The 144,179-nt window shown below is 45.1% G+C and overlaps 1 pseudogene; it reads right to left on the reverse strand.

Moving 5' to 3' along the window:
- Positions 1–67,280: 67,280 nt before the first annotated feature.
- LOC147673787 (uncharacterized) lies at positions 67,281–112,607 on the reverse strand (annotated as a pseudogene).
- Positions 112,608–144,179: the final 31,572 nt, after the last annotated feature.

Consider the following 144,179-nt stretch of genomic DNA (forward strand, 5'->3'; position numbering starts at 1 on the left):
ATGTGTGGGCAAGCTCACATGCATTCAATGAAGTATCGCTCGTCTCATTCTAAATGGGGCAAATATATTTATATCTATATATATATATATATTTTTTTTTATGTGTATATATATATATATATATATATAAGGTGGGATGGACAATGAATAATTGACAATTGGGAACTGCAAGCAAAGACACAACTCGACCAGGGGGGCATTTGAAAAAGGAAAAACCCCCGAAACGCGTCATGCCCATGGTCTGATGAGAAAATAAAAGGCGGATGTTCCACAAGCCCCGTGTGCTGCCTGTTTCTTTCTGTTGGAGGAGACGTCTCGGGCAATATATATATATATATATATAACTTTTTGCTGTGGGCCTGTTTGAAATCCCTGATGGCAAGCTGCAATTAAATAATGTTTGCACTATTATCGTGTAGTGGCCTCTCTCCGTGGGGTAAAGTGTGTGTTGGATCAAATTAGCAGCTACGCCCAGCTGCTGTTAAGAGAGGCTCACCGCGCCCCAGCGGGTCCTGGCAGGCACCAAGGGGTGTTTGCTCAATGGATACACAGCGTTTTTTTAGCGCAATGCACGCAATTGCAGCTACAAAGCAGATGCAGGTGATTCGAACTTTGTCTCATAGTACCACTTGGAATATGATTTGTGCAATGGGGAAATAAATTGAAACGGACTCACTTGAGGAATAACTTTATTAACTACCAGATCCAGAAGGCCATGTGTTTGGCCACGCCTACTGAGGCAGGACTGTGAATGCTCAAATGCCGATTTCGCCACTGCAGTTTCTTGTTTGCCACTGAAGAAAGGACACCTTGGTTCTGAAACGCGTCTGGCTTAAAGAACTTTTTGCTGTGGGCCTGTTTGAAATCCCTGATGGCAAGCTGCAATTAAATAATGTTTGCACTATTATCGTGTAGTGGCCTCTCTCCGTGGGGTAAAGTGTGTGTTGGATCAAATTAGCAGCTACGCCCAGCTGCTGTTGAGAGAGGCTCACCGCGCCCCAGCGGGTCCTGGCAGGCACCAAGGGGTGTTTGCTCAATGGATACACAGAGTTTTTTTAGCGCGATGCACGCAATTGCAGCTACAAAGCAGATGCAGGTGATTCGAACTTTGTCTCATAGTACCACTTGGAATATGATTTGTGCAATGGGGAAATAAATTGAAACGGACTCACTTGAGGAATAACTTTATTAACTACCAGATCCAGAAGGCCATGTGTTTGGCCACGCCTACTGAGGCAGGACTGTGAATGCTCAAATGCCGATTTCGCCACTGCAGTTTCTCTTTTGCCACTGAAGAAAGGACACCTTGGTTCTGAAACGCGTCTGGCTTAAAGAACTTTTTGCTGTGGGCCTGTTTGAAATCCCTGATGGCAAGCTGCAATTAAATAATGTTTGCACTATTATCGTGTAGTAGCCTCTCTCCGTGGGGTAAAGTGTGTGTTGGATATATATATATATATATATATATATACTAGCAGCCCGTCCCGACCTTGTCCGGGAGCTTACAGGCTTCCCCCTACCCCCGCCTGGCCCGACATTGCCCAGCAGCCCGTGCCCCAACCCGCCCCGTACCCCGCCTGCCGCCTGGCCCAACCTTCGCCTGGCCTGAGTCAATGGAGGTGTTAGTCCCCGTACCCCGCCTTCCCCGACCCCCGACTGCCCCAACATTGCCTTTTGTAACTCCCCGTCCCCCGCCTGGCCTGACACCCGCCTGCTTACCTCAGCCGCCGCTCCTGAGTTGACACTTCCTCGCCGCTCTGCTCCTCACCGCATGTCCGCCGCCGCTCCTCCCCCGTGCCATGTCCGCCTCTCCGCTGGTCGCACCGGCGCTGGCCTGTCCGCTGCTCCTCACGTGACAGCTCCTCCCCCGCGCCATGTCCGCCGCTCCTCTGACGCCGCTCCTCGACGTGAGCACGCACGTCGTGGCCGGCGCTACTTTGGGGGGACTACTTTTTTTTTTAAATACATTTTTCAAATAAGGTTAATTTGTAAACTTTATATAGCCTATAACCATCTACACACCCTGACGATTTCTACGGTGTATAGGGTGTGTAAATTGGCACAGTGGTTCCTTAGTTTACCCGCCTGAAAGTTTCTCCTTTATTATAGTAGTATAGATAGATATATATAAACATTGGAAATCAGAAACATATTTGGAATTTTATTGACACACATTTTCTGTTTGTCTGATTTTTGATTTGCCCATATACAGAAAATAGTACAACCAACTCTTTTAAATCAACAAGCAAATTATAAAAAGGTACAGCTATTGGTCCACCTACTCCCACAATCAATTCCTAACATTCCCCATCTCTCTTCCCCTGTGACTGTCAGTGGCATCAAACTATATTGGCGTCAAGTGTAGGTTTACCACCTCACATGGTTCTTTCCAGCGTTTCCCATGAGAGCGCTTAGACGCTTACAGTGTACACCTTCATTGAGCTTATAATTAGATTTACTGACTGTATAGATCTGTTTTTAGCACCCCATCTTGACTAGTGCTGTATTGAAGTGTTTCGTAACAAAGGTCTGTATGTCATTTGAAGTCATTACAAAATATTAAAGAGATTAACGTGGTGTGCCAACACAATTGCAATTTGTAAGCCAAAATGCAAGTATTTGCAGGCTTTTGGTAATTACCTAATTAGACAGCCTCACCAATCATATTAGAAATGTCTAAATGCCAGAGCAGCCACTACACCAGGGGCAACCACCATCAGGTGGAGCAGAATACACAGAGGCCGCCATGTTGTTGAAGGTGGCAGCAATCTGAAAGGACCAGAATTGTGCCATGTGTGTCCTCTATAAGCCTGCCAGGGCCACAATAATTTAAGAGCCAGCCACTCACATCTAGGGTGGAAGAAGCAACAATATTGAAGGACTGCAATTATGGAACCTAGGGCCACCATACCATTTAGTCTACACGAGCGGCCATTATGCAATACGTGTCCACATTAATTACAGTAATGCTACGTCCCCACCCAGAAAAGTAAACACACACACACACACATACCCACGCACATCCCAATATTTAATGGAAAATGGAGACAGTGGTTGCACCAGAGTCTACCATTTATTCAGCCCTCCAGTTCTCTAGTAAAGGAAGGGGGAGGACAGCCTCACTGGGTACCCAGATCCATGTCAGGTGGAGCCGTGATTGGTCGTCTAGGGTGAGGAGACAGAAAGCACAACCTCAAGTTCTCTGCCCCCTAACCCTGGGCATGCATCATCACGAGCACTCAGGCAGGCTGAAGGAAGGAGAAAGCGGTGGGATGCAGCGGAAGTCAGGAAAGGGAAGGAAGACCTTGGTGAAGACAGGAAAAGGCACAGACAGAAATGGTTGCCAAATGTTCACTGTCTCACCAAAGTACATGCCTCCTCCTCGCTTAAGCTGTGCTTATAAGACTCGCACAAAAGTCTAAACTACTTCAAAGGCCTGGATAAGTCTATTTGCTACTTTACTATATATACTAGTGGGGGCAGCACCCGAAGCAATCAGTGGATTGATTATTCAGTGAGGGTGGGAGTGACAATTCAGGAACAGGATTAGAAGCATGAGTTTTATGTTTGCGGCCATTTTGGAAAGGTGTTGCTACTATATGCAATTGCTACGCATATGGGACATTGGTCATCTTTCAATAGTGAGGTGGAGAGTTTTTAGCATGAAACACAAGCAACAAGAAGCCCACTAGTAGAGTTGTGATAGAAAAATCGATCTGAAAGGAAATATATTCACGTGTGAACTGAACAACCTGCTCACACACACACACAAAAAAAAAATACACATTCAGGTCAAAGTGCCACTAAGCAAATGCAGAGATCAAATTTAATGAAGGAACATAACAACCTAAGAAGATAAAGACTAGCAAAAAAACCTGTCAATCAAATTAGATGGGGCAGAAAAGACGAATCTAAGCGACTTTCCGGCCACCTAACTGTGTTCTCCAAAAGAGCTGCCTGAATTTCAAAATGTTTTTCACAGACATAATCTATTGTGTGCTCTCTGCAACATCCTCCAGGTTTTACGACATGAACAAATTATTGTGCTGTACTTATCATAATGAGCTTCCCTCTTAGATTGCATTAGAATAGTTATAAAAGTGATATGTTTAAATTGTTAATTCTTCCGGAGCTATCTATTTTTTCATTTTTTGCGGCAGTGCAGTTTTTTATGCTATTTGTGTGGTTTTACAACAGGATGAAGGAAATCAGGTGATGGCAGCCTTTATTTTTAGGATTTCTTCATGTATTTTAGATTACTTTGTACTGTGCGCAGCATATGTTAGACCCTGATAACTTGCCAATTAAAAAGCATATAAAATGCACAGTCTTTCATTAAAAGTATTTAGATGGTGCTTTAACGGCACAAACAGCAAAATAGGAATGATACCAAGTGATTAGAGCAGCGAATGAAAAGCACATTTAAGGAACGTTCTGTTCTTTTTTGTATATATTTTAACCCGTTAAATTCCTTGAGAGCTACGAGGTTAAATACAATGGCTTGCATAGTTTCTACAAGCCTCGCTATTATAGCCCACAATCATAGTGATTTCATATGCAGACATTTACCTCTACTATAAATTACTATGAATCCAACAATACCAGACCTGAAACCTCTTCCAAACTATTAAAAATGTATAACATTCTAAATATCCATAACCACTCTGCATTGCCCTCGTCCCACAAAGCTGATCTTTTCTGAATTCAAGCACTTAAAACTTTGAAGTACTCCAATAAATTTTAATTGGTATATGCTGTGCATATCAATTTAAAATTATCAGAGCATTAGAGCTGAGGAGGGGTTATGCAGGGCAGGCAAACACACATACATTGGGACCAGATTGATTTTTAATGACTTTCTATTGATTAGACGAATTCTTCCTAATTCCATTAGCATGCGCAGGGCACACTTCTAAGAGAGTTCTGGCTCACCAGCTTCGCTTAATTGTTGTGGTAGGGCCATGCTTTCTTTTCCTTTACCTTTTTATTTCAAAGCAGTTGATCAACACATAAAAAATACAAGTAAGCACAGTTTCTGTTGAAATGAAAGCACCAAAAATGTATTTTTTGTCACTCACCAGTCACCAGGCCGTCTTGAAATGATTAACTTTATGTCTTTTTAGTGCACAGTCTTACTTATCTCTTAAAAACTGAAATACATTCCTATTGTTTTTATGTAAAAACTAGTATCTCTAACTGAATATGTTTGTATGCCAATTTCTACGTTCTAAATAGTGCAAATGAACGTTTACACTTATAACAATGTAGGTTTCTCTACACGTGAGACTGGTCGTCACAGTACATATAGGGTTGACTGGGTTATCATAATCCTATAACAAATAATGTGACTGTTGGAGGTAATTGTTGCTGGTGCCATGTGAATTTGTGTTTAAATAAGTAAGGTTGGTACATGCGTATATGTGAGTGTGTGTGTGTGTGTTTTGGAAATCCTTTGTGGCTATTCGACTATGGAGCATGGAACAGTTTTGGTGGCTTGTGGTTTGTGGTAGATTGTGGTGTGGCCTGTGAAGATACACTCACATTTATGCTTGGAATACAACTCGAGTGATGCACCTTTCCATATTCTTACTACCACCACAAGTGATGACATACCCAGAGATATGAGGGCTATTGGTAGAAACGGGTTCAGGGGACTGGGATATGGAAGAAACCAGAGGCACAGGACACCACCACTCTATTTAAGAAAAGCGCCCCCCTAAAGAGTTAAACTCATACGGTCTGGGAGTATGGGGGGAAATAAACCAACATTAATAAGCAACCTCCCACGTGACCTAAATTGCTTTAGTGCTTGCTACTATATAGCATAGAAGCAGGGCATTAACTCATGATTTCTCCACGCATGAATTTCATTTTTATAAATATACTTTTGTTTTTTATTTCATTATTCACTTGTATAAAAAGACAGTCAAGTAACAGTTCTAATTCACATTGTCATCATTTCTTTCAACAATGTTGTTTCTTGGCCATGTATCACCAAATTTCAATACTACATTTTTTAAAAGAATACAATGATTTCAATCTCATGATTGAAACACATGTTCTTTAGATATTTTCTCTTAAGACACAAATATCAATATTAACTATCCAAAAAATACTAACCCCACATTTTCACCTCCTTCACATAATCCACACTTGTGTCACTGACTCATACTACGCACATTCATCCTTCCCAGACCAGCATCGCAAGCACAGTTGAACAAAATTTGTGTTTAGGGTAAAAACAATAACCCTTAAATGCTATGCTGATGACTTGGACGTCATACTCTCAGGTCGACCTACTTTTCAATGGATTTAAAACATTATCTCCATCTTCATCAGGACCTATCAGTTCTTTTATTTTCTCTTTTTTCTTTTAGAGGTAAACCATGGGGAATCTGTTACTTCTAGCTGTGACGTCAGTACACTCCAGCTGGAGTTAAAGTCACCCCTGTGCCCTAAGAGGTCATTCAAGGTGTCTGCTGTCAAAAACTAGTTTGAGGTTTTGATCGCATCCATCTCATTTTTCTTTTTTAAGGTGCTCAAATATTATATGCACATGGGGTAAACTCTGATCCTTCCAATACAAGGGCTAGCGCCGTTCCCTCTATATTTTTATTTCCTTTTCTCTACTTTTGAATATGTGGCGTTGCCGATCATTTGGGTAGGAATTCTCAACCCCAAGAATCCCTTGCAGCATATATTCTTTTCACTGGATGCATTGGACCGGTGCTCATGCAGACTGGCGATCTCTATGGCTCCCAGTCTATGCATATATTAGTAAGCACTAAAGCAATTTAGGTCACGTGGGATGTTGCTTATTAATTACAGGACACCACCACTCTCGTTCCTTGCTTCTGCTGTCCAAGTATGAATGTAGGATGTAGGGGCTAACTAAAAGACAAAGAGACAGCTTAAGAAACCTGTAATAAACGTTTCTATGCTTAAGAGTAGTAGTGAATGGATGTACCTTAACAGTATCTCTGCTTAACCTCCTCCCTGTATTTTGAAGCAGAATTTGTAATTCCTAACTTCAAAATTCCTAAACACACAAACAATGAGTCTCTCAAATATATGTCTACACTAGCATTTTTCCTTAAGGCATGAGTAGCTACCTCAAGCTTCACTCACCATTTTTGCACTTTTCTACTCGACTCCTATAGAAATGCAAGGAAACCAACAACATTAATATTCTTTTGTTTCCTAGTTTTGGCAATTTGTGTGTGCATACTTGAACTCTAAAAACTTCTGTGCAACTTTCATATATACTTGTGCAACTTAGTCAAATCTAAGAATCGCTCTTGTTCTGTTATAGGATACACTCAATAAAATGCAGCAACCCGTATTCTTAAAAGAATTCAACATGTTCAAGAAATAGCTCAGCTTGTTTTTAACAACAAAATGACATTCGGAGTACTCTTTATATCCGATGTTTATCAATACAAATCCCTGGGAAGAAATACGTCTTGGCAAAGATGTCTGAGATCCATGTAGCAAGGTCCTGGCTATAGCAGCATTGTATCTCAATTGATAACAAAGATGCTGTGGGATACATGGGAAGTTATACCCAGATATCCAGTATGGCCACCATCTCACGAGAATATGCAAGACTTCTTGGCCTGCTAGGAATAGGAGTTAATTGTTGAAATACTTTTGTGTAGTACATTCTATATGTGCAAGTTAGACCTGGCATCCTTGGCATGGTTTCCCCTGACTTTGCCTCTACCTCCTGTACTTCTGACTGTGTGCTGCACTACGTTTTTGCTGGTTTAGATACTCTGGTCAGCGCTAAAGGGAAAGTGCTCCCTGTGTAAATTGCAATTCTGATTGGTTATCCATGATTGACATATTTGATTTACAGGTAGGTCCCCTAGTAAAGTGCACTTGGTGTGCCCAGGGCCTCAAAATCAAATGCTACTAGTGGGCCTGCAGCACTGGTTGTGCCATCCACAAGAGTATCCCTATAAAGTTATCTCAGGTCTACTATTGCATTGTCTGTAAGTGCAGTTTTAAACTGCCATGTCGACCTGGCAAACGCACGCACTTGCCAGGCCCAAACCTCTCCTGTTATTACATGTTAGGCACCTCTCGGGTAGGCCCAAGATACTCCCTTGGGCAGGGTGCAGTGCATGTGAAAGGTAGGACACGTGCTGGTGTATTTTACATGTCCTGATAGTGAACTACTGTCAAATTCATTGTTCGCTATTGCAAGGACTAGATCTCCTGCTGGTATTCGAGCTGTCTTGGAACATTTTACAAGTGTAACATTCAATTGGGAACAGCTAGAGATTTGGGCTCTCGGAGCACAGAATTTAAAAACACATATTTTAATAAAGGTGTTTTTCAAATTGTGTGTATGGAAATGCCACTTATAGAAAGTGGACATTTTCTTGTTTAATCATCCTGTGCCTCTGCCTGCCTGTGGAATCAATGTCTGGTTTAGACTGACAGGGGTCTGTTTGTGCATTCATTCTAGACAGTCGCACAAAGGGAGTTGAGGTGTGTTCTGCTTATCCTGATGACCCATCACCAGGCTGATGGGTCTTCCTGGGCTAGAGTGGTGGGAGAAGCTGTCACCAGCACCTGAATAGAGCTGCACCTGTCCTCTCACAAAGCTGTTTCCACCCCCTAAGGTGTGTCTCGAGCCAAGCCCAAGCAAGGCAGGAACTTGTAAACTACAAACTTCAAAGGCCAAAAGGTTTGTATTGGGCCTAAAACCCCATACTTGAAGAATACTTCTGGATCAAGAGGACCCTGCCAAGTAGAAGAGCTGAAGAGCTGTCAGGAGGAACACTGCACCTTTGCTGTGTTTGCTTTGCTGGGTTAGCCTGCAGTTGCTGCTTCTGTCTGTGGGCACTGGAAAGGACTGGACTTTTATTCTCCAAGAGATTGAAGCAGAGCTTGCCTCATGTTAAGAAGTCTCAGGGGTACAAAGACTTCATCTGCAGCATCCCTGACCTCCACTGCTGGGACTTCTGACCTGCTTTGTGGTACCAATTCCAGTTATGGGCCATTGGAGATTGTTCTGCTCCTTGAAACCATCAAAATTGATGCATCACCCTTCCAGCGCCTGTGTTTCCAACGCAGCACCACCGTGCAAGAGAAATTTCCACGCATCACCACAGTGCAGCCGATAGAAATGCACTCACTGTGATTTGCTCAAACACTCCGTCCATCATCCCCTTTGGTATCGCTAAAGAAATTGACACAGCACATGTTTTCCTCTGCCACATAGACCTCTAGCGCGTCTGGATACCCACTCATTGCACCTGTGCACCAAGTTTTTGAGCGGTATCACCTGCAGACCAGAACTGTCTTGGATTTCAATGCATCACTTCCCCGTATAGTCCAGATTCAATGCAACACTTCTCCCGCGTGCAGTAGAACTGACGCATCACCTCCCTGTGGACTCAGAAACCGATGCATCACTGGGTTTTCCAATGCTTCCCTCCTCTACGGCTGTTTAGACTTGCAAATTTTGATACATCTAAAGATGCTTTCTGTAAAATCACTGCATCTATAGTTTTATGGACAGAATAACTAAGACCTTTAAAAAAAACATATTTTGAGTTGTGTATGTTAGATTTTTGTTATTTTGGTCTTGTTTTGGTTTACATAAAGATTATTTATTATTCTAAATTACTATGGTGTCCATTTGTAGTGTTTTCACTGTGTTACTGTATGTGTTATGTACAAATGCTTTACACATTGCCTCCGAGATAGGCCTGACTGCTCGTGCCAAGCTACCCAGGGGGTGAGCAGGGGTTATCTTGGCTGTGTAATCCTCTTATCCAGAATAGAAGGAAGGGTCCCTACTTGGACAGGGTGTACACCACTGCCAACTAGAGACCCCTGTTTCTAACAGTGCACACTGCTTGATTCCAGACAGTTCCTACGTTGCATGATTCCTCTCATTCTTTCCTTTTCTGAAAGAAGATTAGCAGGAATGGGTTTGGAATATTGCTCAATTCCACTTGACTTATACCAGGCTCAAAGCAGTGTCTTCATCCTTGCTTTCTGATATGGCCATGAAGGATGCTTTTACATTCTGTGAATAGCGTCATTATGATGACTATATTTTGGATGTACCTGTATTTTTTCACTGCTTGTTAGTAGCGTTGTGCATTTACTAACTGTAATATAAGTTGAAGTGGGGAAGCCTTACGTTGCAATATATGTGTTTGAATAGTACTGCACATTGAGCACGTACAGAATATTGACAATAGCTTTGTATCTTATGTGTGTCAATGTCAATACTGTGTTTGTGATGGCGGAGCTGTTGGAAATGGCCCTTTTTGCAGGGTTATCCCCAAACTTTTTGCTTCTTCCTCCTTTATTTTTCGTGACCTGTGGTTGTTGGCAATAGGACTCTGGGCACTTTACCACTGCTTGTCAGTGATAAAGTGCATATGCTCTCTGTATAAATTGTAATTATAATTGGTTATCCATGATTGGCAGATTTGTTTCATCAGTAGGTCCCTAGTAAAGTGCACTGAGTGTTCCAGGGCTGGTGATTCAAATGCTACTAGTGGGCCTGCAGCACTGATTGTGCCACCCACACGACTAGCTCTGAAATGGTGTCTCAGGCCTGCCACCACAGTGCCTGTGTGCAGTTGCTAACTGCCATGCTGACTTGACCAATGTCCCCATTGGCCAGGCCTAACCCTTCCCTTTCTGTTCACATTGGACACCCCTATGGAAGGCCAGAGGTACTCCCTGGGCAGGGTGCAGTGTATGTGAAAGGGAAACATCCTTTACGACGCAACTTTTACCACGCAGTGCCTTTACAACGCATGTTTTTCAACACAAGTCATTACAACGAATTGCGCTGGGGGGCGCTGTAGGATAGGTAATAGTTTAATTTACTATCCAACACATTCCCTACTATCCACGGGGACTGGAGTTGGAATAGTAAATTAAACTATTCACTATCCAGCACCCCCCAACGCAAGTCGTTGTAACGACTTGCGTTGAAAAACCTGCGTTGTAAAGGCATGCGTGGTAAAAGCATGCATTGTAACAACGTACATCCATGTGAAAGGTAGAGCATTTACAATTGTAGTTGACATGCTCTGATAGTGAAATACTGCCAATTTCGTTTTTCACTATTGAAAGGCTATCTTGCCCATAGGCTAGAATGGGGAATGCTGGGTATAATGTTTACCTGCATATTTTCCCATAGTAGCAAGATAGAAAGCTGAAGGGTGGTATCCCTGAACTCAGAATTTAATTACCCATCTTTTAGGAAGGATGGTTTTTAAATCCTGTGTTTGAAAACAGCACTTTTAGAAAGTGGCTGTTTTCTTGTCTGACCTTTCTGTGTGCCTTTGTCTGTTTGTGAATTGACTGTCTGATTTGTGAGTGACAGGGGCTGGGTTGGCTCCTGGAGGCTGGGCGAGTCAGCACTAGGCTGAATAGCTTCATCTGCATCTTGAGTGGTGGTACGGGATAGCACCTGGGCCTGAATAAGGCTGTGCCTGCCTTCCACAATGCTGGCTCCACCTCCTGCTGGGCGGCTGACGACCCTGCCCCTCTCTTTCAAAGGAAATAAGGAGTCATGTAAACAGAGTGCTCCAGGACTGACCAGAACTGATTTGGACTAGGCAAAGGTCTTTCAGCCTTCAGAGAACAAAGAGAATATTGGCATAAAAAGGGATACCCAGACCCCCTAACTTTAGATCATCCTGGAATCAAGAAGGAACCTCTGCCAAGGAGAAAAGCTGGAAGACTGAAGAGGAAGGACTGTCCTGATGTGTGTCTGTGGGCTGACTTGCAATTGCTATTCTGCCAAAGAGAGGGAAAGGACTTTGCTGTTGCTGTGTCCCCTTGCTTGAAGAGATCTCCAAGGGCCTGAGAAGAGCTGGCCTCCTGTTAAGAAGTCCCAGGCACAAAAGGACTTCACCACCAGCTTCCCCCCTGAACTCTGCTGTGTGAGTTCTGACCTGCCTAGAGTACTTGATCCATTTGTGGGGATTCTGGAGGTTGGTTCCTGCTGTTTGAGGAGCTGGAAAAGAAGAAGGAAAGACGATCTACAATTTTGCACGCATTGCTCGTTTGCCTAGCGCATTGACGACAATGCGAGGGAATTCCCATCACCGCGAAGATCGAAGCAGCACCTGTTGCCGCTGCAAGAACCAACGAATTGTTCGCTTGCGGAGTGCATCGCCACGGTCTGGGAAGATTCCTGTCGCTGTGAGTATCGTCGCAGTGAGAACCGTCGCACCGCATGCTTGCGGACCGTATTCCGTCGCTGCAAACATCGTCGCAGAGTCAACGCATCGAGTGGCCGCAACAGAAGAAGATCAACGCTGCGCCGCGCATCACCGCCGCACCGAAGATCGTCACCATCCCGGAGATCGTCGCATCGTGCCTGTGCGAGACGATTCCTATCGAACCTGCAACCCGGATTCCATACAAGTTATCGCATTGCTCCCCATACAGATCGGATTTGATGCAACCCGCCCGCTGTGTTCAGCGGGGTTGTCGCATCGCCTCCCTAGGGTCTCAGGAGTGACGTATCGCTTGTTTGCCAACGCTGCAGCTTCCACTTGGAACTTTTGTCGCATCTACAAGGTACTTTGGGCTAAAAGTGACGTAATTGTAGATTTTTTTGACACACTCCCTAGAACCCTTTTAATATCATATTCTTGAACTGTGTATATTGGATTTTTGTCATTTTGGTCATGTGTAGTTTGGATAAAGATACTTTATTTTCCTAAACTGGTGTGGAGTCTATTTGTGGTGTTTTCACTGTGTTACTGTGAGTGTTGGTAAAAATACTTTACACCTTACTTTTGATAAGCCTGTCTGCTCATGCCAAGCTACCAAGGGGGTGAGCAGGGGTTATCCAAAGAATAGAAGCAAAGTCCCTATTTGTACATTGGTACCTACCTCTGCCAACTAGAGACCCCCAGATCTAACAGGAGCCATATGTCTGAGTCAAGAAATGATGTATACTGGTATTAAATGGTGTATGTGGTGGTGTGATTTGTTGGATTCATGTGCCAAACCACATTGAACCTTTTTGAAGACCTTTTTTGTGTTACGAATACTGAGGTAACAAATTGGGCATAGCAGATAACCTAGAAAAAAAGGGAAAAAAGGAAGTAAATGAAGACTGAACCCCTTATATGTGTTTCCTTGTATGACAGCATTAAGGCAATCATTACAAAAAGGCCCATATTCACATTGTCAATATTAGATCTCTTCATAGATTGTCTGGGACTGAGAGCATTATACCTCATTTCCCTTGAAAGTGGACAAAAAGATAAATGAGATATATGCCACATCTTGTGTTATTGTACCGTTTTCATGTTTGTTGTTTTGGACCAGTTTTGAGGCCTAATGGAAAGAGATTACCCAGAGGATTGATTTGGAAAGAGGTAAGCCTACCCTCTCTTGGTTCAATCGTTTATCAGTCTTCAAGACAAAGCAAGTGGTCAGTTTAAAATAATACCTACAATCAGCACTACTTTGTCCACAGGAAAACACTTGCCTTTTTTAAATCTGAGAAGTCTGGTAGACTTTTCACCTTCCCCATTGAAATGTTTTAAAAAATTGAATACGGTAGAATCAGAGACTTAACACATGACCGCTGACCTTGCTGGAAATTTTACTACTGGATGTGTGGACATTTCTTCTTCATTTTCACCATGTTGCATGCTCATTTATTGCATCCAGAACCAAGCGAACAAAGAGCATCTTTACCAGGGTTCCAGCTCTGCACAGTGCTTAACGTGAAATCAAGGAAGCCTGAGAGAAGCCTGGTAAATTTGCAAAACGTGGCTGTGCTAGGTCGGCAAGTTCTGTTATTTTAACAAATAAAGAAGCCTGCGCAGATCTCTTGCCACAAATGTAAATAATAAGGTGCATAGGCTAGCCATAACGCACCTGGGTTATATCAAAAGGATAAACCATCAATGGCCCTGACCTAATCAGATCATCAGGTGTTTACTGCTATGGAAAAATAAAAAATCTCATGGACTAAAATTGACATCTGCATCAATCCCGTGGTCAGTTATTTTATCAAATAGAGATATGACAGCTGATGAAACTGTCCTTCCCACACTGGGGCAGGTAGATTTGATGACTGTTGGGTGCCCTGACAACAGGAAAATAGACCTGGTGACTGCTCCGGATCGTTCAATGCAAACCTATTTTTTTTCTCCGCAGCATTTCTGTGATCCTGCAGATGGAAACTGTAAAATATAAGACTGTTAAAAAGGCACCAGTAGGGTAACATGCACACTTCAGTGCACCTTATAGCACCCATGAAGTTTGTGTTATGGTGGTACAGCGGATGTTGCATGAATCCATTAATGATCCCTATATACTGGTTTTATAGAATCTTTCACACAACTACAATGGTAAAATAATGACTCACCAGTTCTTTCAAGGCGCAATGCAATAGTTATTGGTGATAGTTAGACCAGGCCTCCTTGATGTGGTTTCCCAAGACTTTTTGCCTTCTGATCTCCTGTTTTGCTGACTTCATTTTTCATGGCTTTAGGATTCTGGGCACTTTACCACTGCTAACCAGTGCATGCTAAAGTGCATATGCTCTGCACTCAAAACATGGTAACATTGGCCTGTCCAAAATTGGCATATTTAAAAAAACTTTTATTTCCCTAGTGAAGTGCACTATATTTGACCAGGGCCTGTAAATTAAATGCTACTATTGGGCTTGCAGCACTGATTGTGCCCCCAACTTCAGTAGTCCTTTAAACATGGCTCAGGCCTCCTACTGGAGAGGCTGTGGGTGCAATGCACACTGCCATTACGACCTGGCAAGTTAACCTTCTTGCCAGGCCCAAACCTTCCCTTTTATTACATATAAGCCAACCCTAGGTAGGCCCTAGGCAACCCTAGGGGAAGGGTGCAGTGTATTTAAACTGTAGGACATGTACGTTTGAGTTTTACATGTCCTGGTAGTAAAAAACTGTTACATTTGTTTTTTACTACTGCAAGGCCTTATTTGGGATTGCCTTACAGCATATTTTAAGTGTACTTCCAATTGAGAAAAGATAGAGAATTGGATTTGTGTGTCTCTGGACTCAAAATGTAAAAAAATCACAACTTATGGAGAAGTCAGATTTTAAATTGTAAATCTGGAAATGCCACTTTTAAAAAGGTGTAATTTTCTTACTCAAACCATCCTGTGCCTCTGTCTGTCCCTGAGTACATATCAGTGGTGGGTGACAGCTGGGCTTTGTGCACTCCCTTTAGACAGTTGCATAAAGGGAGCTGAGTGTGTGACCTTTGCATTATGATGGCCATCACCTGGTTGCTGGGTCTTCCTGATGTAGATTGGGACCTGAATAAGTCTTTGCATGTCCCTACACAAAGAGCTGCATTCCCCCTACAGTGAGTATGGAGCCAAGACAGGAAAGGCAGGGACCTTTTGATCTTCAAAGACCTCTTTAAAATCTCCCCCATTTCTCAACGGAGTATAGGTACTGGACCCCTGAGAGCACCAATTGAGAATGTTGCTGGGACTAAGGACATTTTGCCTGTAAGAAGAGTTTATGTGCTGAAGGAGTGACCACCACGTTGCCAGTTGCTTTGCTGTGTTGGCCTATTGACTGCTGTTTCTTGCCTGGGAGTGAGAAGGACTGGACCTGCTGTCTACATCCTTGATATCAAGTTTCTCCAAGAGCTTGCTGGCTTTCACCCTGTTCTTGGAGTCTCAGGGCCATCAAAGACATCCTTAAACAGCGCTTCAACTGCAAGACTCAGCCATCTGTGAGTCCTCCCTTGCCCCAGGTGCCCCTCCAGCTAATTCTAGGCCTCAAAAGTGGGTTCTGCAGCTGTTTTGTGCCAAAATTAACGTATTGTCACCTCTGTGCCGATTGGAACCAATGAAGTGCACTTCAACGCTGACTCAGTGCTAATCCGAAGACATCACTGTGCAGATCGATGATGACACAGGACCCAACTGCAAGGTTCGACGATGATGCAGTGCTGATCTGAGGTCCCGATTGTAAGGCTTATCAATGAAGCAACGCCTACATCATAAGAGGTTCGATGACGATGGGGGGGCAACTGCAAGGCTCGAATTCGATGCATCGTCCCAACTGCTCGAAATGGAACCGACGCACAAAGTCTTGGATGCGGATGCTTGCTCCATCCAAGGTTCTTTTTCAGCAGGGCCTGCATGGGTCCTGTAGCCGGCCTGCTTTTCATCGCGGTTGGCCTGAACTTTGTATTTACCCTTGTCTAGCGTGACCTCAAGTAAGCCCTAAGCCCTACTAAATTTCCAGCACTATATTGCAGATTCATCTTTAAAAATTAATATTCTGACTTCTATTTATTGGATCTTTGACGTTTTGGTCTTGTTTTACTCATATATGTATCCTCTATTTTTCTAAACTAGTGTGGAGCCTTTTTGTGGTGTTTTTACTATGTTACTGTATTTTAAGTGTTACACAAATACTTTACACATTGCCTCTTAATTTAAACCTGCCTGCTCTGTGCCAAGCTACCAGAGGGTGAGCACAAGTTAATTTATGTTGTGTATCTGACTTACCCTGTCTAGGGTTGTGGTCCCCACTAGGACGGAGTGCAAACCCCTGCCAACAGGCGACACAATTTCTAACAGTGAACATAACTATAACCTCCAACATCCGGCCTCTTGGTGTTCCTCTCAAGTGTAATATATGGTATCAAATGCAATGGCTTACTCGGAAAAGAGCAGAAACTTATACAGTGCATTAAATAATGTGGTTGAAAGACTGATTGTAAGGTACATGCTTTCCAAATGTTTGGAGCTAGGGTAGAAAAAGATAGACTTCCGGGAAGTAGGCGTTGTATATCTCAAAAGTTTGCATGGGGCAGGATGGGTCATCTTATTCATTAGAAAAGAAGCAGTTCCGCTACGGAAAGCCTAATGGGTCACACCAAGCCTTAAACCGTATTTGCTATTTTTTTTTTGCATAATTTGGAGTGAAGAAAATGTTAGTGCTGCTAGATTTGATCGCTGTCTTATCCGATAATTTCACATTTTTGACAATTTCTCAGCATCGTCGTATGTGACGAGGCCTTGCTAGAATGGCCGTTGACTAGTTAAGCCTTTAGTTGGCTTCTGAATACCAAAAAATCCAAATTTAGCCTGCTGACTTGTAAAAAATACATTCTTTTTTGCACACTCCTAATTAAAAAATGTCCGAGCCAATTTTTCTCAATCTTGCTATTAAAATTCAGCCTGCCAGCCGGTACCCACATCCGCCTCTTAAGGTGGTCTGCGCAAATTGTATTTGCCTTATGAGAAAATTAAAAGACTCTTCTTAAATGGTACATTTGGTAAGGATGTTGTTTGGTACTGAACATTAACACATTATTCTCAAATGGTATTTATTTTTTACTTTCGTTCAAAAGGAGAATAGATTTCATCTTTTTTTTCATCAGTGATGTCTTTGGGGCAAAAGGAGAAAGGAGCAGACATATGGCGCAGATGCCCGTGTTAGGCCTGCTCTTGGCACGCTCGCGCTTAGAGCTGGTGGGGATGGGATTTTCCTCACAGATGGCATCTAAAGTCTCTGGGGAGGAGAATCACTGGTTGGGACTAAACACCACTTGCTTGCTGATTTTCTGAACAATGGGGAAAGCCGTTCCCTGTGCTTTGCAGCTAGTTCAGTGAAGGGTGAGGCCCATGTGGGCGCAGGGGCCGCTGGCACCCCTACAGCTTCCGAGGGCGCTGGCATCCATGGAGTTAATATTACCAGGAAGAAAATGAGGAAACGGAGGGAAGGTGCTGGGGCCATTCTGCGCGTGCGTCTCGGGCTCTGCCACACACACAAGTGGCTGGATTCGTAGCGTTCGCTTTTATTATTTATTACACAACTAGCGAATGCTCTCAGCTCTGCCATGTTAACTAGAAGTGAGTATTGTTAACACAACGGACTCGTTGTGTAGCGACTCAGAACAATTGCTTCGATTAAGCGAGCAGGGACATTTTAAGGATTGTGGGGGCACTGGGCCACGCTGATTTTGGGGGCCTCTGTTCGAAAAACCTCTGAATTTATTAACCAATTTCAGCTTTTTCATACCATTTTTGGCCAGGTCACTGACAGTGCACAGCTTGGCACCCCAGCCAAATTATAAATGTATTCACAACTAATATTCAGGGATCGTGAGGTGTTTTCAATACTGTAACACAGCTGCAGCTCACTAATATAACTGCAAATAATCTGTGTCCCACCCTCCCAATTCTCATAGGTGAGGTCCTGTTTTGATCTAAAAGAAACGTTTTTATTGATGTTGCATGAAACATAAACACAACATTTCTCTGCAAACTGTGTGTAATAGACTCTCAGACATCACCCACATTAAAAACAAACTAAAGGAAAATGGAATTTTAAACAATCTGTTTAAGAAGTATTCAAGGTCATCAGGGTAAGAATCTCTAGAATGGAGCTGGCTATTTCAGGGGCCCCGCCCTGAAAGGTGGGGCCATGGACCAGAGGCCAATTTGCCCATGCCTTAAAACACCGCAGTATGTGAGTCCTCCCTACTGTTTGTAAAAGGTATTCAGGTCCAAATCGGAAATCAATCTTCACGTATTTGACTCATTTTCAAGAAAATGGTTTTCTCTGCATGATACTAGAGGGGAAGCTATACATTAGTATGAACAACTGTACAGACTCAATTATCCTACAGATGAACATTTACTAACTTATAAATACACTATTGTGAAATGCTATGCTACTTTTGCTGGTGTGCACAGCACTAAGGTACCACAAATAGGCATCTTGGCGCTGTGAGCTGTGTAGCTCAAGAGTTGTGAGACAAGGAATTATAGAAACTAATTAGTAACCTTGATATATGTAGAAGGGAAGTATCTCTGAGTGGACAAAGCCAAAGAAAATGCACAACGTCTTTTTCAAGATTTTCCATATCTCTGGATCACTAGGGTGTTCGTTTTCTGACAGCTTATGTTTGGCATTAGAAACTAGTCCTCAAATGTAGAAAAGGGAAGGAGGGTTCAGCACCCTGCATCTACTCGTGCATGGTACTGATGGTCTAAGAAGGCTTTCCTCCAAGTGGCAGATCAGCCGAGGGAATTCCACATGTACAAATAGTGGGAGCCTTGACGTTCCTGCTACTGAGTCTAGTTCTATCCCTAAGAACGTGATCCTTGTCGTGGGCCCTTCTGTTTTTTCTTTGGACAAAGGGATCCCTAGCTCCCCAGCAAGTTTGGTGAATGCACCCAACGTGTCCCTGCACACTGGGGAGTCTGCGGGCCGGTAAATAGGAAATCATCTAAGTAGTGCAGCTTACCGCCCGCTGGGTGGCGGTCGTGTAACGCCCATTCGACGAATGTGCTGAACAGCTTGAAGTAGGCACATGACACTGAGCAGCCCATTGGCATTGCCTTGTCGTGGTAGTACTGTCCCTCCCACTGGAAGCCTAAAAGGTGAAAGCTGTCGGGGTGGACTGGGAGGAGGCGAAACGCCGATTCTATGTCTGCCTTAGCCATGAGTGTGCCGCTCCCTGAGGCCCTTATCAGGTCTATTGCGTTGTCTATCGTGGAGTAGCTCACAGAGCACACCTCTGACTCGATCCCGTCATTTACTGACTGCCCGTCTGGGAACAACAGGTGGTGGATCAATCTAAACTGCCCTGCTTCTTTTTTGGGGACCACCCCCAATGGGGAGGTGACCAGTCTTTCCCTCGCCGATGCCGGGAGGGGGCCCTCAATCCTGCCCAGCCGCCTTTCCTTCTCTATCTTTTTCGCCACGACCCCTGGGTGCTGCATTGCCGATGCCAAGTTCCGGCCGCAGCTGGGGGGGAGGGGGCCCTTGAAAGGGATGGTAAAACCCTCCTCAAATCCCTGGACCAAAATCTTTGCGTCTGACTTGTTATGGTATCTGTTGGCTAGCGCGCGTAGCCGTTGTGTGTTGATGGGGGACCAGGCTAGGGAGGGGGTACCTTGTCGCGCTTCACCCTCGTGGTCCGCCCTGCGCGCTTCATTGCTTCTTACCCTCTTTCTTGTCGTGCTTATGGCTCTCTCTGCGCTTGCAGTTTGCCGCCGGGTGCCCTCCCCCGCATGCTGAACATGTGTGTGAGAATTTACATGATGCCCCAAATGTGCATTCATTGGTCTCGAATTTCCAGCATATTGCTGGTGGTCCGCTTGTGTGAGATACTTTTCCCGTGTTGAAGTGTTTATGTTTCTGAAACGGCCTTCCTTTCCCTCTTTGAAAGGAGCTCCGGTAAGAGTGCTCGGCCCTCCCCCCCCAGGACCTGGCCTCCTTTGCTACCAACATCTTATGGATGAAACCTGACACATCTTCCTCGTTCCACTCCATCTCGGGGTGCGTCTGCATTTTAAGCCTGAAACCCTTATCGTATTCCAGCCACGCCTCCCCCGGGAACTGCCTTTGCGCATTATGTATGTTTGCCTCGTATAACCATAGATCCGCTGCGTATTGTGGGAACTTTTCAACTATTATGCACGCCATAATCCTGAATGCGTCCAACCAATTATCAAAAGAGCGCTCTTTCCGCTCCCTTCTCCTCTCCCTCCTGTCTTCTTCCTTCTTGGCACATGTGGTCAAGTCTAGCCCTTCTAGCTGTATTTCCAATAAGGAGAAGATGTCTATGAACTCTTTCCGCCATATTCTTTCCTTTACCGCCAAGGGGATCAGGCTGGCTAATCCTGTTGCTCTGGTGGTCAGGGGTGCGGGGCCTGGGGAGGGTCTGGCGTACGCCCCGCTATTGTTGTGGCCATCAAGGGCCCACTCACCCGTTGGGCCTCGCCCCATGCTGCTAAGGGTGATCCCCCCTCGCCCCCTGTAGTGGTATGTGTCTGCTCTGTTATCTGTTGCTGTCGCGCCGCGCCCGGGTTGAGCAGGTACCAGGGAGCCCCTGTGGCCCCTTCCCCTTGCGGTTGCGTGGTTCCTTCCGGTCGCCCTGCCCCTTGTCCCTCACTTGGCTGAGCCCTCGTACCCCCGTGTTCTGGACCCCCAGCCCTTGCAACAACAGTGGCGCCATTGCTTTGCAACATTCCTGTATGATCGCGCTAATATGCTCACCATTGGTTGCTGTGTCGCTGTTCCCCTTGTCCGCTCCCGCCACTGCCGTGCTGGCTGCAATTGGCTGGGTTCTTTTTAGCGCTTTCTTGGTCGGTGCTGCATCCGCTAGCTTCGCTGGCGCTTTCCTGCTTCTCTTAGCCGCAGGGGGTGTGGTCGCATTGCCCCGTCCCCTGCTCATTCCCTCGTCTGGGTCGCGGTTGAGATGCTCCTGCAGCCATCCGTCCCCGTGCGCCTCTGATGCTGCGCGGATCTTCCGCAGTAGGTCGTTCAGGTCGTCCTGGCCCTTCTTTGGGCCCCCTTTCTTGGCCATGCCTTAGTGCTTGGGCTGCCCTTTTTCCTGTAGTCGCCTGTCCCCTAGCAAGTTGTGCACCAAAGCCCCGTCTTTTGGTTCTCCGTGGCGGGGTGCAGCCGCCGCAAGTTATGCACCAAGATCGCTGCCCTCGCCGGAGCTGCCCTGCCTCTGTTATTTGGGCTCTGCTTGTAGGGCCTTATTTGTCGCCTGCCGTTCCTCCCGTCAGCCACCAGAGGGCGCCCACCGGTTTCCTTGCCTCTTCCCCGGCTGCTGGGCGGACACTCTTAGTTGGCTCTCGGATGAGCCGGGCGGGCTCCGGGAGTCTCCCAGACCGGTAAGACCGGGGCAGCAGCTGGGGGCGGGGGGAGGCTCACCACTGCGTTGCTGTGTTTGCCGGTGCCGTCGGGTGGGCTCCGGCGCGCACCGTTGGTTTGCACTTTGGTCCGGGGCACGCCGGGTGGCTCCGGTCGTGCTCGCTGGCCTGGAGGCTGCTCTTGGTCGAGGCCGCGCCGGGTGGGCTCCGGTCGCGGTCTTTTGCTGTGTCTTGCCGGGCGGGGACCGGCGGTGTTCCTGTCCGCCCCTGGCCCGATGACCTAGGCTGGTTGCAGGCCGCGTCGGGTGGGCTCCGGTTGCGGTCTTCTTTCAGGAGCCGGCCGCGCCGGGTGGGCTCCGGTCGCGGTCTTCTTTCAGGAGCCGGCCGCGCCGGTTGGGCTCCGGTCGCGGTCTTCTTTCACGAGCAGGCCGCGTCGGGTGGGCTCCGATCGCGGTCTTCTTCCAGGTGCAGACCGCGTCGGGTGGGCTCCGGTCGCGGTCTTCTTTGCTCCCAATGCCGGTGTCACTTCTCCGGGGGGCAGCACGGTCTCCCGTCGTCCGTCGTCCGTCGTCGTGTGCTGTGCCCCACAAGATTCCTTCGCGCTGTGCTGCTCCCCCCGCTCCAGTGCATAGGCGTATCACTGGGGGGAGCGCGCTTATATGCCCCCCACCAGGTATGCCTCCACCTGGGGGACCCCCCCATTGGGGAGTTTGAATATCGCCTGCCCCCCCATTGGCCAGTGCGCAGCGGCGGAAGCCAGGAACAGGGGGGGGGGGGCGAGTCCGGCACCTTCCGGGGTCCCCCTGCTTGCTCAGGAGACCCCGTTTTCCCGCACTTTGTTTCGTCCCCGGGCCGTCTTCCCCCTTTTGTTGCTCCTACGGGGGCTCGCCGTATGTTATGGCGCCGGCTCCCTAGCCCCTACGGGGGTCCGCCTCTGCGAAATTGAGTGCTATTTTATTAATTCCTATGGGAAGGTTTGGGGTAGTGTATCGTAGTTGCATTTATATAACACTTACTACCCCTGACGAAGCGTTGAAGCACTTTTTCAGCGAATAGCACTCTACACCGGGACCCATAAAGGTTTAGTGTTGAATTAGTATAGTGAAATATGAAAGTAATTAAAGTGGTGGATAGGTTAGTCAGTTATTTGAATTCGGAAGGATATTGGAAGGATAGAAGAGGAAAAAAGGTTTGTATTATATGGCGATTGTTACCCCTGATGGGGTGTTGAAGCACCTTTTTTTGTGTTTTTCTTTGGGCAGTAGCATGCTTCTCCGGAAACCCATAAAGGATTAGTGGTGAATTAATATGGTGAAATATGAAAGTAATATGAGTGGTGGATATTAGTCAGTTATTTGGAGTGAGAAGGATAGCGGAGGGATAGAAGTGGGAGAAAGGTTTGCATTCCTATAGCGCTTGTTGCCACTGAAGGGGCGTTGAAGTGCTTTTCTGGCACGTAGCACGCTACTCCGGGACCCATAAAAGGATTAATGTTGAAAATGAGCATAGTGAAATATGAAGTAATTTGAGTGGTGGATATGTTATTCAGTTATTTGGATAGAGAAGGGTCACTGCAGGATAGAAGAGGGAAAGAGGTTTGTATTTATATAGTGCTTGCTATCCCTGATGGGGTTTGAAGCGTTTTTTTTGGTGAGTATCACGCTACTCTGGAACCCATAAGGATTAGTGTTGAATTAATATAGTGAAATATGAAAGTAATTTCAGTGGTGGATATGTCAGTCAGTTATTTGGATTGAAAAGGGTTGGGAAGGGGTAGAAAAGGGAGAAGGTTTGCATTTATATAGCGCTTGTAACCCTGATGGGGTGTTGAATCGCTTTATTGGCGAGTAGCATGCTACTCCGGAACCCATAAAGGATTAGTGTTAAAAATGAGTATAGTGAAATATAAAAGTAGTTTGAGTGGTGGATGTGTTATGCAGTTGAATAGAGAAAGGTAGCGGAAGGATAAAAGGGGGGGGTTGCATTTATATAATGCTTGCTTAACTCTGATGAGGTGTTGAAGCGCTTTTTTGGCGAGTAGCACACTACTCTTGGACCCACAAAGGATTAGTGGTGAATTAGTATAGTTGAATATGAAATTTGAGAAGTAAACATGTTAGTCTGTTATTTTGATTGAAAATGATAGTGGAGGAATAGGGGAGTGAAGGATTTTGATTTTTTTGGGGGGGAGGTCATAGCAGTAGGAGGAGGCTTTTGGATGAGTAAAAATGGATTGTGGAGAGGAAGAGTCAAAGGGAAGAGTTTAGGAAGGTTTGTTTTGGGGATCGGTATAGTAGAAGAGGTGTCAGATGATGCAAGGAGGGGTAGAGTGAGGGAGAGTCTAGAAAGGGTTATTTTGGGGTTCATAGTAGTGGTATGGGGTTTGGGATAAATGAGAGAGTTGGTGTAGAGGATATATTGATAGATAGATATATAGGGTGAGAAATAGAGTAATTCATTGGAAAGAGTAGTAGAAAGGAGTTTGAGATGATTCAGAAGTTGGGTTAGAAGATATATTCAGAGAAGTATAGGGTGAGAAATAGGGTAGTGCATTGGATATGCTGAATTAAAAGAAAGTGATTAAATATATAGATCCATAAGTACATTGAAAGTATATAGATGCATAAAGGAGGTAGGTATATGTAGATTCAAGATATTGATAGAGGTAAAGGATTAAAAATAGGGTAGTGCATTGGATATGCTTTTCAGGAGGAAAGTAACAAACACACAGATCCAAGTACATGGAAGGTACATAGATGCACAATGGAAGAAGTACATGTAGACCAAAGATGCCCCAGATAAACTCCAGTTTTCAAGTGTTATTGTAATTTAATTTAAAAAAAAATACATAATTTTTCTGCATGTTTATACAAAGCAATAAACAAAGATAGGTACATATCTATAGTAAAAATAAATTATTATATATAGAGAGATATGCTGTAAATTTCTGTTTCTGTATGGTGTTTATGTCGGGAAGAGACAGTTCTTGAGCAGCCTTCTGAAGATAAGGTGGCTGTCCTTGGGGGGTAAAGAGTTCCATAGTTTGGCTGCTTGACCAGAGAAGGATGTGCCACCCATGTTTTTTTTCTTGTATCTTGGGATTTTGAGGCCATTTTAGAGCGGAAGTTTCTTTGTTGAATGTGTTTGGTGATTTTATTCCTGATAAAGAGCGGTCCTATTCGATGTATTGCTTTGTGGGTAATACAAAGCAGCTTGAACGTGGATCTTCTGGCAACCGGTAACCAATGCAGGGCTTTCAAGGCAGGTGAGATGTGATCTCGCGGTTTGATATGCAAGAGTAGTCTGGCAACCGAGTTCTAAATCCATTGTAATCTTTTCATGGTCGTTAAAGGTTATCAGTGGTAGAGGCTATTGGCGTAATCGAGTTTGGACAGAACAAGGAAGATGGTAGCTTGGACCTTGTGTGGAATTCCCAAATGAAGGAAAATGTGTTGCATGTTTTTATAGTTACAAAGATTTATCTTGCTAGTTTGTCCACTTGGGCAATCATCGACAGCTTGGAGTTCATGGTAATTCTGAGGTTTCCTACTTCCTTCAATATTTTAGGTGGTGATCTCAGTTCATCATGCCTGGCGGCAAGTGGGTCATAATGTTTTCAATCACCACACATGAGTATTTCGGTTTTGGAAGGATTCAATTTGAGGTGGTTCCAAGTCATCCACTGATCCACGGGTCTGAGACAACTGAAAATTGGAGAGTTCCCAATGTCTTTGGGCATTCCAGTTGAAGGAGTATTTGTGTGTCATCTGCATAGTTATAGCACGTGAGGTGAAATTGATTGATCATTACCGGTAAGGACTTCTTGTAGATGTTGAAAAGCTTGGGCAAGATGATAGAGCCTTGAGGGACCCCTGATTTTGTGGAGTATGGTTTGGAAGAGAAAGGTGGGGTATGGATGACATTAGTTCTGTTTCGAAGGTAGGACGCGATCCAGTCTAGAGTAGTCCCCTCTATGTCGGCTTCATAGAGTCTTTGTTTCAGAGTGGCATGGTCAACCATGTCAAAGGCAGCCGAGAGGTCCAAGAGGATAAGTGCAGCTACCCCGTTGCGGTCTACTGTGTTCATCAGGTCATCCCATACGGCAAGGAGGGCAGGTTCTGTGCCTCTTCCCGGACATAAACCTGTCATTCTCTTCAATGAATTGTGATATCTGGGTGACCGCTGCTCTTTCTATCAATTTGCCCAGGAAAGGTCCATTTGTAATGGGTCTGTAGTTGTCAGGTTTCAGCGGGTCCAAGTTTGTTTTCTTCAGTAAAGGTCGTATGTATGACTTTTTGAGTTCTTCTGGAAATATTTTGGTAGTTAAAGAATCTCTGATGATTCTTCTTACTGGCGTGGCAGCAGAGGTTGTTAAAAGAATTGTCTTGAAAGTTTGTGGTGGACACTGGCCAGAAGGGCTGCCGGCAGGCCTGCTTGCTTTGACCAGGTCCATAAATTCATTCTGTGAGATGTGTTAGAAGGAACAGAGAGGCTGAGTTAGAGTATTCTTGGATTGTTGTTTTGTCAAAGCGTTAGTGCTGGTTCTTTGTCTCTGTTTTAAGTATGAGTCCAACGTGTCTGCTTTGTCAGTGGAATGATTTGCCAGTTTGTCTGTGAAATCCTGAGTAACAGGATGAGTTCCTTCTAGGCAATTTGGTTTGCGAAATTCATTGAGTATTTTATAGAATTCTTTATTTTCACATTTAGCATTTTGAATTCGGTCTGAATAATACATTTTTTTAGCTTTTTTGATAGCTGACTTGTATAATCTGTTAATTTTCTGTAGTTGAAGTTTGTCTTGTTTGGTGTTTGTTTTGAGCCAGGTACGTTGCAGCTTTCTAATTTGTTTTTTAATGTCTTTTATCTCATGTTTTTCCAAGGTGCTTTTTTTCTTTTGTTCTGTTGTGTGGTTAGGAGTGGTATCAGGATGTCAAAAACTTCCTGTAGCCACTCATATAGTTTATGAACAGAATGTATTGTTTGCAGATTTGTAATGGATGTTAGTTGTGTTTCTAAGTGTTCCAAATTGAGTTTGTTCCAAGGTCGATAGGTGGATGGATGTGAGGTAGTTTTAGGTGAGTCGTTTAGTGTTGTTTTATGTTGGAAAGCAAGCAAGTGGTGGTCTGACCATGTGACTGGAGTTATAGTTTGAAAGGTAAATAGTTCAGTATTAGCAGAAATGTCATCTAGGATATGTCCAGCGATGTGTGTGGGTTTGTGGACAAAGTGATGCAGGTTTAGTCACCTTGATGCTTTACAGCCAGGCTCTCTGTTGTATGGAACAGAATAGATTGATGTTTCTAAATGGGGTTTTTAAATGTGACAGAAGGGAGAGTTCTTAGACACATTGCTTCAATTAATTCAAAGTTTTCTGTGGCTGCTCTAAGGTTGGGAATTTGGGGTGAGAAGTGCCTTAGTTCAGGGTCTTGCAGGGGTGGTATGCTGCGCTGTGTGCCGTGTGAAGAGTGATCAAGACTCATTAAGATCCTATAGTAGGAAATACATTTTGGCTGGCCTAAAAGCCAAGTCACTAATTTAGAGTTAGACCCACCTGTGATTTCCACTTTGAGAACACCACAACTAAAAGCTGTCTTAAAACAAGCCACTTGTGCCCACATGCATCAAAGTCAATTGCATTCGCAAACGGTGCGAATCGCAATTTTCAGCCGTTTGCGAATGCAATTGACTAATTTGGAATGCATCATGCATTTCGCAATTTTAGGAATCGCAACCATGTTGCGATTTCTAAAATTGCGATTGCATTTAAGAAATCGCAATTTCAGATTTCTTAAATGCAATGCATGATTATTTTTAAATTGTGAATTTGCACTTTGGAAGGGGTAAATTAGCATGAAGTTTAACTTCATGCTAATTTACCGAAAACTTTCAAACATGCGCTAGTTGCATATTGGAAAGTTTTAATTTACACACACACATGTCCTGGGTTCATGTGTGTGTGTAATTCAGGGGTGCAGGGAGAGGTTCTTTGGACCCCCCCCAGCACCCTTGAAATTGCATTCACATTTTGCGGTTCGCAAAATGAAATTCGCAAAATGTGAACGCCTTCCCATTCATTCCTATGGGCCTTTTGGCCCATAGGAATCAATGGGAAGGGTTTTCCTTAATTGCGATTTGCAAATTGTGAATCGCAATTAAGGAAAAATACTGAATCGCAAAAATAAATGCAAATTTTTCATGCATTGCCGTTTGCGATTTCTAAATTGCGATTCCTTCATTTTCGCAATTTAGGAATCGCAAACGGCAACAATGATGCATGTGGCCGTTGGTCACTGGGTTTTCCCCTGGACAGGGAGGCCTGAATCAAAAAAAGGGGGTTCCATCCTGTTATAGACACTTGCCTGATAAATAAAGCACAGCCTTACATTTTTGGGAATTTGTCACATGGTTTGAGATGGGATTTGGATTTTCTTGAGGCACGATCTGCTACAGTAAGATCTGTTTTTTGCTAAACTGTATGGTTCCTCCGTGGTTTGTTTCTTGCGCCAAAATGGCCCTCATGATCATAATCATGTTTTATTTGTCTGCCCTGTTCTTTTATTACACAGGCGGAATTGGCTGAGGCCCATATGTTTGCAGCTGTCCATCCTCTCAGCACCAACAGTCTTACAGTCACTTTATGTTCCTCCGAATGAAATGTTTTGTTATAGAATTTTTAACTTTTTGAAGTGCTTTTTAAAGCTGTGTTAATGATGTTTTATTCTGAATGAGATTGTGGCTATAAACAATTTTTAAGTTGGATTCCTGCCTCTCTTAGTCACCTATATCTTGCTGTTGCTACTATTAATGTATTTCAAATAATGTATTCACTACACAATGTTTGCATATTTTGCACCTGCAACACAAACCTTTAAGGGCAATATTCTGTTCTTATTCATCCATATTCCTAGTTCTGCTGTTGCCATTGTGTTTTTATATATAATGTATTTATTTGATAATGATTGCGAATTTTGCACGAGTGGCCATTAATTGCAATACCACTAAGTGCAATATTTAGTAGTATACTGGGAAATGATTTAACATGCAATTTTAAATATTGGACATCATACGTGTTTGCTACGCCCATTGTTAGGGTACCTTTTATTTACTTTTTGAAGTTAAAGTTGCATTTTTGGTATATCTCTTCTATCTGTATCTTAGTGTATACATCTATTTTAAGACTTCATGTGGACCTCTTCGGAGATCCATAACATAAATAAAAATAAACTTGAAACTTGATAGGGATCTTGGCGCTGTGAGCTGTGTAGCTCAAGAATTGCGAGACAAGGAATTATAGAAACAAATTAGTAACCTTGATATATCTAGAGGGGGAGTTTCTCTGAGTTGACGATGCCACAGAAAAAGCATGTCTTCTTCAAGATTTTCCATATCTCTAGATCACTAGGGTGTTAGTTGTCTGACGTTTGGTATAAGAAAGTAGCCCTCAAATGTGAAAAAGGGGAGGAGGGTTCAACACCCTGCATCTACTCATGCATGGTGCTGATGGCCTGAATAGAGTCTCCTCTAAGCAGTCGATCAGCCGAGGGAATTCAACATGTGCAAATTGAGTGCTATTGTATTCATTCCTAATTTACAGTCAGCTGATGAAATGCTTTGATTACCCAGTGAACAAACGATTGTCAAGGGTTAGTCTTTAAGCCTCCAAACAGTCAGGATGATGGCAACTTTCTCCGAGGGAGAAAAGGTCAAACATTTCAACCAAATTTCAGTTAAAAACAAGCACTGGAATTTTATTAGGCCTCACATTGGCTGCCAGCTTTCTTGCTTTGCCAATGCTTATTTTGTATCATAGTGTTTTTTTTATAAAATCTTGTTGCTGAGGCAGCTGCTGATCCCACGTCAATCTAAAAAAAAAAAGTGAAAATCTCACTTTGCCTTAATAGTCCTTGGTGTTGAAGGGAACCACTTGATTATGGAAGTGCTCTTTGTTAAAAGGCAGAATGCTGTCACTCACAGTGAAGTTGGCCAATGGCTGAAGTGGGCTAACCCAGTGCGCCATGCTGGATGCTGTATGCTGTATTAGGTGGAAAATAAAATATGAATGACAACAGCACACCATCGATGAACTGGGCTTACTTAAAGATCTTATCAGTAAGCATATTATACACATGATTTTCGTAGAATTAAAAGGTCTTGGCAACCCAAACGTAACAGGCTTTTGCAGGGACTTTGAGCAAATCCTACCTCTTATCCTGCTGTTATTGTTTAGGGAAGATACATCTGCCTGCTGGGCAAAATTTATGTTTGGATTTCAGGTGCCCATCCCACCACCATTACCTTAATATGGGCAGCATGTAGCTTCAAATTTATGCTTGCTGGTCTGCTCGCTGATCAAATAATCAATGCGGATCAATATGGCGAGATTGGCTGTCAGTAATTAAAACTACAGTTTAAAAACCTTCGGCAATACAGTATATTGCGAGAGAGTCCCATGTACAAATGAGATGGCAGATGAGGTCATATGTGGGAGCTTAGATGCTTTTGTGAGATCAGTCTAAAATGAATTTAGCCAAGATAGGGCCTCCCATCTACTCCTACGCTGCTGAACGAATTCCAAGGGGAGGGAACGTTGATAGTGTTGAACCTAGCTGACAGGTCTAACATTCTTGCAGCACTAATATCTCCCCCATCCAGCTGTCAATGCAAGAAATCCAAGATGGATGCAAGTAATGACTCTGTGCCCCCTATGCCGCCCGGCTACAGCCAACCCCCCAAAAAACATTTCAAGTAGGTTTTGGTCCTCAAGTAGGTAATATCACCTAGAAGCTAGATCTCTGGCATTTGCTTTCACATTACAAACACTAAGCAATACAATGATCTTTGTGGTTTTATTGTGGTACCTCTGTCAGGCAATGTTCACTATAAAACAAGAGAGGAGGTAGCCAGGCTATGAAGGACGCACAACGAATATCAGGGACTGGCAATGTGCTACTCGTTTAATCTAGTGGGGCTCTAGAATAAGCATTCAAGAACAAAACATCCAACACATGTTTCGTCCCACAGCGTATATGCCTTAGACTTCCTCAGGGCTGCAAAATACTGCGCAGAGTAAATTCAAGAGAGGCCAGTAATGCCAATCGTAAATACAGCCACCAGTCCTGTACTGCAATCTCCATCAGTGTGCACAACAGCTTTTAGCCGCTTCTTGTGGCTTGGAGTACTCTCTGACATGGGATGCTGATGGACTGGATATAATTTGGGAACTGGAAATGGTACATTTGTTACGTTCATATCGCTAAAAGCTGTTATGCACAAGACAAGACTGGTGATTGCCTTTTTCTGCCGAAACAGCAGGAACTTGGGAAACTCACTCTGTTTTCTTTTTAACACATTGAAAATCTGGTTTCTTTATCTTCAGAGTCTGCCATTTGAACATTAGTCTTATTCTCTGTACAAAGTGTGAAGTCATTTTAAACGCTAGACTTTTACAACAGGAATGGTTGTTACTTTTCTTGCATTTAGACCTATGCACGACTGATCCAGAGAGGTTTACCTGCATTTATCGACATTCGTTGGGCTAATCCAAATATTAAGGAGGCCATAAAGTTTCAATCCAAAATAAAAACATCAAAGGAAACAATGTATTTGATAATGAGAAACCTCCCTCAAAACCTTAGGTCACCCAAAACTAACAATTGTTTGATTTTTATAAATCCTTCTTATAGATATATAGTACATCAATGCATAATACTTCTGTTGCAATCTGCTTATCTGTTGTGAAATTAATAATGGAACATTCGCCCCCCCCCTGGACTCCTACCTATTGGTATGTTCCACTGGAGTCCACCTTAGAATGTTGAGATACTCCAGGCAGTCTGGAGAGTTGGATGGCGGAATAAAGACAGTTCTTACCTTCTCCTGTCTCAGAGTTTTATCTTTTCAACAACTTCGTTAAGGTATGTTATGAACTTTAGAACAAGGTTACCTTTATCAAGATGTTTACATTCTTATTGAAATTCTCTTCCCACGTGGAAAACTGTTCATCGTATTATGCCTCAGTCCCTTTATCTGCAAAAACTGGGACCTCTAATGAACCAGGCGAATGGCACTTTCTACTGCTTTATTAAGTAAATGGAGATTTAGAAGTCCAAATAACCTGAGTAAAATAAGCATCTCATTTTGTGTTCGTGTAAAATGACTAAAGGGCAAAACAAATTGCTAGATTTAAAACTAGTGACCCTTTTCTTTATACAAATTCAACTCATGTCTTCACTCATTTCTGGTACAAATCAATGCACAAATCACACGGGGCCACACTTAACAAACGGCAGTCCCACATATACTAATATCCTATAGGCCAGTTTCAAACCTATCAAATACCAGCAAAACCTTTGGAAAGAACAGTGAAAAGGAAATGGCAAGAACATCAGGATTAAAATGTTTTCCTAATGATCAATCATCAGGTGTTAGAATGAGGAGAGGAAAATAAACAGACATCAGAGAGGAGCTTTTCACCACTTTTAATGAAGACAAGTAAACGTCCTTAAAATAAATTGTTCCTTCAGCAGGATATAATATTCTGGGTCATAGCATCCTTATCAATGGGCTAAAAGAATGGGCCGAAGGGAAAGACGATACTTCAGAAGGGATTCTCTCTTTCCTTATTATTCAAAGCCATCAGGTGGAGACTGAATCCCTTTTCTTATCCACCCATAGTGAAGTTTGTGGGGCACCTTCCCCCTCTTTTGTGTTAATTTCTGGTGCTGTCACTCAAGCATTGAGGAAACTCGTGATAGTGATAACATGTGATAAGGAAGTAATCGATAATATCATAACAATTGGTAGTACAGCATTATCTGGAAAATGAAGAAAGGAAACCCTGAGGAAGTGTGATGCCTCTCAGGGGTTCTGTAGAAGAACGGGAACATTTAAAAGTTGGTGTGAAAGCACTGGTGGAGTCTAGGAAATCTTGATTGGAAACATATAGGCCTTCATTGCAAGAGACTTGATTGGTGTTGATACGTGTTTGCCCAGGGATCAGAATTACAGGTTTTGCAACAATTTCTGCACCACCCACCTTTTCCCCAGGTAAATTTCTGCTGGACAAACGTGGTGAACTTTACTAAGGGAACAAGTCTGTTGAATTCTGAGACATGCAGAATTTGGCAGAAATACGCAATTTCTAGATGTCATTCGCATTTTAGAGGGCAAACACAGAATGCTAGGTAAATATCACATCCATAAACTCCATTACCCACACACATAATTAAGTCCGATGTTAAAGAAGTTATGCAAGTCACATCACATGGGGTGGGTTTGAGAGACTGTACTTACATTTGGAAGGAGTGGATTTCTTTTTGGATGGAGTGGTGTGGGTTGGGAGGTGGAAGGGGTGCTTTTCTGTTTGGAAGGAGTGTGTTCGGATGCAGAACGGGTAGATGGGATGTTTGTAGGAGTGGATTTTGAAAGAGTGGGTTGTGGTGTGGGAGCGGCAGAATGCTGTTTGGTAGCAGTGGCTGGAGGTTTGGGAGAGGTTAGGGCAAGGGAAAACTGGAATCCTGTATAGAGAACTTGGTAGGTTGTTTGGGTGGGAGTAAAGTTTGGGAGGTAGAGGGAGTGCCAGTGTGTGATGTGCCTGTGTCTGTTGAGGGTACAGTTGCCTGTGGATCTGGTGTATGTTTTGCAAGTATGGGTGTGCCTTGTGTCATATGTGTCTGTTGTGTACTTGATTGTGTGTGTCTATGTTTTTGGGTGTGTATTGTAAGATATGTGTGTCTGTGGATGGGTGTGCTGTGGCTGTGCTGTTTGTGGGTGTTTTGCATGTTGATGCAGTGGTGCATGTGGGCGTGGTGGTGTCTGTGGTGTGTGTGGATGTGATGGTGTTGGCGATGGTGTACGTGAGTGGGGTGGTGTCTGGTATGAGGTTGTGATGGTGGTGGGGCTGGTGCATGTGGGTGTGGTCGAGTTTGTGGTGTGTGTGGATGTGATGGTGGTGGGGGTAGTAACTGTGGATGTGGTGGTGTGTGTGGATGCGATGGTGGTAGGGGTGGTGCATGTGGTGGTGGTGGCGTCTGTGGTGTGTGTGGATGTGATGATGGTGGGGTAGTAACAGTGGATGTGGTGGTGTCTGTGGTGTGTGTGGATGTGATGGTGGTAGGGGTGGTGCATGTGGTAGTGGTGGTGTCTGAGGTGTGTGTGGATGTGATGATGGTGGTGGGTGGTAACTGTGGGTGTGGTGGTGACTGTGGTGTCTTTATGTTTGTATATATGCAAACGTTTCTTGTGATGTTTATTTATCTGGGTGGGTGTTCTGCTTGTGTCTGTATGAGCGGGTGAGTGTAAATGTGTGTGTGTGCTTGGAATAGGGCTGGGAATCGGCAATTGGTATGGGGGAGGGATGGGAGTTGGGCCACAAGGTTGGGATGCATGGGAGGCTGCGGGGAATGAGGAGACCAGACTCTGAAAAGACCTCTGTAGGCCAGACATTGCACTGTGAATACCTTCCAGATAGGCGACCATTTCTTGCATATGACTGCCAAGCCCCTGGATGGCATTCAGTAATGCAGTCTGACCTACAGAGATGATCCTGAGGAGGGCAATAGCCCCTCATTCAGCACATCCAGTGGTACAGGGGAAGTGGGGAGGTGCCTGCAGCGATGGAGATGCCACCGCTCTTTGGGGTGGGTGTATGGCCAACTGGGTGGGGAGCAAAAGGGACGAAGGAGATGTTCCTGGGGGTGGGAGACAAGGATGAAGTTGTCAGAATTTTTTTTCGGTCCGCCACCAGTAGGGAGTGTTTGCTGGAGGATGCCTTAGAAGAAGAGGTTGACAAGCTGCCATCCTCTGTTTCACTCCCCATACCTTCTGGCCACTGGCTCCCTCAATGTTGGTGGTCTCAGCATTGGAACTACTGAGGCCAGCCGCTTCCATGAGGAAGTGGGCCCTTTTTCATTTGCTTGCCCTGGATGATGCTGAAATGACGTATACAATAGGTTAAACCAATCGGTGTAAACAAAACTGATCATGATCTTTGATCAAAAAACATTTCCAAAGTTTACAGTTTTCACCTGCTTCAAGGCTCTCAACATTTACTTCACAGTTAGCATGAGCTCAGGCATATATACAACATACTCAGAAAAATATGTGGTCACAGTTATGTCATTCCCCCTGATAGCTCCTATATCATGTACATGTTCTTGTCTCAAAACCATCATTATCGATCTCCTGGAACTTTTTCACACCTCTATATCTTTGGCCTTTGTAGTTTAAAAAAATTCCTTTTACAGTATTTTACCAAGGTCATATTAATAAATGAGAGTCCGTAAATACTACACTGTTATACCAATATTAGCATAAACGGAAACCATGCCCCCCCCCTCCCGCATGGGCATTTCACAATAGTAGCAGTTACTGCAAAACACTAAAATAAATTTCAACTGTCAACATTTTTTTTTGTTTGTTTTTTTGAAGAGTTTTATATAGCACGAACTTGACCCAAACCGGACATCAGAGCGCTTTACATAGCACCAGTCGTTACATGAGGACACACATTCATTTTGTTAGGCACGGGGAGATTAAGTGATTTGCCCAGAATCAAAGGAGGTTTTAGCGACATTACCGAGACTCGAACCCAGTACCCCAGGTCCGAGGTCGAGCGCCCTAGCCGTTAGGCCAACTCCTCTCCTCTAACATTAATTAATGAAAGCTCTACTGAAGTAGTTTTTGCAATGTATCACATATTAAATAGATACCTAGCCTGTAGAAGACAATCTAAAAATGTTTCGGGGGGAATGACAAATAACTTTAACAGCATACGTAAAAACATGGCCCTCAAAACATTCCTAATACACATCAGCACTAAGCAAAAATATTCTCACATTTCCATCCTAAATGCCTATAGTCAGTTGAGGTTTTTAGTGTCTCATTGAAATCGTTCCACTAAATATGTGAGCTTTCACTGTAATTCAAAATGTTTTAGAGCATCACAGTAAATTTTTGTCATACACTAATTTCCATATAACAAGTACTTCAGACACTTACATGAAACTCAGATTAGGCAGCATATTACACCTTGATGCATGTCAACAGTTGGGTAATGAGTTATGAACTTGGCCTGATGTTGAGGTTACCTGATTAAATATGCCTACACATATGTCATGGAACTTTCAATTTTGATAAATCCCTGTAGGTATGCCATTTATCTCCCTCCTTGCATCATCATCTGGACGTGACAAAGAACATTGAGTAATGCTTTAGGGCATGTGTTTCTCTCTCACCAATGTGTACACATTCCTGTAGGTATTCCCAATAACTGTATATTTATCAAAATTATTTGTAAACATACAGACTGGTTTGCGCACACATATTTGTGAAGGAGAGAGGCATCATGCTAGCATGACACTTTAAACAGGAATGAAACAGTATTTTTGATGCAAAACACCATTTAGGATATGTTTGGAATCCAAACTGTGGGCACTAAAACTGCTGTCAACAGTGATTTTGGCTCACATGCTCACTCATGTTTTTGTAGAATCCCGACTTACCAATGTGATGTTTGATACAGCCGATGCATCAGAAGTTCAAAGTTACATGTCACATGTAATAGAGCTACCATACATAATCCACATTACTTAAGGAGCATCACACCTGACACATTAAAGAGTAGTGGCCTATTTGGAACAACTGTCCTCCATTACATCAAACTACATGATGTATAAGTGGAGTTTACGCAACCATGTGTCTGCTCAGGACAGTACATTGGTTGTGGACAGGAATCAGGTCAACAGACACAACACATCATCATATAACCTTGTTCAAGACTTACACCTTCAAAAACTATTCTTCTGTGTTGGACATGAGTCCCCCTTAATGTTGGAGGGAAAATTTCAGCCTGTAACAGAAATTGGGTCATGTATCATGTGAAACTCAGTTTAGGACTTACCCCCTTGTAGCTGATGTAGGGCCCTCAGCTGCCCATCAAGCTCTGGATAGGCCACAGCAACAATGTGGGCCATTGGGGGGGGGGCAGAGTGCAGTGCGTGTCCCTCACACATTAGGATGACTTCTCCAGCTAAACTTCTGTGATCTTCTGAGTTCAGCATCTTAGGTGCTGCCACCTCTTGCAACAATGGACGCTGTGCTGCCTGTAGACCCCCAGGGTCAGCCCCTTCCTGGTGATGGCCTTCTATATATATATATATACATCCACTTCTGATGAGTGTTGACCTGTATGGATACAAGAAGGGTAAGAAAAGTCAATGGGGTTGTCAATTTTAGTTTGTCTTTATTGTTGTCACTAAATATGTCTACAACTATCAGTAGCATAAATTATCAGTTGCCATACAACATGTGTATTGTCACACTCTCACCTACACCTATAGACTCATACACAATTTGGTGGTGACCCGTTGGCCATCCTCAACCCATGACATGGTCTAAACACACTAAACCAGGTCTGTAACATCATCTAACGCAGGTGTCCCTGCATAATCTGTGAAGTGACCCACTACTGATCAGTCCAAGGGATTGTGAACTACTGAAGGCTAAACAATAACATTTATGGCAATAGTAAATAGTGGTCACTATGAACAAGGGACCTGCAATTCTGACATGACATATTTTGACATGTGAGCCTGAGGTTCCGTAACGATTTGAACCCGTGTTTTCAAGTTTGTCGGAAATACATAATATTGGTATCAGCGAACCGCAAATGATCCATTTAGTATATCCTGGTGTTTTCGCTACGCTACGAGCAAGAGCACTCCTTTTATAAACACATTTCTGATCTACCCACGGCATCCATCTTAGATCATGGCCGCCATTTTGTGTTTCTTGCCCTCACATATGCAATAGCCTCTGATCACTTTATTTCGATTAAGGACACGTAACCTTAGCCGGAGATTCACCTCTTTCTTGAACACGTGCACCTTAAACCAGATCACGCTGTAGCTGCATGACTCGACAAAGGCTACCTCCTCTGCCCGAGGCCAGTCCTGCCAAACTGGTCTTCGTGTCCATTGTCCTGATCATGATTAGGCGGCCGAAGCCGGTAGCCTTGCCCATTTACAACCCACAAACATCCCTTATCCCACTTTTCTATCTTCCACACCTGGCTCTGTTTCTTTCTTTCTGAATCTTTATTAGGGGGAGGTAACAAACTTTACGATGAGGCGGTCCGGGTCCTGAATGCAATATTGACAGGGAATTGTGACAAACTAGTGGGAACCCCTCTCTTCGCAATGTTTGGCCTCAGATATTATCGACGGTTCCTGTGTAACACCAAATATTTATTGTTTTAGACACAAAGGTTTTGGGAATGTATTACATGTAAAGAATTCGCCCCCAGCTTAAAATTTAGTATATAAGGAGCAACCAGCTTTGTACAAATTGAACAGGCTCCTGGTTACTGCCCGTGTGTAGTATCTGTGACTTCTGTGTCCCTGCAGTAATAAACCTTTGGTCTTTGACGCCACCATCGAGAAGCCCGTGTTTCTGTTCATTTGTGCACCAAGGCAGGTGGAACTCCGGGGTCTTTGGGTGTTGTTCCCTGACACCTCTGGACGGAACCAAAAAGTCCAGAACTCCAATTGGCGCCCAACGTGGGGCGACGTCATTCGGTACCGGTCCAAAAGCCTGAAGAGTTCAAGAAGCTTCGTGTGAAGATTCCTGAGGGAGGCGCCCCACTTCATCGATCCCGGCATATCGCAAAAGTGGCCCGAAGTTCTCTTCCACGAGGGTTTCCCGTTCAGGACGGCTGTAGTGGGCCGTTGCCTTGACCGTCGCCCTGTCTTGGACCCGAGGTGCAGTCCTTAGTACGGCGAAACGTGACGGGTTTCTCCTTGGTGGCGTCTTCAGTGACTCAGTTAAGTATTTAGTGATAGCTAGCTGGTTACTTTGTGAGGATTGTTAAAATCCTTGATCGGTTCTTGGTTTGGTTTGGTTTTGTCAGATTATCGCTGGTTGTTCTAGTTACGATAATCTATTTGGTTTAGTTTGGGTATCGATACATCAGTTCGTTTTGGTAGGCCTAAGTTCTTGGTTCGAGTGCACATATTTGTTTCGTGTTTCGTTTGTTTTGTGTTCCGGACTGAAAATGGTAAGTCGGAAAATGTTGTCTTGTTTTGGTTGCAACCGTGACTCACGATTGGAAGACTCTTGTCTGGTTCCTCCGATTGGGACTCACCTATATGATTTATATTGTAAGCATGGTGTGGGTCCTATATCTTATAATGAGGTATGGGTCCGTTATTGTAAGAAGGATGGTGTCCTTAGTTGGCCACTGCATGGTAGTTTTGAACCAGAGATTCTCGACAACTTAGAAGCGAAATTGTTCAAGAAGAAAGCCCGGCCGGCAATGTTTGATTCTTTCCGTCACTGGCGAAAAGAATCCAAACAGAGAGAAATGAAAAGGTTGAAGAAAGAACAAGAAGAGTTAACTCTAGAGCAAGCGGCTAAACAGTTGCAGGCTAACGAGTGTGAGAAGGCCATAGATGTAGCCATTAGAGAGCATAATCTAGCGATTGACAAGTGCTATCCTGCCTTGCCATCGAAAATGGCTAAGATACTGGAGGATTCTGAAAACGATCCTCTGCTATCTTATCTGTTAAGGTCACCTCCACCGTATGCACAAGGTGCTACGGCTCCGCTTGTCCCGAATGTTCAATTGCCGGTTGCTGGACAACCTGGTGTTCCTGCTCCTGTCCCCCAGAATCAAGTTCCCGTACCTCCTGTGATGAATGTGAATGTTCCTACAGCTCCTCCTCTTCCTGCACTGCCAGCTTCCATACCTACCTCTGTACCTACTGCTCCAGAAACTATTTTCCTCGATACTCCTACTGTTCCGTTATCTATTCCTACCTCTACTGCGTTCTCTACGTCTGCGAGTGTGCTAACTCCGCTTTCTGTTCGTCGAAGAATCACTGATTCTGTTACTAATATGCTGTCTCCTTTATATAAAACTCTAATTAAGACTCCTACTCCTGACTCTGTTCAGAGACGTAGTCAGCTTCCAAGTACTGAGGAACGAGGAATTTTAGATTCCACGGCTCTCAGATGGATTTCGAAGAGTAGAAGATATAGTACGAGAGATGTGCTAGACACATTTATGCAGTGGGGGGAACCAACGCAACGGTACGTCTTTGATAAGATGTGCTCGTTGTTACGTGAAGAAATAGAAGAAGATGATGTCGAATCAGATTTGGAAGATTTAATTAGAGTTCAGAAAGAGTTCGCTGCTGGAATGATAGTGGGTGAGAATATAAAGGAAGCGATGGAACTTATTTTAAGTTTTAGGAATGATCCATCTCTTCGTTCGCCGAGAGATTTAGAAAAAGGTAAAATGAAGCCAAGTCGCCAATATCCTATGAGGGAGGTTCCTCCAATCTGGCGCGAAGCAATACAACGTGATGATAATGCAGGAATTGCAGCAGCTCCAGCACAGTTTCAACGAGTGTGGATACACATTCCATGGAAGCGAGCTGAAGTGTTAGCGGTGAAACAGGCCTTGCCAGATCCACGTAAGAATCCAGCTGGATATTACAAGGAATTAACACAGACAGTTGAGGCTTGTATAATGAACCTAGCCGACATCGATATGTTGTTTGGTAACGTAGTTCCGCAACCAGTGTGGGCTAAAATTCGTAGAGAGGATCATCAAGCTGCCTTAGGTGGTGATTGGGCAGCTATCACTGCAGCAGATGGTCAGCAAATAGGTGGTGCAAAACCCGAACCTCTAATTGCTAATCTTCCAGGTAGAATAATTGATTTAATGAAGACTCTGATGCCAGCATTGCGTGTAAATTGGGACAAGCTGTCAGCATGCAGGCAGAAGAAAGACGAAAGTGTCTCCGACTTCTTCACGAGGTTTGAAGAGACTTTTGTAGATCATAGTGGTCAGGACATGAGTACAGAAGGAGGGCAAAGACTGTTTGTAGATAAATTTGTGCATAATTTGTTACCTGAATTATGCAATAAATTAAAGGATTCAGAAAGTGCGTGGGCTGTATCTACGACAGCGCAAATACTTGCGACTGCACAGTACTACGAAAATAGGGATAAAGAGGAAAAGGAAAAATCAGAGAAGAAAACGAAAGATTTAAAAACTAAAGTTCTTTTGCAGCAGGCGTATCCGCCTCGCACGAATCAGACTAATACGCAGCAAGGTTCGTACCAAAGGATAGATTATGGTTCATCAAGACCTCAATACCAGTGGAATCAGTGTGCGTACTGTAAGAAAGAGGGTCACTATAAAAATGAATGTCCGATCTTAGCGCAAAATAATGCAGCAGCAGCTCAGAGAGGTCGTGGTGGTTTTGTGCAGAATTCTAGAGGACGAGGACGAGGTGCTATGCCTCCACAAACGAATGATCGTCCCTCCAATCACTTTGATCAACGAAATGGACAATCTGCTCAGCAAAATAGATCTCAACAGTATCTTGTTGAGGACTATAATGAAGCAGATGAGGGTTTTCAGCAAAATGGGTACTAGGACAGCCATGGACAGAGAGAGGGAGTAGTATCAGTTCCAGTGGATCAGAGTGGGCCTTATGTCGCAGTAGCAACATCAGGTGTAGTCGAACCGTTTCTGTTGGATACTGGTGCCGCAAAAAGTTCTATCATTCATGCGAAACTCCCTGGCGCACCTTTGTCCGGCTCAACAAATGTTTCCGTAGGTTTTTCAGGCGCCCCTGTTTACAACCCGATATCTGGTCCTTTGTCTATTTCTGTTGGACCGTGCCAATTGAAAGCACCCCTGATTTTGACGACAGGTTGTAATGAAAATCTGCTTGGTTTAGATTTGTTAAAACGACTATATGCGACATTGTACTGTTCTCCGGAAGGAGTACAGCTTACATTGGGTAAAAATATCACCTCTCCGATGTACTTGTCAATGGATGCACTCCCGCCGGAGCTACATTCACTCCCTGATTCTCTTTGGGCGACTGGTCCTAATGATGTAGGTCTCCTAGAAATTCCACCGTATGTGGTAACTTTGAAAGCGAATGTGAAATTTCCAAGAATTCCCCAATATAAAATATCGAGTGAAGGTGAGCGTGCACTTTTATTGATTGTGCAAGATTTGATTAAGAAAGGTGTGGTTGAAGAAACTAGAGGAAATGTTTCGGCTTCTGTTTAGGAGGTCGCAGTTTCAGATTTAAACGCGCACCACAAGGCTATTGTGAAAGTCCATCCATTTACAGTCAAGCATTAAAAAGCCAGTTAGATTCTTTTGTCCTTCCTCCAGGTTCTGCCCTAGTACAGTACGTAGATGATCTTCTAGTGGCTGACGATGACAAGGAAACTTGCAAAGCAGCTACAAATTCCCTATTACGTCATTTGTCTAATTTGAATCACAAAGTGTCTCCTTCCAAAATGCAATACTGCTGCCAAGAAGTGACCTACCTAGGTCATCTCTTGTCAAAGGAGGGAAGGAAGTTGACCCCAGAGAGGATAAAAGCAATTACACAGATGAGTGTTCCACGCACACAGAGAGAAGTACGTGCCTTCCTAGGTATTACCTCTTACTGTAGGCAGTGGATTCCAAATTTTTCTCTTTTAGCGAAACCATTGGTAGCTTTGACTGGGAAAAATGTTCCGAGTCCGGTGCCATGGTCTGATGAATGTCAAGAGAGTTTTACTGAATTACGAAAAGCATTGTGTTCAGCTCCTGTATTGGGTACACCTGATTACAGTAAACCATTCACGCTCTACGTTCACGAAAGAGAAGGTTGCGCGTTGAGTGTTCTGACACAGAAGTTTGGTGATAAACAACGCCCTTGTGCGTATTTTTCATCAACATTAGATCCGGTAGCCAGAGCGTTGCCTAGTTGTTTGAGAGCTACAGCGGCAGCTGCAGCTTCCATTCGACAATCTGCTGGTTTGGTGATGAATAATATGCTAGTGGTCATGGTTCCTCATGCGGTGGATACACTCATGAACCGAACCAAGACACAACACCTTACCAGTGCTAGATTATCAGGCTATGAGCTGACATTACTAGCGAGTCATATTCAGATCAAAAGATGCAATGTATTGAATCCAGCAACATTGTTGCTGACTGATCAAGAGTCGAGTGATTCCGAGCCACATGATTGCTATTTCAAAACGGAGGAAGAGACAAAAGGACGCATTGATTTAAAAGATACTCCGCTATCAGACCCGGATGGTACGCTGTATGTGGACGGGTCATGTTTTAAATTGGAGAATGGTGATGTGACTGCTGCCTACGCAGTAACGACTTTGAAGACGATTGTGGAGACTGCAAGAGTGAGTCAGAATTCTGCCCAAGCTTCAGAATTAATAGCTCTAAGTTGCAATTGTGAAGTGCAGTGCTCATAAAGCAATCACGGATGATGTTGGTCGTGGGAATGCTTTTGCTGACGAAATTGCTAAACAGACAGCTAGAGACACGATGAGCAGAATGTATGTTGCTACGTCTGCAAGATGGATTGCTGAGTCTGGAATGTGTGAGGATACTATAGAAAGTGTGAAAGAGATTCAGAAAGAAGCAACTGAGGAAGAGAAACGTGTATGGAGAGAAAGTACGGGCAAGTTGGACTCGAATGGATGTTGGATTGATTTGACAGAACAGCAGCGTTGGATGTTACCCGATGCGTATGTGCTTGCAGTAGTGACGATGGCACATGGAGTAGCGCATATAAGTTCTAAAGGGATATGTAAGATGTTAGCTCCGGTCTGGAAGAATGAGGGAATCAGTAAGTGTGCAGAGAGAGTGGTGAAAAATTGTATGGTGTGCTTGATGCATAATCCTGGCAAGGGAACTCCAACTCCAGCTGGTCATTTCGCTCCTCCTTCCTGCCCCTTTGAAGTGATTCAGTTAGATTTCATTCACATGGAGCGCTGCAATAATTTGAAGTATGTCCTGGTGGTAGTTTGTGCTTTTTCCAGGTGGATAGAAGCATACCCACTAAAGGACAACACTGCCCTATCTACTGCCAAAATTCTTCTCAAAGAATTTTTCCCTAGATATGGAATGCCACGGATTGTATGGTCAGATAACGGAAGTGAGTTTATAGGGAAAGTTATGCAGAGTGTGTGTGCCGGCCTAGGATTGAAACAGAAATTTCACAGTGCAAACCATCCCTAGTCTGCTGGTTTAGTGGAGGGTTACAATGGCACCCTCAAGCTGAAAATAGCCAAAATACAAGCATCCACAGGTTTAGCCTGGCCAGACGCACTTCCCTTGGCCTTGTTATCAACGAGAGCAACAGTACATTCTAGAATAGGGCTTAGTCCTTACGAGATAGTCTTTGGTCGCCCGGCAAATATCTGGGGTGTACCAAGGCCTAAAGAATTTTGCTCCATAGAATATCCTATGTTGATAGACTACCTTTACGACTTGACTGCTAAATTGAGTCTTATTCATCAACAGGTTTTCGATGCTTTGCCAAAACCTCCGGAGAGTCCAGGGCATCAGCTGAAACCAGGAGATCTGGTTGTCATCAAGAACTTCGCGAGGACGAAGAACCTTCAGCCGAGATTTGTGGGGCCTTTTCAGATCTTACTGACAACGAGGACAGCAGTTCGTGTAGCTGGCCGTAAGCACTGGATACACGCCTCCCATGTTAAGCGTGTTCCTTTGCCGCTCCCTTACGACGACTGGGTGAAGAAGGGAATTGGTGCCTCCGAATCTGAAATCACACCGAAGTTCATCTCTTTCAGCGATGCCGAATTGATTACTGACACTTCAAAACCTGACTCTCCTCCTGAAAAGACTCCTTTGAACATTGAACATTTGTCTCCAGCATCGGAAGAAACTTTGCTATCTGCGAACTTAAACTCTGCAACAGCTGCTAGTGATACACTATTTTCCGATCAGACAGTACCAGCGAAACAGAGATACAACCTAAGAAGCCGTAAAATGGACAAATAAAGCAGGCAACTGCATATTGTGATTTTGATATATTGAACTTTTGCCTTCAGCCAGGAAGTTTGCTATTGTTTATTGTTTTTAAAATTGCCTTGCCGTCTGGGTAGCCGTAGGGTCGTGGCTGTGTGCCTGGTTTGAATTTGCAGGGGTCTGACACAAGGTCGATCTTTCTGTTGGTTCTGGGAACTCCCAGGGCTGATAGAGGCATTTTCATCTACGTACACATCATCAGTGGTCGCGAGCGGATTGTAGAAGATGGAGCTTCCTGCGCTGCAACGAGAAAATGTGATTTATGTTCGCAGAAACAGACTTAATAGAATTCTTCATAGCAAATGCTTTTTGATGCAATGTGCCATTACATTTTTGATTGTTTTAGCAACATTGGTGGGTGGAATCGTCTTTAGTGTAAATTTGATTTTTGTGCCAGTTACTGCAGTACCTCCCCTTGATCCTGCTATTTCTACTGTTTCTTCTATACACTCTTTTCACTCATTTCCGGAACATGAGCAAGCCAGACGCTCAGAGTTCACCAACAACACATTTGTACAGCTCTTACACCAACACCAACTGGTAGTTAACACTACAGACTGCTGGGTGTGTGGTTTGATACCCCACACTATGGATAAAGGTATTCCCTATCTGGTTTTGCCTTACAGCTATAATGGATCATTTCAGGCCTTCCAAACCATCTTTGCTTATGCCCTTGAAACCTATCCTCCACGTCCACCGCGTTCCACTAAATATAACTCTGCCAACAAAGCCTTAGTCCAGGGAATTATTGACATGGTCAAGGACATCAATAATACTCCATCTTACCCTAGAGACGAATTGCGAGTATATTTAAGTTGGAATACTTCAGAGTATCGCCTTAGTTTAGGAGAAAGCAAGTGTAAAAGCTCAACTCCAATCTGGGTCGTACCTCACCGAGGTCAGGTCTGTTTGCAAGGTAACGGGAGAAATCCGAGAGCTCAGCTAGGGAGGAGTGAGTGCGTAGAGACTTATGTGTTTCCAGCTAACTCTTCCCCTGCCTTTCTTACTGCTAGGGGTACCTACTTCATTTGTCGAGACAGAGCTTATACATGGTTGCCTGCCGACTTTTCAGGATCATGTTACATTGCTCGATTGTTGCCTCCGACATACACTGCTTCATCTGATTACCACAGAACCAGAATAGCGAGAGGTGTCTTCAGCAAGGAAGATACCGCTGGTCAGGAAGCTGGAGACTTCTTCAAAGGCTTCCTTCCGTTCTGGGGACCTATGGCCAATAGTAGAAACATACGTCAGCTAACACGGGTAGTTGAATCTACTATCACCGAAACTGCTGGTGCCCTTAGCAATCTGACAGCTGAGCTTCAGGCGGATAGGCTCATGACGTTGCAGAACCGTATGGTTCTAGACATTATACTTGCAGATCGAGGTGGGGTATGTAGAATGATCCAATCGAGCTGCTGCGTCTTTATTCCTAATAATGCTCCAACAGTCTATGAGGCGATCTCTAAGTTGCACAAGATTTCAGACTCCATACATGTAGACAAGGGAAACTGGTCCTTCATGGAGTGGTTTTGGACTCTGATATCAGCGTGGGGATGGAAGGTTCTGATGGTCATTGGTGTCATCTTAGTATTCCTATTCTCATGTTGTCTGATTATCCAGTGTGGTCCTGCTCTGTGTAGTCTTTGTGCTGCAACTTATCTCAGAAAGCCACCTGCGTTTGGAGAAAAGACACGAGAAAGGATGATGATACAACAGCATGTCACTGACCTGATGAGCATAGAACTAGATTCTGACATAGACTGAGTAATTGCCTATGTAAGGGCAAAAGGAGGGTCTGAGGTTCCGTAACGATTTGAACCCGTGTTTTCAAGTTTGTCGGAAATACATAATATTGGTATCAGCGAACCGCAAATGATCCATTTAGTATATCCTGGTGTTTTCGCTACGCTACGAGCAAGAGCACTCCTTTTATAAACACATTTCTGATCTACCCACGGCATCCATCTTAGATCATGGCCGCCATTTTGTGTTTCTTGCCCTCACATATGCAATAGCCTCTGATCACTTTATTTCGATTAAGGACACGTAACCTTAGCCGGAGATTCACCTCTTTCTTGAACACGTGCACCTTAAACCAGATCACGCTGTAGCTGCATGACTCGACAAAGGCTACCTCCTCTGCCCGAGGCCAGTCCTGCCAAACTGGTCTTCGTGTCCATTGTCCTGATCATGATTAGGCGGCCGAAGCCGGTAGCCTTGCCCATTTACAACCCACAAACATCCCTTATCCCACTTTTCTATCTTCCACACCTGGCTCTGTTTCTTTCTTTCTGAATCTTTATTAGGGGGAGGTAACAAACTTTACGATGAGGCGGTCCGGGTCCTGAATGCAATATTGACAGGGAATTGTGACAAACTAGTGGGAACCCCTCTCTTCGCAATGTTTGGCCTCAGATATTATCGACGGTTCCTGTGTAACACCAAATATTTATTGTTTTAGACACAAAGGTTTTGGGAATGTATTACATGTAAAGAATTCGCCCCCAGCTTAAAATTTAGTATATAAGGAGCAACCAGCTTTGTACAAATTGAACAGGCTCCTGGTTACTGCCCGTGTGTAGTATCTGTGACTTCTGTGTCCCTGCAGTAATAAACCTTTGGTCTTTGACGCCACCATCGAGAAGCCCGTGTTTCTGTTCATTTGTGCACCAAGGCAGGTGGAACTCCGGGGTCTTTGGGTGTTGTTCCCTGACACCTCTGGACGGAACCAAAAAGTCCAGAACTCCAAGCCTTTGGAAAAGAAGTGTTAGCGCAAAAAAAACTGATTTTTTCTCCCTGTCAACTGCTGCCCATTTAAAAGCATTCAGGGGCATATCTAAAGCACACCAAACAATTTGAGTTGAAAAGGATAAATGTTCTTCACAGCTGTATCTCAGTGCTTCAGTTGTTTCACCCTGTGACTCAGACCCAACATGGCCCATGATTCTGGCTGATGACGGCTGATAGCCAAAAACTGGTCCTAGGATGCTTGATTCCCGTCCAGGGAAGACATGGCTTGGCAGTTCGGGCTGGACTGTTCCCATGAGGCACAGGGTCAAGGCTGATTTGCATATGGCCATGTCTGAACTGTGGTGGTGTGGAGTGCAAAGAAACGATGGATTTAGGCGCAGATCTCTGTACTGGGGTGAATGTATGACTTTGTTCTGCATTCTGTTCATCAACTGTTGTTTTTGCATTTGTCACCCCGAGTGGGACGGGTATGCTCAGACGTGAGTCCTGTGCTCTCCACATCACTGGAGTCAAGCTATCCTGGCTGAAGACGGCTGATAGCCAGACACCGGTCCTAGCCTGCTTGATTCCGGTCCAGGGAAGACATGGCTTGGCAGTTCGGGCTGGACTGTTCCCATGAGGCACAGGGTCAAGGCTGATTTGCATATGGCCATGTCTGAACTGTGGTGGTGTGGAGTGCAAAGAAACGATGGATTTAGGCGCAGATCTCTGTACTGGGGTGAATGTATGACTTTGTTCTGCATTCTGTTCATCAACTGTTGTTTTTGCATTTGTCACCCCGAGTGGGACGGGTATGCTCAGACGTGAGTCCTGTGCTCTCCACATCACTGGAGTCAAGCTATCCTGGCTGAAGACGGCTGATAGCCAGACACCGGTCCTAGCCTGCTTGATTCCGGTCCAGGGAAGACATGGCTTGGCAGTTCAGGCTGGACTGTTCCCATGAGGCACAGGGTCAAGGCTGATTTGCATATGGCCATGTCTGAACAGGGGTGGTGTGGAGTGCAAAGAAACTATGGATTTAGGCGCAGATCTCTGTACTGGGGTGAATGTATGACATTGTTCTGCATTCTGTCCATCAACTGTTGTTTTTGCATTTGTCACCCCGAGTGGGACGGGTATGCTCAGACTTGAGTCCCGTGCTCTCCACACCACTGGAGTCAAGCTATCCTGGCTGATGACGGCTGTTAGCCAGAAACCGGTTCTAGGATGCTTGATTCCGGTCCAGGGAAGACATGGCTTGGCAGTTGGGGCTGGACTGTTCCCATGAGGCACAGGGTCATGGCTGATTTGCATATGTTCATGTCTGAACTGGGGTCGTGTGGAGTGCAAAAAAACGATAGATTTAGGCCCAGATCTCTGTACTGGGGTGAATGTATGACATTGTTCTGCATTCTGTCCATCAACTGTTGTTTTTGCATTTGTCACCCCGAGTAGGACGGGTTTGCTCAAACGTGAGTCCCGTGCTCTCCATGCCATTGGAGTAAAGCTATCCTGGCTGATGACAGCTGATAGCCAGAAACTGGTCCTAGGATGCTTGATTCTGATCCAGGGAAGACATGGCTTGGCAGTTGGGGCTGGACTGTTCCCATGAGGCACAGGGTCAAGGCTGATTTGCATATGGCCATGTCTGAACTGGGGTGGTGTGGAGTGCAAAAAAACAATGGGGTTAGGCCCAGATCTCTGCACTGGGGTGAATGTATGACATTATTCTGCATTCTGTCCATCAACTATTGTTTTTCCATGATTCTGACTGGGCACTGCTCACTGTCAGCTACTGGGAGCTCCCAAACAAACGTTTGAAGAGCCCTGATCTAGACTCAGGGAATTGTGGGACTATACACATAGCTAACATTATCTGCAATTGCTTATTACAAAGTACATACAAATCTCCAGTTGTAAAGAGTATAAATATTATTTTCCATTTAACATAATGTGAGTTGCCAAATTAATTCAAGAACAACAAATATATAAATGCATTGATCTCTACCTACACACCAAATATTATCTAGGGCTTTAAACACACTACATATTTTAATAGTGAAGTTTATTATACATTGTACAGTACTTACCAATCCCTGACATGAGTTTCCAATGTAAGGACCACAATATGTGACACTTAACACCAATGACTTCACTTCACTTCGAAGCTCAAAGGCAAATTCTTGCCTGTGTAAATGGAAATGAGCCAGTGAGACAGATTCACATTTTTATTTCAGACATGTATGTGTTCCATAGAGCTTGCCATACAGGGAAAGGATCTCAGTTGCCAACAGGTCCAGCTCATCTGCGGAGAAGGCAGGGGCCCTCTTACCTGCTTGACCTGGCATGGATGTTCCCAGAGGTGACAACAAGCAGTAATAGTGAAGGAGGTCTTGAAACACCAGTGTTAGGAAGCAAGTGAGGACGTGATCATCAGCTGAGATGGACATAGCCATTGGCCTTTTACTGTTATGTTCACCAATGCTAGTCAATGGCTGTGTCCATTATGGAGGTTACCGTCCACTGTACGGTCTATTTCTGCCGCGGTATCCAATTCCATATGTCCTAGCGGCGAGGAAAGGCACTCTCCATTTAAGGAGTTCAAACTAGTGTGTTAATGACTGTTAACTGTGTCACCATCACTCCAAATAGGTTCTAGTGTGTTCATATAATCACACTTCATTGAACACTTATATTTTTAAAAATAAACATTTATGTGTAGTGTGTTACTATGCTGAAACATGACATTAGCACGGTTTTGTGTACACCTCAGTTGATGGTATCTTTGGTGGGAAAAAAATATGTAGATAATACATTTGAAATCTATTAATTACACATTTATTGTAAAGATTTATACCAAAGACACAAATGTAATTTGTGATGGATAAGGGACAAGTAGCAAATGCTGGCTCAAATTATGTATCAAACCATATACATATTGACAAATGACATTACTCATCAAATATGTTGCTGCGGATGTTGTAATAAATGTTCACATGTTTTTCCAATGCAGACATATGAACCCTGGGAGAGTGAGGATATGACAGCCTCTGATGTACCGCTCATATCTGGACCTGGCCACCATAGAAGAAAGGGATATAATATAATCAAGAAGTTCAGATTGAATAGGCAAACCATACTATAATAAATAAATAAATAATAAATAAATAATACGACACCAAATAGCAATACTTCATTTTGTGGCCACAGGTTCTTTCCAATACACTATGGCAGTGTCTCTTGTCATGTCACGACCAGCTTTCTGTGGTGTGCTCCAAAATATTTATGTTTTTCAATAATGAGACACATCAACAGCTTCATCCAGTTTCCATGGCAGGAGGATTTAGCCAATGTGAAGGGTGACTTTTACAGTTTTTGTCGCCTACCACATGTGTTTTTTTGTTTGTTTGATTTTTACTTCATTTAACATTTTGGAATAACCCAGCCAGTGTATGTATACTCACTTTTTGTTCATACATAAAAGGCATAAATAAGAGAAAAAAACAATTATGACCATACAAATGACATGATTTTGCATAAATTGAAACATTACGACCTGCCTATAGCACGGATCACACAACCGGTTAGCCCACCACATACACCTTGGCAATAACATTGTGTCAGGCAATACATTTCAGATTATTAATTAACAACAAGAGAGGGAGGATTTGTAAGAGGAACACTCCTATATCCCCGATCATAAATACAAAAAACAACTAAGGAGTGACTTATTGGAGCCTTGGACATATAAATAGAGTCAGGCAACCCTGAGGACAAGACATTCTTCCACCTCCTAGTGATAAACCAATATTGGAACCAGACAAAAAGAAAAATGTGAAAACACATACACCAGAAACAAACAAATTGAATTGTTAAGAAGAACCCTCACTCACCCTAGTGGTGACATGCTTCATCACGGGGTTCCCACTGGAGGAACCGAATGTCCCTCCAGTGTGCTTCGACGCCTGATTTGCAGCGGAGCGGGTTGTTGTGAATTGGACTTGGTGTATGTGAATTAGTGCAAGTAAAGGTGAATTAAAAAATATTAGTTGTACCCAAAATCTATTTTATTCAGCTGTCAACCAATATTGTTAAAAACACTGTGTGGGATATTAAGGGTGGTAATATTATTGACCACTTTTATCCCTTCAATAGTAGGTCGACATGTTTCAGCTGTCTCTTTATATTCTTGCAGCTTTCTTCAGGACCAGTGACGTAAAAAATCCCTGGTGGTCCGTGCTCGCTAAGGCACGTCCAACCAGTGGATATATGTGAAAAATAGGCCTGAAAAAGAGAATTACCGTAAAGTACGGTTGCTGCAACCTAGTATTTCCAGGTGCGCAAAAAACTGTAATATAAAGCACAACATTAATGCATATTTTATAAAAACATTTGTATGTTAGGCATACATTTTCCATTTGCAGTCCTTATAGTTGCAGCACAATAAGTCACTATTTAGTGACATACCCTTTAAATACCCAAATACATTTCAAATAATGAAAATAGCAATCTGTAACGGTGACTACTCCATATTTATAAGTAGTGCACGGAAGCTTGTGTAAAAGAATAAGCCTTCCAGGTGAGTAAGTTATCTCATCAATCTTGTTTAGTCAGGTTTAAAACTTAATTCACTTTAAACTGACTGTATTGCATATTTCAAAGTCTCTTATCATAAAGAAAAAGGTGCATTATTAAAAAGACCCGATTTTAAATAAGTTTGGAAGCGAGTATAAACCCTTCAGGCCATGAACCTGGGGGTCATTGACCCACAAACGCAAACACATGGAGAAAAAACGGTTCGTCATACTTACAGCACAGATCTATAGTGCTGTCATCTATGGGCTTAGACGGGGGAGGCTATCTTCACGCTACTGCAACTGCGTGAAAGAAGTAGAGGGTGAAAGTTTTGTTAAATATCTCGGCATTGGATTGGCGTCCCTGCCGATAACACGCAAGCTAGCACACTCGCCCTCACTTACTTCGCTCGTAGCGGCTCGCCTCCATACACCTATCGGGTCCACTGCCGCCGCCCGGAAAACGAAGCTACACTATCGTGGCTTCCGTATTAAGAGCGAGGTCAGGGGTTGGTCACGTGGTAGGCATGCGCTACGTCTTAAAGAGATACACTCTGTAGCTGCTCTGTGTGTTTAGATAACGTAATGTTATTATACTAACATGCGAAGGAATTTTGAAATAAAACACAAAAAAGTCATTTACTCTCGCAAACAGTACAAGGCTCGGACGGCACATCCCTAAGTCAAAACATTGCCACGTAGCCTATCCAACCAAGCAATGTCTTGTTCTCCTCGTTTTATATTTTCTTTTACGAGCTCAAACTTTGTAGATCATGATTAAGTGCCGACATAGCATGCCAAGAATAGAACTCAGAGGGGTGAAAAAATAGCGCGAGTTTTAGGCACATGACAACAAAATAGCTTGGGAAAAGGAAGCAAGTTGTCAATTGACAACCACTTAGGTTAGGAAAAGAAAAAGAAAGGGAAAATGCTGCAATTACAAGTGTATATGGAAGTAATCCTAATCTGGGGTCAGGTCACAAGTAACGCATTTTGCTTTGTCCTTTCTAGTATGGAATCATATATTACAGCAAATCAGTTAAGTGCAATCTATAGAGAGAGGTTATCTACTCATCACTGTTCCCCAAGGAATATCATCATTAAGACCAGATATGTGGCTGAACAGACGATATATCCATCTTTGTTCTTTTTCGCACAAACTGACCTCAGAGCCCTGGGCCAGTTGTTCAATCACTGTCCAATTCAACTCATCTGGCGTGTGTTTCAGCTGGAAAAAGTGAGATGTTAACTTGGTGTTGGTCTTGTGGCAACGGATATTGCTCCGGTGTTCACCAATTCTCAGTTTCACTCTCCTCGTCGTCATACCGATGTATTTTAGCCTACAAGGGCAGATGATTAGGTAGATGATGTAGCATGAGTTACAATTTGTGTGGTTTCTTTGTTGCCACACCTTTCCTTCTTCCAAATTCAGGAATTTCGAGGCACTAGTCAGGGGGCACACAGCGCAACCTCCACATGGGTAGTGACCAGTTACCGGGGGTAAACCCCAAGCACTCAAAACGCCTTCAGCGTTGGTCTGTTCATGTTGTCTGGGGTGTGTATGCACCAAGGCATCTTTGAGACTCCTGGCACGTTTGAATGACATGAGGGGCTTCTCCCACTTATGATTCATACTCGTGAGTTTCAGATGTCAAATTTGAAAATACAGTAGCGGGGCGCTAGGTGGTGCATGACCAAGATGGCCGCATGCCTGTGAGGCTCCAGCCCTGCCCAGCAGGAAAACATACATCCAGCCCATCCTGATTCAACTTTATAGAATTTGAACCTCACTGCGAGAAACCCACTACCTAGCTGATGCCGGAGATACCACTTTTATATGTATAGCCCGGAGTGTGGCGGAGGCGGAGACCGCTAAAGCTGTGGGCGGACTGAGACGAGCTCAGCCTGGTGCTACGCGGCGGGCAACTAAGCTGGGAGACACTGAGGCTGTGTGAGCCTACAGACCGGAGGTGCGGAGGGCTGCCGGCCGAGGCCCGCCGCCCTTAGCGAACACTGGCTGCGTGCGGTGGGCGCCAACGTCCGTAATCGTGAGTATGCTGGTGCTGCGGTAACCTGCCCTGCGCCCCGTTAAACTGCATAGTTGAAGATGCTGCGGCGCGGGAGTACATCGCGCCCCGGTGGACGCAACCTGCGTGACCGCCTGACTGCGTGTGATGGCTGGGGGCTACAAATAAGCCAAACTTATATCCCTTGTGCCTTGAGGTGCTCCCCAGCCCACCACCCATTATAAGCGCACAGCTAACTGGAACTGAGTGCCGCAACATTCACCCACCTTGAACCGCCATGCGATGCTGCCGACATTTTGGCCCATCGCGGTATTGCCATGTGCGGTCGGCGGAGCTGCGCAACACCGCTAGCTGCACCCATATGCTACCTGAAAGGCCTGGCGCTTGGCAAATATCGGTACAAAAGGGGGTGGTGATGGACGGACCATCTGAATCAATCAAGCACTCATACCCAGTCAAAAGATCTGGGTTTAATCCATCACCGTTCTTTAGCCCACTCTGCCACCCCAGTTCAGACATGGCTATATGCAAATCAGTCTGACCCTGTGCCTCATGGGAACAGTCCAGCCCGAACTGCCAAGCCATGTCTTCCCTGGACCGGAAACAAGCTTCCGAAGACCGGTTTCTGGCATTCCAGCCGTCTTCAGCCCGGCTTGCTTGAATCCAGTGGCAAAGTGGGCAAGGGACTCACGTCTGAGCATAACCTGCCACACTTATGGCGGACAAAGGCGGTACAAAAGGGGGTGGTGATGGACGGAGCATCTGAATCAATCAAACACTCACACCCAGTCAAAAGATCTGGGTTTAATCCATCACCGTTCTTTAGCCCACTCTGCCACCCCAGTTCAGACATGGCTATATGCAAATCAGTCTAACCCTGTGCCTCATGGGAACAGTCCAGCCCGAACTGCCAAGCCATGTCTTCCCTGGACCGGAAACAAGCTTCCGAGGACTGGTTTCTGGCATTCCAGCCGTCGTCAGCCCGGCTTGCTTGAATCTAGTGGCAAAGTGAGCAAGGGACTCACGTCTGAGCATACCCTGCCACACTTATGGCGGCCAAAAGCGGTACAAAAGGGGGTGGTGCGGGACGGAGCATCTGAATCAATCAAACACTCACACCCAGTCAAAAGATCTGGATTTAATCCATCACCGTTCTTTAGCCCACTCTGCCACCCCAGTTCAGACATGGCTATATGCAAATCAGTCTAACCCTGTGCCTCATGGGAACAGTCCAGCCCGAACTGCCAAGCCATGTCTTCCCTGGACCGGAAACAAGCTTCCGAGGACTGGTTTCTGGCATTCCAGCCGTCGTCAGCCCGGCTTGCTTGAATCTAGTGGCAAAGTGAGCAAGGGACTCACGTCTGAGCATACCCTGCCACACTTATGGCGGCCAAAAGCGGTACAAAAGGGGGTGGTGCGGGACGGAGCATCTGAATCAATCAAACACTCACACCCAGTCAAAAGATCTGGATTTAATCCATCACCGTTCTTTAGCCCACTCTATCACCCCAGTTCAGACATGGCTATATGCAAATCAGTTTGACCCTGTGCCTCATGGGAACAGTCCAGCCAAATATCTACACATAAAATTCTGTACACAGTGGTTGATGTATTGCTTACACCCTGCCCTTGATGCCTCGCGGACGCTGCTGTGGACGGCCATCTTAGATGGACTGGAAGATGCTCTTCTATTGCTGGAAATGGGAGTTGCGCTCATTATTTCGTAGAGGTAGGCCCTTGTAATGCTCAGTTAAGTGTTGTGCTGCTTATTTGACTGCATTTTGACACTTCCTGTGTTGCCTTTGGTGCCTGGCACTTTTGCTGTGGTGACGCTGGCCCGGATATTTGGCACTGTCTGAACACTGCAAGGAATCTGGGGGCATATATTCTCTGGAGGCCTAGGTAGAGGTCTGCCAGGGGCTGCATGGATCAAAACTTGCTGTAACAGTACTGCTGCCAACCGATACATTAGCCTTTGAGTGGGTGCCAACTTTTCAGACTGCCCCATATCACTGCTGCACTGGTTTACCTCTACACGCCTGCGGGCGATGTGTACTATCGGAGATCTGTTCATAGTCTACTACTTTTCTCGCCTGCCTGCGCCATGGAGGCCCAACGATACTAAACAATCCAAAATCCCGTTTGAGGCACGCAAGACCCCAAGATCGCACTCTGAGGATGACTTTGAGTACGATGCCGTGGACACGCCAGAGGAGGACTGGAAGGCGATCCTGCTTGGCATGAAACAGAGTCTTACGTCCTTATATGCTAAAATAGATACAATGAACATGAGGAAGGACTCTTTGGCTACTAAGCTGGATCAGCATGAACAACACTTAAAGGAAGCTGAGACCAGGGTGTCGGATCTGGAGGATGGCGCTACCCCGAGCAGAAGCCAGATGTCACAGATGGAAAAATTACTCAAAGTAATCGCCGATAAAAACAGAGATTTGGAGGCCCGCTCATGGAGAAATAATGTTCGTATACTTGGCCTACTGGAATCCACCAACCCGGGCCGTATGGAAGACTTCATCGAGAAATTGATTGTGGAGCTGTTTGGCAGAGAATCCTTCTCGGCGCACCTCATGGTGGAGAGATCGCATAGGTCTCTGGTGGCTCGCCCACCTCCGGGGGCACCGCTGCGGCCCGTGATAGCTTGTTTTTTAAACTACCGGGACAGGGACACAATCCTGCGCCTAGCCCGAGAAAAGAAGCAGGTGCTTTATGAGAACATGACGCTGGCCTTTTTTATGGACTTTACGCAATCAGTGCAGGACGCCAGGCGGAAATTCGCTACTATTAAGAAAAAACTTAAATCGCAGCAAATCTCCTATGCCATGTTGCACCTGGTAAAATTGAAGATAACCAATCATGGGTCGCAACACTATTTTCTGAACCTGCAGCAAGCTAAAGACTACCTCCGGCGGCACTCGGGAACGCTCCAGATCTCAGTCGCCCCAATCGAACCCAAGCTGGAATGTACCAGTCACATTGGTATTTTCTGGAACTCTCATTGACACTCTGTGCATGAAGGACTGTTCTACGCTGGTGATGTATACACATACTTACTGTTTGGTAAAATGTCTTGCTCGGCTACTTACCTCCGTCCCACCATAGCTGCCCACCTTCACGGCAGTGTAGTGGGCGGGTGTGAGTATGGAGAGAAGTGGGCGGGTCGTGTGCCCCTAGTTTGTTCCCTGTGAGTTAAGGAGGGGAGAAAGTATTTAATTAATGATGTTTTTTCTGGGGGGGTCATGTACCCGGCAAGTTGGCGATCCCGGTGGGCGGATTTTCTACTATAGCAGGTTTGCAGCTTGTCCAGTCCACAATACTGGATACCACACACAACGCAATGGTAGACAGTACACTGAATATTAATAGTTTCAAAGTAGCGTCGTGGAACATACGAGGTTTGAATAACCCTATGAAAAAGCGACAGATACTAGGTTATCTAGATAGACATCACATCACAGTAGCTATGTTGCAGGAAACACTCTTGAGCCCCGACGCTACTCCTCAGTTCGCCTCGAGATGGGCCTTGCATTGTTTCTTTGCATATTACTCTACTTACTCCCGGGGAGTAGCTATCTTGATTAAGAGAGGGGTGGCGTTTGTGCCCAGCGGGTTGGAGATTGATGCAAATGGTAGGTTTTGCCAAGTCTGGGGTAGATTTCATTCTTACAATGTAACATTTGCCAACTATTATGGCCTGAAAACTGACGACTCCCATGCCCTCCTCCAGTTATGGGGCAAAATTCAGGAGATAGGCACTACTTATATCATTTGGGGCGGGGACTTAAATACAGTAATACAGCCCCACATGGACAGGTCCCGAGCTTCCCCTACACACTATACGACACTACGAGACATTATTGATGAGAATTACCTGCTTGACTCCTACGCTACAGAGGGTACACATTTTTCAGTGATCCACTCCTATTGGGCCAGATTGAACTACTTGCTTGTATCCTTGGGGATAGCGCATTGGCTGAGATAGGTAACCCAAGTAGCCCGCACACACTCTGACCACTCCCCGGTTGTTGCTGAACTGCATGCGCCCCTCAACCACTCCCCATACAATAGCTGTCACCTTAACTCGTTACATCACCAGGACACGGCATTCAAAGCTGAACTGGAGCAAGACATTCAAGATTTTTCCTAGCGCAATCTGGACTCTGTTCTCAGTATCACAACTGTATGGGAGGCTTTCAAAGTCACAGCCAGAGGCTGGTGCATATCCAAGGGCGGGGGCTTCCTCAAAACGCTGTAAACTGACTTATCCAAATTGGAAAGGGAACTCAAGAATTGGAGGGCGATCTCGGTTCCAGTCCCGATGAGAATGCCATCAGAGCCACCATCCGCTCGTAAGCTTACCGAATATGAAGTTCTTGCTGACAGGGAGTGTAAATTTCGGGGGAAACCTCATATGACACGAGTTTATGGAGAGTGAGAACATCCAGGGAAAGCTCTGACTGCTGCGACCAGACCACCTAGGTTTTCCACTTATGTAACAGAGCTACAGGATACACAGGGTAACACGCATAGGAAACTTCCTGATCAGCTACACATGTTTAGAGACTACTATAGTAACCTATACTCCTCCCAAAGGGGCACCCCTCTTGTCTTGCCTGAATATTTTGAAGATACCGCCCTTGCCTGGTAGGGGGATACTCAGTGGAAATTCCTAAACCTAGATTTAAAATTAGATGAAATCACAGAAGCTATCATGCGGATAAAGTATGGACGGGCCCCTGGGTCCGATGGGCTACCAATAGAGTTTTATGAAACCTATGTCTCAATACTGGCCCCAATCCTGAAAGAGGTATATTATGTAGCACTGGAGGAGGGATGCCTGCCCAGGACGATTATAACCTCATGATTGAAACCAGGGAAGTCCCCACTTTACTGTGACTCGTATAGACCCCTTTCTCTTTAAAATTGCAATACTAAAATATTAGCTAAAGTTCGGGCGACCAACTTAATCTGTTGATGCAGCGCCTGGTGTTACCTGACCAGGCTGGATTCATTCCAAACCAGGCCACGTCGCACAATCTCAGAACCTTGGCCGCTGTACTACAGGACATTGACCCTAAGTGCTCGGCGGCTGCTGTATTCCTTGACGCTACCAAAGCGTTTGATTCCCTAGAATGGGATTACCTGCTGGGCGTAAGGTTACCCTTACGCAGTTCACACACAAGAGGATGTTCTTCGCTGACGCACCCGTCTAAGAACACGCACCCTTGCCTTGAAATTCATTCCATTCCCGTTACACCTACGGGAATTCCCTGAGCAAGAACACACCATATGCGTTTTGAACACTAGTTGACCAGGAGACCAGAAGTATACCGCCATCACAGTTTAACCATTTACTTAATAAGGACAATTCGTGCGAAAACACTCCTTTCGAGCAGATGATTTTATCCGGTCCAGAGCCCTGTCGGGTTGGAATTATCACCAACAGAGCGACCTTTCAACTTCAATTCTATCTTGTACAGCCCTGAGGAGTCTTAGGCAGACTGTGCCGCATGCGACGAAACATAGGCACGCTGGGATATAGGGGGATACCCCCTACCTTCCTCCACTGGGTTCAACTGTTATACAGCCACCCGGTGGCCTCTGTACTCCTGAATGGAGCCAAATCCTCCCCCTTCGCCATATCCAGAGGCTCACGGCAAGGCTGCCCATTATCTCCTATCTTATGTGCCTTGGCCATTGAGCCCTTAGCCGCCAAACTCCGACAGCACCATAACAATAAAGCACTGATTTACCCAGCTAGGCACCTGCTCATCTCCCTACACGCAGATGATATGACGCTTTATGTTAAGAAGCCCCAAGATAACCTTAATCCAATATTACGGGAGATAACTAAGCCTGGGCGTAGGTCGCGTAGTGGGGCTACGCGGAGCTACGCAAAGTGGGCACAAAGCTACGCCCACCCGCACACTCCGCGTAGCCCCACTACGCGCCACCCGCCTCCCTCCCACCCTCTCTAAATCCCCCCCATAAAGTGTAAAATGGCATAAAAGTAAGTTTAAATCACTTAACTGGTTCCGCAGCGCGTCCCGGGACTCCCTCTTCTATTTTGCTGCACGTCGTCGATCCCAATGCGCATGCGCGGCAGCCCGCGCATGCGCATTTGTCACGAGAAATGCGCATGCGCGGGCAGCCGCGCATGCGCATTGGGATTGACGACGTGCAGCAAAACAGAAGAGGGAGCCCCGGGACGCGCCGCGGACCAGGTAAGTGATTTAAACTTACTTTTATGCCATTTTACACTTTAACCGCATCGCTGCTGCGGCGATTTTTGCGCTGTGCGGCAATTTACAAATTGCCGCGCTACATGACGAGCTCAGCTCGTCATCAGCACACCCCACCCGAGGGTGATGACGAGCTGAGCTCGTCATCAGCATCGAAAGGGTTAAGAGGTGGATTTAGAGAGGGCGGGAGGGAGGCGGGTGGCGGCCAGCTACGCACCATCTGCGGAGCGTGCGTAGTGCTGGCAGATACGCATGCTACGCAAAATGCGTAGGAACCAGCACTACGCGCACTCCGTGCACGGAGCGTAGCTGCCCGCCCAGGGTTAGAGATAACTAAATTTGGAGCCATCTCTGGGGTACAAATAAATTGGTCTAAGTCTGCGGTCTTCCCCCTTACAGATAATACCCCACCACACCAATTGGACTACCCCCTGGTTTGGGAAATGGATTAGATAAAATACCTTGGTATACGAGTGACTAGAGACAGGGACGCTCTCATGAGATTAAATTATGGTACAGCCATAGACAAGATTACCGACACCATCCCCAAGTGGCTACGACTTCCACTCTCCATGGCAGGGAGAATCTTCTAAATTAAGATGGTTTTATTGCCAAAACTTTTGTACCTATTCATTAATATAGCCTACTACCATGAGAACTTCTTTTTAGTAACCTCAAATCTCAATTTACGAGGCTCATATGGGGCGGGAAACACGCGCGAATTAACCTGAACACTTTGATGGTGCCATACCACCAGGGAGGGTATGAAGTCTCTAATTTTGAGTTTTATTTTTACTGTGCACAGGCCCATTTCGCTGAGTATTGGTTTCACCTGCCACCTTTTATGCCTCATCTGGCGGTGGAGGATGGCTACATGGCCCCGACACCCACAATGTGCTATCTCTTCACGGCAGTAAAGAAGCATGAATGAGACCCGTCCACTTTAGATTGTACTATATTGGCATGGCAACGGATAGCTCGCAGCTAGAAACCCCCATGCTGTACTCCCCTAAGATGCCCCTCTTACGAAACCACTTACTGCAAGTCACCTTTGAAGGGATATGTCGTAAGATGCTACAGAGGCTCAAGTACTGTACCTGGGGGAATCTCTATATAGGAGGACAATTCCACTCCAAGGAACAATTTTTTTAGACCTTTGAGCCGAGGACAATGGACACATTTATGTATACCCGCCTCCGGCAAAGTGTGAAGGCTGCTACCCCTGCCTCTCCGGAAGAACCAGATACGCTTGCCCCTTTGCATGCCTTGCTCCTAGCAGACACCCATCGACACATCATATCCCTCCTTTCTCAACATACACAGAACTCACCATACTCATGTCCCTTTAGTGCCAGGCAGGAATGGGATAAAGATCTGAATGTTACATTAACGGATGACCAATGGGAGCTTAGCTGTGTGCAGACAGAGGCTGTGATTGGCAACAGCAGGCTGCGTCTCATTCATTTCAAATTTCTGCACCGATTATAACACAGTCCGGCTAAACTTTACAGATTTTGGCTCAGGGACAGTGATAAATGTATGAGATGTGGCCGGGAGGGTGCAGATTTTTTACACCTGGCGCTGGATCGCCCCCCGAGGTAACCTACTGGACACAGACGTTCCAAGGGCTATCGACCATGATATGTACTCAGGTAGCACAATGCCCGCTTGTTGCACTTCTGGGCTTGACTCAAGGGATCAAGACAGTACACAAAAAGTTCCTATCAATGGGGTTACTATTAGCGAAAAGGCCGGTGGCATGTAGATGGGAGAGAGGCTGTGCTCCCAAGTTCAAAAACTGGATCCACACTATGTCTACATGGCAAGACCATATGCACAACTATGCTGAAATGTTGCCCACAAAGTCGCGCCCGAAAGACATCTGGGGCCCGCTCACCACATATCTTCTTGCACTGGAGGCAGATCGAGTGGAGGAGGAAAGTGCAATTGGGCCTGCGACCCATCCCCAAACCTCACAGGAGGAATCACATGGGGTGTGAGGAGGTGGAGCGGGGCTGCTGTGTTGCTCTGGCTCGGGACTGAATATGACAAGGTTTTTCCTGCTTTACTCAACATAGTTGAAAATTAGATTATAGATTTAAAGCTTGCGGGCTGCCTCGGAAAAACATGGCGCTCCGGAATGAACTCCCGGTAGGATCGTCTCCCGCCACATAGCAAGAGTATCTAAGCATGGATTCAGCCGCCTAAAATACAATAGCCTCCGGTAGACCGTCGGAGTAAAGTGAAAACTTGCCTGAAACCTTGTTCTTTACCGAGCTGTTTTCTCCGCGCGGGATGCGGTATACCTCTCTGTGCAACGGGCGTTTTTGCGGAGTCCTCTCTCTTTGTCCATGGATATTGGGCCGGGGTGTCGACAGAGACAGGGACGAAGAAGGAAACAGAGGACGCCGACCAGAGCTTGAAGGTAGCGGGTGTAGCGGGGGGTCCCGGGTGGTGCTTTGCGGCTCCGGCAAGTGGTTCTCCGGCGATTGGGAACTTCAAGGCACTTTCAGGGGTGTGGAAATTCGGGCCATTAAAAAGTTTTGCCGACTCGCACAGAGAGTTGTAACTTGACCCCTTCCTCTCCCAGGAGTCTCGGGTCACCCCGGAACCCAGTCTGCTCAGCCGCGCTGGAGCTAAGGAGAGGCAGGAAGTTGAGAAGCTTGGTTTCCCTTCGGGGGTTAGCAAATGCGGTGAATGTCCCGCACATAATCGTAGCTCCCTGCTGCAAGGAAGGATTACAAGATCAGCAACATCAGCGACAGCGTCCCGGTTTATTTGCTGCGGTGGAGGGGTCCTTGGTACATGAAGCTGGTGATGGGAATCTTACGGGTGTGTACCAAACAGTAACTAATCCTACTCCCCTATATTGCACCCCCTCTGCCAAGGCTATAATACAGACTCCTCCTACCATAAATGCTATAAATACTCCTAATACTGCAAAGACCTCTAATACATCACCTAATACACCTAGAGGGGGGCTTAAACGAGGTCGAGGACGAAAAAAGGAAACTGGAGTAAACAAGGCGGGGGTCCCGGAGGGGGGTGCAGAGGTCAGAAAAGGGGTCAACACACCAGCTAAGACAAAATCTTCATCCTTTTTGAACACAGAACTTAAGTCTAAACACACTAATGTGAAGGGTAAATATTAGGTCAAGGCTAAAGATCCTAAAACAGTGCTCCCCATAGGGTCGAGGATTACTCCTTCACTTCGCTCCTATTTCAAGGTCGTTCCTCAGATTTTACATCTTTCTGAAGAGATTGACGATACTGATATGGCTTCGGTCTCAGAGGCCCATTCCTCTTCTCCTACCCAACCTTTGGTGCCAGTAGCTACACCGTCGCTGGAGGTGAGAGATGCAGCTGAGAAGAGTTCTAGTCAAATTATTGAAAATGTAGTATCTACTGGCTCCGCAGGGGACTCTCAGGGTGTACACGACATGGGGAGAGAACCACAGCCCATGCAGCCCGAGCAATCTCCGCCACAATTTTCATCTGTGATAGCGCAGAGTTTACCCCTAGTCCCAACTACAGAGCTGGCCGAGGAGGCTGAAGAGATACATTTTCTTGAACTAGGAGGGGCATCTGAGGGCGCAGATATAGAAACTTCTTCTGCTTCTGCTCTACATGATCCCAACTCATTACTGGTTTCTTCTTCTTCTTCTCCGATGACGGCTGCCTCCTTTTTGGGGATGTTTTCAGCCCTTACCCTGGAGATAAGAAAGGGATTTGCTGAATCATCTGCTAATCAAATAGAGTTTAGAAATTACTGTGAAACGCTTGATAATAAAATTGAAGGGCTCACTATAAGAACCGGAGTGCTAGAGGAGACGGTGGGATTGCACTCAATTTATTTGGACCAGGTGAAAGTTGACATTCAAAAACTTACAAGGGAAGATTTGGCTCTTAGCGAGAGGATGGAAACTCTTGAAAACAATGCAAGACGGGGGAACATTCGTATCCTTAATGTTCCTGAAGGATCAGAAGGGTCAGACATTAAACAATACATTGTTACTCTACTTAAGGAATCCCTGTGCTTAGAGCATACTCTCGAAGAATTGTCGGCTGACATTCAAAGAATTCATAGGGATCCCTTTAAATTGAACCCCCAGAGGTCCAAACCTCGTAAGATCTTAGTTAATTTTCATACTTACCTTTTAAAGGAGCGCATCCTAAATATGGCTCTGAAACAGAAGTCTTTGGCTGGGAAAGGATTTACCTTTTTGATAAGATCAGACCTTTCCAGAGTTACAATTGAAAAACAATGGGAATTTGGGAGGTGCCTGGATGCCTTTAGGAAATTAGGTGCAACAGCTCAGCTCATGTTTCCGGCAGCCCTTAAAGTAATGCATAACAATAAGATGTTTAACATCAGGTCTGTACAAGCAGCCGATGAGCTACTAATGGAGTTGGGCAAGGGGGCCCGTAAGGTATAACTTCATGCACCTATAATCCACCTTATTTACTTAAGGAGACTTCCCATTTACTTCTCTATTTTCTAATTTTGACGTAGGTTTTTCACTTAAGTATATTGCTTAATATGATCACAGTGTCAGTTACTCTCTTATTTCCCTTGAATTTTCTTGCTCTTCATATGTCATTTGAAAAGAAGGCGGGTGATCTTTCTTGCCGGGAGTCAATCAGCGGGGCACTATCTACTGGAGATTGTTCCGGTTAGATATTGCAAGGGTTTTTCATGTGGGGAGGGGTTCACACTTTGGGCGGGTGGGTGCAGAGGGGTGGCAAAAATATAAAAAAGTCCTCAGTAACCTGAATAGTAGTTTAAGGAATGGTAATACTCACAATTTTTGTAAGGACGTTATGAATCGTAACATAAAACAGCACTTTTTTTTTGGTACAGTATTTTTAGTCTTCTTGGCTTATCGGATGAGAGATGAGTAGTGTTAGGTTTATCTCCTGGAACGTCAACGGCCTTCGCACCAAGCCCCGAGCCAACAGAATTTTACAATACCTGAAGGACTTGGATGTGCAGGTTGTGGTGTTGCAGGAGACCCATTTAACTCATAGTGAAATGATTGCACTTACCAAGAAGAATAGATGGATTGACTTTGCGGTCTCTACCACTCAAACATATCATACCAGGGGGGTGGCGATTATTTTTAAAAAAGGAGCTAAAGCTAAGTTGGTTTCACAAGCTGTAGATTCTTCTGGTAAATGGGCCATGGCGTCAGTCCTCATGGTTGGGTTTCTAGTTACAGTTGTGGGCTATTATTAACCCTGGGCGAAGAACTACGCTCCGTTCGCGGAGTTTGCGGAGTTTCGGCAACTCCGCGTTTCGCGGAGAACGCGTAGCTGTCGATTACTCCGCGATCCGGTGCGTAGCGTAGTTCTCACGCGCTGAATAACATTATCGCGGGCGCGGCAATGGCTTACCTTGGTTCTGCATTCGCTTTTTCCCGGTCGCGTGTGCCACCATGTTTGTAAACCCTCCCGCACAATCCTGTGCGACAGTGCGAACGCGATAACGTCATTTGGATGCGCGATAGCGTCATAAGGACGTGCGAGGATGCTTGTTGTTAAGATCGAGTTCCCGAACATGTCTTGCATAACCCGAACACGTTACTTGTGACCCTGAACAGGAAATAAGGGAACACAAGCGGGCGGGACAAACCTCTTGGGTAACTAGCGCGCTAGACATCCCGAGCATGCAGGCAGCGCCCCGAACACGCACACCGCGCTCCCGAAGACGAAAAACGGCGCGCGAACGGGTCTAGCAAGCAACTACGCATGTCTGCGGAGCTACGCGTAGGTCGCGGAGTGCAAGTGCGTCTTCGCGTAGCTCCGTGGAGTGCGGCTCCGCGAACTACGCCCAGGGTTAGCTATTATGGCCCGAACCAGGATGACCCTTCTTGTTTGGAATCCGTTTTCTCGCAGTTACTTTCCGTTTCAGGTCCCATAAAACTAGCCGGCGATTTTAACATTGTGTTGGATCCTGTCTTGGACAGATCTCCTAATAGTCGATCTTTGGTTTTGTCCAAGACTAGATCCTTCCTATTGGACGCTATGAGGCAGTATGGGTTTGTCGATGTTTGGCGACAAAGGTCGGGACAACAACAAGGGGTTTCTTTTCGGAACCTCAAATACCATCACAAGCCAAGGATCGACTTTATTTTAATAAGTCAAAGACTGGTTGATTCTGTTAAAACCATAGACTATCTCCCATCTCACCTTTCAGACCATTCTGCGATTGAATTGGAATTAGGTCTCTGTATTAAGAAACCCCGAGTACGTGGTCCTTTGATCGCTCTCTCCTTTCTAAAGATGAGGATATCTTATACCTAAAGTCAGAGACTCAGAATTTCTTTCTATCAAACAACGGCTCCACCTTAAATAGAATTATCTGGGACTCTTTCAAGGCTACCTTGAGAGGGCTTATTACAGGTAAAATTGCCTATCGCAGGAAGCAATATAAGGAAAAGATTTCCTCCATTGAAGCAGATATGGCTCGTATCCAACACGACATTGATATTAATTGTACAGCTTCAGGGTCTATTTTAGATTCTCTTCAGAATCAACTGTTGATTCTTAAAGGAAGCCTGGCTTCGATCCTAAATCTGAGGGTCCAACAAAGATGGGAAGCCAGTAAATTGGCACATTTCGAATATAGTGAGGGCGCTGGTAAATTACTAGCTTGGAAGACCAAAGTAGATCAGGTCCATAATATTATAGCATCTATAAAAGTAGGAAATAACAACTTTACTTCGGACGAGGAAATTAGGAGGGTTTTTAGGGAATTCTTCCAAGATATATATCAAGAAGATAAGGTAGTTACATCTGAGGCTATCAAGAGCTGGTTGAGTAATATCACTTTGCCCTCTTTTTCTTTTGAACAGTCGCAATATTTGGACAGTCCCATTACAGAGGATGAGGTGAGATCAGCCATTAGGAAGGGTAAGAGGGGGAAGGCGTCCGGACCTGATGGGTTCCCAGCCGAGCTATATAAACTCCTGGAGTCAGAAATCGTTCCCTTCCTCACTATTCTATTCAATCAGATTCTTTTAGAAGGAATGCCTCCTCTGGTATCATGGGATAATGCCTCTATCACCCTTATTTTAAAACCAAGTAAACCTATGGAGGCCTGTGGATCGTATAGGCCGATCTGAATTTTGAATGTGGATTATAAAATCTTCACCACAGTTCTATCTACTAGAATGGCCTCTATTGCTCCCTTTGTTCTTCATTCGGATCAGAAGGGATTCCTGAAAGGGAGACAACTTCATGAACTCACTTATGATTTAATTGGCGCCATTGATATGGCAATAACCAACAATCTCCCATTGGCCGCCCTCTCGCTGGATGCAACCAAGGATTTCGACAGGGTCAACTGGGTGTACCTGTCGGAGGCCTTGGCCAAGTTTGGTGTGGGGGAGAGGTTCCGTAGGGTGATAGGCCTGTTGTACAATAATCCATCTGCGTGCCTCCTTGTTAATGGTGACCTTTTGAACCCTTTTTCCATCTCTAGGGGAACCCGGCAGGGATGCAAGCTTTCTCCCTTGCTTTTTGATTTTTACATTGAGCCCTTCGCGCAACATCTAAGGGAGGAAGTGACCATCAAACCTTTCTCCTATCAAGGTTGGATGAGGAAGGTAGCATTATATGCTGATGACGTGCTTATTTTAACATCAGAAGTCACCACTGCACTCCCGGCTATCTTGAAATTGGCTCATGCCTTCAGACAAGTGTCGGGATAGGAGATCAATGCAGCCAAGACCGAAATGCTGGTATGGCAGGATGAGGAGTCTGTAACAGAACTTCAAGCAGGCATTTCAATGCGATACCTAGGCTTGACGATAGTGAATTACATTAATAAACTTGTCCAAGTCAACTTATCATCCGTCGTCAAAGATTGCCGTAATCTTCTTCAATCATGGTCGCATCTGCCCCTTTCATTACTAGGTAGAGCCGACCTCATTAAAATGTCGATCCTGCCTAAAATGTCTTTTCTATTTAATACCATTCCTTTATACTTTGATCAAACTGTTTTAGCCAAGTTCCAATCCAACATCTCATCCTTTATCTGGAATAACCATCTTCCACAAATCGCCTGGAAAAAACTAAGACGGCGGCGGGATAAAGGTGGCCTGGCGTCTCCAGACCTAAAGATCTATGCCTCTGCCTTTCAATTATCCCACTCTCGAATGCTGTTGAAAGGACCCTCAGCTTCTGCGGTTGGTCCTATGTTTGCAGCTATGTTGGATGGGGAAGGAATTAATCGTTCGGGTTTTCTTTTTAAATTTGGCAATCCTACGTTTAAAAAAAAAATTAAACTGAAGACTCTACAAGGTCTTGCTCAAATTTGGACTGAAGTTATGAAATCTATAAAACAAAATTACTTCTGTGAAAAAACACCTCTGTGGGGGTTGCCTGAAAATCCTGCTTGGCTTGAAGACAGTTTAGCTATCCCTTTGAGAGGGGCAGGCCCGGAAGTTTGGGGAGACCTCTTCTATGAGGGGGATTTACTCTCCTGGGAACATCTGCAAGTTAAGGTTGGCCACAATCTTTCATGATTTAAATACTTACAGATTCTTAGCTGGACTTTAGCCTATAAAACCTCTCCTGCTAACAGGAATAAGTTCAAACTTGGAGGGCACAGCCCATTGTTGTCTGATTTAGTAAACTTGGGTCCAGTTAAAAAAGAAGTGTCCAAGTGGTATAATCTCATTCTGGAGGAGTCGGATGGAGACTTTGTTCTGCCGGAGTCGTTATGGGGTTCAGTCTTGATGGACCAGAATCTACAAGATCTTTGGATGACCTCTTTTGATCTCCTGTGGAACATTGTCAAGCCTTCCTGGTTACGCAGGAATCATATTTTTACTCTGAAATGGGCATACTACTCCCCTCTCAGGTTGTCTAAATTTTCAGGAGGAGAGTCAGTGTCTTGTGCTAAATGCGGGTTGATTGCTGCATCAGATACACATATGTTTTTTGAATGCCCTCAGTTAGCCACATTTTGGGAGGAGATCAGCAATTCCCTCACAGGGTCATTGGGAAGACTTGTCACTATAGATCTGCCCCTGGTGGTATTTGGTGTTCTAGAAGGTGTACAAAGTCCAGCTAGGTGCCTAGTATTTTATGCAATCCTGCTTGCAAGAAGGGAGATCTGCAGGAAATGGAAAGACTCTTCACCTCCTACCTTTAGAGATTGGCAAACTTCAGTCCTGCAGACCTCATGTACCGATCTGGCTAGATCTGGTAACCAGAGTAAAAGGGCGTTCTGGTATTTATTATCTTGGCTTCATTGATTTATCTGGGTTTTTTTTTTTCTCCCCGGGTCCAATGATTGATCTCCTATGATGCCTCTAAAGCTTGCACCAGTGGAACAGCCGTTATCCGGTTCATGCCCGGCCCCAACTGGCTGCCAAACTACCCCAAGGTTTGCCGCAGATTGGTAAATCATGGACTCTGTGCCTTCTTGGAATACAGTTGACAGCTGAGGGATAGATGGCCACCACTAGATTTTTGTCCCTTCCAGTTTTTCAGATAAACTGAGACAGCTGCTCTCTGTAAATTCCTTTTGGTACTTTGTCTACATGGTGGTTATGAGGACAAAAAAAAAGAGATTATTGATTTAAAGCTCATGATGTCCTGTCCTGGTAGAAAATATCGTTCATACCTCATGTGTGTCGAACTGTGCTGCTGCTTGTCTACATATGCTGTTGGACTGTATTGTCATGGACTGGACAGCTTTGTATTATCTCTTGAACTGTGTAAAAAGGGTGGTTGGGGGAAAGTTCATTTTGTGTACATATTGGTGTGGGAAAATGCAATACATGTGTCAAATACTGTGGCGCTTGAACTGTGGTCTTTAATGCATTGATGTACTGCACAATGTCAATAAAGGTTTTTAGAAATTCCCCCCCCCCCCAAAATAAATGTGAAAATACAGTAAAATGTACTACAGGCCCAAATTGGGTACTATCCAATTTAGCTTTTTTTGCTCAAAACAGAAGGGCTCCATCAGGCTGTTGCATGGCTGGTGCAGCATTAGATTCTAGAAGGTAGCTTTTGGGAGGACCCCATATATCTTTTGCCCGGAGGTTGGAGGCTGATGCTAGCGAATATCTCGCTGTTCGTGTTACAGTATGTTAGACTGTGCAACCATGATTTGACCGTGGGAGAAAACCTACGCCCCCAAACCAGGGCGATCCCTCTTTTCGCAAACAGTAATGCTATTGCCATGAACCGACACATGCCCTTAGGGAATCCAGCTGCATACCCCAACAATGCAACCTCCGGAGAAGGCACTACATCTAAGCCAGTCATCTTCCCAATTTTCCCACAGATCGCAAGCCAATTGGACTCAATTTTGACACAGTTCCAGACCATGTGTGTAAAGTCAGATTGTGGGGATCTACATTTAAGACATGTGTGTAGTTTGTCTGGATTAAACCTATTCAACCTACCACATGTGGTTGGAGCTATTGATGGCACACATATTGCCTTAGTGCCACCACACGCCAGAGAACAGGTCTATCAGAACACTTACATTCAATCAACGTGCAATTTGTCTGCTTACCTGATGTGAACATCACAAGCATCTGTGCCTGGTTCCCCAGCTCGGCCCATGATTCATCTGTAAAATGTAAAAAAAAATGTAAATTGATACTTGTATAGCGCACTACTCACCCGCAAGGGTCTCAAGGCGCTTGTACGAATACCGCTGTGGAACCAATCCTGGCTTTTCCTGTGAGGCGTCCACTACTGGGCACCCCCAAGGTGGAGGCCAGGCATCCTTAGCATTGTGGGGGCCATTGTGGAGATTAAGCAAGCTATTGCCCAGTGTTGCAGAGCGGGACTCCATGATTGGAATAGGCACCGATGCGAGAATTATCAGGTCCGTGGAATTTTTTAGCCCAAGACCCGCCGAGGCAGGGAATTGAACCCTGGTCCCGGGCTAGACCTCTGCATCAGGGCCTGTCGCTCTAACCATTGACCCACACTTCTCCACTGTACTACTGAACATCCCCATACCCCTGCAAATGTCACATTTCTCGAGCAATAATCAGAAATTGTTACATATTTTTGCTCTGTTCTTTGTATTCCATCTAGTTGACTCAGCTTATCCCAACTTAACATTGTTGTTGGCACCGCTGAAGAATCCAACAATGCGAGGGGAAGTGCTTCAATGAGGCTCATAGAAGAACATGGTGGCTAGTGGAGTGGACTTTTGGGCTGCGATAGGCCACATTTTGTTGTCTACACAAAACTGGTGAAGCCCTGATCTACTCACCCGCTAAGGTGTGCTGAATCCCCGTGGCCTGCTGCATGCTACACAACATCACCCTGCAATGGAGCATCCCTTATATTGCAGAGGATGGGGATCATAAAGAGGCTCTGCTTGAGGATCCTGATTTGCCAAATGAAGATGATAGTGGTAAAGAGGAAGGAGTAGACTTATGTTGAGATGTCATTGACAACTTCTTCTCATGAGTGTATGTCTACCTTTACATGTTATATCTTTCACCGTTTCACCAACTATTGATGTGCTGATGAGAGAAGTATGTGGTGATACTTTGTTGGGAAGGACAAGGTCAGGGAAAAACTGCACAAAGGTGCTTGTTGATCAAAGTGTGGACACATTGACTACTGTCTTCAATTACATTATTTTCCTCTGACTTTTGTGAAACTGTGTCCTCCACAAGTTGCCTTTGTGATGTATCCATCAATTTCTGTGTGACAGGTAATGTATTTTTTGGGGATCTGTGTTATGTTCCAGGCGTGGGTCCCTTGCTCACTTTGCCACTGGATTCAAGCTAGCCTGGCTGATGAGGGCTGTTAGTCCGAAACCGGTCCCAGGATGCTTGTTTCTGGTCCAGGGAAGACATGGCTTGGCAGTTCGGGCTGGGCTGTTTCCATGAGGCACAGTGTCAAGGCTGTATTGACCAAAACCACCCCGAAAATGTCCATGTACCATTATCAGGATGTATCTCAGCAGCAATTTTATGTAATTTGGATATGGCATCATACACAGAAGGTGAGTTATCGGGTACATATACGCAACAACTACTTCCGATAATGCGGCATGCTCCTCCACGATCAGCTAATACTACATCTAATACCATCCTGTTTTGGAGCGTTACAATTCTAGTTATCTGAAGCTCCTCAGTTAAGTTTCCTAGAGCAAAAGCGGTATCATTAGCAACCGCTTCTACAACACGAGTTAACCGTCTTATTTTTCGACTATTCAAAGCAGCTCCAACAAATGAAAAGAGACCCAAATTAAAATCAACATATTGTTGCAACGCAGTATCGGTTTGGTCTATGTCTTCAAGGACTAATGCTCTCTTTACCCTATTCAAAATGAAATTGTGATAAAGGATGTAATTGTTATGATACATAGGTGGGGCAATAAACACAGGGGGTAATACAAAAGATATATAACATGTTCCTAACCATCCTATAGGGAGACGATGATAGCCTTTATTTCCACATATAAAATACGTATTTCGGGAGGCCACAAACGAAATGCCATTTGGAGTGTCCAAGGTAAGAGTGGTGTTACATTCACTTCTGCCAACTGGGATTGTACCTTTATTACGAACACAGAGATCAGCTTTGGTATCAATAACAGTAATCACATGTTAACTAGACATATTGACACTCCGTTGGTTATTATAAACTTGTGGTGCTGACACGTTGTCGGGGCGATACTCCTCCCATTCAAACTTAGTTCCTTCAGCTTGCGGATAGCCATCTCGATCATTGTAGCATATCTTGTTGAGTCGAAAGAGCAGCCCCCCTTTCGTTGGCCATCGTAAAGTGAATAAAAGTGTGTACCAAGCATTGCAAGAGCCATTATGGGAAAACGGGAGTGGAATAAGCGGTGTGCCTCCTTTCTTTTGATGTCCAGGCAACATCCCACATACCCAACAGTTAGAAGTGTTTGTCATATTATGGGTGTGATGCAGAATCTGAATAAAACTATTGTTCAAATAAGTTTGTCGGTGTCGCTCTTCATGATAAGGCAGAGTAAAATGGAAATGTTCAGATAGCATCGGGGTAGTTGGCAACAAATGTTCTCGTACCGGCACCACAAGTTCTACTACCCAAGCTATCACAGCTATCACAACAATTGTCAGAACAAATAGTACTGCGCCAAGAATTCTCTTGTCTCGTACTGCAGAAGATGCCATTGTTCAAAGTTCAAAATGTCTCAAAAACACAACTAAAAAAATAAAAATGTGAGTGCTGAGCTCCGAGGTAGCCGTTGGTTTCTTCTCCGAGATTCAAGATGGGTGTCGCTACACTTGGCAGAACAGATCCCTCCCCCTTGATATTCCCGGCTTCCGTTTCACAAACCCCAGAGTGGAACTCAAACAGTCTCGCATAAAAAAAAACTTCTTATCGTGGTTGTAAGTTATATCTCTCTTTTCCAGAAACAGTGTGGTCCGGGAAGGCTCCCTCCGATTCGGCAGACACTACAGCTTGGCTCTTCTCCTCGTCCAAGATGTCTCGATGCCACGCCACCTCGGTTCCAAGCTGCTTGTTCTCTCGAAAGAACGGATCATGACATGATCCCCAGGACGAAGATTATGGGCCTCTCCAATAGAATTGTCGGGGAGCGCTTCTCGAACCTGTTGATGAATGGAAAGTAAATCATTTGTTAATCGTGCCAAATAATCGTTCATCATTATATAAGGCACATCATGTAACAATCGAGGCTTAGGAACTCCCCATATGTTCATAGGCCTTCCAAACACCACTTCATAAGGTGTGAGGCCAGTTCGGGAATGGGGCACTGATCTGATAGATAGCAACGCCAGAGGCAGAGCATCCGGCCATTTCAAAGACGTGGATGCCACGATCTTTGCTAGCTTCAATTTCAGAGTAGCATTATACCGTTCAACGAGACCTGCTGACTGAGGATGGAACACAGCATGAAATTTCTGCTGAATTCCCAATCCCTTCATCACATATTCCACAACTCTCCCAACAAAATGAGGACCATTATCGCTCCACAAAAATTTACAAACGCCGTATCGAGGGAAGTACTCTTTGAGCAAAACCTTACCTGTTGTCAACGCAGTATTATTCTTCGTGGGGAAGGCCTCAATCCATTTACTGAAAGCACACACCACCACTAAGACATACTTAAGGTTATTACAACGCTCAAGCTGGATGTAATCCATTTGCAGTACTTCAAACGGTGCAGTAGGTGGAACAAACCCTCCTTTCGGAGTGTGCGTCCCTTTTGCAGGATTGTGCTGTAAACATATCAGACAGGTCTGCACTACTCTCTTGGCTGTATTGGCAATCTCAGGATGCTCCCAAACTCGCGTTAGCAATCGAGTATTCGCAAGAGCTCCAACATGTGCCAATCCATGTGTCATTTGGACCATCGCTTGCAAGTAAGCTGCAGGCAATTTCCATCTTTCCATATCTTTACTTCGCCAACAACTCTCATCATCCAGCACGCCCTCAACTGCCCAGGTTGCAAGTTCTGCTTCAGACGCTGATTTCTGAATGTCTAGTATCTCCTCTCTAGCATCATGCCACCGTTCAGCCTGTGATTTCACCACATACATTGGTGAGTCATTTCGTAACATAGCCGTTTGCCTTGCTATACTGTCTGCAAAAGCGTTTCCTTGTCCCACTTTGTCAGTGACCTTTTTATGTGCACTGCATTTGATTATCGCCACTTTCTTTGGACAAAGTAACGCATTCAAGAGATCACGCACTAGTTCTCCGTGCATGATATGTACTCCATGCGAAGTCAAAAACCCACTCTCTCTCCAGAGTAGGCCAAAGTCATGCGCTACTCCGAAGGCGTACCGGCTGTCTGTGTAGATGTTCACACATAAGCCAGCACTCAATTTGCAGGCTCTTGTCAAAGCTATTAGCTCCGCTGCTTGGGCCGATTTCTGTGGTATTCGTGCTGTTTCTACCACTGTCTTAAGTGTCGTGATCGCATATGCTGCAGAAGTTGTGCCATCTGGCAGCCTTAAACACGATCCATCAACCCGCAGTTCCCCATCCACATCTGGAAGTGGCGTATCCTGTAAGTCGACACGACCCTTTGTTTGATCTTCGGTCAGGAAAACACAATCATGGTGTTCTTCCTCTTGGCCCTCAGCAACCGGATGCGGCAATAAAGTGGCAGTGTTCAGGGTAGCACATCTCTTTAGTGTGATATGTGGTGCCAACAGTGTGAGCTCATATCCTGTTAAACGTGCACTCGTGAGATACTGGGTCTTTGTTTGATTTAACAAAGCATCTACCGCATGGGGAACTAACACCAACAATTTGTGTGACAAAACTATTCCCTCACTCTGCCGTATAGCCACTGCTGTTGCTGCAACTGCTCGAAAACACCCAGGTAATCCTCGTGCTACAGGGTCAAGTATTGCCAAAAAGTATGCGCAGGGCCTCTGCTTATCCCTGTGTGTCTTCACTAACTCTGACAATGCGCACCCATCTTTCTCATGTACGTACAACGTGAAAATCTTCGTGTAATCTGGTGTACCTAACACTGGTGCAGAACAAAGGGCTTGTCTCAATTGTTCAAAAGCAGTCTGACATTCATCTGTCCATTCAAGAGGCATTGGTGTAGTTTTGGACAATAATGCTAACAAGGGTTTTGTAATGTGTGAAAACCCCATTATCCACTGTCTACAAAAGGACGTTAAACCTATAAAGGCACGCACATCTCTCTGAGTGCGGGGGACTGGTGTATCTAAAATTGCTTGAATTCGATCAGATGTTAATGCACGTCCCTCCTTAGACAAAAGATGACCGAGGTAGGTCATCTTTGGTCTACAATATTGTAACTTTTTCCTAGACACTTTGTGATTATTCTGAGCAAGGAAAGAGAGCAAAGCAAGAGTACTCTTCTCACACTGTGCATATGTGTCTGCAGCTAGTAAAATATCGTCAACATACTGGATGAGAGCTACTCCAGACTGCAAATCAAAGGAATCAAGCTGTCTTTTTAAAGCCTGGCTATATATGCTAGGACTTTCTGTATAGCCTTGAGGAACTCGACAAAATCTATACGATTTATTATTTAACGTGAAGTCAAATAGATATCTGCTATCGGGATAGATGAGGATGGAAAAGAAGGCGTTTTTAAGGTCAATTACAGAAAATGTGGTGGCAGTGGGGGGGACCAAAGTAAGTAAGGTGGTGATATCAGACACCACCGGATACTGGGGCACTACAATTTTGTTGATCTCCCTCAAATCAATAATAAATCGATAGACTTTGTCATCAGTGTCTTTCTTTAGAATCGGAAGAATCGGAATGTTACAAACATTGTAGGGAACTTCCTCCACAACTCCTGCAATAATCAAATCCTGAAAAATGTGCGTCAGGGCAATTTCACCTTCCCTAGATATTTTGTATTGTGGTACACGCGGCAAAGACACTCCCTCCTTAACAGTTATTCGAATGGGCGGAATGAGCATCTGTCCCACATCCGTGTCTGATGTAGCCCATAACGTGTGTGGGAGAGAGGCTAATGCTTCAATTTCTTGCATAGTACATAGTCTTCCTACATCCGGATAATTGTCATTCAAAATAACCCGCACTCCTTCAGGAGCGCAGCGTATTGTTGCCCGAAAATATTTAAGCAAATCTATGCCCATAATATTGTCTGGGGTATGTGGTGACAATAAGAATGGGCACAGACCAAAGAATCTGTCAATACAAAAGGTAAGAGGTTGTGACAGTGGGCTTGGAGAGGGTGTGCCATCGAACCCTATGCATGTAATCATTTCGCCAGACAGGGGAGCCCTTGGAACCAAATTTTTAGACAGAGCACTATGAGTAGCTCCTGTGTCAACCAAAAACTGATCAGTAGAACCCAAAACGCCCGCTGATACATACGGACCTCTTTGATCTACTGGCACTTCAACCGATTCCACAGCCCATCCTAAGCACTCCTATGCGTGCACATAATCCTGAGACTCCACATTCTCACCCTCCGATATCTGGTACTGATTCCGTCGATCAAAAGTATTACGATCATCCTGACCACGACCTCTCGTCTCAAACCTACCATGATCACTTGCTCCACCTCTCGCCCCCGAATAACTATTCCGTGTCCAGCACCTCCTCGACCACGCTGACTACGTTGCTCACGAAGCACCGGACAATCTTCAGCCCAATGCCCAAACTCTTTACAGTATGCACATTGGTCCTCAGCAATGTCGGTACGACCATAAGACGTACCATACCCTCCTCGCCTGCCTCTATCATTCCCTCTTGGCTGCGTAGCACGAACCTGAGCCAACATCACCTTCGTCTTTAACTCCTTCGCTTTCTTATCAGTACTTTCTTTAGCTTCTAATTCCTGTCGCTCATAATACTGAGCCATCGTTAACAAGGACGCAGGGGTCGCCGTGGTCCAGGAACTTTCACTAGTTTTCAATCGCTTGCAATCTCCGGCAGGAGATTAGCCACATACATACAAACAAATGCCTACCCGTATCATCTGTTAATAATTGCCCACTGTAATCATGAAACGCTTCTTCGAAACGTGAAAAGAAGTCAGATACCGACTCGTCCTGTTTCTGTTTGCAGGAGGCTAACATAGTCCAATCAATCTTTTTAGGGGGAACAAGCGTTTTTAATTTATTCAAAATAGCTGTTGGGAGATCTAGAATTCTCTGACAAGGCTTACATGCAGGCTCCCTGTCTAAATCAGCTTGAGCTATAGCTTTCCAATCCGCTCCTAAAATCGTTTGGTCATCAAACTTACGAATTGCTCTCCACAAATCAGGGGGCAATATTAACCCAAAGAAAAGATCAATATCAACTAATGTCATAACACATGAAGAAATAGCCCCCTCCACTCCTTCATAGAAAGCTGCCGGATTTTTACGGGGATCGGGTAAAGCATTTTTCAATGCCATAACATCTGCCCTATTCCAAGGCGTATACACCCAATTATATATGAAATACCCTTTTGCATCCCCGGACAATTTATCATCACTGGTACCTTGCCCTTTGGGGGGAACATACAAAGGCGCAGCTTCACGTATAGGCATAACATGAACTGTAGAACGCTCATCTGTTCCAAACATAGAACACTGTTTGAATTGTTCCTTCGACCCCGGCGCAGGCACGCCTGCTGCTTTTCGTACTTCACGCAATCTGGACGCCTCATCCCGTAGGTGGACCAACCGTTGGAAAAATTCATCCGCATCTGCAATAACAAATAAGCCTTACTCATATTCTCACGATGAACTGATATATCCTTAGGCTCTAAATCAGTTGAATTTTTACTAACTCGGTCTACAACTTCATCTCCGAGAGCACTTAAAAAATACAGCTGTTCTCACTCTGACCACTTATTCATTTCAGTTTTAATCTCTGACATAGTTATTTTATTCAAATTAAGTTTACGGGCAAAACTGCGCAACTCCGCAGCTTCACCAGCAGTTAACCTCATACTCTTATTCCCGTACTCCTCATTGTCCGAGTCCTCATCCGGGGCCGTAGGCGAAACGTACGGAGGCGGGCACCGATCTAGTAATGAAAAATCATCAACTTCATTAGCAAGGACAGGATAAAGCGGACGCCAGATAGGAAATTGACCGCTCATTTGCAAATTACGTTCCCTTGCCTCCCTCTCTTTCTTTTCCTGCAACTCCTTCTCCTCCAGCTGTAAAGCCTTATCTCGAGCAGCCTTGCGCTGCTCTTTTTCCACCAAGGCGTATTTCACGCTTCATTCGTTCGCGCACTGCTTTCTCCCACATTCGTACACAATCAAACATATCTTGTCTAGACCTGCGATGAAACAAACATTGTTCCACAAACTGAACCTTTCGTAAATCAAACGACCCATGTAGTGGCCATTGCAACTCGGGATCAGATTTGGTGTATTTATTCCATAATTTACTGTACAATATAGGGGGAAGGCCAAATTTTATGTACATCTCCCGATTGGGAGTCCCCTCTGGGGGAGCCGGCTGGGATTCATTTAATCGATAAGTGGTACCATTTCCAAGACAGCACATTCCTCGAAGTGTGCTTAAAACAGGCATGTTCAAAAAGTATCACGGAAACGTGATACCCCAAAAATGGCACTTACTATACTTCACACAAATGTGCCGTTCAAACACAAACAAAGTTAGAGAAATATCTCTACATGCCTGCCTATGTGAAGTGCACTGCACATATAGTTCAAATCATAGGATCAAATGTTAGCTAACTCAAAACATATTCATAGAACCACAGTAAGCGTCCGCAGACTACCTTACCAATCACAAGCTTACCACAATCTCAGATATCCAGGTTCCAACTGCCAAGGTCTGTAATCAAATCAGCCAAATCGGCACTGTACGACAACTCGAATGAGCAGGATCTCAGTTGGGGACCGGCGCCACCTGGAAGGTCAGATCAGAAGGAAAGGAAGAAAACACCGTGGGTGCCAAGACTCGGTCACTCAGAGGCAGCGTACGCGTCCATGGCGAGTTTCCAATCCTTCGTCACGACCTCTCCTTCGGGCATCCGAGTCGCCGATGAGTCCCTTCGTGGTCGCCAATTTGTAGTATTGGGTTCTCCAGGCCTACATACTCCGCAAAATACCCTCTACACCATAAGAACTGTTGGCACGGAAACTAGAAAATGCAAAAGACAAGTTTATTAAGACCCCATGGGGTGGTGGTACATTCCTACAGCACCCTTCGGTAATGCAAGAAGTATCACACCGAACATCGGTGCAAATCCTTCTTTTATACAGTTTTACAGTAATAAAAAAGTAGGTGGTACACAGTTACAGAGTTTTAGGTACATATATGGTCATTTTTGGAACACAGCCAAGTCGTGGGAGGAGCTATAACATCACTGGTCAGTTTGGCGGAACATTCCTAGGTGATGACTGGTCAGTCTAAACTGCCCATGTGTGAGCTTGACCATTACTAAAAATAGCCTGTTGCTGGGCAAACTCAAGTGGTCAGTGGTACAGAGGAAGGACAAAAGGGCATGCTGACCACGAGGCAACGCATTCTCTAAAATGGCCGCTGATACATACAAAATGGTGTCCGACAACTATAGTCAAGATAAGAGGAAAATACGTGTAGCAAAGCTTAACGCTAACCCGATCACCGTCAAATTACGACAGGAAGGTATAGATGGTACTGGAAAATCCCTGCACATGTGGCTGTAAATGTCCTGCAGCACCCCAATAAGGGAGCCCATATTAGAGTTATGGTCCTCCATCTGGTGGTTGTGCTCCCTCTGCAGCTGCTTCATCTCATGGAGCTCGGTGAGTATCTGGACCATCATGTCTTGGAGGTGATTGTAGGGTCCTATGACTTGTGCGATGGTGTTCAGGGTGTCAGTGACCACAGTGGGCTCAGTAGGCTGGCACACAAATACCCTCCCACGACCCCTATCCCCACTACCTTGTGCCTTTGGCCCAGTGTGCCCCATCTGACTGGTTCTTGGGTGAGTTGAAAGTAGTGGCGTGATTTCCATATCACCCAGGATTGGGGGGCACACAATCGGTGTCACAGTGGAAGGAACACAGGAAGTGGAATCCCTGGGTTGCTGAGGTGTTACAGCTGAGGTAGGAGGTGTCGTGTGAGCACAGGGAGTGCCACTGGAGCCGTATGCCCAGACTGACCAGATGTGCCAGGCTCCTCAAGCACCTCCATATCACCAGGAGTGCTGTCCTCACTGACGCTTGACGCCTGATCCTGGGCTGGAGTGGAGATGTCTTCGGTGGCAGTAACATGCTTCCATGGTCTGGCAGGTTGACCTATTAAGAAATGAAGAACACAAGTTTGTATTGTACATTTAAATCTTTAAAGACAATCCATGTTGATAACTAGAAGACAAAATAGGTAGAGATTACTGTGATAATAGTTTCCAGTGGTATTAGACATATTATCCTTACTTTTATTTTTTTCAAACAGTGCAACATCAAATCAGTAGGTAATAAGATGTCTTGAAATGTCCATGAAGTGATTACCAGCTCCCAAACCTTCAGGCCAACACAGTGTAGAGGTGAAATGTGCAATTGACAATTTCAAGGCCTAGCTGACTGCAAAACAGACATTTTCACTACTTGGATGGATGTTTGGCATTAGTCATGATGTGAACAGTGCAGTGTAAAATGTTGTATGTCCTGTTATACATGCAACATTGTAATTTGCATAACTATAGTACACTTGACAATTTTTGTGTAATCACAGTTTGATTTGTGAAACTCATGACATCAGTATACTTGGTTGAGAAGAACAAGGCAACATTCAGAAAACATCACAAACCATTTTCAGAAGATAGCATTGAATAGGGATTGAGCAGTACATAACACTTTTCCATATGTTGAAATCTATTAGAAAGGGAGAATACGCATCATGACATAGCAATATGCATTTGAGAAACAGAAACAGGGCATCGTGGTGGTTGTAGTCATTTCAAAGACAAGTTCCCAACACTTGAAAAATGGTTAGTGGAACATACCTGTGGAAAATATGGTTCGGGAATGAACCAGATATTTACCATGTGACACAGATATGGCTAATGGGTTCTTTCTTTCTTTTATTTTTATTCCATCATCCAAAGGCAGATCATAAAACACTTTCATTAAAACCGATGAGAGTGCTTAGAGCTTAATTCAGCAGCTTGAAATGGAAATAGCAGCATATAATATGAATAAACAACTTTAGGGAATACAAAATGCATAATTCAGAATTCATCATCATAATAAAATATCAGCAAATCAGGGTGCAAATATATATATATATATATATATATATATATATATATCCAAACAAAGTTGTTCCACAACTCACGAAGCCACAGCTCGGCGTGGTAGTCCATACAACCAGGTAAGTAGCAGCCCAGCAATGTGCACACTTTCTGCCATACGCGTTTCGAGCTTGTAGCAGCTCTTGATCACTGGCGGCAAGGAGACAGGATACGGAAGTTAAGAACATGTGGTTTATTTAATAAAGAGTCCCGCCTCAGTGGGCGCAGTGGCATGCTGGTATTGGTAGTCTTAATCACGCCACCCCTACTCAATGTTCATTCACCAAGTGGCTCCGTACCTGGCTCCTAGGAAATTAAATCCCGGTTGGGCATGCGCTCACTGTCAGGCTAGCCTCAGTTCACCTTGCCTGTGTTGGCCACGCCGTACCTCCAAGCCTCTTAGTATTCCACACAGAGGTCCCGCACAGGTCGCGGTGGGGCTTCGTAGCGGCTGGAACTGCCACTAAACATCCAAACAAAGTTGTTCCACAACTCACGAAGCCACAGCTCGGCGTGGTAGTCCATACAACCAGGTAAGTAGCAGCCCAGCAATGTGCACACTTTCTGCCATACGCGTTTCGAGCTTGTAGCAGCTCTTGATCACTGGCGGCAAGGAGACAGGATACGGAAGTTAAGAACATGTGGTTTATTTAATAAAGAGTCCCGCCTCAGTGGGCGCAGTGGCATGCTGGTATTGGTAGTCTTAATCACGCCACCCCTACTCAATGTTCATTCACCAAGTGGCTCCGAACCACATGTTCTTAACTTCCGTATCCTGTCTCCTTGCCGCCAGTGATCAAGAGCTGCTACAAGCTCGAAACGCGTATGGCAGAAAGTGTGCACATTGCTGGGCTGCTACTTACCTGGTTGTATGGACTACCACGCCGAGCTGTGGCTTCGTGAGTTGTGGAACAACTTTGTTTGGATGTTTAGCGGCAGTTCCAGCCGCTACGAAGCCCCACCGCGACCTGTGCGGGACCTCTGTGTGGAATACTAAGAGGCTTGGAGGTACGGCGTGGCCAACACAGGCAAGGTGAACTGAGGCTAGCCTGACAGTGAGCGCATGCCCAACCGGGATTTAATTTCCTAGGAGCCAGGTACGGAGCCACTTGGTGAATGAACATTGAGTAGGGGTGGCGTGATTAAGACTACCAATACCAGCATGCCACTGCGCCCACTGAGGCGGGACTCTTTATTAAATAAACCACATGTTCTTAACTTCCGTATCCTGTCTCCTTGCCGCCAGTGATCAAGAGCTGCTACAAGCTCGAAACGCGTATGGCAGAAAGTGTGCACATTGCTGGGCTGCTACTTACCTGGTTGTATGGACTACCACGCCGAGCTGTGGCTTCGTGAGTTGTGGAACAACTTTGTTTGGATGTTTAGCGGCAGTTCCAGCCGCTACGAAGCCCCACCGCGACCTGTGCGGGACCTCTGTGTGGAATACTAAGAGGCTTGGAGGTACGGCGTGGCCAACACAGGCAAGGTGAACTGAGGCTAGCCTGACAGTGAGCGCATGCCCAACCGGGATTTAATTTCCTAGGAGCCAGGTACGGAGCCACTTGGTGAATGAACATTGAGTAGGGGTGGCGTGATTAAGACTACCAATACCAGCATGCCACTGCGCCCACTGAGGCGGGACTCTTTATTAAATAAACCACATGTTCTTAACTTCCGTATCCTGTCTCCTTGCCGCCAGTGATCAAGAGCTACTACAAGCTCGAAACGCGTATGGCAGAAAGTGTGCACATTGCTGGGCTGCTACTTACCTGGTTGTATGGACTACCACGCCGAGCTGTGGCTTCGTGAGTTGTGGAACAACTTTGTTTGGATGTTTAGCGGCAGTTCCAGCCGCTACGAAGCCCCACCGCGACCTGTGCGGGACCTCTGTGTGGAATACTAAGAGGCTTGGAGGTACGGCGTGGCCAACACAGGCAAGGTGAACTGAGGCTAGCCTGACAGTGAGCGCATGCCCAACCGGGATTTAATTTCCTAGGAGCCAGGTACGGAGCCACTTGGTGAATGAACATTGAGTAGGGGTGGCGTGATTAAGACTACCAATACCAGCATGCCACTGCGCCCACTGAGGCGGGACTCATTATTAAATAAACCACATGTTCTTAACTTCCGTATCCTGTCTCCTTGCCGCCAGTGATCAAGAGCTGCTACAAGCTCGAAACGCGTATGGCAGAAAGTGTGCACATTGCTGGGCTGCTACTTACCTGGTTGTATGGACTACCACGCCGAGCTGTGGCTTCGTGAGTTGTGGAACAACTTTGTTTGGATGTTTAGCGGCAGTTCCAGCCGCTACGAAGCCCCACCGCGACCTGTGCGGGACCTCTGTGTGGAATACTAAGAGGCTTGGAGGTACGGCGTGGCCAACACAGGCAAGGTGAACTGAGGCTAGCCTGACAGTGAGCGCATGCCCAACCGGGATTTAATTTCCTAGGAGCCAGGTACGGAGCCACTTGGTGAATGAACATTGAGTAGGGGTGGCGTGATTAAGACTACCAATACCAGCATGCCACTGCGCCCACTGAGGCGGGACTCTTTATTAAATAAACCACATGTTCTTAACTTCCGTATCCTGTCTCCTTGCCGCCAGTGATCAAGAGCTGCTACAAGCTCGAAACGCGTATGGCAGAAAGTGTGCACATTGCTGGGCTGCTACTTACCTGGTTGTATGGACTACCACGCCGAGCTGTGGCTTCGTGAGTTGTGGAACAACTTTGTTTGGATGTTTAGCGGCAGTTCCAGCCGCTACGAAGCCCCACCGCGACCTGTGCGGGACCTCTGTGTGGAATACTAAGAGGCTTGGAGGTACGGCGTGGCCAACACAGGCAAGGTGAACTGAGGCTAGCCTGACAGTGAGCGCATGCCCAACCGGGATTTAATTTCCTAGGAGCCAGGTACGGAGCCACTTGGTGAATGAACATTGAGTAGGGGTGGCGTGATTAAGACTACCAATACCAGCATGCCACTGCGCCCACTGAGGCGGGACTCTTTATTAAATAAACCACATGTTCTTAACTTCCGTATCCTGTCTCCTTGCCGCCAGTGATCAAGAGCTGCTACAAGCTCGAAACGCGTATGGCAGAAAGTGTGCACATTGCTGGGCTGCTACTTACCTGGTTGTATGGACTACCACGCCGAGCTGTGGCTTCGTGAGTTGTGGAACAACTTTGTTTGGATGTTTAGCGGCAGTTCCAGCCGCTACGAAGCCCCACCGCGACCTGTGCGGGACCTCTGTGTGGAATACTAAGAGGCTTGGAGGTACGGCGTGGCCAACACAGGCAAGGTGAACTGAGGCTAGCCTGACAGTGAGCGCATGCCCAACCGGGATTTAATTTCCTAGGAGCCAGGTACGGAGCCACTTGGTGAATGAACATTGAGTAGGGGTGGCGTGATTAAGACTACCAATACCAGCATGCCACTGCGCCCACTGAGGCGGGACTCTTTATTAAATAAACCACATGTTCTTAACTTCCGTATCCTGTCTCCTTGCCGCCAGTGATCAAGAGCTGCTACAAGCTCGAAACGCGTATGGCAGAAAGTGTGCACATTGCTGGGCTGCTACTTACCTGGTTGTATGGACTACCACGCCGAGCTGTGGCTTCGTGAGTTGTGGAACAACTTTGTTTGGATGTTTAGCGGCAGTTCCAGCCGCTACGAAGCCCCACCGCGACCTGTGCGGGACCTCTGTGTGGAATACTAAGAGGCTTGGAGGTACGGCGTGGCCAACACAGGCAAGGTGAACTGAGGCTAGCCTGACAGTGAGCGCATGCCCAACCGGGATTTAATTTCCTAGGAGCCAGGTACGGAGCCACTTGGTGAATGAACATTGAGTAGGGGTGGCGTGATTAAGACTACCAATACCAGCATGCCACTGCGCCCACTGAGGCGGGACTCATTATTAAATAAACCACATGTTCTTAACTTCCGTATCCTGTCTCCTTGCCGCCAGTGATCAAGAGCTGCTACAAGCTCGAAACGCGTATGGCAGAAAGTGTGCACATTGCTGGGCTGCTACTTACCTGGTTGTATGGACTACCACGCCGAGCTGTGGCTTCGTGAGTTGTGGAACAACTTTGTTTGGATGTTTAGCGGCAGTTCCAGCCGCTACGAAGCCCCACCGCGACCTGTGCGGGACCTCTGTGTGGAATACTAAGAGGCTTGGAGGTACGGCGTGGCCAACACAGGCAAGGTGAACTGAGGCTAGCCTGACAGTGAGCGCATGCCCAACCGGGATTTAATTTCCTAGGAGCCAGGTACGGAGCCACTTGGTGAATGAACATTGAGTAGGGGTGGCGTGATTAAGACTACCAATACCAGCATGCCACTGCGCCCACTGAGGCGGGACTCTTTATTAAATAAACCACATGTTCTTAACTTCCGTATCCTGTCTCCTTGCCGCCAGTGATCAAGAGCTGCTACAAGCTCGAAATGCGTATGGCAGAAAGTGTGCACATTGCTGGGCTGCTACTTACCTGGTTGTATGGACTACCACGCCGAGCTGTGGCTTCGTGAGTTGTGGAACAACTTTGTTTGGAAGTTTAGCGGCAGTTCCAGCCGCTACGAAGCCCCACCGCGACCTGTGCGGGACCTCTGTGTGGAATACTAAGAGGCTTGGAGGTACGGCGTGGCCAACACAGGCAAGGTGAACTGAGGCTAGCCTGACAGTGAGCGCATGCCCAACCGGGATTTAATTTCCTAGGAGCCAGGTACGGAGCCACTTGGTGAATGAACATTGAGTAGGGGTGGCGTGATTAAGACTACCAATACCAGCATGCCACTGCGCCCACTGAGGCGGGACTCTTTATTAAATAAACCACATGTTCTTAACTTCCGTATCCTGTCTCCTTGCCGCCAGTGATCAAGAGCTGCTACAAGCTCGAAACGCGTATGGCAGAAAGTGTGCACATTGCTGGGCTGCTACTTACCTGGTTGTATGGACTACCACGCCGAGCTGTGGCTTCGTGAGTTGTGGAACAACTTTGTTTGGATGTTTAGCGGCAGTTCCAGCCGCTACGAAGCCCCACCGCGACCTGTGCGGGACCTCTGTGTGGAATACTAAGAGGCTTGGAGGTACGGCGTGGCCAACACAGGCAAGGTGAACTGAGGCTAGCCTGACAGTGAGCGCATGCCCAACCGGGATTTAATTTCCTAGGAGCCAGGTACGGAGCCACTTGGTGAATGAACATTGAGTAGGGGTGGCGTGATTAAGACTACCAATACCAGCATGCCACTGCGCCCACTGAGGCGGGACTCTTTATTAAATAAACCACATGTTCTTAACTTCCGTATCCTGTCTCCTTGCCGCCAGTGATCAAGAGCTGCTACAAGCTCGAAACGCGTATGGCAGAAAGTGTGCACATTGCTGGGCTGCTACTTACCTGGTTGTATGGACTACCACGCCGAGCTGTGGCTTCGTGAGTTGTGGAACAACTTTGTTTGGATGTTTAGCGGCAGTTCCAGCCGCTACGAAGCCCCACCGCGACCTGTGCGGGACCTCTGTGTGGAATACTAAGAGGCTTGGAGGTACGGCGTGGCCAACACAGGCAAGGTGAACTGAGGCTAGCCTGACAGTGAGCGCATGCCCAACCGGGATTTAATTTCCTAGGAGCCAGGTACGGAGCCACTTGGTGAATGAACATTGAGTAGGGGTGGCGTGATTAAGACTACCAATACCAGCATGCCACTGCGCCCACTGAGGCGGGACTCATTATTAAATAAACCACATGTTCTTAACTTCCGTATCCTGTCTCCTTGCCGCCAGTGATCAAGAGCTGCTACAAGCTCGAAACGCGTATGGCAGAAAGTGTGCACATTGCTGGGCTGCTACTTACCTGGTTGTATGGACTACCACGCCGAGCTGTGGCTTCGTGAGTTGTGGAACAACTTTGTTTGGATGTTTAGCGGCAGTTCCAGCCGCTACGAAGCCCCACCGCGACCTGTGCGGGACCTCTGTGTGGAATACTAAGAGGCTTGGAGGTACGGCGTGGCCAACACAGGCAAGGTGAACTGAGGCTAGCCTGACAGTGAGCGCATGCCCAACCGGGATTTAATTTCCTAGGAGCCAGGTACGGAGCCACTTGGTGAATGAACATTGAGTAGGGGTGGCGTGATTAAGACTACCAATACCAGCATGCCACTGCGCCCACTGAGGCGGGACTCTTTATTAAATAAACCACATGTTCTTAACTTCCGTATCCTGTCTCCTTGCCGCCAGTGATCAAGAGCTGCTACAAGCTCGAAACGCGTATGGCAGAAAGTGTGCACATTGCTGGGCTGCTACTTACCTGGTTGTATGGACTACCACGCCGAGCTGTGGCTTCGTGAGTTGTGGAACAACTTTGTTTGGAAGTTTAGCGGCAGTTCCAGCCGCTACGAAGCCCCACCGCGACCTGTGCGGGACCTCTGTGTGGAATACTAAGAGGCTTGGAGGTACGGCGTGGCCAACACAGGCAAGGTGAACTGAGGCTAGCCTGACAGTGAGCGCATGCCCAACCGGGATTTAATTTCCTAGGAGCCAGGTACGGAGCCACTTGGTGAATGAACATTGAGTAGGGGTGGCGTGATTAAGACTACCAATACCAGCATGCCACTGCGCCCACTGAGGCGGGACTCTTTATTAAATAAACCACATGTTCTTAACTTCCGTATCCTGTCTCCTTGCCGCCAGTGATCAAGAGCTGCTACAAGCTCGAAACGCGTATGGCAGAAAGTGTGCACATTGCTGGGCTGCTACTTACCTGGTTGTATGGACTACCACGCCGAGCTGTGGCTTCGTGAGTTGTGGAACAACTTTGTTTGGATGTTTAGCGGCAGTTCCAGCCGCTACGAAGCCCCACCGCGACCTGTGCGGGACCTCTGTGTGGAATACTAAGAGGCTTGGAGGTACGGCGTGGCCAACACAGGCAAGGTGAACTGAGGCTAGCCTGACAGTGAGCGCATGCCCAACCGGGATTTAATTTCCTAGGAGCCAGGTACGGAGCCACTTGGTGAATGAACATTGAGTAGGGGTGGCGTGATTAAGACTACCAATACCAGCATGCCACTGCGCCCACTGAGGCGGGACTCTTTATTAAATAAACCACATGTTCTTAACTTCCGTATCCTGTCTCCTTGCCGCCAGTGATCAAGAGCTGCTACAAGCTCGAAACGCGTATGGCAGAAAGTGTGCACATTGCTGGGCTGCTACTTACCTGGTTGTATGGACTACCACGCCGAGCTGTGGCTTCGTGAGTTGTGGAACAACTTTGTTTGGATATATATATATATATATATATATATATATATATATATATATATATATATATATATATATATATATATATATATATATATATATATATATATATATATATATATATATATATATATATATATATATATATATATATATATATATATATTCAATGAAAAAACCATTGGTTTTAGGCCATATATAGTTAGGGATTTGCATTTACAAAACCTAATTTTACTCGCATAAAACCATTGAAATTCCATATATAGTTATAAGCGCTAACTATATATCGCGCACCCGCACTCCACTGCTGATGATGTCACATATTACATCATTCATGACATGGTTAGTGACATCACTGATGACATCACTGATGACATCTCAAATGACATCACTGATGACATCACTGATGACAACATCCAGTGACTGTATGTTTCTGTAAAGTAAAAATATGTCTTACATATTGAAGAATGAGTGGATGTATAAGTGTCTGGATGAAGGATTTAGTAGGTGCATGACTGACTGTATGAGTGAGTGATTAAATGTGTCTCACTGAGTTCATGGGTTAGTGACTAAACTGTCTTAATTTGTGCATCATTATGTCTGTTGTTCTGTAAACTGCTGCATGTGTTGATCAGTAGCTATATGAGTAACTATATGGGTTATTGATTGGTTGCCCAAGTATTTGTATGGGAGACTGAGTGTGTGTGTGGGTGGCTGGGAGGTGTATGACTCTGTGCATAGATGTGTGAGCAGTTGATTCACTAGATGTATGGGTTCAAAAGGGCATGTGGAAACAGCTGTATGGGCGGTTGACTGTGTGCATGAGTGTATTGGTGAGTGAATGGATATCTCAGTGCTACATGTCAAAGTAAGTACATATGTAAAACACAGTACATGTGAGAGTTGACATATATAAATAACTGTGCATAAGAGCCAGTGAATGTGTGAGTGGCTGTATGGATCATTGTGAACTTGTATCAGGGATTGTATAAGAGAGTAAAGTAAATATGTGTTAGTATATGTTTGAATAAGTAAGGTGTGTATAACTGTATAGTTGAGAAAATGGAGGTGTGATTGATTTTTGGCATAACTGACTAGGTGTGTGAGTAACTCCATGGATGAGTGGCAGTCTGTGACTGTCTGTTTACACTGATTGTATCTAAGGTTATATTAGAGTCTGAAGAGGTTCATGGTATTATCACATGAATGATATCATCAGTGATGTTATCAGTCATGTCAAATGAGATGTTTTCAGTGATGTCATCAGTGATGTCATTTGAGATGTCATCAGTGATGTCATCAGTGATGTCACTAACCATGTCATGAATGATGTAATATGTGACATCATCAGCAGTGGATTGCGGGTGCGCGATATATAGTTAGCGCTTATAACTATATATGGAATTTCAATGGTTTTATGCGAGTAAAATAAGGTTTTGTAAATGCAAATCCCTAACTATATATGGCCTAAAACCAATGTTTTTTTCATTGAATTTTCAAGGATTGTAAATGCAAATTCCTAACTATATATCCACTATAACCTATGGTTTTTTCTGTGAATTTCATTGGTTTTTTAATAGCAAATATGAAAAGCTTTAAAATGTCAAGTACGTGATAGATAAAAACATTTTCGTATTTATGCACGCTGATGTGCTTTGAACGCTGCCCCCCCTCCCCTCTTTTCTCTTAGTAGTACTCTCTCTTTGCAGATAGTGAACGGTAGTTAACGCAGGCCTTTGCCCCCGTTGTAATCCATCGTGCCTGCTTGTCTCTCCATTTGATTGATTGTTATCCAAGCATTTACTGTTTTAGAATTGGTTCTCTTTGGATCATTCTCTATTTACAAACAAGCACAAAGTCGCAATACTCTGTTTAGTCTTTGCAGATAGTGAAAAATCGTGTAAAAAAATAAAAGTAATCGAGCAAAATCAGTAGGCCACTAATTGGATCTCTTTTTGACCTCGCTAAAATAGAAATATTAGGAACAACCCTTCATGAGAAATACGAAAATAGTGAGATGAACTGAGCTCCACACCATGAGGGCTGCAAGACAGCTCGACTCCGTCACCCACCCCGCCCAAAATAACGACAAACCCTATGCAAATATTAAAAATATAGACAACACACCAGCAAAGAAACAGGGTAAAACATTTTATTAAATAACTATTTACATAACTATTTTATACTTTTTATTGCCCGATCCGGCTAGCTCAATCGATCGAGCATGAAACTCATGCACTCTGATAGCAAGCGTTGCTACTGATGCTATGCAGACCAAAACTGGTTTTCAGTTTGTACATTTTTCTAGATTTTTCAATCCAAGGTTGGTTGACTTTGTAGAACGATGGCTTCAGATTTTCAACATACGGTGTGGTGGCGCGGACTGGGAGGGGGCGCTTCGCTCCTGCCCCCTCCCCAAGTAAGTTTTTCATACGTGAAAGTACGTTAATGGTTTTGGTCCCTGAGTTGCTTCAATGTCACTGCCATTCTCAAATGGCATAAGTTCTGGATGTTAGGTGCCATAGTTAAGAGTTCTGAGCAGTGCTTGTAACACTGTATGAAGCTTATTTCCACCTACTGCAGCTTCACTATTCTCAAAGTAAGTGAGTGTCGTTTGTGGACCTGACTGCATTACAAAACAATGTGATATGTTACCTTCCTAAACAGCTTGACGGAGGCCCCTGAGGGGCGGCGTGATGGCCATGGACTCGGAGAAGACGCTTGGCTCCGACACCCTCCCCAAGTCTTATAGCACTGGTGTAGACTGAGATCGCCCCCGACATAAGCGGCCGGCTCCCGGGGTCCGGCGGAACTTTTTGCCTTTTGATGACTCTTCAATTCTGGACCTTGTCCCACAATCCGTTTGACCTGAAGACACGCTGTAGTGGGGCGCCCCTTTACCGTTTCAGTTGCCATTCCGCCCGCTTTTGCTACACTGTGCCTCTTCCGCCATTCTGCTGTTTACCGCCCGCTCTTGCGACTACAGCGTCTCGCTCATCATGTAGTTGAGTTGCTCCCGCTCTTGCGGTGCAGCGATAGGCGGCTGCCACAGGACTCTCAAAATGGCGGCCGGCTCTTCGGTTTTGGGCCTGGTCCACTAAAATGGCCCTGGGACACCTTTGAACTCGGACGCTTCCCTGATAGGGCTTGGGTCCCATTCTCGAAAGCGTCCCCTCAGCCGTGAAGATTCTACAAAAGTCTTGGGGGCCTCCGACTCCAGCAGGCTTCTGGTGGGGAGCGGCTGCCATGATTGCTCGTGGAATGGCCACGACGGAGCTACGAGATGGTAGTGCTCTCATGCTGACGCCAGCTTTAGTCTGAAACATCCAGAAACACTTTAGACTACCAATTCGATCAGTTCCGGTAGCGCCCCAACATGACCCGGAAGAGAAGAACTTGCCCTCCCCTCTTTGACTGATGGTTCTTCTTGCCTGTCCCCTCTGTTGTCATTTAACAGAACTTTTTGGACTGCTGAAAGGGGTTGTGTTCCGAACGCTGGTTGGTGGAGACATTTTGACTATATTCTTGACCTACGTTGTCGCGTAATGCGTTATATGACACGCCGCGTTAGCGCACCCGGAAGTGATCCGAGGCGCGGCGCGCAGCGCGTACCGTAAGCATAACAGGTCATGTGACTTGTTAATAAAACTTTTCATTGGTTCATTTTGCTTTTGTTATTTTAATGATGAAAAGCTTGGTCATATGACTTAAAAATTACGCTTTTTATTGTTTTCGAACATTATTTTTTTTTAAAACATATATGTTATAATATTCCAGGCTAATGTACTTTCCCGGAAAATTTACAACTGTCCTGCAAGTAAAATATATTCCTTTTTCGAGAAAAAGGGCGTTTCTTCGTTCCATGACGGAGCCGTTGAGTAAAGGAGACTCGGCCTGCTGTTTTAGTCGCCGATACGCCTGATTATCAGATTCTTATCGATCACTTTATGTTGCAGAAATGAAAAACACAACTGCCCTTGACCATTTATCTTTACTGCGTTCCTACATATTATACCTTTTATCCGTCATGTAATTGGACTGCTTTATTTCACTTGCCTTTTACTGATTCGAAAACAGTGACTAAAAGTAAAAACTTTACCAATGTAAATACTACTACCGTGTTTTGTTTTAAAAACCTTTATTGTGAAAATGTCAGTATACAAATACGGGCCTATAACCACGTGGGCCGGCCACTGAGCAAACTGAAATCGTATATGATGAGGAGACATTTACACTGTAGAGGAACGTAACGAGCGGGCCATTAGGTTGCAAGAACAAAGGTGTCTAACAGTTGCGGAATCGGTGGACGTACATTTTGTAATTAAAATACGACAGGGCCACTTACAATAACATTTTCTAGATATACATTTGCGGGCAAGGAGTTACGAGTCCCATTTATACCGGCGCCATTTTGTGCGAGGCCGGGCAGGTCCAAGATATAGTCAAAATGTCTCCACCAACCATCGGCCAGACCAGAACCCCTTTCGGCCCTTTATGCTACAAGATGGTGTCTTCCATTCAGAAAATATTGTTGGCAGCATTTTGAAAGGAAACAGAAACAGCCGTTCTCCTAGTGAGTTTCACATTGTTACATTTAGGAAGAATGTTGAAGAGTAGTATGTGGAAAATCTGAAGCCATTTGTCTACAAACTCTCAATCAGACTTGGATAGAAAAAAAAATCCTGAAGAATGTACAAACTGAAAACCAATTTTTGTCTGTATAGCGTAACAGCAACGCTTGAGTCAGCTTTGTGTCAAGCCGCCATTTTCATTCAATCAATAGCGTCCCCCTGCACACATTCAGGGACCTGGTCGTGTCTTCAGATGAAACGGATTGTAGGAAAAGGAAAAAAGTTCCGCCGGACCTCGGGAGCCGGCCGCCTATGTCATGTGCGACCTTTGGCCACACCAGGGCAATAGTGAAGCTGCAGCAGGTGCACATAAGCTTCAGACAGTCTTACAAGCACTGCTCAGAAATCTCAACTGAGGCACTCAACATCCAGGACTTGCCATTCGGATCTTGGCGCCTTGTGCTGGTTCCGACCTATTCACACATCGGTCCACTACTGACATCACCTCATAAGCCAACGGGGCACCCCACGCCAACTTTCGGCGCAGCATTGTAGGATGGCCACACCAGTGCGGCAACTTGCTGGACACCACCTCGGTGCCATCCGGATCTCGGCGCGTTCGAGTCACTGTGCCGGAAGAGTGACCGGAACTCAGCTGAACACGCCGTCTTTCGGCGCAGCATTGTAGGATGGCCACACCAGTGCGGCAATTTGCTGGACACCACCTCGGTGCCATCCGGATCTCGGCGCGTTCGAGTCACTGTACCGCAGGAGTGACCGCAACTCAGCTGGACACGCCGTCTTTCGGCGCAGCATTGTAGGATGGCCACACCAGTGCGGCAATTTGCTGGACACCACCTCGGTGCCATCCGGATCTCGGCGCGTTCGAGTCACTGTACCGCAAGAGTGACCGCAACTCAGCTGGACACGCCGTCTTTCGGCGCAGCATTGTAGGATATCCACACCAGTGCAGCAACTTGCTGGACACTAACTCGGTGCCATCCGGATCTCGGCGCGTTGTGCTGCCTTCGGCCAATTCGCACATCGGTCCGCTACTGACGCCGCCTCACGTGCCAACGGATTTTCTACGCTTTTTGTAGCCCTATGCCGCATAACAGGTCATGTGACTTGTTTATAAAACTTTTCATTGGATCATTTTACTTTTGGTTTCCTAAAGATGGAAGGCTTGGTCATATGACCTAAAAATAACACTTTTCATTGGTTTAGAACATTTTTTTTTCCCAAACGATGAAAGCCCCACCTTGTTTCTGGATCATTCAGACTGAAGCTGGCGTCAGCATGAGAGCACCACCATCTCGTGGCTCCGTCGTGGTCATTCCGCGAGCAATCATGGCAGCCGCTCCCCACCGGAAGCCTGCGGGAGTCGGGGGCCCCCAAGACTTTTGTAGAATCTTCACGGCTGAGGGGACGCTTTTCGAGAATGGAGCCCAAGCCCTAGCAGGCAAGCGTCCGAGTTCCAAGGTGTCCCAGGGCCATTTCAGTGGACCAGGCCCAAAACCGAAGAGCCGTCCGCCATTTTAAGAGTCATGTGGCAGGCGCCTATCGCTGCACTGCAAGAGTGGGAGCAACTCAACAACATGGTGAGCGAGACGCTGTAGCCGCAAGAGCAGGCGCAACTCAGCTGGATGGCCGCCACCTGGGGAGGCCTGTTCACGCCGCCTCCCCCACGCCCCCACGCCCCCCCGCCCCCCCGGGCCGCCGCACGCAAATTTTCGGTGCAGCATTGTAGGATACCAAAACCAGTGCGGCAGTTTACTGGACATCACCTGGGTGCCATCAACATCTCAGCGCGTTCTGCTGCCTTGGGACTATTCGCACAACAGACCGCTACTGACGAGGCCTCCCCCCGCCCCACCCGGGACGCCCCACGCCAATTTTCGGAGCAGCATTGTAGGATCCCAAAACCAGTGCGGCACCCAGGCGACATCACCTGGGTGCCGTCCAGAACTCTGCACGTTGTGCTGCCTTGGGACTATTCGCACAAAAGACAGCTTCTGACCATTGTTGCTTTTTTGGGTGAAAAATGTTTAAATGTTTTTACAGTTTTTGTTCCGTTCATTATAGTTAAATGTTAATAAAGTTTTAAAATCTAACTTTGTTGGAGTGCTATATATCTTTAAAAAATCGAGTGAATGGGGCCTTGAATCGGGTTATTGTCATGTGTGGGCTTTGCAAGTGTACTGCTACAAGATCGGACATTTCAAACTCAAATGCACGTTCTTTTTCTTACCTTTCCGAAGCATGGAGCGCAATAGCAGGCAGAGAAAGGGTGATGCACGTGTTGAACACTGCCTGGCCTGGCAAGTTGGTGGCAGTGCCCCCCCCGCCCGCTCCTGAAAGAGGGCACACACACACCGCCGCCCCGAGTACTTCACAAATCTTTAAAAGACCATGCGCTTGTTCATGAGGCTTAAATAGTTTATCACCCCTTCTAGAACCCCTGCATCGACCCTCTGACGTTTCCTGGAAGAATTAGCACGTAACACAATACCAAGCCCTGTCAGCTGAAACCCCCGAGAAATCATGGGGCATATTATCAAGGGGGGTTATTTCCGCTTTTTTGGCTTTAAAAGCCAAAAAAAAAAGAGATAAAATTATCTCCCTATTACCAAGCTGTCGCTAACACCAGTTAGTGACAGCTAAAAGGAGATAGCGACCATCTTGGGCCCCGCTTTGCATATCAGTGATATTTATCACTAATGACATGCAAAGTGGGCGTGCCAAGATTTTAGCGACTGGAAACAGTCCCTAACCATCGCTATCTCCTATTACCAACTTTTGGAGATATTCGCGCTAAGCGCGAATATCTCCAAAACCTAACACCTGCCCTGAGCAGTTTTAGCCATGTTATCCAATGGGAAGTGGATAACATGGCTAAGAGCATTTGCTGGATAATGCATGAATATCGCTGACTTTTCAACGATATTCATGCATTGCGGCCGTTTTTTATCGCATTTGCGATAAACCTTGCTAATAGCGAGGTTTATGTGCGATAAAATTCGCCGATGTGCGGCGATAATTTTTGTCTCTAAACAAGTTAGAGACAAAAATTATCGCTAGTTGTTGGTAATATGCCCCCGGGTTTTGGCTTGCAGGAATCGGGAGGCGGGAGACTAGCACTGAAATCAGTAGTCTCACGCCTGAATCGGGAGGGTTGGCATGTCTGGATACTCTACAGCTGGGGCCATAAACTACATCCGCAGGGCTAGGTGATAGCCTAGGTCCGGCCTAGACAATCGGACACAGAGGAAGAGGAGTGTCAGAGGGTGCGGTAGTGAATAGGGTGAAAGGGAGGTGTCGGGCGGGCACAGGGTGTGATTCTCAGAGAAGAGCAGCGCAGATGGGGGGAAGTATAAGGCCCATGCATGAGAGAAACAGCGGGGGTGACCAGTGCGTGGGGGAGATGCTTGCGAGGGTGGGGAGCCATGCTGAGGATCGGCGGCGTGCAGAGAGTGGCCCTGGTCAAGGCATCTAAAATGGCTGCCGTGCACGACAAAATTGTGGCATTGGACAAAAACGCAAGATGGCGCAGACAATGTTTATCAATAAGGATTCATTTATAACAAAATATTTACTCGCAGTGACAAAATGGTGGTCAACACTTCCTGATTTCCATCGAATCGAACGTTAACAAACGTCACGCAGCAAAAAAAAAAAAAAAAGCTCATGCACAGAGCAGTTTTTAGCCATGTTATCCAATGGAAGGTGGATAACATGGCTAAGAGCATTTGCTGGATAATGCATGAATATCGCTGACTTTTCAGCGATATTCATGCATTGTGGCCGATGTGCGGCGATAATTTTTGTCTCTAAACAATTAAAACGAAGCACAAAATGGCGAATTCCCGTTTCGCTACCAGTTTGCGGCCCAGTTCGCGGCCCGTGAAGCGCTTCTACCGTGAAAAATCATTTTTTTTTTTATTTTCCCCACGGGACCCTTTAATAACCCCAACAACATTCCTAGGGGGTCAAGAGGGGTATACCTTGCCCCCTTTCAATAAATTCCCCCTTCGTTTTTCACCTCTTCTTCTCTCTCGATCCTACCGAGAGATAAGATGGCAGCCGCTCCGGACTGTTTAGAATGTTGACAGACACCGGAGAGCCAATTAGCTTTCTGTTATCCAATGGAAGGTGGATAACATGGATAAGAGCATTTGCTGGATAATGCATGAATATCGCTGACTTTTCAGCGATATTCATGCATTGTGGCCAATGTGCGGCGATAATTTTTGTCTCTAAACAATTAAAACGAAGCACAAAATGGCGAATTCCCGTTTCGCTACCAGTTTGCGGCCCAGTTCGCGGCCCGTGAAGCGCTTCTACCGTGAAAAATCATTTTTTTTTTATTTTCCCCACGGGACCCTTTAATAACCCCAACAACAATCCTAGGGGGTCAAGAGGGGTATACCTTGCCCCCTTTCATTGAATTCCCCCTTCGTTTTTCACCTCTTCTTCTCTCTCGATCCTACCGAGAGATAAGATGGCGGCCGCTCCAGACTGTTTAGAATGTTGACAGACACCGGAGAGCCAATCAGCTTTCTGCGCGCAAAGTTCCGTTACGCGAAAAGTAAGCGGACCGGATCGCTGCCCGGAGCGCTGTTACAGATATATATCTTGTTTTGAACGTTAATTTCTCAAAAACTACTGGAGCACATATATTGAGACCTAGCAAAGGCACATCGGGCTAACAGTCCCTACAATTTTGCCAAGTTTCGTGCAAATCCATTCAGCCGTTCGAGCTAAAAGTGAGTCCAACCGCCCTATGGAAAAATGAATGGGAAAAACGCGTTTTGGGACCCCCCTTTTTTCTCGGCCCCCCCTTGACGAAACCCCACCAAATTTTCAGGGGCTGCTCAGAAACAAAATGTGCCATTTTCCTGAAAATTTCAGCCGATTCCGTCCACAAACGCCAAAGTTATTAGACATAGAATTTTCAAAAATCCCATAGGGAAAAAATCCTAACTATATATACCTACTGGCGATAGCCAGTAGGTAATATATATATATATATATATATATATATATATATATATATATATATATATATATATATATATATATATATATATATATATATATATATATATATATATATATATTACCTACTGGCGGTCGCCAGTAGGTATATATAGTTAGGATTTTTTCTCTATGGGATTTTTGAAAATTCTATGTCTACTAACTTTGGCGTTTGTGGACAGAATTGGCTGAAATTTTCAGGAAAATGGAACATTTTGTTTCTGAGCAGCCCCTGACAATTTGGGGGGGTTTCATCAAGGGGGGGCCGAGAAAAAAGGGGGGTCCCAAAACGCATTTTTCCCATGTTAATTTCCATAGGGCGGTTGGCCTCACTTTTAGCTCGAACGGCTGAATGGATTTGCACGAAAGTTGGCAAAATTGTAGGGACTGTTAGCCCGATGTGCCTTTGCTAGGTCTCAATATATGTGCTCCAGTGGATTTTGAGTAATTTAGGTTCAAAAAAAGATATATATCTGGGCGGAGCCTAACCACACATCTGATCTGATTGGCTGTCAGCACTTCATCCAAGAAGTGTTGGCAGCCATCTTGGGACCAATATACATGATAGCACCTCATTAAAAAGCATTGTAGTTAATAGAGGGTTTTAGGACTTTAGTTACATTATAAATCATTTGTTGATGGTACCATACTCGTTTTAGGAATTGTGGTGGGTTCTAAGGTGATTTTACCATGTGAAAAAACCTTCTGCTGTGATATCATGAATATTGTTTGAAAGAAAACTAATATCTCACGATTTTCCCACAGTGGTTTGGAAGGGGATCTATAAGCTAAACTGAAAGCATATTTTCTGTAAATTCACATTATCTTTCTCAGTCATGTGAAAATGAAGTCTGACATTCTCAGTAAAACATGTATAGAGCGCTAACAGTCCTACTTATTACAAAGGTATGGCACACCTGAAGCCATCTTGATTGGAATAAAGTGGTAACTCTTAAAACATTTAATTTAAAAAGAAACAACATGAGGGGGTATATTTTGCCATAGAAAGTATGATTAGTGCTGCAGAATGAAAAATTAGGGCACATTTTGAGTGACTTCTCAAATCCTTTTCTATTTCATTAAAACATTCTGACATGCAGTCTCCCAAAATGGCCACCAGAGACAAAAGAGCCCAAATGTAGCCCAAATATCACCCAGATGTAGCCCAAGTATAGCCCAATGACAGAATGTCCCAGAGTGTTCTAAAGAACAACTAGAGTGCTAACAGTCCTACTTATTACAAAGGTATAGCACACCTGGAGCCATCGTGATGGGAATAAAGTGGTAACTCTTAAAACATTTAATTTAAAAAGGAACAAAATGAGGGGGTATATTATGCAATAGAAGGTATTATTAGTGCTGCAGAAAGAAAAATTAGGGCACATTTTGAGTGACTTTTCAAATCCTCTTCTATTTCATTAAAAAAATTCTGACATGCAGTCTCCCAAAATGGCCACCAGAGACAAAAGAGCCCAAATGTAGCCCAAATATCACCCAGATGTAGCCCAAGTATAGCCCAATGACAGAATGTCCCAGAGTGTTCTAAAGAACAACTAGAGCGCTAACAGTCCTACTTATTACAAAGGTATGGCACACCTGAAGCCATCTTGATTGGAATAAAGTGGTAACTCTTAAAACATTTAATTTAAAAAGGAACAAAATGAGGGGGTATATTTTGCCATATGAATTATGATTAGTGCTGCAGAAAGAAAAATTAGGGCACATTTTGAGTGACTTCTCAAACCCTCTTCAATTTCATTAAAAAATTCTGACATATAGTCTCCCAAGATGGCCACCAGAGACAAAAGAGCCTAAATGTAGCCCAAATATCACCCAGATGTACCCCAAGTATAGCCCAATGACAGAATGTCCCAGAGTGTTCTAAAGAACAACTAGAGCGCTAACAGTCTTACTTATGACAAAAGTATGGCACACCAGAAGCCATCTTGATTGGAATGAAGTGGTAAGTCTGAAAACACTCAATTTAAAAAGGAACAACATGAGGGGGTTAATTTTGCCATAGAAAGTATGATAAGTGCTTCAGAAAGAAAAATTAGGGATCATTTTGAGTGACTTCTCAAATCCTCTTCTATTTCATTAAAAAAATTCTGACATGCAGACTGAAACATGCACTTTGAATACCAGCAGCAGACGTCCCTGGTGAGCAGTAGCTTTACTACAGTGATCTAATGTGCAACTAGAGTGCTAACATTCAAAATTTATGGCAAATGTGTGACACATCTGAATGCCTTCTTGATGGAACCAAAGTAAACAAGCATTGAAAATGCAATAGATCTCGCCCTCGTTTAAGTTGAAGCCATTCTGTTTGTAATGAGGTGGCTTTTTAGCTTTGCTTTTATTAGTGTTTTTTCAACTTTCATGTAAATAACATGCATCTGTATGCATATAAGTATATGTATGCATGCATTTATGTTTGTATTTATATAGATATACAGATGATATATGTTTATATATGTATGTATATATATATATTCACTGAAAAAACCATAGGCTATAGACCATATATAGTTAGGAATTAGCATTTACAAAACCTTGAAAATTCACTGAAAAAACCATAGGTTATAGACCATATATAGTTAGGAATTAGCATTTACAAAACCTTGAAAATTCACTGAAAAAACCATAGGTTATAGACCATATATAGTTAGGAATTAGCATTTACAAAACCTTGAATATTCACTGAAAAAACCATAGGTTATAGACCATATATAGTTAGGAATTAGCATTTACAAAACCTTGAATATTCACTGAAAAAACCATAGGTTATAGACCATATATAGTTAGGAATTCGCATTTACAAAACCTTATTTTACTCAAACAAAACCATTGAAATTCCATATATAGTTAGTTGCACTAACTATATATCGCGCACCCGCAATCCACTGCTGATGATGTCACATATTACATCATTCATGACATGGTCAGTGACATCACTGATGACATCACTGATGACATCTCAAATGACATCACTGATGACAACATCCAGTGACTGTATGTTTCTGTAAAGTTAAAATATGTCTTACATATTGAAGAATGAGTGGATGTATAAGTGTCTGGATGAAGGATTTAGTAGGTGCATGACTGACTGTATGAGTGAGTGATTAAATGTGTCTCACTGAGTGCATGGGTTAGTGACTAAACTGTCTTGATTTGTGCATCATTATGTCTGTTGTTCTGTAAACTGTTGCATGTGTTGATAAGTAGCTATATGAGTAACTATATGGGTTATTGATTGGTTGCCCAAGTATTTGTATGGGAGACTGAGTGTGTGTGTGGGTGCTGGGAGGTGTATGACTCTGTGCATAGATGTGTGAGCAGTTGATTCACTAGATGTATGGTTTCAAAAGTGCATGTGGAAACAGCTGTATGGGCGGTTGACTGTGTGCATGAGTGTATTGGTGAGTGAATGGATATCTCAGTGCTACATGTCAAAGTAAGTACATATGTAAAACACAGTACATGTGAGAGTTGACATATATAAATAACTGTGCATAAGAGCCAGTGAATGTGTGAGTGGCTGTATGGATCATTGTGAACTTGTATCAGGGATTGTATAAGAGAGTAAATATGTGTTAGTATATGTTTGAATAAGTAAAGTTTGTATAACTGTATAGTTGAGGAAATGGAGGTGTGATTGATTCTTTGCATGACTGACTAGGTGTGTGAGTAACTCCATGGATGAGTGACAGTCTGTGAGTGTCTGTTTACACTGATTGTATCTAAGGTTATATTAGAGTCTGAAGAGGTTCATCGTATTATCACATGAATGATATCATCAGTGATGTGATCAGTAATGTCAAATGAGATGTCATCAGTGATGTCATCAGTGATGTCATTTGAGATGTCATCAGTGATGTCACTGACCATGTCATGAATGATGTAATATGTGACATCATCAGCAGTGGATTGCGGGTGCGCGATATATAGTTAGTTTTTTTCAGTGAATTTCAAAGGTTTTTTTAATGCTACTTCCTAACTATAACGTGTGTAAAACCTATGGTTTTTCAGTGAATTTGCAAGGTTTTTTAAATGCTAATTCCTAACTATAACATGTGTTAAACCTATGTTTTTTTCAGTGAATTTCAAAGGTTTTTTAAATGCTAATTCCTTACTATAACGTGGCTAAAACCTATGGTTTTTTCTGTGAATTTCAATGCTTTTTTAAATGAATTTTTTTTAATGTAATAATTGTTATATTTTTTATACTGATTTACTACATTATTATACATTTTTTATTTTTAGATATATTATTTTTTAAATTACATTACATATTTTTAATATAAATTGATAAAAAATGTTTGTACACCTCTCTGCAACGCAGCCCCCTGACGCGTTTGCAGAGGGGGAACTAATTCCCCTTGCATACTGGGGGTCCCTTGGGGCCAATTACCTCACCAGGAACCTCCAGTATTCCCCAAGGGGCTGCATTGCAGAGAGGTGAAATGAGGCCACACCCTTTTTTACACCTCTCTGCAGCGAGCCCACGGGCGTGTTTTCAAAGGAGAAACGAATTCCCCTTGCATACTGGGGTCCCTGGGGGCCAACTAGCCCACCTGTTACCTCCAGTATGCACCAGGGGGATGCATTGCAGAGAGGTGTTATGAGGCTACCCCCCTTTTCACACCTCTCTGCAATGCAGCCCCCTGGCACGTTTGCAGAGGGAGAACTAATTCCCCTTGCATACTGGGGGTCCCTGGGAGGCAAGTAGCCCACCTGGAACCTCCAGTATGCGCCAGGGAGCTGCATTGCAGAGAGGTGTAATGAGGCCACACCCTTTTTTACACCTCTCTGCAACGTAGCCCTCGGTCGCGTTTGCAGAGGGAGAACTAATTCCCCTTGCATACCGGGGGTCCCTGGGGGCCAACTAGCCCACCTGGAACCTCCAGTATGCACCAGGGGGCTCCATTGCAGAGAGGTGTAATGAGGCTATGCCCCTTTTTACACCTCTCTGCAACGCAGCCCCCGGGCGTGATTGCAGAGGGGGAACTAATTCCCCTTGCATACTGGGGGTCCCTGGGAGGCAAGTATCCCACCAGGAGCCTCCAGTATATGCCAAGGGGCTGTGTTGCTTTACCCCGGAGGGCTGCGGTCCCCGGGGCAGTGTGGGGGGGGGGATTGGGCAACCCCCACACTTCTTTATCACTATGCCCCCACAATTTGGTCCCCCTGGGGGTTAATTTTTAAATAAACATACAGTTTTTTAAAAAAAAACATTTTTGGCCTTGGGGGTTCTTGTGGGACCCCATGAGCAGGCCTAAGGGTCAGGGTGCTTCTACCCTGACCCCCTAGTCCTGCTCAGGGGTTCCCACAAGGACCCCCAAGGCAAAAAAAAAAAAAAAAAAATTGGGGGGAAATTTGCAGGGTGCGCGCATCGTGCACACACCCCGCTATTTTCTTTTTTTTTTTTTTTGCCTTGGGGGTCATTGTTGGACCCCCTGAGCAGGCCTAGGGGGTCAGGGTGCTTCTACCCTGCCCCCTTTTGAGTTCTACACTTTTTATGTTCTGTTTTCTTGTGCCTCAGTCTACTGAGGCACAAGATGGCTGCCATCAATTTCTGTTTTGGAGTGTTGACAGACAGTGGCATCCAATCAGCATGAAGCTCGTGCACGGCAAGGTGCGCGCACGGTGCTTGCTTATAGATATATAATTAATTTCAACTTTCATTTTCTCAGCAACTACTGGAGGGATTTACACTATTTAACCAAAAACGTGATCTGCGTCCAGACTCTTCCATTTTGCCAAGTTTGGTGTCATTCCGTTCAGCGGTTCGGGCTGTAGCCGTGTGTAAAGGTCCTATGGAAATTAACATGGGGAATACACGTTTTGGGACCCCCCTATTTTCTCGGCCCCTGCTTGACGAACCTTCCCAAGACTTTCAGGGAAGAAACGGAGCGGAGCGGGCCATCTTCTTTTAGAAATTCGCGGAGATTCATCAACCGGCGCCAAAGTTATTCACAATAGAATGTTGCGGATTTCCTATGGAAACTAGGTCCTAACTATAACCGACCGCCAGTAGGTAATATATATATATATATATATATATATATATATATATATATATATATATATTCAAAATACAAGAGTTACCTCATTTGGAAAAGCCCACATGCAGGTAGGTGCAATCTTCGTTTTTATTTTGCCGTTTAGCAGTGCAGTGATAAAGAAACAAAGTCCAATTCAAATAACAGCCTGACGCATTTCATGCTCAGAGAGCATTTCCTCAGAGGCTTATGAAAAAACACTGCGTGAAGCACATGATTTTGAAACCTGAACACCTGCCAAGTGGGCGTTGGCTCTCCCTGAGCCTGCTGGTGCTCGTAGTCCTGATAAAATTACTCCAGTGAGCCGCTTCACAACAGTGCACAAAGTTCAAAAAAAGTGAAAACTCCAAGTGGGTTTGGAAATAATTCCTTAGTCTCTGTGCTTTACTTTCCCTGTGCAAACACGAACCATCTGCCACTGTTCAGTTTGTGTTTTGAATATATATATATATATATATTCACTGAAAAAACCATAGGTTTCACACCAGTTATAGTTAGCTGGAAATTTTACTGACATAAAACCACTGAAATTCCACGTTATAGTTAGTTGGACTCACTATAACTTGCGCGTGTAATGCACTGCTGATGACGTCACATATTACATCACTCATGACATGGTCAGTGACATCACTCATGACATCACTGATGACACCATCCAGTGAATATGTTTTATATATGTATATGTAAAAGTTGATGGAAGAATAAATGTTTAAATAAGTGTCTAAATGGATGTTTTAAAAAAATGATTGGTTAACTGGCTTATTAAGTGTATCTTAGTGAATACATATATTAACGAGTAATGTTTAAATATTTAAATATATGTATCAGTGTTTCACTTTGTGTATAAATGGCTGCATGGGTTGGTGAGTAGCTACATGTGTGTGTATATGGGTTATTAGATTTTTTTTTAGTATCAGTATGAGTGTCTGTATGGTTTGGTGGGAGTGTTACTTAGCACATAGATGCATCAATGACTGACTCAATGTTTGTATGTGTTTTGAAGACGGCATATGTGCAGGACTGTATGGGTGGATGAGTGTGTATATGCGTGTGTTAGTGAGTGAATGACTGTCTCATTAGTGTCTTTATCAGTAACTACATATGTTTTAATCTAGTATATGTGAGTATTGATGTATATGAGTGAGTATATGTGAGAGTGAGAGATTGAAAGAGTTCTTGATTAAATAAGTATGTGTTTCTATAAGTGATTGTTTAAGAGAGTAAGTATGTGTAAGTTTCCTTAGAAGTAAGGTGGTAGTGTGTGTATAGCTGTATATGTAAATAAATGGATGTTCAATAGTTTATTTGCATGTGTGAGTATGTGTGTGAGTAACTTTTGGATGACTGTCGGTGTGTAACAGGATGTATAGGTGTATCACTACATATGATGAGTGAGTATATGTATGAGTGACTATATAGAACTGTTGGTGAATGAGTGAATGTGTATATAGATGGTGGAATTATTGAATTGGTTGTTGTAACTGGTATGGGTATCTCCATTTTTTAAACTTTTTTAATTTATATTTTTCAATATGTGTTTCATGGGTTACATTACAGTGAAAGGAGGTCTGTCACTCAGTCACAAGGATGATGTCATCAGTGATGTCGTGAGTGATGTCACTGACCATGTCATGAGTGATGTAATATGTGACGTCATCAGCAGTGCATTACACGCGCAAGTTATAGTGAGTCCAACTAACTATAACGTGGAATTTCAATGGTTTTATGTCAGTAAAATTTCCAGCTAACTATAACTGGTGTGAAACCTATGGTTTTTTCAGTGAATTTAATAGGTTTTTTAAATGCTAATTCTTAACTATAACTGGTGTGAAACCTATGTTTTTTTCAGTGAATTTCATAGGTTTTTTAAATGCTAATTCCTAACTATAACTGGTGTGAAACCTATGGTTTTTTCAGCGAATATCATAGTTTTTTTTAATGCTAATTCCTAACTATAAGTCTCACTTTATAAGTAAGTCTGTTAGCGCTCTAGTTGTTTAGAACACTCTGGTACATTCTGTCATTGGGCTACAGTTGGGCTACATCTGGCTGATATTTGGGCTACATTTTTTTTTTGTCTCTGGTGGCCATCTTTGGGCTACATTGGGCTACATTGGGCTACATTTGGGCTCTAACATATATATAGCCCAATGTAGCACAATATATATTTTTTTCAAAGTTAATTTTCGTAAAAACCACTTGAGAATAGGGCTACCAGTCCCTACAATTTTTCCCAATTTTTTTTTTTTTTGCTTTGGAGCACTCCCGGTGCGCGCCCCGGTGCGCGCCCCGAAAAGCGTACTTTTATAAAGCGCCCCGGGGCGCGCTCCGGGGAGCGTCCCGTAAGCGCCAATATCGCGAACGAAAACATGATCGTGACGTATCGCGTAGCCGCATCCGCGTGATACGCACGGCGTAAGCGCACCCAGAAGCACTCGAGCGAATACGAACGCGCAACGTAAACATCTGACGCGTTACGCGACGCGACCCGGGGCGCGCCCCGGGTCGCGTAGCGTAAGCGCGTCGGGTCATGTGACCTGAAAATAACAATTTTTATTGGTTCATAACAGTTTTGGTTTCATAATGATGAAGCCCCTGGTCATGTGACCTGAAAATAACACTTTTCATTGGTTCAATAATTTTTTTTTTTCAAAAGGATGAAAGACCCCACCTTTTTTCCTTATTCTGACTTTGTCCTTTGACTTAGGAAGACCTGTTTGTAGCTCTCTCTACTTTTTTGCTCAAAATAATGGCTTCAGTAGTAGCAGCAGCGGGTGCATCTGCACCACCACCACCACCACAACCACCAAAAGGACCTCCTCAAGATATCATTGGTGGTCTTCAAGAAGAGGAAGAGGAGGGGAGTTCAAGATGGCTGGAAGAACACAATACCCCATACCAGCCAAGACCACACATTATTTGGGAGTTTTTTACTCTCCCAGAGGGGGAAAAAAAAGTAAATGCACCCAAGGTCAGTTGCAAAATTTGTGGCATGGAACTTTCCAGGGGAACCCCAAATAAAAAATATTCATTTGGGAACTACACAATGATACGCCACATGCAGCGCAAACATCCTATAAACTATTCTGCTGCAGAAATGAGGGAACTGGCCAGTAACCCTCCCCGATCAACAAGAACCAGCTCAAAAAGGAAACAACCCACTGCGTCTACACCAGAGGAAAGTGAGACGATGCTGTGCATTCAGCCCCGATTTGCAGATTTCAGAATTATCTGTAAATATTGTGGGAAGACCATCTCCTACGGAGAACAGAGCGTAAAGGTCATCGTCCTTGCTGGGGACAACCATAAATGCCCCAATCAACCCTAATTTTTTCTTTTCTTTTAGTTTTTTGCTCCAGTTGAGCCATTTTCAATTCCCTGTTTTTTCGTTTTTCCCTATGAAAAATAAAAAAAAATCTAAAACTGTTCAGAAAATCCAAAAAAGTACAAAATGTTCAAAAAAACAATATAAAAAATATAAAACAACAAAAAGAAGAAAAAAAAACAGTTCTTTTTAGAACTACCTCCAATTTCTAAAAAAAGGCTACATTTTTTTAAAACTCTATCATTCATTTTTCCTCATGGTACGCTCCCCGGTCCGCTCCCCGGTGCGCGTACCGGGCATGCCCCCACGCCAAACAAAAAAGCCCCCACATCAAACCTAGGGGGTCAGGGGGGATCTACCCTGCCCCCTTATGGTCATTTCCCCCTTTGTTTTGGCCACCTCTTGTGTCTCGATACTACCGAGACACAAGATGGCGGCCGCTCCGGACTGTTTCGAATGTTTACAGACACCCAAGAGCTAATCAGATTTCCGTGCGCACCTCGCGTGTCGCGCCCGGGGCGCTCCCCGGAGCGCGTCCAGGGGCGCGCTTACAGATATATATATTTTTTGGAACCTAAATTACTCAAAATCCACTGGAGCACATATCTTGAGACATAGCAAAGGCACATCGGGCTACTAGTCCCTACAATTTTGCCAAATTTGGTTGAAATCCATTCAGCCGTTCGGGCTAAAAGTGAAATCGACCGCCCTATGGAAATTAACATAGGGAAAACGCGTTTTGGGGCCCCCCTTTTATCTCGACCCCCGCTTGACGAATCCCCCCCAAACTTTCAGGTAAGGACCGGAACGCCGCAAGGCCATTTTGAGGAAATTTTCAGTCAGATTCGTCAACCGGCGCCAAAGTTATTCCAAATAGAATTTTGAGATTTAACATTGAAAAAAATCCTAACTATAACTACCTACTGGCGACCGCCAGTAGGTAATATATATATATATTTATATATATATATATATATATATATATTTCCAACACACAGTTTTCCCTTTTGAATAAAGCTACCAGCCACAGGTTAATTCCAGCCATTTATTCGGGATGAAAGTAGCAGCCTGCAAGCAAAACCAGAGTCCTCCATATTCAAACGCCCAACGCGTTTCGTACTGCCTGAGCACTTGGTCACGGGCAATGTTTGTAAGCAGTCCCAGAGTCTATTTCTACCACCTGTGTTCAAGTGAAACTCGCCTCAGTGGGCGTGGCAGCAGGCACTGCCTGCTGGTCCTTGTAGTGCTAGGATCTTCTTGCTCTAGTAAGTGGCTCGTGGGATGCACTGTAAAACAAAATAAAAACCCCAGTGGGTTGAGAACAAATGTCCTGGACTTGAAAGGTTGCACAATAACACCAGCATCCCGGCTCCCGTGGCTCTCCAAAATGCTGACGTGTTTAAGCACCAGCGAAGATCCGCTGCACGGTGTGGCTTCGTTCGCGACCGGGCTTGGCCACCTTTAATTTCCAACACACAGTTTGCCCTTTTGAATAAAGCCACCAGCCACAGGTTAATTCCAGCCATTTATTCGGGATGAAAGTAGCAGCCTGCAATCCAAACCAGAGTCCTCCATATTCAAACGCCCAACGCGTTTCGTGCTGCCTGAGCACTTGGTCACGGGCAATGTTTGTAAGCAGTCCCAGAGTCTATTTCTACCACTTGTGTTCAAGTGAAATTCGCCTCAGTGGGAGTGGCAGCAGGCACTGCCTGCTGGTCCATGTAGTATAGGATCTTCTTGCTCTAGTGAGTGGCTCGTGGGATGCACTGTAAAACAAAATAAAAACCCCAGTGGGTTGAGAACAAATGTCCTGGACTTGAAAGGTTGCACAATAACACCAGCATCCCGGCTTCCGTGGCTCTCCAAAATGCTAGCGTGTTTAAGCACCAGCGAAGATCCGCTGCGCGGCGGGGCTTCGTTCGCGACCGGGCTTGGCCGCTTTTAATTTCCAACACACAGTTTGCCCTTTTGAATAAAGCTACCAGCCACAGATTAGTTCCAGCCATTTATTCGGGATGAAAGTAGCAGCCTGCAAGCCAAACCAGAGTCCTCCATATTCAAACACCCAACGCGTTTCGTGCTGCCTGAGCACTTGGTCACGGGCAATGTTTGTAAGCAGTTGGCATTGGGCGTTTGAATACATACTCGTGACCAAGAGACAGGGTCTCGAAATGCGTCGAGTGAGTTTTGCTTTCTGAATAAAACACTGCCGAATGCATTTGGAGTCCATGGTGGTTGTTTCCAAGGAGTGTTTTGGTTTAAAGGCAACGCTGTGAACGGATATATATATATATCATGTGATCATGTGATCAAGCCGAATTGAGATGTCATCAGTGATGTCATGAGGGATGCCACTGACCATGTCATGAGTGATGTAATATGTGACGTCATCAGCAGTGCATTGCGGGCGGGCAAGTTATAGTTAGCTGAACTAACTATAACGGGGGAATTTCAATGGTTTTATATGAGTGAAATGTCCAGCTAACTATAACATGTGTCAAACCTACGGTTTTTCAGTGAATTTCAACGGTTTTTAAAAGCTACTTCCTAACTATAACGTGTGTAAAACCTTCGTTTTTTTCAGTGAATATATATATATTTATATATCCAAGATAATGTTCCAATAACACGCGCTCTCAGAAGTCTTTGCCAAAAAGAAATGTATTCCAGGTAACACATTTCGGAAGCGAACTTCCTTGTTCACACGAGGAACCTAAGCTTCGTTCCGGTTTACATAGTAACATTACTAGCAATAGAAAACAGACTACTGGGTACATATTTACAAAACTGTATAACTTTACATGACTAAAATATAAAGTCAAAGTTAAAGTCACCATTCATTACATAAGTACATAAGTATGACATTCTTAAAGTGGCGATATGACGTGTGTTGCTGTATGTCAAAAAAGTGATTAAATGCCTATTTACAGTGCAAGTGAATCAATCAAAGCAATATAATGCTGGCCGTTGAATATTATTAGGGGGCAGACGGAGACCTCCTATTGTCTCTAAAAAGTGCACTGACTCTCCTGGTTGCGGGGAAGCTTCAATAAAGTAAGGTGCATATGTCAGCTCTAGTGGCTAAAAAAGTGACCCCAAGTAACATGCACAGGACTCAATTTATATAAGGAGTATGAGTAGAGTCTGTATAGTACTGGTAACCAGTACTATACAGCAACACACGTCATATCGCCGCTTTAAGAATGTCATACTTATGTACTTATGTAATGGTGACATTGACTTTGACATTTTATTTTAGTCATGTAAAGTTATATAGTTTTGTAAATATGTATATTCATACTTGTATTGTTGCAACTACATATGGAAAAACACAGTCCAAGATGGCCGCTGACTACATACCCAGTAGTCTGCTTTCTATTGCTAGTAATGTTACTATGTAAACCGGAACTAAGCTTAGGTTCCTCGTGTGAACAAGGAAGTTCGCTTCCGAAACGCGTTACCTGGATTAAATTTCTTTTTTGCAAAGACTTCTGAGAGCGAGTGTTATTGGAGCATTATCTTGGATTGTATGCCGGTATATGCACCGCCGGCGATTATCGCACCACCGGTCCATGGGCGGGGTTCCCAGAAGAGGCATCCAATTTTTATATATATATATATATATATATATATATATATATATATATATATATATATATATATATATATATATATATATATATATATATTCCAGCCAAACAGATCGCTGTAGAACCTTACCACTTGACAAAGGCGGGCCTCGGATGGGATAGCGAATCCCAATATCATCCAACCAAACACTCTTTCCAGTCAGGAAAAAGAAATCCGGGCCACTTGAAAGTGCAAAAGCGTATTTATTCAAGGCTTTCTCGACGCGTTTCGCAGTAGATCTGCTTTTTCACGAGACCAAAACCAACCAGGAAGTGCAAGTTATATACAATCACATGGTACAGTCACATGGTGTTCAAATTATATACATGGAAGACAGACTACCTGTAAATACATGGGCTGTGTCCAATGTAAACAAATGTGACTGTACCATGTGATTGTATATAACTTGCACTTCCTGGTTGGTTTCGGTCTCGTGAAAAAGCAGATCTACTGCGAAACGCGTCGAGAAAGCCTTGAATAAATACCCTTTTGCACTTTCAAGTGGCCCGGATTTCTTTTTCCTGACTGGAGAAGAGTGTTTGGTTGGATGATATTGGGATTCGCTATCCCATCCGAGGCCCGCCTTTGTCAAGTGGTAAGGTTCTACAGCGATCTGTTTGGCTGGAATTGTTTGAAAAAGAACCGCGCCCGCCCTCTTGTTGAACTTGGACACGGCAACATTGTGTCAACGCTGCCTGCAAACAAATAACGGACAATCGCTGTGGAAATCACTTTTCCAAACAGTAGCGGAGGTCTACTACAGTGACGCCCTCCCAGTATCCACCAGTGACAGTGAGGAGCTCTTGTGTGTCCTATTACACTCCGTTACGGACTCTGGTTTGCATCAACATCGTCAATCACGAGCCACGTCACTGCAGCGCTGTTCCAAGGGGCTAAAGGCTTGACACACATCGCGCAGACCGGTGTGTGAGTGTGTCACGAATGCAAAGCGGGCGGAAGTTCACACATTCCGCATACACTTTAACTAACTATACTCACAATGGCTTCTAATAGGAACCAGCGGCGGAACGAAGCAGCAAGCCGCATGTTTACCAATGTAGACTCACCCACCTCGAGCAACACCTCTGAGACTGCTAATCAGAGAAGCACTGGCCCAAACAAACAGAACCTATGGAATGCCTTGTGGAAGCTATTGGTGACAGAACAAAGCAAATGGTGGGAAGCCACCACATTGCAAAAATATATCGAAGTGGATAGAGTACCAAGGGGGCTGAGAATCTACACCACGCCTACCCTTGCAGACCCAGATCCGGATATGGTGGAAGAATGGGCGGGGAACAGTCACGAATGTTCCATAAGAATGCTTAAGATCCTAGTGAAGTACGCAAACAAACACTGTGAGAAATTGGCTTCAGAAATAGAGGCCATCACTAACCAGCTAAAAGGCTTGTATGAAAATGAGAAGGACTTTGACGGCGAAATGGCAAAGTTCGAAACCAAGCTTGAAAAGCTGGAGAAGGAAATTCGTGACAAAAAAGAGAGTAAATTCATACGTGACCATAATGATTATGAGCTCGGCCAAGTATGGACATTTGCCAAAAGATACGATCATTTGCGATCCAAAACCACACAGGAGGCTACATCTTCTCCTGCTCTCAATGGAACAAATGCAACGAATAACAAGGAAAGTGTTGAACCTAAGGATGCAACCATTGCCTCAGCTGGGCCGAGCATTGCACCAGCACGAAATCCGGAGCTCATGAGCCCAAAAGAGAAAATTTTAATGGAGTTCAACATGGTGGCCCAAGGCAGACTAACGGGTCAGAACAAGCCATCCGGAGGAGGAAAAGGACGAGGTCAAGGCGGGAGAGGCGCCGGAAGAACCACCGCAAATATGAACACCAGCAACATATCGAGTCCAGTGGGATCCAGGACAAGGGGACAGAGAAAAGGAAAATAATGGAGTCCAACACAATCATCAACCTGTCCACTCGGGAGCTGAACAAGCTGAGAAAGAGGTACTTTCCTTGGGATTATCTTTCTGTCCCACATCTTCCTTTGACTATACCCAAAGCCGTATTGACCTTTTCTACTTTACTCGTAAGCTGCGCCTTAAAAGTGGCATGCTACGAAACTTTCCTCTGAGGCCCACGAGACTGCACAAGTACCCACCAGTATCACAGGTGAAGATGTGGACACGCTACATCTACTCCATGAACTGGAGGGAAACTTGGACACGCTCGATAACTCGTTGTCTAATGTGATACCTGATGATGTTGACATTGGTTTGCATGTTAAGAGCGGTTTTAGACCCAAATCTGTGTTCTTACCGCAAATCGTTAATGAATCAATAGATATCTTTGAAAAAGCTATGGTAAAAGAATTTGACAAATTGTCTAGGCCCAGGACCCAGGTAAGATACAACCTAACTAAAATGCAATCTGAGGCCATTAAAACGTTGAGTGATGACAAATCTATTGTCATCAAGAAATCCGACAAAGGGGGCAACATGGTAGTGTTACCCCAGGATATGTACATCAAAGAGGGTTTATCTCAGTTAAGTGATTGTGCCAAGTATGAAAAAAGTAATAAGGCAGTTTACCTGACCTGTGTTTCAGAATACACTGAACAGCTCAACAAATGGAGGGAAAGAAAGTTAATCAGCAAAGAGGAATTTAACTTCATCCTTAATAAATACCCCAAACTGCCTACCCTGTACCTGCTTCCCAAAGTTCATAAAAATAGTACCAATCCCCCCGGAAGACCTATAGTGTCATCCAGGGGCAGCTGTTGGGAGAACACCTGAAGATATGTGGATTTTTTCTTCCAACCTCTGGTGCTGAAATTACCCTCATATCTTAGAGACTCTGGCCACTTCCTGCAAAAAATCAATAACATGCCTTGGAATCCTGATTGGCTGTTTATGACACTCGATGTAAACAGCCTTTACACCTGTATCCCCCATCAGCAAGGGATTGACGCTTGTAAACACTTCCTAAAAACTCGGTCTATATCCTATCTTCTCCACACAGAGATGATTCTTGAAATGGCACTCACTTGCCTAACCAAGAACTTCTTCTTATTTAATGAAACAGTCTACCATCAGCTGCTTGGCACAGCGATGGGGACTTGTTTTGCGCCGAGCTTTGCCTGTCTGTACCTAGGACTTTGGGAGGAGAAGGTGGTCTATCAGTCCCCGGCGTTCCTCACTAAGGTTGTTTGCTGGCTACGCTACATAGACGATATCTTCGTCATATGGAAGGGTAGCCAGCAAGAGGCGATGGATTTCGTTAATGAGTTGAACTCCAACGATTTCAACCTTAGCTTTACCTGTAACACAGATCAGACAGCCATAGAATTCCTGGACGTCAGGGTTGAAAATAAGATGAACACTCTTACCACAACCTTGTTCCGCAAAAGTACGGCCGGGAACAGCTTACGGCACGCCTCAAGTTGTCACCCGACCAATCTCATCAACTCCATCCCAGTGGGAGAATTCCTCAGAGCTAAAAGAAATTGCTCTGACCAATTAGACTACAACAAGGAGGTTACCTTGATGAGCGAAAGGTTCAAAGAGCGAGGATATGGTCGCAAATGCATAGCCAGGGCCCTGGTTAAGGCGAAAGAGAAAGATAGGACAAGCCTCCTTAACCCCAACACCCCAGAGAGCCAGTCCAACAAAGGTGTGATCAGTAGATTTATTACCGATTACAACTGTGACTCCAAGGGGGTAAGGAAAGCCCTTAATAAATACTGGAGCATTTTGAAACTTGACAAAGACCTGGCTCCAGATATTTCTGAACACCCCCAACTTACATTTAGAAGACCGAAATCCCTGAAAGACCTTCTCTGTTCGACTCTCTTACCCAAGACGATCAAACAGAGAAACCCAGTACAGGGTTTTTACGTTTGCGGCAGGTGTAAAGCCTGTCGCAACAGTAAAAACATAAAGGAAATACAACTGTCCAAAGATACCAACAAGTTCAAAATCACCAAGCATGTGACATGTCTCACAGACCATGTGATTTATGCTTTAAAATGCCCCTGCCAGCTGCATTACATTGGCAGCTCAAAACACCAGGCCAAGAAAAGAGTGTTAGAACACATGCGAGCTATAACAAATGGAGACAAACAGTACCCCATTGCGAGGCATTTCGCCACGCACCACAAAAGCAATGCCAATTTGTTATCATTTTGTGTCCTGGAAGTAGGCGTGGGCGGAAAATCCGTTCCGCTCGCGGATTTTGCGGATTTTCGGGAAATCCGCAATCCGCGAGATTTGCGAATTTCCCGCAAAATCCGCAAATCCGCGAGCAGCGGATTTTGCTCGCACTGCTCGCACTGTTCGCGTGAGTTCGCGCCCCGCGAATAAGTGCAAAATTGCAGAAATACGATCTTAGCAAAACTGAAAGTAACTACTTACCAGGTTCAAAAGTTCAGGCTCATCATTAGTAGCCATTTCCTGGAGTGCTTCCTGAGGGGCCCCTCCAGAGTTCAGTTGCCAGTTGAAACTATTATGTGACCCTGCTCTGAACCTCAGAATAGTTACACATATGCCACAAAGGTCCTGAATTACAGCTAAGGGAGACAAGCAGGAGCCAGGCTGGAAGTTAAAATCCATTAATCAGCCCCTAATTCATTATTGTCAGTTGGGGCAGGGCAGGTGTTGTAACTAATTTTGCAACAATGAAAGCACTTAGCAAGTGCAAAAGATCACTAATCAGGGCGCACTAAGGAAGCAGGTGCCAGCTAAAAAAATATTCTGTGACACATGAATCAGCCCCAAATTAATTCAGGTCACTTGAGGCAGGGAAGGTGTGCTTTGCTTTGCCGAAAATAATGTACACTGGACAACCAGAGGGTGTGGTGATGAAACAGAGGGTGGCATGGGTGGGCCAGAGGGTGGCATGAGTAGTCAGAGAGTGGCAGTGGTGACAGAGAGTGGCAGTGATGAAGAAGAGTGTCCCAAACAGGCTGGACACGTAGAAACAACAAGTTCGCGAAACTTGCGACCCGACAGGTAAGTTCGCAATTTGCGAAAGTGTACAAAACCCTCGCGAACTGGCAGAAACACGGGCGAACACAAAAAAAAAAAAATCCGCAAATTCGCGGGAATTCGCGGATTTTGCGGATTGCGAATCCGCAAATCCGCAAAATTCGCGAACGCGAGATCCGCAAAATTCGCTCATGCCTACCTGGAAGCAGTCCCCTCAAGAGAACGGGGGGGAGACCGTATAAAAGAGATGAGAAGGCTAGAATCTAGACTGATCATCAAGTACAGGACAACCCAACCTAATGGCCACAATTTACATGAGGAATTGAGTGTGCATTTGGGTTAATATGCTTAACTTGTCTGTATATATGTCTGCCGTTTTTTAACTATTGTTTATCATTCATCACCCACAGTACAGTCACTCACTAAATGTCTCTCTTTGGTTCACAGAATTGCCTGGGAATCTGTCCACAAATCACAAACCTTGGATAACGTGCACTGTATGAATGGACTTCACTGTGAACTTCAGAATGAACTGGCTTCGCCCACTTGGGCGCAATTATTGAGATGGACAGTACGAATGAATGAATTAATTCCCGGCTGTTCAGGTGCTAAGGTTTCCTTTAAAAACCCTCTCACTTTTTAATTGTGACCACTGTGCCCACTGGGGCTACACCTGAATGCATAAGGTATACACCACGGGACTACGTTGCAAATGAAGCATTTACGCCCACTCGGGCGCAATCATTGCATTCCTTATGCCATTAATCCTTTTGCCAACATGGTACCCAGAACCTTGGCAATATAGAAGGTCATTGGGGGTTTATGAGAACTTTTGTAACTCTTATCCTTTGCACCGTAATTTTTGGTTATAATGTCTGTTGCATTGCACAACGAGTTTTTGTTTACATTGGACACAGCCCGTGTATTTACAGGTAGTCTGTCTTCCATGTATATAATTTGAACACCATGTGACTGTACCATGTGATTGTATATAACTTGCACTTCCTGGTTGGTTTCGGTCTCGTGAAAAAGCAGATCTACTGCGAAACGCGTCGAGAAAGCCTTGAATAAATACGCTTCTGCACTTTCAAGTGGCCCGGATTTCTTTTTCCTGACTGGAGAAGAGTGTTTGGTTGGATATATATATATATACATATATATATATATATATATATATATATATATATATATCACTGAAAAAACCATAGGTTTCAGCCACGTTATAGTTAGTAATTAGCATTTAAAAAACCTTAGAAATTCACTGAAAAAAACATAGGTTTCACACATGTTATAGTCACTCATACAAAACCATTGAAATTCCCCCGTTATAGTTAGTTCAGCTAACTACAACTCGTGCGCCCGCAATGCTTTGGTGATGACGTCACATATTACATCACTCATGACATGGTCAGTGACATCACTCATGACATCACTGATGACATCTCAAATAACATCACTGATGACGTCACTGATGACATCATCCAGTGAATGTGAGTCTTTCTGAAAAATAAATAGTTTTATATATATATATATATACATATATATATATATATATCTAAAGGTCGATGGAAGAATAAATGGGTAAATAAGTGTCTAAATTTAATGTTTTTTTTGTAAAATTGATTGTATAACTGACTTATTAAGTGTATCTTAGCGAATACATGTATTAGCGAGTAATGTTTAAATATATTAATATCTATATCAGTGTCTCACTTTGTGTATAAGTGGCTGCATGTGTTGGTGAGAAGCTACATGAGTGTCTATATGGGTTATTAGTTGGGTTTTTGAGTATCAGAATGAGTGTCTGTATGGTTTGGTGGGGGTATTACTTAGAGCACATATGCATGAATGAGTGACTCACTGTTTGTATGTGTTTTGATGACAGCATGTGTGCAGGACTGTATGGGTGGATGAGTGTGTGTATGGGTGTGTTAGTGAGTGAATGACTGTCTCAATAGTATCTTTATGAATAACTACATATGTTTAAAGCTAGTATATGTGAGTATTGATGTACATAAATGAGTATATGTGAGAGTGAGAGATTGGAAGAGTTACTGTATAAATAAGTATGTGTTTCTGTAAGTGATTGTTTAAGAGAGTAAGTATATGTACGTTTCTGTAGAAGTAAGTGTAGTGGTGTGTGTATAGCTGTATATGCAAGTAAACGGATGTTCATTTGCATGTGTGAGTATGTGTGTGAGTAACTCTATGGATGAGTATCGGTGTGTAACAGGATGTATAGGTATATGAGTACATATGATGAGTGAGTACAATGAGTGACTATATAGAACTGTTGGTGAATGATTGGATGTGTATGTAGATGTTGGAATTACTGAATAGGTTGTTGTAACTGGTATTGGTATCTCCAGTTTTTTAAAAATGTTAGTATCTATTTTTGAATGTGTGTATCAAAGGTTATATTAAGGTGAGAGGAGGCCTGCCATACTATCACAAGGATGATGTCATCAGGGATGTCAGTGATGTCATTTGAGATGCGTTGTAACGCATGTGATGTGAAAGCAACACGTGGTAAAATCTGGGTTGTAATGGCTGTTCCCCGTAAGGGGGGATCACTCCTGCTTTCTAGAACAGGGTAGGATAAGTCACTACTGCCTGTTCTGGTGCTCCTTATGCATGGAATGTGTGCGAGTGTGAGTCCACCTGAACAAAGGTTTCTGGAAGGTTTATGAAATCTGAGGGGTTTTGAGGTATGTTTTGCAAGTGGTGTGTAAGACTTTTTTGGGCGTGTCAGGAGTCTGTAAAGAGTTGTGGATGGGGAGCCGGTGAAGCTATTTGGGTGCGTGGTGGAAAGTTGAGGAGGAGGCTGGCTGCTGTGGTCTATATGGTTTGGAGTCATCTGCTTAGTTGATTGAGGGAGCAATTCAGATCAGGGTGAGTGCGGTGCCGATTGTGTTGAGTCCTTTAGTGAAGATGAAGCGATCAATCAATCAATCAATCAATCAGTGACACTTATAAAGCGCGCTACATACCCGTAGGGTCTCAAGGCGCTGGGGGGGGGGAGCCGCTACTGCTCGAACAGCCAGGTCTTCAGCTTCTTCCTGAAGGAGAGGTGGTCTTGGGTCAGGCGCAGGTCGGTCGGGAGGGAGTTCCAGGTCTTGGCGGCCAGGTAGGAGAAGGACCTTCCTCCTGTAGTCGCTCTTCGGATGCGGGGGACGGCGGCGAGGGCGTGGTTGGCTGATCGGAGGTGGCGTTTGGGAGCGTAGAAGTTGACTCGGCTGTTGAGGTAGCTCGGGCCTTGGTCGTGTAGGGCTTTGTGTGCGTGGGTGAGGAGGCGGAAGGTGATTCTTTTGTTGACGGGGAGCCAGTGAAGGTCTCTCAGATGTCCGGAGATGTGGCTGGTTCGTGGGATGTCGAGGATGAGTCTGGCTGAGGCATTCTGGATCCGCTGGAGTCTCTTCTGGAGCTTGGCGGTGGTACCGGCGTAGAGGGCGTTGCCGTAGTCCAGTCGGCTGGTGACGAGGGCCTGGGTGACGGTCTTCCTGGTCTCGGTGGGGATCCACCAGAAGATCTTCCGTAGCATGCGTAGGATGTTGAAGCATGCCGAGGAGACGTTGTTGACTTGCCTGGTCATGGAGAGGGAGGAGTCCAGGATGAAGCCCAGGTTGCGTGCATGGTCTGTCGGTTTGGGTGCGGTGCCCAGGGCGGGAGGCCACCAGGAGTCGTCCCAGGCGGAGGGAGAGGAGCCCAGGATGAGGACCTCCGTCTTGTCCGAGTTCAGTTTCAGGCGGCTGGTCGTCATCCACTCGGCTACCTCTTTCATCCCTTCGTGCAGGTTGGCTCTGGCGGCGGCGGGGTCGTTGGTCAGGGAGAGGATCAGCTGGGTGTCGTCGGCGTAGGAGATAATGCTGAGGTTGTGTTTGCGTACGATGGCCGCGAGGGGGCTCATGTAGACGTTGAAGAGGGTGGGGCTCAGAGATGATCCTTGGGGGACGCCGCAGATGACTTCGGTGGCCTCTGACTTGTACGGTGGTAGGCGGACTCTCTGTGTTCTCCCGTCGAGGAAGGAGATGATCCATTCCAGCGCCTTGTCCTGGATTCCGACGTTGCTGAGGCGCCGTACTAGGGTGCGGTGGCAGACCGTGTCGAATGCCGTGGAGAGGTCTAGGAGGATGAGGGCCGCTGTTTCTCCGTTGTCCATCAGGGCTCGGATGTCATCGGTGGCGGCGATGAGGGCGGTCTCGGTGCTGTGGTTGGCTCGGAAGCCGGACTGTGAGGGGTCGAGGGATCCGTTCGTCTCGAGGAAGGCGGCCATCTGCTTGTTGACGGTCTTCTCGATGACTTTGGCTGGAAACGGGAGGAGCGAGATGGGGCGGTAATTCTTGAGGTCGGTGGGGTCCGCTGTTGGTTTCTTGAGTAGAGCGCTGAGTTCGGCGTGTTTCCAGCTCTCGGGGAAGATGGTGGTGTCGAAGGATGTGTTGATGATGTCTCTCAGCTGGGGTGCGATGACAGCGTCGGCCTTGTTGAAGACGTGGTGAGGGCAGGGGTCGGTCGGTGATCCGGAGTGGATGGAGTTCATCGTGCGGATGGTGTCTTCGGTGCTGATCGGGGTCCAGGCGTGGAGGGTGGTGGTGGGGGGTGGTTGTTCGGTCATGGTGTGCGTTGGTTGGTTGTTGAAGCTGTTGTGTATGTCCGCGATCTTGTTGTGGAAGTATGAAGCCAGGGAGTTGCAGAGGTCTTGCGATGGGGTGATGTTGTTGTTTCCTGCGCTGGGGTTGGAAAGCTCTTTGACGATGTTGAAGAGTTCCTTGCAGTTGTGTGCGTTGTTGTCCAACCGGTCCTTGAATGCTGTTTTCTTGGCGGCGCGGATCAGCTGGTGGTGATGGCATGTGTATCTGTTCTGCCATGACAATCTGCCTTCTACCTACATGATATCCCCGTCAAAGCACACCTAGCTTAAGCTTTTCTTACCTGTTCATGTCTCTGTCCCCTTCAAAGTCCTGACTTATCATGTATACTTGCCAAGTCAATCTGTGCTTATGCATTCCATTGCTAGCTACCTGAAGCTCAAGAAAATGTGTCTTTCTTGTGCCTTCAACACACACACTGTGCTAAATCCAACTCCTTCCAGTTTGTGGATGCAAATTGGGGGTGTCCTAGACCCCTTGCAAGGCCCACAGCCCTCGAACTAAGTGATTATATCTAACCTTGGAACTAAAGGCAAACATGCTGGGGAAGGTTGCCTACATTAGCTAAAGAGCACTTTAAAATCTACTAAATACTTTACTTTTTTGCCACACAGGTTCTCGGTGACAACATGGCTTATGTTCTGTCCACCATTATGTGCAGGATGGTGACCTAAATGCACTTGTCATATGGGGAACAGAACACCTGCCACATTCTAATGGCAGATAAAGGTGATGAGCCGGCCATAGACATGTAGAGGAAAACAAATGCTATGGCTGCTTGCCTAGGGAAATGGTGGTCTATGTAAGGTATGAATCTATGCACAACCACTGAAAGGTTTATGTTAGGGCAGGTCCTCCTAAGTAAATTTCCCAATACTTCACCTTTGTATGGTATAACATAAAGAGAATAGGAAAACACAGGGGTGGCTGAGATGGGCACTGGGGACAGTAACAATGACGGCCTCTTTCCTTGCTTAGAGCAGACTCTGCAACAACGACAAGTTTGAGTCTTTTTGGCTGTTGCAGGAATGCGATTGGCAAGCTGTCGATCCTGTATTCTTGCCACATACAACACAGCATATGAAGTGGAGGCTGGTGCTACTTTAGCAGTAAGGACTTTCAGTGATGGTCAACTGAATGTCAAGAAAAGACATGGGACTTCCCGTGGACGTCTGATGATAAACAACATACGCATTGTATATTGCTATCTGGATTGGGTGGGTAAACAGCTTACTATACAAAGTGCAGGTTTTATGACTTGCATTATATGGCTGAAGAAAATGGTCATTCTTATCCACTTCGCTCATGTACTTAATGTAATCAAGGTTATGGGTGGGGTTGTCAACTTTGGCCATCTGACCCCAAACCGTGACTGGGAGAGTGCTCTCAGCATGAGTTCTACTGAGCAGGTACACATCTCGCCTATCAAAAAACTTGACTGAGAGCAGTTCATTAGAACACAATGCAGTACTTTGGGACTTTTAGAGATTCTTACAAACAAGTAGGAATCGTTTGCTGCAATAACAAACTGTACCACATGCCACAGTGCCAGCTTCATACAGGCCACTGAACAGCTCTACTCCAGTATAGAAGTTGTCCACATAAAGGTTCTAAGGTTTGTGAACGAGTGACTGGACAAGCTGCTATATAATCTTCCCCTTGACTCCTAGCATGGGAGGGCAACCTAGAGAGTTTAGAGCAGAGTCCTTCCCTATATAATCTATCAAGCTGCATACATAACCAGCAGTGGCCACACACAGCATGTACAATTTCATGCAAGCTCTATTGCCCGCAATAAATCAATCAGAATTTGTAGAGCACAAAACTGTCACCCCTAGGGGTATCTGGGTGCTTTGTTGATGATTGATGTAGGCAGGTCCAAGGCCGTGAAGGGCTTTGTAGGTGTGTGTGACGATCTTGAACTGGCATCCCTTCTGGATGTGGAGCCAGTGGAGGTCTATAAGGTGTGGGGTAATGTGGTTTCATTTGGGGAGGTCTAGGATGAGACTGGCTGTGGGGTTCTGTATGGTCTGGAGTCGTCTGAGCAGTTGGGTGGAAATGCCGGTGTAGAGGGTGTTGCCTTAGTCGAGGCAGATGTTGATGAGGGCCTGAGTGACAAGTTTTCTGGTGTTGGTTGAGATCCATCTACAGATTCTGTGGAGCATGCAAAGTGTGAAGAAGCAGGAGGAGGGGACTTATTTGACTTGTCATTTCATGGTCAGTCGGCTGTCGAGGATGATGTCAAAGTTGTTTGCATGGTCAATTGGTGTGGGTGTAGGTTCGTGTTCTGCAGGCCACCAGCTGTGGTCCCATGTGGAGGTGTTCTTCCAGAAGATCAGTCCTTCAGTTACGTTGAAGTTGAGTTGGAGGCAGTTGTCTCTCATCCATTTATTTACTTTGGTCATGGTTTACAGAAGTTGGTTTTGGTGTTGGAGGGGTCCTTGGTGAGCGAGAGGATCATTTGAATGCATAGGAGATTATTTTGAGTTTGTGGGATCTGACTACGTCTGTGAGGGGAGTCATGTAGATGTTGAACAGGGTGGCAATTATGCGGCAGGAGAGCACAAAATTATGTGACAGAGTTTATTAAATTATGCAGCAAGAAAAGGCAAATCATGCAGCACAATTATTTGACAGTATTGCTTCATTATTTTGTGATTTGAAAAGATGCTAAGGGTGCCTGGACAAAGATTTCACCTCATTAGCACCAGTATAGCAACCAAATACAGAAATAAGCAACTGAAAGATGACCTGTCAACCTTTTTACAGGGTCTTCAGCTGCGTGCGAACACATCGCCACATTTTTTGTAACTTTTGTTCTGTTTGAGCTACAAATATATGTTTGTATATAAATCTGCAGATTATGCAGAGATGATAGATTATGTGGCATAATATGTATGAATGTATGTTTTCCCCAGTGGGGCACTATGGCCCTCCCATGGGACACATGTATATTAAAAGAAAATGCCACATAACCTATTAACCCTGCATTTTCTGCAGATTTCTATACTAAACAATGTATCTTGAACATGTAACATTTTGGGGGCGTGGCTTGCAGCCGCGGAAGATGGCCACTAGTTACTAGAGCTCCACTAGCGGTCGGCACATAGACCCAACATCCGTCATTATCCTAGGGCAATTCGGGATGAAAATCGGAGCTCTGCTGCACTGAAAATGGGGCCGGCCGAGGACGCTTGGAGTGGCCGGCATTAACCGCCCACGCCGGAGAATCGCGAGTGGCAAGGCTCTCCCCGTACCGACAAAATGGCGCCCTGATGCCGTAACAGCCGGAATTGAGGCCGTCGACATTGGCCTTGGGGCTCGCTTGCATATCACACCACGGATCCCAGACAAGCGGCAGCAAATACGCTGTGGGAGGCGACCCCCAACAGGGTATCCGGTGAGTGCAGGCTTGGCATGGCGAGGCCGTGAGAGAGAACAGATGGCAGTGGGCGGCCTGAGTCGGCGGGGCCGGTTGCGGAGGAGGCAGCAGCCCAATTGACAATACTGATCAGTGGGGGTGAGTCAAGCCCGTCCCAAGAGAGCGGGAATTGATCCAGCCGATCGTGGCATTGCCCTTCCCCCCGAAGTGAGAACCAGCGCGGGCCTGAGTATATGAGGAGACCTGGAATTACCTGGGACAGCAGGCTGTGATCCGAGGAGGAAGGGCCTGGTGCTCCCTGTTTTGTAAGCAGTGGGCAGCATTGTAAGTCACTGGAGGAGGCATTTGGAGTGACGGGCATGAGCCCTGAGGGGACTGCCTGCTGCACATACGCTGTCTGGGGCTGCAACCGGGCCGGAGGTGTGGTTGGGGAACTGGTGTCTCTCCTCATTGCTAAGCTGCATCTGCTCACCTGAAGGGTCTCTCCCACCTTCGCATCTTGCCCAGGTCTTGCCAGGGGGTGCTATACCCTGGGACATGGGCCACAACAGACCACAGGGCCAGGGACAGACCAACCAGATTGACAGATACACGTTGGCCATGGGCAAGGACAACGGGGCTCCAGGTGGGAGCCACTGGCCCCAACCCATCCCTGAGGGACATAATGGCAGCGATTCGCGACCTCAGAGGAACATTAGAGCCCAAACTAGACTCTGTGACAGAGGCGGTCAACCTTCTACGGGCGGACTTCAGGAAAATATCAGACAAAAGTGGCAGCAGCAGAATCGGGCATCGGGGGCCTAAAGTCGAAAAACCCAAAACTTGAAGAAAAAGTGGCAGCCTTCACCACAAATCAAGCTGACATCTTCGCCAAACTCGAGGATCAGGAAGGGCGGACCAGGCGCAGCAACATTTGCCTGGTGGGGGATCTGGGAGGTCTGGAAGGGCCGGCTGTGGACTGGTTCATTAAAGATCTGATATTAAACCATCTAAAACCCAAATGCCTATCCAACTTCTTCTCAGTTGAATGCGCTCATCGGGCGCTGGGAGGTAAGCCTTAGCTAGGGGCCCCCACACGCACCATCATCGCCCGCATTCTAAATTTTCGTGACAAAGATGCCATCCTGCAGGTGGCGTAGTCGACAGGAGACCTTCGCCTTGAGAATGCCACGATCTGGTTCTACCCAGACTTCCCCTTGTCCGTCCAGCGCCAACATCTATCCTTCGAGGTGATGAAGAGAGCCCTCAGGGAACAAGGGGTGAAATACATGATGCTCTTCCCTGCTCGTCTCAAAATCATGGATGGGCCTAATGCCTATTTCTTTGAATCACCTGCGACCCAACGAGCAGGACACTGACAACGCTGAGAGACCCCTAGCTGGCAGTCAGGACCCAGAAAATAGAGTCATGAAGTGATTTGGTGTTGTGAAGCCACTGGGTATTTCCTTTCCCCTGTCCTGGTATCCTAAAGAACATGGAGGTATGGTTGGGAGAGGGATGGTGGAATCATACAGAGCCTCTTAAGGTGAGAACTACTGGACTCCTCTGTTGCTGCTTCAGGGGATGGAGGCCATCGGAGGTGCACGACTTTAACAGGGGGCGGCACCAGCTGGGGGCTGGCCATCGTAACGTTCCACTGGATTGCCCTAAAAAAGTTTTTCATGGGGGTGGGACATTCGCTAGTTTTGTATAATTCTTCTGGCTGACTGCAAGTTCATGTTTCCTCTTACATGTTGTGTGGGGATACAATGGGGTGACAGGCACTCTGCATTTCACAAGGTGGGAGGTTGGGGACCCATCTAGCAGGGAGGCAGGGTGGGGGGCGTTGCCAAGGGGGCGTTTGAACGTTATGCTCGAGTCCAAAACAGTCCTTTGACATGTGGTATTCTGCTTGATGACACAAAGGGTCCAATTACCTATCCGATGCTTTTAACCCTCTTTGACTGTAATGGGTGACCAAACTAACTGTACTATATGGACGTGGAACGTGAACGGGCTGGGTAACAAAATCAAGAGGACTCTAATGTTACAATACCTTAAATGACATTCCCCAGATGTGGTTGTCATCCAAGAGATGCAACTGTGTGGAAACAGATGTAAGGCCCTTGATCACTTTGGCTATAAATGTGTTGCCCACTCAGGGTTCACGTCAGGCTCCAGGGGGGTGGGCATCCTGTTCTGCAACGCCCTACCAGCAGTCCTGCTGGGCACGTGGTCTGATGATGCGGGCTGCCTTGTCGTGGCTGCAGTGAAGTGGGAGGGCTGCACAGTAGTCTTCTCCTCCTGTTTTATCCCGCCGGGCCTACACTCATCTATGCTTCCACTGCTGGGCTCATTCCTGGCAGATCTTCCCCAGGGCTCCTCCTGTTGGCGGGTGACACGAATGCGGTAATGAAAGCTGTTATAGACAGGTCAGGGGATGGGTTTGGTTACAGGGGGGAACGGGGTCTATAGGGCTTTGTCACAGCGATGGGCCTCAGCGGCCTGTGGCGCACACACCATCCATCTAGTAGGCAATACACTTTTTACTCAGCCGACACCCGACATCTTCCAGACTTGACTATTTTTTTGCTTGCTACAACCAGATGGGAGCCTTTACTGACCCCCGCATCTTGGCCGTGGGATCTCAGACCACGCGCCGGTTGGGGTTACACTTTAGGGCCCGTTCATCAACAAGGCCTCCTTCCCGAGGATTAACCTGTGGTGCCTTCGTGATCTGCCTATTGGAGACAAACTCTGAGAGGGCTTGCGGCTTTACTTTGAGGAAAATTGGGGCTCAGAAGCCTCCCATGTAACGCTGTTGGAAGCCTACAAAACGGTGTTGAGAGGTCAGGCACAGGCATTGATTGGCACCCAAAAGAAGAAGGAGCACTTGCGGATCAGCCAAATTGAAAAAGACATTGAGCAACTGGAACGGGAAGCCGGTACAGCATCTCCCGTTGATCTCCGTCACAGACTGAAACTCAAACAACGGGAGCTTCGTTCACTAGCAGAAAAGGATGCAAGGGCTTATGCGCTGGCCACACAAAGTTGGCTGTACGATGTGGGAGATAAATCCCTCAAGTTGCTGGCCTGGCTAGAGCGGTGAGATAGGGAGTGCTCATGTGTGGCGGAGGTGATTGACGGGTCAGGGTCCCCAGTATCCAACAATATGGCCATAGCGGAGGCGTTCGTGTCTCATTTTGAAAGGGTTTATTCACCAGTGTGCGCTAGAACTGAGAGCGACTGTGCTGAATTCCTGCAGGATTTTCGGTTGCAACATCTGTCCCAAGAGCAGAGTGACTGGACCTCACGGGAGAGGAAATTAGTAAGGCCCTTCATTCACTCCAGTCCGGGAAATAATCTGGGCCCAATGGGCTCCCGATAGAAATCTATAAGAGGCAGGCAAATGTCATCATCAAACTCCTTATTCAGATGTTCTCGGAATCTCGAGAGATGTGTATGCTCCCACCCGATCAACGGGAAGCTACAATAGTGATTATTCACAAAGCCGGAAAACCACAGGATCAATGCTCCTCGTACTGTCCCATCTCGCTCATCAATGTGGAGGTCAATGACTGGGTGTATAAGGATAGCTCTGAACTGGCCTACACAGTGGACAGATTGGCAATACCAAAAGAAACTGTGAGCATTTTCTCTATGCTCGGAGAGTTGGGAAAGAGTGGCCCGCGCACACTAGGGTGGTGGTCCAGTGCTGGAGGGAGTCAAACAGGTTCCTTTGGTGGACGGTCAGATTGACTGGCAGAGCCCCCCTTTGGCTTGGAGATCAACAGCAAGAGGTTTCATGACTGACTGGCTTTGGGGGTGGATATGATTGGGATAGGCTATTTGGATGACGTTTGGAAGGGTTCTCCACCCCGCTTCTTTGCCTAACTCAAGAAGGAATACAACCTCCACGATTCACAACACTACCACTACCTACGCCTTACACACGCCATTTGTTTCCACTCAGGTAAAGACTCTTCTATTCCAGAGTATTCCCCCCGGAGGATAGGCTATTGTTAGATCCCATACTAGAGAAGCCCATGACCACCATCTACCAGAAACTCATAAACAATATGCCTGACTCACTGGTGAAACTCAGAGAGACATGGACTCGTGACATAGGTACCATTGAAGACGACGATTGGCAAGACGCCATACAGAGCCTGAGTGAGATAGCAATCCATCCTAGGTTCAGATTGGTCCAATTGAAAATACTCCACCGCATATACTACCCTTGCACACACCTATACAAATGGGGCAGGAGTCCATTGGCCCTTTGCGTGAGGGGTTGTCAGGGGGAAGGCACCTTCTATCCCATATTATGGGAGTGCCCCACTATAGTTCCTTTTTGGACCAAAGTGCCAGACACAATGTCGGTGGTTGTGGGCGAATCTGTTCCACTGGAGCCGAGGTGGTTGTTATTGATGATTAAGGGAGACACAGATTGGTCAAGACACACAGAACTCTGGTTGGCACTAGCGGTGGGGATAGCAAAAAGAAACATCACCAGAGGGTGGGGCTCACAGATGCCCCCGTCATGGGAACAGTGGAGGAGGGACCTAGACTGGTGCCAGCGAGCCGAGGAAACCATATATAAGAGTAGGGGATGTACGAAGAAATGGAAAAAGATTTGCGGGCAATGGCGAAAGTACAGAGATGAGGGAGGTGGGTTTGAGGAGTAACCATGCAACTGTTCATTCCATTTGTGCACTGCTGTGCTATTTTTGCCGATCACCACGATGTTATCTTCTAATCTGTTTATTGCTCATTGATTACTGTGACTTGGTACTAGGAGCTATGTTAAATAAATAGAATTAAAAAAAACATGTAACATTTTACTAAAGGAGGTTGATTAATGTGCTGCGGCATACCCCACTATCCAACAATTTTTTGGGGGTAGGGGAATGTGTGGTTTCCCCTGGGGGCTGTGATGGGCCCCCCCAGGGAAAACACACATTTCCCCCAAAACAAATTTGGCCAACAGGAGGTCGACCCCTGTGCCAGGAGGGTTGACTCCCTGAAAATTTCACAGTTTTGTTTTCTTTATTGCATTTTTTTCAACTTCTGGAAAAAGCATGTTTTAAAAAATAAATATGGGCTCCCCATGGAGGGTGGGGGTTTGCCCATTCACCACAAGGGCTTACCCCACAGACAGAGGTCACTGATGGGCTAGTGGGTTTCCTGTCTGTGGGATGCGGTGCAACCGTGATCCACAGCCACTAAACCATTTCAGGAAGGCATAGTTGAAGGGGGGAGTCTCTCCTACCAGCAATGCCTCCCTGAGACCTGGGAAGACATTTTGGCCCCACAAAACCCCACCAGATGGCAGGGAAATAACTAACCTGCTGTCTCCTATGCTTCCAGTGGGAATCTGTAATGTCAGCGTGTTAGAAATGGGGGGTCTCTAGTTTGCAGAGGTAGGTACCTGTGTCCAAATAAGGACCCTTGCTTCTAGTCAGGGTATCAGGGTCACACTGTAGATAACCTCTGCTCACCCTCTGGGTAGCTTGTCACGGGCAGAGAGACTTATCCCAAAGGTAATGTGTAAAGTATTTGAACCAAAACACACAGTAATACAGTGATGACACCCCAAATGGGCACCACACCAGTTTAAAAAAATAAAGAATCTTCATCCAAACTCAACAAGACCCAAACAACAAAAATCCAACATGCATGTAATAAGAATATGACTTTTCAAAGGTTTTAAGAAACTGGGTCCATAAAATGCTATTGATGCGTGATTCTACACAAGGTACCCATAGATGTGTCAGAATTCACAATTCCAAACAGACGCAGAGATGGGAAGCGTCGAGAAACAAAGAGATGCGTCAGTTTCAGCCTGAGTCCTTAGAGAGAAGATGCAAAATGTTTGCTGCATGCAGTAGAAGTGATGCGTCAAATCCATACAGTAGGGGGAAGTGATGCGTCCACTCCAAGACAGTTCTCGTCTGTGGGTAATGTATCGGGAAAACTTGCTGCACAGGTGCGATGCGTGGAAATCCGGGATGCGCTGGAGATTGATGCAGAGGTGGCAAGTGGTGCTGCATAATTTTTTTCAGCTGTGATCCCACGATTTGTTGGTTCTTGAAGCCACGACAGGCGCTGCATCATCTCTGCAGCGGTACAGTGATGCGTTGAGATTCTTCTCCCACAGCGGTGCTGCTTTTGGAAACCAGTTGCAGGAGGGTGATGTATCGATTGCTTAGGTTCTTCAGGTTTCTTCCAGCCCCCAACAGCGGGAGCAACCCTTCAGAGGCCCAGAACTGGAAGAGGCACATCCAGACAGGTCAGAACTCTCAGCAGCAGAGTTAAGGGGAGCTGGGGTGACGTCTGTGTGTCCCTGAGACTTTAGAACAGGAGGCCAGCACACACAGTTCCTTGGAGATTCTTCTTCAAGCAGGTTCACATCAAAGTTCCAGTCTTTGTCCTTTCTTAGGCAGAAACTGCAACTGGGTACTAACCCTACACAGCACACAGCAAAGGGGCAGTACTCCTCCTCACCGCTCTTCAGCTCTTCTCCTTGACAAAGGTTTCTCTTGATTCCAGAAGTGATCTAAAGTCCTAGGGTTTAAGGTATACAACTTATACCCCATTTTGTCTTTGTGCAAGGTGTCTGAGCTCAGTCCAAACTAGTTCTGTCTTCACTGATGCATTATGACCACAGGGGGTGGAGACAGCATTGTGCAAGAGGGGCAGGCCCCATTCAGGTGACAGGAAAACTCCTCCCATTACCTTAAATGCAGCCAAATCCCATTCGGTTCACCACTGAGTCATCCAGGAAGGGCCAGGCACACCTCAACGCCCCAGTGGCTGTCTACAGTGAATCTGGTTGCACTTGACCTGTACTTAGGTACAAGTTAAGGATGACTGCGATGGATCAGAGGTCAGATGCCAAAACCAGGTTCAACACAGTGCCTTGGCCCAGTGAATATTTACAAGGGCTCCATTGTGGCAGGTTATCCTTACTGCTAGGAGTATGGTCTGCCCACCGAATTTAAATGTGGGCGAAAATTAGATGTAAAAATGGCAGTGTCTACTCCATGTCTGACCTCTATGTAATCCCACCTAATTTAGATGGCCGGACATAAGCCATCGTTTTCACAGCCTGTCACTACAGGGAACCCCCTAGTGGTAAAGTGCAGTCGAAAATGCCTAATGCCCTCCTTAATGGGGCTAATTTTTTCAAAAATAAAATCCAGCTTTGGGATTTTATTGTTGAAAATAAAAGGAAGATACGTTTGACAGGTGCCTCCATCATTTTGATGGAGGCACATAGATCTATCCGCTAAATATTACATTGAAACCTCAGTCACTTTTGTTGGAGCTCGGATTCTTTCAGCAGGGCAAGACTGAAGATTGTAGCCGAAGAAAGATCCGCAAGGCGGGATACCTTCTCTGTGTAGTCCCACTGAATTGGATTTGCTGCTGTGGAAAAGCTAAAAGCAGAATCAACCTGAATCTTTGGCTCAGCTTCAATGTACCTTTGTTGCATAAGCTTGGCAGGATGGCCCCAGTACTTCGGAGGTCTTTGAAGCCAAAACATTTCTAAGTCCCAGGTTTCAGGATATGTTAGGTAGGGTAGACTTTGACACCAGCCAGGTGTCCAGGACCTTGTGGAAAGCATTTGGGGGTCAAGACTCACTGCAGCAGAGGCCAGCAGCTGGGTCCATTACAGGTCTAGTTGGAGCTGATCAGCTGAGATGTTGAAAGAAAGGCCTCTTGTAGTTTGTTGTGTCCCTGTAGCTTGAACAGGAGATCGGCTTATGCCCCTTGGAGTCTACTTTTTTGTCCTGGAACAAGAGAGAAAGCAGGTCCAGTCTTCTAGGCTCTTCTTAGGTCACATACAGCAGATTCAGGCCTCTTCTTTTCCACCACAAGCCTAGAGGATGCTCTCAGGAGGGCACTGTGTGCATCACATTTATACCTGGCACCAGCCTGTGGGTGGAGGTAATGCTAGACTTCTCCCCAACTCATGTGATAAAGTTCCCCCGGGTTACCCTACCAACTTTCGCAGCACTTTCTGTGGGTCCTACTGCAAACAATCCCACATCCCCCTTTCTGCCTAAATTCAGATGATAATCCCCTTCTGCACATTTGCAGAGCCTGTGTGCCCACCCCAGAGGTATGGTCTGGGAAATAAACAACCTCTCCTCTATGGTCCGCTCCTCTCCTACTGGGATTGGTGCCTTCTTGACTAACAAAGAAGGGTCCTGTCCAGGTGTCAGATAACATTTACCTGTGACAGGGTAGGACTCTTTGAATTTGATTATGTTCCTGGGCACAGACCAGATGGCTATGCTGCTAGAGGACAGAAAGACCTCCACATACCCTACTCTTTGTCCTGCTGTGGGACCAATGTTCACAATCAATCAATAGGGCTATTAAGCAGTCAGATGGCAAAGGGGCCTCCAAAGGCATTCAACAAGGAAAAGGTTACCCTCTTGGGTGCTAAGGATGTGCTGGACACGTCCTGAGCACTGGTGCTCAGGTACTGAGGACGTGTTCAGCACATCCTAGCACCCACCTGCTGGGGAGGCACTGTTGATCCCCCGTGGGCCCCCACCACAAAATCTCATCAGGGATGGCAGTGGAACATTTCCGCTGCTACCACCCACCCCTCCTCCAGTGTTCTAATAATGTTTGAACATGCACTGTGCGCCAACATCATCAACAGGTGCCGGGGACACGCCGGAAGCCATAAACTTCCAGTGAGTTGGGAAAGAAGTGCATTCAGGTAAGTCCTCTCACCTGGGGGGGATTAGGAAGCAGAAGAGACACCAGAAGAAAGGAACGTTTTTCCTTTCCCCCTGTATCTCTCTAAAGTGCATTCATGCTGCGGGATCACGGTATGCAGCGTTTAGAACGCAAGCATTACCACGGAATACCTTTACAACGCGGGCGTAACAACGAAAGTTGTTACCACGCATTGCACTGGGGGGCGCTCAAGGATAGTAAATGATTTAATTTACTATCCCAACACATTCCCTACTATCCACGGGGACTGGTGTTGGAATAGTAAATTAAAATAATCAATTTTGCGCCCCCCAACGCAATGCGTGGTAACAACTTTTGTTGTTACGAACGCGTTGTAAAGGTACGCGTTGTCAATGTATGCGTTCTAACGTCATACATCCGGGATCACAGGTGGGACCATGATCACGCAGCAAGAATGCACCACTAGGTGTCAAGTCTCATCTATGTTTCCGCAGGAACGTCATGGACATGAAGAAAGATCCACAACTTCCCTAAATCACCTATTGCACCAAAGGTCAAAGTGACAATGGTAGCCCGGAGAAGAAGGGAAACAAAGCAAGGACAGATAAGGGTCCTACGTCGAGCCCAGGCTGCAACAAAACTAGGCAGCGAAAGGGCTTAAAAGCTGTAGACAGAGAGAAGAACAGAGAACTGATAAGTATGTAGAAAGGTACCCCTTCTATTCCTATTTCTTTCTTAAAGGGCTATCTCATACCTTAGACTTTCCTTCTTCTAAATCATGCAAATGACTGAGATTGCTAGGCCTATGTCTGGATCTAGGGGAAAAACAATGTAAACTACTTAGTAAGAGGGAGACTAATATACATGGAATGAAACAGTAGAAATACTTATTCTATTGAGCCCACCTTGCCACGAATCTTCTGTATGAGCAATGTAAGTCCAAAATAAAATGTTTTCTAATGGTCAAACTGAAGGGTGTCACCTTAACTTCAGGTGTAAGTAACTAATGTCCCTTTTTCTGCTTTGTAATAGGTAGCCGCCCAGACAGAAAGAGTGGATGACCACAGCATCAGGAACACTGGATCAGATAAGTATACGTAGGAGCACATAATATGAAAATGAATGTCAGCGCAAAGTGCTGTTACCGTTAATACAGAAATGCAGGCTTTCTTGTCTTCTATTATTTTGTAGGCACCAAGTCGTCCAGGAAAACGGAGTCCACTAACAGAGGAGGAACGCGGAACATGAACACTGAGGAGAGGAGTTGGAGGTCTAGGTAGAAGAATAACACTGGTACTAAGCAGGATGCGATGAGGAAACCCGATGCCCCGGAAGAGCTACGAAGAACTGGAAGGTAAGTTGCACTCTCCCGCAGCTAGAACGCAAAGCATCACTCCTCGGAGGTGGCTGCGCGTTGGCCTGTCTGGTCGGCCGCTGCTCATGCCCCTGTGCGGCAACCATGTTTGTAGTCTGTAACAGCCCCCAGGATCGGCAACCGCGACATAGGCACCAGGATAGTATGTTTTTTAGTGGTGGAAGCACCCGTTGGGCAAGGGTTGCTGCCTTTTTGAAAAAAGACCATCTTTTGGCCATTTTCTGCGCCCTCCCCTGGAGGGAGGCAGATTAGCCATTTTTTAGGCCGATCTGCCCCCCAGGGTGTGGAAATCCACTAGACACCAAGGACTTGTTTATTTATGTGGAGCGACCACTTGGGCAAGGATCACTTTCCTTGAAGAGCACAATTTTCCTTTGTTCCTGCATCTAACGGACGTAGATTGGTTGTTTTTAGGCTGATCTGTCCGGGGAAGGGGGGAGTGGAAAAACACTAGACACCAGGGAAATAAAAAATTCTTTTTATGACTTGCTTCCTAAAAATATTGGACATCTTTTGACCGTGTCCCTCTACCGAAGCAAGTCAGCCATGTATCAGGTCAATCTGTCCCAAGTGGAGCTAAAAACCACTAGACACCAGGGAATTTTTATCAATAGATTTTAGGGAAGCGCACCCTACAGTAAGGGGCACTTCCCAGTATTCCCCACAAATGTCATTTATTTTCAGTTCCCATGTGGCAGCAAATCAGATTTTTTTAGGCCTATCCCCTGACGGGAATTACAGACAACCACAATACACCAGAGAACATGTTTTTATGTGGTGAAGTTGAGTTTGGCTGGTGGTATGTGTGGACTGACATGCATCTGGCTGTTTAGCTAGCGCTTGGCTGGTGGTGTGTGTAAACTGGTGTCTGGATTGCATTTGGCTGGTGAATGGAGTCAGGGTCACTCCCCTCTGGAGAACCAATTTCTTTGCCTTTTTTTGTCTCCCCAGGGGGCAGATTGTACAGTTGTGACAGTGATGTGCCCCTCGGGCAGACTTTATTGGGTTTTATAATGTTACATTTTATTTCTTGTCAAAATTTGCATTTGTAAACTATGGGGCGGATTACGATGTGGCTCGTAAAGGTTCCAACCTGTGGTCGGAGCCTTTAGGGCCTCTCAGTAATGGGTCGCTTGGTTTCGACCACCTCATTATGATAGAGGCGATCAGAATGTAAGCTGGCCGGTCATTCTGGCTGGCTTCCAATGGGCTCAGAGAGCCTGTCGGCCAGTCAGAAGCCAGCTAGTAATCTCAAGGGTGGGCCTTTCTGCTCTTGAGATTACAATGTATGGTTTCCGACATAGTTTTTAGGCCGGCCTCTTCGACATGGAAACCATGTTGTAAGGTGTGTTTGGGGGCCCCCAGCATGGCCCCCTTTGGCGCACTACCTCCATTTGGAGGTTGAGAGGATACCTATGGTGCCTCCTTGTTGATCCCTGCACCTTGTGGCAGGAACCTTGTGGTGCCTGCCACGGGTGCAGTGATGAACTGCACCTCCCTTTCCTCAGAGAGAGCTTCTGTTGCGGCTGGTTTACGGCCATAACATGAGCTCCGATTGAGGAAAGGGAGCATGCCACCGAACTGTGTTCCGTCACATTGAAATGAGTCGGTCGGGACTGACAACCGGGTGTTGGTCGGTCCCAGGACCGAGTCGTGTTGTGCAGAAGGAATTCTGACCAACATCAAAATAAGCCCCTATATGTTTTACGTCTTCTTTTTATTGTAGTTCAAAGCTTATGATTTCCTGTGGTGACTTCTACTTGCAGTTTTGGCATTGGTAGTTATGCAGTTTGTGTGGCTGCATGCATTTGGTAAGAAAAGTACTGTATACTTCAAATGTGTATCATTGGCATGCATGAATGTGTTTTTTAACTGTTGTGATAACTTCAGCATATTTAACTCTTGTTTTATTGTGTGTGGAATTCAGTTTGAATTTGTGTAAGATGTGTATTGTGTTGTTTTGTGTTTAATTTTCTTTTGTTTTTACTTTCTAGTTTGATATTGTTGTAGGTGCAGTTGATCCTCAGTCTAGCTGTTTGTGGCAAGAGAGAGGTATTTTTTGGTGTATAACGTTGAATGTGTGGTTTGGATCATTATGTCATTATGTGTCAAAAGTTATATTTACTGCATGATACAGTCACAGTTTGTTGTGTTCAAATTTATTTACAGAGTGTTCTTTGTTGTTTTGTGGTTGGGCTTTATCAGTAGGCATTGTGGCTGCTTGTAGGCAAACTGCACAGCAGTTTGTTTGTTTGCTTTTTGAATCTGCCTCTGAACATTACTCTGAGACTGACTGCATCTGAGGCAGGGGATCATGTTGAAGATTCTGGTAGTGAATTTTTCTTGCTTTTACATTTTCCGACAGTAGAGATATCCGCATGCTGACCACTATTCATCAAGAAAGCACATGGTCTACCAGTTCCTATGATCTATTTTTCAGTCCATATCCTATCCAGTCAACCAAGTAATAAAGGCATCCCTTGATCCTCTATGAAACCAGGATAGTGTTACCTCATATTCCGGGTGATCTCCTACTTGGATTGGAGGAGGTGGGTTAATGTAACAAGTGTTGTAATTGTCTGGTTTTACTGAGGTTACATGAAATACTGGATGTGCAGGTAAGGTGGTTGGGAGTTTCAACTTGACAGCTACTAGGTTTATGATTTTCATGATGGAAAATGTACACACAAACTTTGGTTGGAATTTATTCCAACCCTTCAAACAAAGGCCCCAATTTGTAAGTGCTCCCCTGGACATCGATGCTTGTCCCGTTATTGTTCATATCTACTTTTAGCTTGTGTTAAGTTTGCTTGAGACGTTTTATGAGTACGAGCCAAATGTTCTTGGAATTCATGAACTGCTGGTACAGGTGTTGGGGTTCGAATTTCAAGGTTTCACATTGTTGGATGAACCCCAGTGGCAAAGTGAAAGGATGAGTATCTCAAAGATTCTTTGTGGAGTTTTTATAAGCATATTAGCAGGTATAAAAAAAAGAATTAAGTATATTAGCAGGTACATATGATTCCTGTATCCCCTCATGTATTTCCACTCCACATGGGAGGTGTAGATAGAGTAGATCAAAGGTTGGAGCATTATAATGCTGCTCCAAGTCATATATCTTGTGCAAGAATTTGGTTGTTCATTTGTTTTATTTGCCATTCTTCAATGCATATGTTGTTTTCAAAGATTGTTCTCCAGAACCCAAGACGAGTTTTAGACAGTTTCAGCAGTCTGTAATAGACAGCATTGTTGCAGTCGAGCAGGCAAGTGTTCCCAGAGTCAGAGTAGTAGAGGATGTAGCTACATTGAAAGATCACCACTTTCCTGAATACATTCCTCCAAAACCCAAAAAAGACTTTCCTTGTCGGAGATGTAGCGTCTGTGTCCGAAGAGGAGTAAAAAATGAGAGTTGTGTATATTGTCCCAAAAGGTCCTTTTAATCCTGGCCTATGTATGCTCATATGTTTTATCATATACAACCCAAGTACTAGGAGCAACTATGGAAGTTAAAGGGAACTAACTGTGGTCTGTATTGGAATACATTTTCTGTTTAGATACCTGATCCACAGTAGTTTGTTGTGCTTAGTTACACCTGTTGTATATGCAGTCATAGTTGGTATTTCACGTTCAACCAATAGGTTGTTTCTTTCTATTTGAAAGAAATGGGCGGATTTTAGTTGGATTTTTTTTTTCTGTCTGTGCTTTGTCAGTGTAACCTGTTCATTGTGGGAGTGTTTTAGAAATGAAAGTGGTGTGGAGCTTCATGGTGATCTCTGAGTGGCATTTGGCTGCCGCTGTGTGTGGCTAGCATCTGGTTGGTGGTGAGTGTGTATGGGTGTTTGGCTGACAGTGTGTGTTTAGTGACTAGCAGTAAGTCCCTACACATGTAACCTGCCACTGAAACACCAATTCAAACATTCTCCCAGTTTCCAGGCTGAGTGATTGCTGTGTCTGAGCTGGGATATCGCTGGTGGTGTGTGTGGCTGGTAGTGTGTGGCTGGCCTCTAGCTGATGGTGTGTGTGAACTGACCTTTCGCTGGTGGTGTGTGTGTGTATAGTAAGTGTAGTAACTTGCGGCTGGTCACTAAACATACACACACCACTATCCAAACACCAGTCCACACACTCTGCCAGCTGCCAGGCAGTGTGATTGCTGGCAGTGCTGTGGGAATATGAATGGTTTTGTGGGTGTGAGACGCATGCAAGGTGTGTGAATTGCCTATAAAGCGGTTGGTGCATTGTCATGACTTTAAAGGCATGAGGCTCATGAGCCTTGAGTCACTGGTTCAGTATTTGAAAATGAAACTTATCTTATGTCCATTGATTTCTATGTTTTCATTTTCATAAACTCTTTTGTTACTAAAATTTACACTTTTAACTTTTCACTCACCCTTGTGCGAAATCCAGTCAGTATGTGTGTGTGTGTGTATACGTGAGTAGTAGATGATTGTGCAGTAATATTTGTCTTTTCTGTCTTTCTTTGTCAGCGTATATATTGTCTCTAGGAAAAGTCTACCAACCCCAGATATATTTCCTCAAACAAAGGCGAAAAACGCATCTTTTCTTCATATTTCTGTGACTCAAAGGACAAGAACTGCGGGGAGCAGCAAATTTCCTGACCCACATGTCTCCCTATTGAAAATAGTACCTCGCCAGTATGGGTGGGCCTAGTGCCCACAAAAGGGTAGGGTCCAAGGCACAAAGTTGCAACGTCAACAAATGGGGTAGCTGTATTTTCTGGTCCTGAGCTTGGCCAGGAAAACCCACCAAACCCAGGCATTTCTGAAAACTAGACACCCAGGTAGTACAGGGTGGTGTGCCTCGCATGGATCCCACAAAGGTTTCTTACCCTTAATGCCCTGCAAACCTCACACTCTGTCCATAATCAAACTTTTTCCTTGCATCGATGTATTTTTCCAGAACCAGAAGGAATTCACAAACCTCCTACCACCCAGCATTCCCCCACTTAACCTAATACAAATGTTGCCCAACTTGTGTGGCTGGGTCTAGTGCCATGTGACAGGAACAGATCAAATTAAGGTCAGTGGGAGTCCTCGCAAAGGGACACTCATTGACCTTGGTTTGATCTGTTCCTGTCGCGGGCACTAGGCCCAGCAACACTAGGGGCGAAGAGTTCCTATTGGGATAAGTGTGGGAAGGCTGGATGGCAGGAATTTGCGGATTCCTGCTGATTCTGGAAGTTTATTTCACAGTAATACAAGGAACATTTGCATATTAAGCAAAGTTTGAGATTTGCAGGACATTGGGGACCCACACCAACCACAACACCCTCGAATTCCCTGTGTGTCTAGTTTTCCGAAATGCCTAAGTTTGGTAGGTTTCCCTTGGTGACCATTTATCTCCGGCCAAATACACTTAACTACCTCCATTGCAAAATTAAATCTTTTTTGTCACAGGAAATATTGATATCTTTGTGTTGTATTTTTGAGCTTATCCAGTTGCGGGCACTGGGCCTGCCCACACAAGTGTTGTACTGTTTTTATCGGATGACTTGTTAGAATGTTGGGTGGTAGGAAATATATTGCTCTTTGCAGATTCTCAAACTGTCCATCACAGAAACGTGAGGAAAATGTGTTTTTAGTCAAGTTTGAGGTTTGCAAGTGGTTCCTAGAAACTCTGGTGAGAGCCACACTAGTCACCCCACCTTGGGTTTTCCCTGGAGTCTAGTTAATTTTTTTTACAGGTTTGATAGGTTTCCCGAATTGCCAGAAGATCTAGGACCCAAACTCAACAGCTACTGACATTGCAAAAAAAGTCTGTTTCATTGGAAAAATGTGATATATCTATGTTGCAGTTTGTGACCTTTCCTGTCACGGGCACTAGCCCTACCCACACAAGTGAGGTACCATTTTTATCTGGAGACTTGTGGAAATGCTAGGTGGTAAGAAATGTGTTGCTCCCTGCAGATTCCAGAACTTGCCATCACAGAAATGTGAGGAAAGTTTGTTTGTTAGTCAAAGTTTGGAGTTTGCAAGGGATTTAGGGTAAGAAAACCTGACAAGAGCCATGCAAGTCACCACACCCTGGATTCCCCTAGATATCTAGTTTTCATAAATACGCAGGTTTGCTAGGTGTACCTTGATGTTGGCTCAGCTTGGGACCAAAATCCATAGCTAGCCACAATGAAAAAAAAAGGGTCCGTTTTTAGTGGAAAAACGTACTGTGTTCATGTTGGGTTTTGGGTGCCTTTCCTGTCAAGGGTACTAGCCCTACCCACACAACTAAAGTTCAATTTTTATAAGGAGATGTAGGAGAATGCTGGGTGGCAGGTACTTTGTCACTCCCAACAGATTCCAGAAGTTTTCCTCACAGCAATGTGAGGAACATGTGTGATTTATTCAAACTTTGAAGTTTGCAAGGTCTTCTGGGTAGGAAAACCTGTTGGGAGCCACATAAGTAACTCCATCCTTGATTTCTCTAGGTGTTTAGTTTTTTAAACGTACAGGTTTGCTAGATTTGTCTATGTGCCCGCTGAGCTAGGGCCAAAAATCCACAGCTACCCACTTTGAAAAAAAGGGGCAGTTTTCAGTGAACACAATGTGATGTGTCCATATTGTGTTTTGGGCCCTTTCCTGTCACAGGCACTAGGCCTATCTACGCATGAGGTACCATTTTTTTTGGGTGACATGTGAAAATACAGAACAGTAGAACATTTGTTATTACCAATTGTATTTCTCTGCATTTGTGCCGTCCAAATGTAGCCATTGTGTTAGATAGAGGACATTTGGGAAAATGCCCGCTGATTCAGATGCTAGTATGGATACCCACAAATAATTCAGAAATGTACAAATAACCACTGCTCCTAAACTCCATATCTTGTACGCATTTCAGAAATACATATATGTCCTTGATATCCATTTTTTACTCTTCGTATTTTCCCTGGGGTCTAGTTTAAAAAAATGTACAGGTTTGATAGGTTTCCCGAATTGCCGGAAGATCTAGGACCCAAACTCAACAGCTACTGACATTGACCCCTTTCTGAATTCAAAATGCTGTCTACTTTTCAGAACTTTTTTAATTTTCTGGATCACTCACGGGTTTCACACTGGTTTACCACAAACTGGAAGTAGGCTGAAAGTACAAAAATATGTAAATGTGAAAAATGCCGAACTATGGTAAAAAAAATTTGGGGGGGTTCAGCTCTGCATGTTCCAGAAAGCCAGGAAAATGATGGCGTTGGCACAGCAATATTTTTATTGCTGTCATTTTTAGGAAAAATGACACTTTTTTGCAGAGCACTTTTTCATATTTTTCTAACAAAAAACAATTGTTATATTTTGTCTATTTTCTCATTCTTCTTCAAAGTAACCATCAAACCCTGGGTACCTTTGAAATCCCCCAGATGTGAGAAAAATAAGAACGTAAATTTGGTATGGATACCTTATGTGGGAAAAAAGATAAGGAGGCATAAGTGGGAACTACCCCGAATGGCCGAAAAGAAGCTTAACATTCTGGGGGGAAAGGCTTAGCAGTCAAGGGGTTGAACTGCACAGCTAGGCTACAAATGGCAAGTCTGAAGTCATGTTTATCCTGTCACTGTGATATATGGCCCACTGGGTGATGCAATCAACTTGTGATATTTAACTTACAGGCCCTGGGAACACTTTTGTACCATATACTAGAGACATAGATAAATCACATATGCCTATCAGCGGTATCTCAATGTCATCATGTTGAAAGGGAGAATACAGGCACTTTATCGCTGATAGGTATGGGTAAAGTGCACAGATGTCTACAGCCAGGAAAAACAATCAAGGCAAAAATCTGGGGTATAACACTCAGAAAATGGTAATTTCCAACAATTGGCCTGTTCCATTAATATATGCAAGATCCAGAAGGCACTTCTCTCACCTCAGGTGATTGTGTGGGGAAAGAAGAATGACGAGTGCTTCTTACACTTCAAGAGGCCTATTCACAGACAACATTGTGAAGTACCTTACAAAAGAATGCGGGCCCCTGAACAAAGCAATACATAGACAGGGAAGCAGGGGTATAAATAACACAATTGAAACAAGAAACAACCTGCCTAGTCAAATTACGTAAAGCAAAATATTTTGTCAATAATTTTTTTAAAGTGCTAAGAAGTCACAATTGAGCCATGTGATTCAATACAGACAAGAAACAAATCTCAAATATTTTTTTTTACACAGAAATATTTAATATTTGCATATTCAGAGTAAACACAATAATTAAATATATACAATGTCCTTTCGGGTACCAGCACAACATGTAACGCGGGCCAAAGCTCATGACCAAAAAGAATTTCTAAAAAAGAAAGACATCGCTTTCACAGAGTTCACTGTGCCTCAACAGATAGAGATAAAGTTCAGAACATAACTGAACAAACGTGAAGAGAGGGGAAATCCCCTTTTACCAGAAAATTAGGATGGCAAAACCACTCTGCAATATTCGAAAATTGGTAGCCTCAGATATAGCAGTCCACTGGAATAGTCGCGTCCGAGAATCAATCCACAGTTAAAAGAGGATTTCCCCTCCCTCCATATTTGACCAATTATGTGCTGAACTTTATCGCTATCTGTTGAGGCACAGTGAACTCTGTGAAGGAGATTTCTTTCTTTTGTAGAAATTCTTTTTGGTCATGAGCTTTGCCCTGCGTTACAAGTGGTCATATTTAGAATTTTTCACATCTGACCTTGCCCTGGGACTCGCTTAGTTCCGTACCTCCCTTCTTAGTTGATATTAAATCTACCTTGCGCCCTGAAGGTGTAACCAATAATCTGGGTCCTAACCGAAACTAGTGTCAGCGCCTACCTAGGATTGGAATATAAGGACCAGAATATTTGATTTATATAATCGTTTTGAAATCTCATGATCCATCATGCAATGCGGAATTCATGTTATCTGTGTAATATGTACCTGAGAAGTGTATTTAGTGTACAGGATAATGGATCTTGATTTTGGTCCTTGTTCATACAAAAAAAGTAACATGTTTCTGATTTTACTGAGTTTTTGCTGTATGCCTATGGATAATTGACATGTATGATTTGAATTGTATATATGCAGTGTGATTGACAGTTTGAATGTCTTGTTGTGGGGCTTGAGTTTGGATCTCTCCAGGGCGAATGTACATTGTTATCAGTATTGTAATTGTTGTGTTGCTACCCGAAAGGAACTTGTATATATTTAATTCTTGTGTTTAATACGAATATGCTATAAGAAATATTGAATATTTCGGATAAAAATGATGTTTATATTTCTGTGTATAAAAAAGTATTTAAGATTTGTTTCTTGTCTGTGTTTAATCACTTAGCTCAATTGCGTCTTCTCAGTGCTTTAAAATTTTTGATGAGATGTTTTACTTCACATATTTGGACTAGGCAGGTTGTTTCTTGTTTGTATTGTAGCATGTTGAGGTATGTCAATTACCAGTAGTACTATTCAC

Source organism: Lissotriton vulgaris, chromosome 12 (genome assembly GCF_964263255.1).
Source record: "Lissotriton vulgaris chromosome 12, aLisVul1.2, whole genome shotgun sequence".
Classification (NCBI taxonomy): domain Eukaryota; kingdom Metazoa; phylum Chordata; class Amphibia; order Caudata; family Salamandridae; genus Lissotriton; species Lissotriton vulgaris.